This window comes from Cetorhinus maximus, chromosome 1 (assembly GCF_964194155.1).
Source record: "Cetorhinus maximus chromosome 1, sCetMax3.hap1.1, whole genome shotgun sequence".
In the NCBI taxonomy this organism is placed as follows: domain Eukaryota; kingdom Metazoa; phylum Chordata; class Chondrichthyes; order Lamniformes; family Cetorhinidae; genus Cetorhinus; species Cetorhinus maximus.
Window position 1 is genome coordinate 210,359,504 of NC_135879.1, and position 120,216 is coordinate 210,479,719.

The 120,216-nt window shown below is 42.3% G+C and overlaps 1 protein-coding gene across 7 annotated transcripts; it reads right to left on the reverse strand.

Moving 5' to 3' along the window:
* Positions 1-1,493: 1,493 nt before the first annotated feature.
* Positions 1,494-95,690, reverse strand: me2 (malic enzyme 2, NAD(+)-dependent, mitochondrial). Of its 7 annotated transcripts, none has more exons than XM_078552419.1 (17): positions 95,565-95,675; positions 87,736-87,794; positions 81,688-81,809; positions 79,704-79,837; positions 76,916-77,065; positions 58,828-58,903; positions 55,478-55,639; positions 42,675-42,778; positions 39,015-39,124; positions 36,173-36,270; positions 27,307-27,420; positions 25,869-25,983; positions 17,352-17,494; positions 12,869-12,971; positions 9,849-9,919; positions 6,568-6,666; positions 1,494-3,561 (listed from the first exon to the last, which is right to left on the reverse strand). In XM_078552419.1, the coding sequence occupies exons 3-17, from the start codon at positions 81,793-81,795 to the stop codon at positions 3,400-3,402; spliced, it is 1,749 nt and encodes a 582-aa protein (XP_078408545.1). In that variant the 5' UTR covers positions 81,796-81,809; positions 87,736-87,794; positions 95,565-95,675; the 3' UTR covers positions 1,494-3,399. The 7 variants fall into 7 exon arrangements, with proteins under 7 accessions (XP_078408545.1, XP_078408554.1, XP_078408536.1 ...); XM_078552428.1 differs by lacking the exon at positions 95,565-95,675 and adding an exon at positions 95,468-95,484; XM_078552410.1 differs by lacking the exon at positions 87,736-87,794 and having other exon boundaries at positions 95,565-95,690.
* Positions 95,691-120,216: the final 24,526 nt, after the last annotated feature.

A 120,216-nucleotide genomic window follows, 5' to 3' on the forward strand; every position in this document is an offset into this window, starting at 1 on the left:
CAATTCGCCAGGTTATTGTTCCCAGTAAAGTTCAAGTTGAAGCCCATCCCACCGGAACAGCTCTCCAGTACTGATGCCAATGCCCCATAAACATAAACCCATTCCTCCCACACCAATCTTTGAGCCACGCATTTAACTCCTTGTCTATATTTACCCTATGTCAGTTCGCCTGTGGCTCAGGTAGTGATCCTGAGATTATTACCTTGAAGGTTTTGCTTTTTAATTCAGCTCCTGTTCAAATTCTTTCAGCAGAACCTCCATTCTGGTCCTATCAACGTCGTTGGTACCAACGTGGATAACGACAACTGGATCTCTCCCCTCCCAATTCAAGTCCCTCTCCAGCCCTGAGGAGATGTCCTTCACTCTGGCACCAGGCAGGCAACACAGCCTTTGGGACTCATGCTCATGGCTGCAGGGAACAGTATCTATCTCCCTAATTATACTGTCCCCCTACCACTACTACTTTCCTATTTCCTCCCCCTACTTGAATGGCTGGCTCTCTGTACCACAGTGCCATGGTCAGTTCGTTCATCCTCCCTGCAGTCCCTGCTCTCATCCACACAGCTTGCAAGAACCTCGTAACTGTTGGACAATTTCAGGGGCTGAGGCTCCTTGAACACTACTCCCTGGGTCCCCATACCCGCCTCACCTGCAGTCACACCCTCCTGTCCCTGATCACAGACCAAATTCAAATTATCAACTTGTGGGGTGTGTCCAGAGGTGAGGTGAGAGTGACTGCCCTTGTAATCAAGGCAGCATTTGACAGTATGCCATCAAAGTGCCCTAGCAAAACTGGAGTCAATGCGAATCTGGGGGAAAACTCTCCACTGATTGGAGTCATACCTAGCACAAAGAAAGATGGTTGTGGTTGTTGGAGGTCAATCATCTCAGTTCCAGGACATCACTGCAGGAGTTCCTCAGGGTAGTGTCCTAGGCCCAACCATCTTCAGCTGCTTCATCAATGACCTTCCTTCCATCATAAAGGTCAAAAGTGGGAATGTTCGCTGATGATTGTACAATGTCCAGCACCATTTGTGGCAACTCAGATACTGAAGCAGTCCATGTCCAAATGCAGCAAGACCTGGACAATACCCTGGCTTGGGCTGGTAAGTAACAAGTAACATTCACACTACACCAAGTGCCCAACAATGACCATCTAATTTTCAGCTATTCAAAGACACTCCGTAACTGCAGTTTCTCACCAACCAATGAACTTATGGTTTTCGTGTGGTGTCTCTGTTTTTGAAGCTTAGCCAGCTTCCAAGTACGTCAGGTCGGATTCCCTCTGCTCCCCAAGCCTCTTAACCATCTAAAAATATTCTGCTTTTCTATTATGCCAAATGAAATGGATAACTTCCTGTGGAGTTTTTATTCTTCAAAAGGAATGTATACTCATTGAAAATTATGATTTTTTTTCAATGTTTGTCATTGCTAATCTACCGTGACGAAGCAATTGAGCTGAGAGAGCATGACCGATTTCAGTTCAGATGGGGAATTGTTAGAATCTTTATAGAGTATCTTATAAGCAAATATGCTCCTCTACTTAACTGAATCCATTAGCTTTGAATTTTATTGCATACCAACACAAAAATATTGAAAACTGTTTCATTAGTTCAGTAATAAACAAATACAGACAAAAACCAATTCATAATACATGGACAATCAGTAAATCTGCCAACATGGTTAATATTCAATGTAAAGGTTCCATGAAGAAAAGTTGAGAAAACACAAAAACCCTCCATCTTATACAGGGAATGAGGAATTAAAAGACATGGGGGAAAAAAAAATCAATATCGTTCCAAACAGTTAACACCGATCATCAATAAATAAACTCTTTACCACACAAGTATTTCCTTCAGTGCATTTGATTCTGATAACAGCATTTTCTTTAAATCACTGGCAAGTTTTAGATAAATAGGACTTTGTAATCATCGGAATAGATATGAAAAAAATTCTAATTCCAATCCTGCATTTGAATTGTAAGTGCTCTCGACCTTTCTGGTCTCCTTGGGGACATCTACTTCTCGTTTCATTATTTCCTGGGAGAAGAGTAACATCACTAATTCGTGTTGCTAGTCTTCAAAAGTATTACAGTATTCCACTTCAAAAGGTGCTGCTCTCAAAATTGTACATCAACACTTCATAACAGGTATAGATACATTTATCAGGTCCACTCAATTACCATCAAACATACTAAAAAGCAGAATGTTCCTACTGGAGCTAGGCAAAGTACCACTTCTCACTCAAGTGGATGTACCTCCCTACATATCAGCTCAAGCAATGGATATTATCATGTGGAAAAGCTGTGACATAGGGTCAGACAGAATATGTGCATTGAAATAGCCCAACAAAACTTGCCAACATATTGGCAGAATAATTAATATTGCATTCTTATAACCAACAGTTTAGTACTCAAAAATGACAAGCAAAGCTATCCCTTTGAATGTAACAACTGACTGATACATTATGATCGAGAACAAAATAGTGAAGACACTAGAAATCTGGAAAAGAAACAAATGCTGGAAATTCTCAGTCAAGCAGCATTGATGGAGACTGGAACAGAGAAACATTAGTTCTGTTTCTCCACAGATATTGTTTGACCTGTTGAGTATTCTTAGCATTTTGTTTTTATCTTGCATTCCTGATGTATATTGGCATTCAGGTTTGTCATGTCGAATCATATTTTGGATACTATATGTAAAAAAAACCAGAACCCCAAGCATAAGTTCCAATAATTAAGTCTGCTTTCAAAAATGTTATTTTATCATTTTCTATACACTTGCCACCCTCACACACCCAACATATAAAGTGAACAGGTTCAGAATTTAAGATAGAAGAAAATAATGATGTAGCTAATGCTTTCCTGATCCCTTAGCAGTAACAAAGTAGATAGCAGGTTTTTTTTTAAAATGCAGGCCAAGGTAATGCAGCACTGAACTTAGCCGCAGGAATCTAGATGCTGAGCCAAGTCAGAAACTTGTGAATTCAAGCCCCACTTCAGGATTTGAGCACATAATCAACAGAGAATCAGGTACTACTGCTTTGTTGGAGGAGTCAACTTTCAAATGAAAGTTGGTTTGCAAATTGGCAACTGCATTTTCCTACAGAACAGTGGCTATACTTCTGAAGGATGAATTGGCTGTAAAGAATTTTGGGACATCAGGCAGTGAAAAACACCATATACACACAAGTTCTTTCTTTCTTCGAAAGAAGTTGAATATTTCCAATGAATACTGGTTAATGGAAGTTGAAAAAGGGATTAAGTTAGCAAAACTATTTCCTATGATACAAAGAGAGAGTCTGGCAAGCTAGGAGATGATCCTCTGCCAGCTGAAAAAAAAAAATCAGATAATTAGTGGATAGACACTTTAGCAGGAATTTGTTAAACATGGCATATGATTACAAAATAGGTAGCTTTGTTGCAGACTCTGGCCAATCATAAATGTCTGGAAGGAACGACTCATAGTCCGTCTTCCACACCCTGGACAGAAAAAACCCTTCTTTGTCCTTAGGCTCTGGGAACTCGAATGCTAGGTTGTTTGCATATAAGTACTCCGTAACCTAGAACAAACATAAACAAATTAAAACTTACATGCAGCAGCAGAATATGCCAAGGGTATGATACCTGTAATTATATGGTTGCAAGATCGATTTTCTATGAAAAGTGTAAATCACTAATGGAAAGGAGAAACAAAAGAAAAATTGCAAAATATGACGGTTAGAAAAGCATCAGGAGAACAGGGAAACAATGATCTCCCCTGTGGGATAGCAGCGATGTCAAACAAGTAAAACACATACAAGAATACTCTGAGACAGCATACCAGATTATCCTTCACTTAATCATTTTACACAGAGTGAAATAAAGATTGAGATATAGACTTGGGTTTAAAAGTAGAAATTGAAATATTAAACTTGAAAAAAAGTAACCATTTAAAAAAGTTTTGGAAGACTTTATTATCATAAGGAGAAATTTGACATTCCGCAATATAAAATTCGTTTTTCAGGGACAGAGAGTTTGTTAATTATGAACTACCGTTAAAAACATCTAATTCAACAAATGTGGAAGACAAGTTTATGGAATGTATGCAAGATGGTTTTTTGATCAATATGTCAAGGAACCAAGTAGGGAACATGCTATTTTTGATATACTGTATGGGAAAGGATTAAATAACTTTGTAATAAAGGGATCTCTAGGGAAGAGTGTTCAAGAATTCTGAGGTTAAAAGTGATTTAGTTTACTCCTAATATCCACCCTTACCTGGTTTAGCCTACATGTGACTCCAGATCCACAGCAATTGTGGTTGACTCTTAATTGCCCTCTGAAGTGACCCAGCAAGCCACTCAGTTGAAGGGCAATCAGGGATGGGCAACAAAATGCTGGTCTTGCCAGCAATGCCCACATCCCATGAACGAGTAAAAAGTTCTAAACCAGGGTCTAAAATCTAAACAGAAACTACTTGGGTATGAGGGGCAAGATGGTCAATGTAGACTGGGAAACTACATGAAGAGATATGAAAGTAGGCAAGCAGTGGCTAGCATTTATGTAACAAATATACTTTCCGTAAGGCACAAAACCGCATAGCAAAAGTGCTCTAACCATAGCTAATAACAGGAGTTAAAGATAGTATTAGATCAAAGGAAAAGGCTTATACTGGTGTCAAAAAGAGTAGGTCTGAGGATTGGAAGAATTTTAGAATTCAGTAAAGAGCACCAAAACATCGACACAAAAAGAAAAAAATGAGAGAGCAGGCCAGCAATAAAAATATATTGTAGAAGTTTCCAAAGGTACATAAAGAGGAAGAGATAAATTAAAGTAAATATAGGCCCATTAGAGACAAACACAGGTGGCAAAAGTTATAATGGAGGATAAGGAAACGGCGCAGATATTAAACCAGTACTTTCTATCTGTGCTCGGTAGAAGACACAAAAGCATTCCAGAAATAATGGGAAATCAAGCATTTAGTGAGAATGAGGAACTTAAAGAAATCAGTATATGTAAAGAACTAGCACTGGAGAAATTAGTGGGACTAAGTGACAACAAATCCCCTGGACCTGACGGCTTGCATCATAGGGTTTTAAAAGATGCAGCTGCAGGGATACTGGATGCATTAGTTTTGATCTTCCAGAATTCCTTAGATTCTCAAACAGCTTCCAAGAATTGCAAAGTAGTAAACTTAACCTTGCTTTTTAAGATAGGAGAGAGAAAATGAAGAACTATAGGTTTTCCAGTATTTTCTGTTTTTGTTTCAGATTTCCAGCATCCGCAGTATTTTGCTTTTAACTATAGCTGATTAGTACATGGCAAAATGCTAGAATTTATTATTAGGGACACGGCAGCAAGGCACTTAGAATATCACAATGACAAAGCAGAGTCAATACAGACTTATGAAAGGCAAATAGTATTAAGCCCAGGGATACTATACTTTATTAACTGCTCTCTCCACCTGTCCTGCCACCTTTAATGATCTATGCAGATCCCTGTCTTCAACATTCATAGCCTCTTGAGAATGTGTGTTCTGTTTTTCCGCTACCTTTTGTGTGAAAAAGTGCTCCTTGATTTCACTCCTATTTGGCCCACCTCTAAATTTAGGTTTATGCTGCCTTGTTCTGGACTCCCCCATGAGATAATGTGATGCACAGAGAAACTATTAAATGCCATAATCATTTTAAATATCTCCACTGGAAAAGGCCTTCAGCCTTCTGGACACAGGCTAGGTTTATGCAACTGGTCCTCAATTTAGCTTTTTTTAAGCCCTGATGTCATTCTGGTCAATTTGCAATGTGGCTCTTCCAAAAACAGCACATCTTCCCTGAGCTTCAGTGCCTGTACACCAGATGGAGTATGACTAAGGCTCTGTGCAACTGAAGCACAACTTGCTCATTTTTGATTTCTTAATCCACACAAGATAAAGGCCAACATTCCATCAGTCATTTTGATTACCTTTTGTAACTGAGATGTAACTAGGTTTTTAATGGCATGCCAAGTTCATAATTAACAACCTCTCTGGCCCTGAAAAACGAATTTTATATCTGGTTAAACAGCTACTCAAATCCCTTTGCTCCTCCACAGCTCCTGGTCTTTTAACATGATGAAAATATGTGCACTCCTCTACATAGGTTTTTGAAAGAAAAAGGTAAGGAAATCACAAATTTTGTAAAAATTGAATATTTGTATTAAAAAATTGGAAGTATGAAAAAATCTGTGCCCTCATATATTCAAAACAATACATTAACCATTCTACCATAAGGTTGGCTAAATGTTGTATCTTAAAAAAAATCAAAAATACTCATTAGTGATGGATTCCCATCACTCTAATGAGAAGAGAGTCTAAGCATAGACAGAAATAATGCATCAGGAAAAACAAAACTCACCATTTTCTAACCCCAGAATTTTATTCCTCCCACACGAAAAAATACAGACATCAAAAACTGCACAACAGTGGACCTGTACAATACAGTCAATGGACGCACACTTGCCAATTTGAGGGTCCCAGTGGTTTCATCCTTGCAATCACTTTTTATATAGTAAATAAAATGTGTACACTTCCAGGTAATAAGGATACTCACCTTACTTGCAGTTTTGATGGAGACTTCACGAATCTTAGATAGGGGTGGATAAAGGCTTCCTTGGGCTAATTCATCATTGGTCACCTGCTCAGCCAGTGCCTGCAGGAAAATTAAATGAGGAATTGTAGCACAAATACAAAACACAAACTAACCATTTTACTATACTGCAGCCCTAGTGGATTTCAGGAAGGTACTGCTGACATTTTGCCATTGACTAAATGGATTCAACAATAAATCAATTACTTCTAATTACTGGAATTATAATTAATGAGTTCACTAATATTCACTTAAATTTACTTGGCCTCAGCTTTAACTTCAGGTGGGCAGTGAGTAGCAGAAAATAGCAGAATCGGCTTCCAGAGCTGCCTCTCAAGGGTTTTGCATTTGTCAAGGGCAGGGCCAATGTAACACCCTTATTCAAAAAGGGAGGGAGACAAAAAACAGGTAACTATAGGCCAGTTATCTTAGCATCTGTCATTGGGAAAATGTTGGAGTCTATTATAAAGGATGCGATAGCAGAGAATTCAGAAATACATAATCTAATCAAGCAGAGTCAGCATGGCTTCATAAAGGCGAAATCATGCCTAACAAATTTATTAGAATTCTTTGAGGAGGTAACAAGCAGGATAGATAAAGGGGAACCAGTAGATGTAATATATTTGGATTGCCAAAAGGCGTTCAATAAGGCACCACAAATAAGGCTGCTTAATAAGACAAGAGCCCACGGTGTTGGGGATAGTATATTAGCATAGATAGAGGATTGGTTAACTAATAGAAGACAGAGTTGGGATAAGAGAGGCATTTTCAGGATGGCAACCTGTAACTAGTGGAGTGCTACAGGGATCAGTGCTCGAACCACAATTATTTACAATATATATTAATGACTTGGATAAGGGAAGTGAATGTACTATTGCCAAGTTTGCGGATGACAAAAATAGGAAGGAAGGCATGTGTTGAGGCTAATACAAGGAGTCTACAGAGGGATATAGACAAGTTAAGTGAGTGGGCAAAAACTTGGCAGATGGAATATAATGTGCAAAAATGTGAGGTTATGCACTTTGGCAGGAATAGAGGAGCTGAATATTATTTAAATGGAGAAAGACTGCAGAAGACTGCAGCACAGAGGGATTTGGGAGTCCTTGTGCATGAATCCAAAAAGCTAACATACAAGTTCAACAAGTATTAGGGAAGGCAAATGGAATGTTGGCCTTTATTTCAAAGGGAATGGAGAATAAAAATAGTGAAGTCTTGCTAAAACTATACAAGGCACTAGTTAAGACACACCTAAAATAATGTGAACAGTTTTGGTCCCCTTATTTAAGGAAAGATGTACTGGCATTGGAAGCAGTCCAGAGAAGGTTCACTAGGTTGATCCTGGGGATGGAGGGATTTTCTTATGAGGAGAGGTTGAGTCTGTACTCATTGGAGTTTAGAAAAATGAGAGGCGACCTTATTGAAACATAAGATTCTTAGGGGGCATGACAGGGTAGATGCTGAGAGGTTATTTCCCCTTTGGGAGAGTCTAGGACCAGAGGGCATAATCTCAGAGTAAGGGAGCACTCATTTGAAAACTGAGATGAGGAGGAATTTCTTCTCTCAGAGGGTAGTCAATCTGTGGAATTCTTTACCGCAGAGGGCTATAGAGGCTGGGTCGTTAACTATATTCATGGCTGAGATGGTCAGATTTTTAAACAGTAAGGGAATCAAGGGTTATGGGGAAAAGGCAGGAAAATTATCAGATTAAATTATCAGCTCAGCCATGATCTCATTGAATGGCAGAGCAGACTTGATGGGCCAAACGGCCTACTTCTGCTCCTACGCCCTATGCCTTCCCCTGCCCAGACCCCAAAAATCATAGACTTAACCCTTCTTTTCCCCCCAGTAGGTACTCAATGACTTTTATCCGGTGGGAAAACCACAGCGGCTTCCCTGCTTAGGCCTATTAAAAATTAAATCTGGTCCCTATTACATCACTGCACTTGACATGTAAATGAGAAGAGGCACACAGCCAGCTTTGGGTAGTTGCACTGAGTAGTCACTCAGTACCTTTAACTACAAGGTTAAAATCTCCGTGGGATCCTAGTGTTTTTCAGTTCACGAAGTAAAATGGGTACTTTTAACTGCCCCCAGCCCATTTTATGCTTGACAGCCAAGGTTAAGAGTGGAGTGGATTTGTGGTAGATGTACCACAAGAATAGTTAGTGTAGGAAATTGATATCGGTGGCTCTCCAGAGAGAGAACTTTTTAAAAAATTATAATAAAACGATCCAACTTAAAAGGCCTTTCTGCACATTTAAACTCACCCTAGGGGCAGAATTTTTCCGTTGGTGAGTTGGGGGCAGGGCCCACTCACCGACGCGGGATGATGTCGGGGGAAACCCCTGACATCATCCTGCTTCATTTAAATATTCAGGAAGGCGGGCGGACAGCGCGATCAGCTGTCCGCCCGCCGACCTGTCAATGGCCAATTGAGGCCATTGACAGGGTAGTTAAACCGCTTAAAGGTCCTGCCCGTCCAACCTTAAGACTGGCGGGCAGGCCAGGAGCCCCAGCGGGCTTCTGAAAAAAACATGAAACCTCATCCAACGGCGGGATGAGGTTTCAAGTCTGTTTTTAAAAAGTTTAATAAAATTTTTGTGATATTTATTAACATGTCCCATCTCGCGTGACATTGTCACATGAGGTGGACATGTTAATATTTTTTTTATTTTTCATTTTTAAAGTTTCAAACACTGTCAGCGCTCTCCCTGAGGCAGCACTTAGTCTCAAGGAGTGTGCGCTCTTTCACACGCATGCGTGAAAGAGCGCACTCAGAGTTGGAGAATCCCTTCCCCCCTGCACAGGAAGTGCATAGCGCTTCCTGTCAGGCGGCCCTTAATTGGCCCGCCCACTTAAAACGGCGGCGGGGCCCATTGCCGCCCAGCCGGTGGGGCCCACCCGCTCATCAAGGGCAAAATTCTGCCCTAGGTTAGGGCTAAGATACATTGTTTGGCTAGAGTAGTGGGAGCTTAACACATATCTTTTAACCCGGGAGTGATTGTTGCTGGCACTAGATACCTGAAATTATTTTATTCCTCAACACAAAATAATCCCAGTGACAGCTGGAAACTGGCCACTGGTTGAGATTGAAGATATTTAGCCTCTGGTTAGGGTGCCTATATTAAACCTTTATCTCGACCAGGATTTCTATCAGCTAAGGTTAAATCACAGATGCCTTGCAGGAAAAAACATTGCCTCTCCAAGTCCACATATTGCAGGTTTTTTTTGTTTTCACCACAAACCTTTGCAGCTTCCAAGAAAATTTGACTGGTGATATTACGAACCCCAATAAGGATTACAGCCAGCGCCACACCTGCAACCAAGACAGATAATTTCAGTGACAGCATTCTTATTGCACCAAAGCTATATGCTAGGGGGTAGGAACCCTGCACAGCTGTTCACGTTTGGGAAAAATTTAGAATGTATTATCACACAGTGCATCTTATTTAAGCCCACTTTCTTAATCAGAGCATTGTAACCAGATACAAAAACAAAATCCTGTGGGTGCTGGAAATCTTCAGCAGGTCAGGTACATGTGTGAAATGAGAAGTAAAGTTTACGTTTCGGGTCAATGACCTTTTATCAGAACTGGAAGATGTTAGAGGGCTAACAGATTTTAAGAAAATATAGGGGGTGGAGTGAAGAACAAATGGGAAAGTCTGAGATAGGGCAGGAGGCAGAAGAGATTAAATGACAAAAGAGATAATGGTGCTATACAAAAGGAGATGGTAATAGGACAAGTTAAGAAAGAAACAATGGGCCCATAGGACGTGTAAATGGAAAGAATTCTCTCATCTTCTGCCTAATCAGACTTTTCCTCTTTTTTTCACACTCCATCATCCTTTCCTTTCCTCTGTACCTGCTTAAAACCTGTTAGATCTCTAACCTTTTCCAGTTGTTGAAACGTCACAGAACTGAAACAATAACTCTTTTCCTCTCTACACCATGCTGCCTGATTTACTATTTGTAGCATTATCCGTTTTAATTCCACGTAACTAAATGTTGTGTACGTAAAACAGTAAAAATTGAGTGACAGACTGTCAATGACAGTGCTATCAAGCGGCTCTTGCTCAGCCATAACATGTTCACTGATGTTTGGGTTCTGTCAGGGCCACTCAGCTCCTGATCTCATTACAGCCTTGGTCCAAACATGGACAACAGAGATAGAATGACTGCCCTTAACATCAAGGCAGCAATTGACCAAGTGTAGCATCAAGGAGTCCTAGCAAAATTGAAGTCAATGGGAATCTGGCGGAAAACTCTCCACTGGCTGGAGTCATACCTAGCACAAAGGAACATGGCTGTGGTCATTGGAAGTCAATCATCTCAGTCCCAGGACACCACTGCAGGAGTTCCTCAGGGTAGTGACCTAGGCCCAACCATCTTCAGCTGCTTCATCAATGACCTTCCCTCCATAAGGTCAGAATCGGGAATGTTCACGGATGATTTCACAATATTCAGCACCATTCACAACTCCTCAGATACCGAAGCAGTCTGTGTCCATATGCAGTAAGACCTGGACAATATTCATACTTGGGCTGATAAGTGGGCAAGTAACGTTCAAGCCACACAAGTGCTGGGTAATGACCATCTCCAACAAGAGGGAGATCAATCATCTCCCCATGACATTACTACTGCTGAATTTCCCCACTATCAACATCCTAGGGTTACTATTGGCCAGAAACTGAAATGAACCAGCCATTTAAATACTGTGGCAACAAGAGGTCAGAGGCTAGAAGTCCTATGGCAAATAACTCATCTGATTCCTCATAGCCTGTCCACCATCTACAAGACACAAGATAGAATACTCTCCACTTGCATGGGCGAGTGCAGCTCCAACAACACAAGCAGCTTAAAACCATCCAGGGCAAAGCAGCCTGCTTGATTGGCACCCCAACCACAACCTTCAACACTGATTCCCCCCACCACCGATGCACAGTGGCAGCAGGGTGCATCATCTACATGATGCATTGCAGAAACTCATCAAGGCTCCTTCAACAGCACTTTCCAAACCTGCAACTCTACCTCTTAGAAGGACAAGGGCAGCAGGTGCATGGGAGCACCACCACCTGCAAGTTCTCCTTCAAGCCACACACCATCCTGACTTGGAACTATATCGCTGCTCTTTCACCGTCACTGGGTCAAAATTCTGGAACTCCCTTCCAAACAGCACTATGGGTGCACCTACATCACATGGACTGCAGTGGTTCAAGGCGGCAGCTCACCACCACCTCCTCAAGGGCAATTTTAATTCAAAAAGATTTACACTGCAGACAAGAATTTCCTAAAATATTAGTAAGTTAGTGATAGCGTTAGTTTTATGTCAGTGTTGCAATTCCTAGTTTATAAACTGCAAAAATACTTTGTAAGCTAATTCTTAGTTTCCTGTTGAGATCTACTGCCCAGTGCACTTCTAAATGTCATAAACAGAACAGATCCCCATTTGAAAGAGGAGACCCAAAATGGTGATTGAAAAATAGGCTAAAAACAAGGTCAAAAAATAAATCGTGCTCAACTCTCCGCATGCAAAAATCAACACCTATAGCACTCAGCTTTTAAAAAAAAGTTACTAAAAGAGGAAAAGTTAAGTTATTTGGTGGAGGTGAAGGAAAGCTTGATGGTACAAAAAGAAAAAAAGTATATTTATATAATACATTCCACGACTACCTGATGTCTCAGTGCTTTACAGTACTTTTTCAAACAGCTTCAAAAGAGGCATTCAAGAGGGCATTAGATGATTATTTGAATAGAAACAATGCACAAGGGTAAAGGGAAAAGGCAGGAGAATGGCACTAATGCTAATACGGAAGGCCGGTGCAGACACAGCAGACAAAATGGGCTGTAATATTGTGATTGTGAATCACTGTTGTAATGTAGGAACTCAAAAGTCTACTTGCATAACAAACTCCCACAAACAGCAATGTGATAATGATCAGTTAGTCTGTTTTTGTGATTGTTGATGGAGAGAGAAACATTCACCAGGACACCAGGGATAATTCTCCTGATCTTCTTCAATATAGTGTCATGAGATCTTTTACATCCACCCAAGCAGGCAGATGGAGCCTCTGTTTAACGTCTGAAAGGCAGCACCTCCGACAGTGCAGCGCTCCCTCAGTTCTGCGTTGGAATGTCAGCCTTGATTTTTTTACTCAAGCTCAGGAGTAAAGATCAAACTAACTAAAGAATTCAGACAAGATGGTGAGATTCTAAATCCAGAACAAAGATCTTTAAGGAGGCATAGGGCCAAATATGTCTCACTAACCAGGGAAAATGTAGGCATTATTTCCCTGTCCTGGGTAAAACACACGTCCATCTGGTAGAGTCACTGGGCGAAATGGACTGCCACTGGCAAAAAGGCATCTTCCCTGTCAAACAAACAAAAGATCAGTAACAAAGTCAGACAAGTTCTGTTTTTATTTTTAAAAAAGCAACAAGACGAAAAGTGGTTAAAATACTCCCCCCAACTCATTTATAAGCAGAGGGAGAAAGAAAAGACAACAACATACACTATGTAATGTTTTTACAACAGAAAACTAAAAACAATCTTTTGTCAGGCTCAGAGATTGAACACAAAGAGACCAAGACAAAGAACTTGCAGTTAGTTTAGGACCTTTCATGCACTCAGCAGCCCAGTCTTTCCGTGAAGTACTTTTGAGTTGTAGTCAGAAAACGTAGCGGCCGATTTACCACACCATCAATCCACAAAAAATTAGATAAATGACCTAACAATTTTAACGAAGGAATGCAAGAGGCAAGTTCAGACAATGGCTTAGATTTTTCAGTCGTAATGATGCGAAGCTGTCAGCATTCACAGTTATTCCTCCTTTAAAACAGACAACTTCTGGAAAGTTTTAAAAAATTATTCATGAGACATGGGCGTCGCTGGCTAGGTCAGCCTTTTCTGCCCTACCTTAATTGTCCTCAAGAAGGGGGTGGTGAGTGCCTTCTTGAACCCTGCAATCCTTGTGGTGTAGGTACACGTACAGTGTTGTTAGGGAGGGAGTTCCAGGATTTTGACCCAGCAACAGTGAAAGACCGGCAATATAGCTCCAAGTCAGGATGGGATGTGGCTTGGAAAGGAACTGCAGGTGGTGGTGCCCCTGTGCATCTGCTGCCCTTGTCCTTCTCAGTTCTAGAGGTCACAGGTTTGGGAGGTACTGTCAAAAGGGCCTTGATGACTTGTTATAGTGCATCTTGCAGATGGTAGACATTGCTGGCACTGTGCAGGGGTGGTGGAGGGAGTGGATGTTAAAGGTGGTGGATGGGGTGTCAATCAAGTGGGCTGCTTTATCTGGGATAGTGTCAAGCTTCTAGTGTTGAAGTTGCACTCATCCAGGCATGTGAAGCATATTTCATCACACTCTTGACTTGTGCTTTGCAGATGGTGGACAGGCCTTGGGAAGTCAGGAGGTGAGTTACTTGCCACAGAATTCCCAGCATCTGACCAGCTCTTGTAGCCAGTGTTTATATGGCTGGTCCAGTTCAGTTTCTGGTCAAAGGTAGCCCCCAGTATGTTGATAGTGGGGGCTTCAGTGAATGTAATGCCATTGAACGTCATGGGGATATAGTTAGATCCTCTCTTGTTGAAGATGGTCATTGCCTGGCACTTAAGTGGCAAGTGACATTCACCCCACAAATCAGCCCAAGTCTGAATATTGTTCAGGTCTTGCTACATATGGACTGATACTGCTTCAGTATCTGAGTTGTCACGAATGGTGAACATTATGCAATCATCAGCAAACATCCCCACTTCTGATGTTATGATGGAAGGAAGGTCATTGATGAAGCAGCTGAAGATGGTTGGGCTGAGGACACTACCCTGAGGAACTCCTGTAGTGATGTCCTGAGACTGAGATGATTGACTTGCAAAAACCACAATCACCTTCCTTTGTGCTCAGTATGACCCCAACCAGTGGAGAGTTTTACCTCGATTCCTATTGACTTCAGTTTTGCTAGGGCTCTCTGATGCCACACGGTCAAATGTTGCCTTGATGTCAAGGACAGCCACTCTCTCTTTTACATGTGGTCGCAAGCTCATCTCGGGGTTAAATATGACAAGGCGAAATTGATTCAAGATGCTTAAAGTGAAATCAACAAAAGTAGCAATCACTTTGAAGCACAGAAGTTGAATATTGCTGAAAGAAATGCTGTCAACACTTTTCATCTTGCACTCATCAGGACAGGCGCAAGAATGCCAAATTTCAAAGGGAACAATTTCTATTGTATGAGTAAAGGTGTGTTGATTGGTTGGCAAGTCAGCTTTGATTGGTCCAGGTGTTGCCATGGCTAATGCACCAGGAAGCTATTGTCCCCCATGCTTTTGATAATTCAAAAAAGGTGCAACATCTGGACATATTCCTTTTTCGATAAGTAGATGCAAAGTTTGCTACATTTGAATCTGCAGCTGCAAGGATTTCCTTAGACACCCGATGTGCTCCACCCCACGTTCAAATTGAAATGAAGCAGCCTAACAATCTATCTCTTCTCAGCATGCTAGTTGAGAAATCTGTTAATGTGGTCTCTATCACTGTCTACTGCAAACCTACCTTCGGTGGTCAATATATGCCTTGAGATTCCTTCAGCTCCACGCACTACAAGCCTAATCGGCAATCTCATAAATAGGGCCAAAGCCATTTGCTCACTGTGCAAATATGACACCGAAATAGTTTGCATCAAAGCTAACATGCTGGAAAATAGCTACCTCGATCAGATCATTCCTTGCTGTGTATGGCGCACACTAACAAATGGACCTCAGGCCGCCACTTTCAAACCTGAAAAATGTCCAGTCTATCTGGAATATTTGAGCAAAAGGGGAAGCTTCTCATTTCACAATGCTACTATGCAGTGGCAACACGAGTGGTGTTTTCCACTAACAGGATGATGTCATCAAACCAAAAAGGCATCTGCCGACCACACAAATGAGTAATGTTGTACATGAATCTCAGTGCTGGTGCAATTCCAGGTACATTGGCCATTCGTCGCAACAACTGGCAGGTCATACCAAATAGCATGCCCCTTTGGCTGCTCGCAACAGGCAGAGTACGAACCGTACTCAGCCAACCCATCCTTGCAAAAGTCAGGACTTAATGGCAGGGATTTTCTAGCCTTGTCGTGGGTGGGTCCCGTCGCGGGCGAGGCAGCGCCCCAGCCAGAAGTCCACCGACTTGCAGTGGGACCGGACAATCCCAGCAGCGGGAGGGTGCGGAAAATCCCGTCCAATGTCTAACATTTGATGTGATTCCGCGATTGTACAGCATTTGTGGAGCAATCCCAAGTGTGCTAAGAATTATACTAACAACCAATTTAAGATTATCAGTCGGGTTCAGAATGTAGCTCACTTAACACTTGCCAGAAGCTACATATATTCATGTGCATGGACCTAGACTCGAACTGCAGGCAAAAGTAATATGGCCAGACATTGCACCTTTTCTTGAATAATCAAAAGCACAGGGGGCAATAGCTCCCTGATGCATTTGCCATGGCAATGTCTCGACCAATCAGAGCCAATCTGCCAACCCATCAGCAGCCCTTTTCTCATGCAGTATAAATTATTGTTCCCTTTGAAAGTTGGCATTCTTGCATCTGTCCTGATGAGTGCAAAATGAAAAGCTCCAATAGCATGTCTTTTTTCAGCAATAAAAAGCAACATCTCAAAAAAAAAGCAGCAGCAATCGACCTAACATAATCAAGGTAGAGGAAACAGTGCCAGCACAACGCTAAAATGATAAGACACGGAAGGGGTGTTCCATTTAGAAATGCTGAAATTGAAAGTTGACAATGAGATTTGGAGCTGGACGAAGTGCAACAGAATTACCAGAAGAGAGAACAATTTGAGAGCAAAAAGCAGCAGAACCAGCACAAGGCCAACAAGAAGCAGAAAAAAACATTGCTACACCCTTGAACCATGGGTTCAAATCGTGCATTTAGTCATTGGGGTCTTGGCACACAGAATGGTATATTTTAACTCAAATCTTATCAACATTTGTAAGGAAGGAGATGATACTAAATCTTTTGTCACGCCCAAGACAACAAAAATAAATCAGCCAGACAATTAAGGTAAATGCATCATGGCAAATGCATCATTAAGTGTAAAATTAGATTATATGTTCAAATCTCTGGAGTAAAGCTTGAATCCTATGTATAGATTATAGTAGGAAGGGATTAAATATTACTTGATTATAAACAACTGAAAATCACAGACGACAAATTTATGTATTCTCTTTTGTAAACCTCCACTTAAGGGCATTTTTTTGGCATATGGAGTTTGAAAATTTGCCATAGTGTCAGTCATGGCTCAGCTGGCGGCACTCGCACCAAGTCACATGGTTCTGGGTTCAAATAGGACTCCAGGTTTGAGCACAAAAGTAAAAGCTGACATTCCAATGCAGTACTGAGGGAGTGCAACAATGTCTCTCGATGTGATGATAAACTACAGTTCCAGCTATCCCCTCAAATGGATGTAAAAGATCGTGTGGCACTATTTCGCAGAAAAGCAGGGGTTATTCCCTGGTGTCCTGGCCAATATTTACCCCTCAATCAAGATCACAAAAACAGATTATCCATTCATTATCACTGTGTTTGTGGCAGCCTGCTGCATTTCCTACATTACAACAGTGACTACGCTTCAGAAGTACTTCATTGGTTGTAAAGGGCATTGAGGAATCTGGTGTCATAAAAAGCACTGTATAAATGCAAGTCTTTCTTCTTGTATTCATTAAAATGAAAGAGTAATTTAGCCATGATACCTCTGTTAAAGTATATGCTTCATCTGCAGTACATTCGGCTTTATCTGTCGGATTACTTAGTGCAAAAATTATAGGACGTTCATTGATGCTTCCCATGGCACTAATCACTTCTTTGGTGAACAGTCTGCCAGCACCTGCTACTCCTGCCAAAAATAAATTGAACAAAGTCAACCTGAAATCTTTGGTGAGAGTGGGGAAAGAAAAAAAACAGACTAAAACTTGCTACGAACTGGAATTCTTTATAAAATGCCAATTGTACTGCTGTACATTTCTGGTTACTTTACAGATTCCAAACATTTGCAGATTTATTTTTATTTGCACAGTAACCCTTGAAAACGGGTTCAATGCAAAAATTAACATTTCCTCCAATTCACACCCTTTATTAGAATGTGAAGTTATAGTAAAGTCACAGCAAAATGAATATTATTGTGGTCAGAATTCAGAGTTTGCTCGCAGAGGAAGGTTTAAAATCATCTAGAAACAAAGTACAGAATTTGTATGCAATAGGGATTTAAAACTTTACTTTCACGTTTTAACAAAAACAAACTTGCAAAAGAATTGAAGTCATATTATTCGTATTTAATTTAGTCCCTAGTTTTGTACTATGTCCACTTTCCAATAGGTATCATTGAGAAAACCTGCAATATTTAAAATTCAACTTAAATATTTATTCACAACCGGAAGAAAAGGGCGTGCGGACACCAGACTATGCCTGAGTGAGAGGTCGATTGACTGAGGAGTTCGGAATTTGGTTTAGGTGGGAATTTGGTCACAGGGAAAAGAGGTCCTCCTCTTTCTATTTTTATCAGCCTCCAGTGGTTGGTGAGTTTCTTTCCTTCTCTCCAAGCTAGGCAAGTGCAACTTTCAATTCCTTTATCTGCGTAACTTATTAACTAATTGGCTAATTAAATAACTAAGATTGGAAAGAAATGGCAGGGCTGGTAGCGGAATGCTCTGCAAACCCGGACATCCATTTCTGCAGGAAGTGTCTGCAGCTTAGGCAACTTTGGCTCCGAGTTGCTGACATTGCGGGGCATCAGGGAAGGGGAAGAGTTACCTGGACACTTTGTTCCAGGAAGCAATCACTCCCCTTAGGTTAGGCAGAACCTTAGAGTTGGTTAGTGGTCAGGGACAGGAGAATGTGATGGCAAGTCAGGCAGGTATGGGGAGCCAGCATGTAGTGATGGAGGAGCTTCAGTCCCTGACTCTGTCCAACAGGTATGAGGTGCTTGATACCTGTGTAGGTAAGGACTACAAGGTGGATGAGCGTATTGACCATGGCACTAGGGTGAAGGATGCCATTCAAGTGGGTGGAACGAAGAGGAATATGGTAGTGATAGGAGAGAGTACAGTCAGGGGATAGATACTGTTCTCTGCAGTCAAAAGCTTGAGCCCAGGCGGCTGTGCTGCCTGCCTGGTGCCAGGGCTCTGGATATCTGCTCAGGTCTGGAGAAGAACTTACAGTAGGAGGTTGAGGATCCAGTGGTCATGGTCCATGTAAGTACCAACGACATAGGTAAGACTAGGAAAGCGGTTCTGCATAGAGGGAGTATGAGGAGTTAGGCACTAAATTAAAAAAGCAGAACCTCAAAAGGTAATAATCTCTGGATTATTACCTGAGCTACTTGCAAATTGCTGTAGGGTGAATAAGATTAAAGAGATGAATGCATGGCTTAAAGGTTGGTGTGGGTGAAATGGGTTTCAATTCATGGGCCAATGGCACCAGTACTGGGGAAAGAGGGAGCTGTACCATTGGGGTGGTCTGCACTTGAACTGTGCTGGGGCCAGTGTTCTAGCAAGTCGTATAACTAGGGAAGTAGAGAGGGCTCTAAACCACTAGAGGGTGCAAGGGATCATGTAGGGGAAGATTTAGTAAATTAAAGGGACATGACAAGGCAATAGATCAAGGAAGCAATGAAAGTAATGATAATCAGTAATGATAAGCAGGAAGGAGCAGTGGCTGCAAACTTAAATGTGCCAGCAGATAGGGCCAGTGTTTATAAAAACAGAAAAAAAAAAACTGAAATAAGGGCTCTGTATCTGAGTGCCTGCAGCATTTGCAATAAAACAGATGAATTGTCAGCTCACAAAACAATTCATATGTATGACCTGATAGCCATTACAGAGACTTGACTACAAAGAAACCAAAACTGGGACCTGAACATCCAAGGGTATGTGACATTCAGGAAGGACAGAAAGCTGGGAAAAGATGGTGAGGTAGCTCTGTTAATTAAAGAATGCATTAGTACTGTAATGAGAGGATCTTAGTTCTAAAGATCAAGATGCAGAATCAGTTGGGTGGAACTAAGAAACAACAAGTGGCAGAAACATTGCTGGGAGTTGCTTATAGGTCACCAAACAGCAGTGGTAATGTAAATCACAGTATAAATCAGGAAATTAGAAGTGTGTATAACTAGGAGGTTAATAGAGTAACCATGGAGGATTTCAATCTACATATAGACTGGGTAAACCTAATTAGTACCAATGTTGTGGAAGATAGATTCTTGGAACGTATGCAAGATGGTTTACTAGAGCAGTACATTGAGGAACAAACTAGGGAACAAGCTATTTTATATCTGTATTTAGAATGGTATTGTGCAATGAAAAAAGGCTAATTAATAATCTTGTTGTAAAGGAGCCTTTAGGAAAGAATGACTATAATATGGTACAATTTTACATTAAGTTGGAAAGGGATGTAGTTCAAATCAGTGACTAGGGCCTTAAATATAAACAAAGGAAACTATGCAGGTATGAGGGGCAAATTGGCTACAGTGGTTTGGGAAGCTGCGTTAAAAGGTATGACAGTAGACAGGCAATGGCTAACATTTAAAGAACTAATACATAGTTTACAACAAAAATATATTACTTTAACGTACAAAAACCCAGCAAGCGAAGTGTTCAAACTGTGGCTAATGAAAGGAATCGAGGATTGCATTTGATCAAGGGAAGAGGCATATAAAGTTTCCAAAAAATAGGTAAGCCTGAGAATTGGGAGCATTTTAGAATTCTGCAAAGGGGGAACCAAGAAAAAGATTAAGAAATTAAAAAAAAGAATATGAGTAAACTAGCAAGAAACAAAAATGGACAGTAAAAGCTTTTATAGGTATGCAAAAAAGAAAAGATTAGCCAAAAAAAAAAAAAGTGGGTCTATTACAAGTGGAGTGAGGAGAATTTATAAATGGAGAAATAAGGAAATGGCAGAGAAACTAAACAAATACTTTGTATCTGTCTTCACGGAAGAAAATACTAAAAACCTCCCAGAAATAATGGAGAATCAAGAGACTAGTGTAAATGAGGAGCTGCAAGATATCTGAATTAGTAAAAAAACAAAGTACTAGAGAAATTAGTAGGACTTAAAGTAGATAAATCCCCTGGATCTGATGATCTACACTCCAGAGTGTCTAGCAAGGGAAATTGATGGGATTAAACTGTTTATACTTCAATGCAAGGAGTATTACAAACAAGGTGAATGAGTTACGGGCACAGGTAGACACATGCCAGCAGGATGCCATTGCTATAACGGAGACCTGGCTAAAGGAGGGACAAAACTGGCAGCTTAATATCCCTGGTTATAGTCTTCAGACACGATAGAGTAGGAGATAAAAAAGGAGGGGTGGTAGCACAAATGGTTAAAGAATCAATTCCAGTTGTGAGAAGGGATGATATACTAAATGGGTCAACAAATGAGGCTTTATGGATTGAGCTTAGAAATAAAAAAGGGGCAGTCACACTACTGGGAGTATACTACAGATCCCCAAATAGTGAAAGGGAGATAGAAGAACAAATATGTAGGCAAGTTTCTGCTTGTAAGAACAAGAGGGCAATAATAGTAGGAGACTTCAACTATCCTAATATCAACTGGGATTCAAACAATATAAGGGGCACTGAGGGAGAAAAATTCATGCAGTGTGTCCAGGAAAATTTTTTCAACTAATTAATGACAAACCCAACGAGAGGAGATGCAATTCTAGACCTAGTCTTGGGGAATGAAGAAGGGCAAGTGGGTGAAGTGACAGTTGGCGACCATATCGGGGACAGTGATCACAATTCAGTTAGATTTAGCATTACCATGGAAAAGGACAGATAAGGCAGGAGTAAAAGTCTTGAACAAGGGAAGGCAATTTTTACAGAAATAAGAAGGGACTTGGCTGAGGTGGACTGGACAGCACTGCTGGAGGATGAAACATTGGAAAACCAGTGGGAAGCACTAAAAAGCGAGATCCTAATTGTACAACGTAGACATGTCCCCTACAAAAACAAGCGTGGTACTGCCAAATCTAGACCTCCCTGGTTTTTCTAGAGGAATACAGGGGAAGATCAAATAGAAAAAGAAAGTGTACAATGGGCACAAAGAACTAAGCACAGCAGATAGCCTAGACGAATATAGGAAGTGCAGGGACGAAGTAAAAAAGGAAATCAAAGAAAGGGCATGAAAAAAGATTAGCAAGTAAAGTTAAAGCTAACCCAAAGATGTTTTACCAATACACTAATGCTAAAAGGTTAGTTAAGGAAAAATTGGGACCTATCAGAGATGACGAGGAAACTTGTGTGTAAATGTAGAAGCTGTGGGAAGGGTTTTGAATGAATATTTTGACTCCGTGTTTACAAAGGAAAGGGAGGATGTAGATATAGTAGTCCAGGAGGAACACTGCGGTATATTGGACGGGATAGTCATAAAGAGAGAGGAAGTACTCGAAGGGTTGAAATCCTTGAAAGTTGATAAGTCACCAAGGCCAGATGGATTGTTTCCAAGGCTGCTGAAGGAAGTCAGGGAGGAGATAGCAGATGCTCTGAGGATGATTTTCCAATCTTCACTAGATACAGGAGAGGTACCGGGGGACTGGAGAAATGCAAACGTAGTTCCATTGTTTAAAAAAAAGGATCAAAGGAAATGCCAAACAATTATAGGCCAGTTAGTCTTACATCGGTGGTGAGCAAATTAGTAGAATCAATCCTGAGAGATAGGGTTAACTGTCATGTGGAAAGGCATGGACTAGTCAGGGATGGTCAGCATGGATTTGTTAAAGGGAGCTCTTAACTCACAAATTTGATTGAATTCTTTGAGGAAGTGACAAGAAGGGTTGATGAAGGTAGTGCAGTGGACGTTGTGTACATGGATTTTAGCAAGGCATTTAACAAGGTCCCACTTGGCAGATTGGTCAGGAAAGTAAAAACCCATGGGATTCAGGGTAATGTGGCAAACTGGATAAAAGGTTGGCTTTGTAACAGGAAACAAAGGGTAATGGTCGATGGATGCCCTTGCGAATGGAAAGTTGTCTCAAGTGGTGTTCCACAGGGCTCAGTGTTGGGACCCTTGCTGTTTTTGTTATATATTAACGATTTGGACGTGAACGTGGGGGACACGATTGGGAAATTTACAGATGACACAAAGATTGGCCGAGTAGTGGATAGTGTAGAGGATAGCCATAATCTCCAAAACGATATAGATGGATTGGTGGAGTGGGCGGTAAAGTGGCAGATGGATTTTAGCATAGAGAAGTGTAAGGTCATACATTTAGGGAGGTCAAACAGTTACAGGGATTACACAATAAATGGGAATATACTAAGAGGGGTAGATGAAGTGTGAGATCTTGGCGTACAAGTACACTGGTCCCTGAAGGCAGCAGTTCAAGTAGATAAGGTTGTAAAGAAGGCATATGGAATGGTCTCCTTCATTGGCAGTGGTATAGAATATAAAAGTAAGGATATAATGTTGGAATTGTATAAAACACTGGTGAGGCCACAACTGGAGTATTGTGTGCAGTTCTGGTCACCACATTACAGGAAGGACGTATTAGCTCTGGAGAGAATGCAGAGGAAGTTTACAAGAATATTGCCAGGGTTAGAAAAAAGTGTAGCTACGAGGAGGGATTGGATAGGTTGAGGTTATTTTCCTTAGAACAAAGAAGGCTGAGAGGTGACTTGATTGAGGTGTACAAAATTATGAAGGGAATAGATAGAGTGGACAGGATAAAATTGTTTCCCTTGGTGGGGAATTCTAGAACCAGGGGACATAGATTCAAGGTAAGTGGCAGAAGGTGTAGGGAGGGCATGAGGAAGAACTTTTTTATGCAGAGAGTACTAGGTGCCTGGAATTCGCTGTCCAAGTTGGTGGTAGAGGCCGAAACTCTAAACTTTTAAAAAGTATCTGGATCTGCACCTTAAGTGCTATAAGCTGCAGGGCTATGGTGCAGGAAGGTGGGATTAGAAAGGGCACCTGGGTGTCCTCGGGTTGGCATGGACAAGATGGGCCAAATGGCCTCCTTCTGTTCTGTAACTTTTCTATGGTTCCATGGTTCAAGGTGGCTGCTGAGACAGTAGATGCTTTGGTGGTCATCTTTCAAAATTCTAGAGACTCTGGAATGGTTCCTGCACATTGAAAGGTGGCAAATGTAACCCCACTATTTAAGAAAAGAGGGAGAGAGAAAACAGGGAACTGAAGAGCTGTTAGCCTGACATTAGTAGGAGGGAAAATGCTAGAATCTATAATAAAGAATGTGATATCAGGACACTTAGAAAATAATGGTACGATTGGGCAGAGTCAACATGGATTTATGAAAGGGGCTGGCAGAATAACTAGCAGAATAGATAAGGGGGAACCAATGGATCTTGTATATTTAGATTTTCAGAAAGCTTTTGATAAGCTCCCCCAAAAGAAGTTAGCAAACAAAATTAGGACACAGGACTGGGGTAATATATTGGCATGGATTGAGAACTGGTTAACAGACAGAAAACAGAGTAGTCGAAATAAGTGGGTCATTTTCAGGTTGGCAGGCTGTAACTGGTTGGGTACCACAAGGATCAGTGCTTGGGTCCCAGCTATACACAATCAGTAATTTGTATGTGGGGATTAAATGTAATATTTCCAAATTTGCAGGTGACACAAAAATAGGCGGAAGTGAAAGTTGTGAAGAGGATGTAAAGATTTTTCATGGGGATTTGGAGAGGCTGAGCGAGTGGGGAAAAAATTTCGCAGATGGAATACAGCGCAGAGAAATGTGGGTGTTGAACTTCAAAAGGACTTGGGTGTCCTTGTTCATGATTCACTGAAAGCTAACGTGCAGGTATAGCAACAATTAAGGTGGCAAATGGAATGTTGGCCTTTATTACAAGAGGGTTTGAGTATAGAAGTAAAGATGTCTTATTGTAATTATATAGCACCATGGTAGGGCTGCACCTAGAGTATTGTGTACAGTTTTGGTCTCCTTTCCCAAGGAAAGATATACTTGTCTTTGGGGGAGTGCAACGAAAGTTCATTATATTAATTCCTGGGATTGAGGGATTGTCCTATGAGGAAAGAATAAATAGACTGTGCCTTTGTTCTCTGAAATTTAGAAGAATGAGAGATGATCGCATTCAAACATACAAAATTCTTACAGGGCTCGACAGGGTAGATGCAAGAAGGATGTTTCCCTTGGCTGGGGGAGGTGGGGGGGGTTCTAGAACCAATGGACACAATCTCAGAAAGGCAGGCCATTTAGGACTGAGAAGTAATTTCTTCACTCAGAGGGTGATGAATATTTGAGATTCTCTGCCCCAGAGGGCTGCGGAGGTTCAGTCGTCAAATATTTTCAAGGCTAGGATCGATTTCTACATATTAAAAACATCAGGGTTACGGGGTTGGTACAAGAAAATGGTGTTGAAGCAGATGATCAGCCACCATCTCACTGAATGGTGGGGCAGGCTCAAAGGGCTGAATGGCCTACTCCTACTCTTTTTTTTATGTTCTTAAAATAAATTACGGGTTTTCTTAGTGCACTGTTGGAAGAAGCCATTTTAAAGAATATGCCAACACCACCAACTCTGCTACTAATTGCAGTTTCAGCATTGGGAGGAAATGAATGTTCTTACTTGAGTTATTTCACAAAATAATAAGGTCCAAAAACATTATTGGCTTCCATAAGAATTGTGCACAGTGATAACTGTTAGTAATAATAATTGCACTTATATTTCAGGCATGTTTATACCATATGAGTTACTGGAGAATTCACAAAGCTGATAATGAGAGAGAAAATAATATTGAGGAATAGGATGTTCAGAAAAATGGTTTAAAAAAGTGATGTGGGCAGTGTCAGGGACAGGAGAAAAAAAATTCCAAGTTGATACCATGAAAGCGGGCAAAGCTACAAAATGAAAAGCTGACTGGAAATTCAAATGGATTTGCAGGAAATATAGGCATGCATTTGGGAGGCCACAATACTTTCAAGATCTTTGGAGAAGAGAGAGAGAAAGGGCAGATAGAGTGGCAGTTTATAACTGGATTATTTGTCCCAATTTAAAATAAATACATTTATACCTACAGTAAAAACTCGGGACTGAAGTTCACACTGTCAGAGAGCACTGTACTGCTGCTCATCATTCAAATTACACCCTCTTTGGTCAAAAAAATTCTCCAATACACATACTTCTGTACTCACCGTAGGACTCTTCCTCAAGAAGCAATCCAAATAAATCTACAAAAGTAGCAAATGAAGCTATTTCAGTCATAAACATTTTGCTGCAGTTTTTACTACTTACCAATAATGGCAGTGGGCTGTAGTATATTAACTGCATCCAGAAATGTCTTGCCTATCTGATCAGGTGCTGGGTGGGCATATGCTTCCTGATGATCCTCAATTGGCTCTGAACGACCCTATGTTCCGAAGGAGCATTGTTAGAATGTAACTCTAGCATACAGATTCAGTTCATGCTCAGTTAAGTTGGCCAACACCTGAGGTAGGGTGACATTATTTTTCAAATACAAGCTACATACTCTTCCTTCTCCACTGAATTTGCCAAAAACATACACCATCAGTAACCCAGATGATGGCAACTTAAGAAGTATTTGATACTTTGAAGTGCATTGGTTGTAATATAGGCAGTATATTTGAAGTGTTCTGAGATATTTCAGAAAAAACAGGTAAGGCATCTTTTGCTTTTTGATAATGAGCTATAGCAGTATTTCTGCACTAAACATCTAGTGTGTATTGTACTAGGAATTCAGGCAACTCACGTTCGCATTGAAATTGTAAAAGAAAGTTACTTATGCTACTTCAGAAACTATAGAAACTAAAAGCCTAAAAAGTAATCACTTAAAACAACTAAACTGCAACTATCATTGAATGTTTCACATTTGCATGGAGTCCACAAGTGTGACAGGTCAGTGACTGGTTTCATATTCCAACAGAGCTGAAGAACTTTTGAATATAACTCCCATCCTTCATTCTTAGAAATTTGTTCAAACCCAACCTAGACGTTAGGAAAGAATTTGTCTCTCAATACTTTCAACTCTTCTGTTTAACATTAACTTCCTTGACTTGAAAAAGTTAATTGTAACTCTCAAATTATATATCGCTTTGATTACTGATTTTCAGAACATTCAAACATATGGTTTTGAGACATTACACTTGTATTCGTTTTGGCTATATTTCAGAAAAATTTTGTTAAACATTTGAAGTGTCCAGAGTGACAAATGGATCACCAGTTTTGAGTTGTAAACAATTTCTAAACAAGTTACCATTGCACAAAATATCATTAATTTACTTTTGGGAAAATATGGTGGTACATATAATTGGAATGCCAATGTGCTGACTCTTGGCTTTGTGAACATATCTCAGAGTTTCCAATTCAGACTTGCCAATAGAGGAAGGCAGTTAAGTGCATTAAATGCAGTTCCAAACACGCATTCTATTCTTCGATCATCACAGCTCCAGTGATCTAGCTTCATCTTCATCACAGACCAACTAAAATTGTTGCAAGTGCATTCCATTTAGATTCTGAAATAATTGTCCGAGTGTTTGGAGTTGTTTTTCGGCTCTCAGACTCCATTTCAACTTTTTCTGCAATAAAGGGAACTGCCTCACCTGTACACACAGTAGGTCGGAAGCCATATACCTAAAGATGTAGGAAGGTAACCAACAGCATATTGATTTACATAAAAGTTATTAAAAGTAAACGTTTTAGCTCTCTTGCTCACCTGATAAAGCAAGCCATGCTTGTCAAACATCCATATCTTGTTCTGTGCTTCCTTTTCAGGCATTCCAGCTTCTTTCATGGCCAGCACCATCAGACCAGCAATGCCCAGTGCTGCCTGCACAAAGCAGCAGAAGAAATCACTGCTTGAAATTGTTAGGCAAAGCATGCACTGAAGAGAAGCTCTCGTTGATTAAAGCCCATCTTAGAATTGTTCCAATTGCAACCAAATTTTTAGCAGGCTTATCTTCTGACTGGGTCTCTATGCCTGCCCTCTATTACCTCCTCTGCAACATGTCACTTTGCATGGTGTAATTGTGCAACATACAACAGGCATTGCACAACTTTTGCTGGGTCAAAATCCTGGAACTCCCTCCCTAACAGCACGATGGGTGTACCTACACCACAAGGACTGCAGTGGTTCAAGGCGGCAGCTCACCACTGCCTTCTCAAGGGCAATTAGGGATGGGCAATAAATGGTGGCCTAGCCAGCGACGCTTGCATCCCATGAAAGAATAAAAAATGCTTTTGAAACAGTACAGTTATACTGCCACCTCAGACCTCTGATTTGTCTGAACCTTAATGAAACGTATGATCAGAATCAAAAGACCATAAGAAACTGGAGCAGGAGTAAGCCATTCAGGCCATTGAGCCCACTCTATTATTCAATAGGTTCAAGGCTGATCTGATTGTGGCCTTAACTCCACTTTCCTGCCTGTCCCCCATAACCGTTAACTCCCTTGTCGATCAAAAATCTGTCCAACTCAGCCTTGAATATATTCAATGACCCAGCTTCCACTGCTCTATGAGGAAGAGGGTTACAAATAAAAGCAGTGCTGGCAAAACTCAGCAGCTCTGGCAGCATCTGTGGCGAGAGAAACAGAATTGACGTTTGGAGTCCAATATGGCTCTTCTTCGGAACTGAAGAGAGGTAGAAATGTGATGGGCTTTATGCTGTTGTAAAAGTGGGGAGGAGCAGGTGGAGCAAAAGAGAAGGTCAGGGATAGATTAGAGAGTGGGGGAGAGAGAAATGACAAAAACATCATAGAACACCAGGCAAAAGGAGTGGTAATGATAGTATTAAAGACACAAAGTTTGTTCAGAGTAGGTGTTAATAGCAAAATAAAAGTGAGCGCTGTCTGAAAGCAGAAGCATGAGAACAAGATACACTGGCATGAGGGGGAAAAAAATTCAAACTGCAGGACAGAGTTCATGGTCTGAAACTATTGAACACAATGTTGAGTCCAGAAGGCTATGAAGTGCCTAATCAGAAGATGAAGTGCTGTTCCTCCATCTTGCGTTGGCCTCCACTGGAACACTGCAGCAGGTTAATGACAGAAATGTGAGCATAAGAGCAAGATAGTGAATTGAAATGGCAAGCTACTGGAAGGTCGGGGTCATGCTTGCCCACTAAGCAGAGTGAAGCGATCACCCAGTCTGTGTTTAGTCTCCCCAATGTAGAGATGGCCGCATTGTGAGCAGCAAATGCAGTAGATTAACTTGAAAGAAGTACAAGTAAATCATTGCTTCACCTGGAAGGAGTGTTTGGAGCCTTGAACAGCAAGGAGGGAAGAGGCAAAGGGGCAGGTGTTACCTCATGCAATCGCAGGAAGTGTGTCATCGTGGGAAGGGGCTGAGGTGTTGAGTGATTGAGGATTGGACCAGGGTGTCGTGGAGGGTATGGTCCCTTCGGAATGCTGATGGGGAGGGGAGGGGAAGATGTGTTTGGTGGTGGCATCATGCTGGAGTTGGCAGAAATGGCAAAGGATAACCCTCTGCCATTTGGGCAGGAACAGGCAGAAACAATGGGCCTACCAGGATGGTCCTGTTTGTGGATTTTTGGAAGCAAGTAAAACTGGGCTGTATGGGGTTGGGGGGAACAATGAGGTTGGAGGCTGTGGAGGAAAGATCTCCAGAGATGAGATGAGGTCAGTGACCGTCCTGAAAACAATGGCTTGATGTTCAGTGGTGGGGTCATGGTCCAGGGGAGGTAGGGAGAACTGTCTGAGATTTGGTACTTAGCCTCTGCAAGGTAGATGTTGGTACATCAGACAACAGCACCCCCCTTGTCAGCAGGATTGATAACAAAGTCAAGGTTAGACCCGAGAGAACGGAGTGCAGCAGGTTCAGAGGGAGATAGTTTAGGGTAGGTGAGGGAAGCTGAGAAATTAAGATGGCCCATGCCACACCAACAGTTCTTGAAGGAAAAAAATCAAGAGCAGGTCAGAGGCCAGAGGGAGCGGTCCAGGTGGAGGGAAAATACTGTAGGCAGGTGAATAGATCCGTTGAGTGCAGGGGGCGGGGAGGAGTTGCTCCAAATTCATTAAGATAGGGGCATAAAGGGATAAGAGTGAGCCCTTTGCTGAACACAAATCGTTCAGTGTCAGAGGGGAAGGTCAGGGGGTATTGTGAATACACGGCAAGGGGGTGATTAGATGATGATATGGGATCGAAGGGAAGGGGAGGATCCAGAGGGTTGTTGTACCTGTGGCAAGCAGGTTCGTGAGGATGAGGTCAAGTATGTTCATAAATGTTGGTGGTCAATTCAACAACTCACTGGAGGCAGAGGCTCCACAAATATTCCCACCCTCAATGATGCAGGAGCCCAACACATCAGTCCAAAAAATAAGGCTGAAACATTCACAACAATCCTCAGCCGGAAGTGCCGAGTGGATGATCCATCTCGGCCTCCTCTGGAGGTCCCCAGCATCACAGATACCAATCTTCAGCCAATTTAATTCACTCCACGTGATATCAAGACATGGCTGAAGGCACTGGATACTGCAAGGGCTACAGGCCCTGACAACATTCCGGCAATAGTACTCAAGGCTTGTTGCTTCCCTCACCTGCCATAGACCAGTCTAGCAGCTTTGTACTTTAGGACTCGGCCAGCTTCGGTCTGTACTGGTGCTACCGAGCCACTCTTGATAACGGTGATAATGGTCCCCATGGTGCTTCCTCCAAATGGTCAACGTGGAGGAGTAATGATTCCTTAACTGAGGGATGGGGATGGTGGGGGGTGTTACATGGTAATCAGCAGACTGTTTCCTTGGCCATGTTTCACCTAATGCCATGAGACTTCATGGGGTCTGGAGGCAAACCTCATGATGGTTCAATAGGCTAATATTTGGGATGAAGGGGTTAACCTTTGAGAAGAGGTTGGGCCTATACTCGTTGGAGTTTGGAAGAATGAGAAATGATTGTTTTTTTTTGTTTGTTCTTGGTATGTGAGCATCACTGGCTAGGTCAGCATTTATTACCCATTCTTAATTGCCCTCGAGAAGGTGGCGGTGAGCTGTCTTCTTGAACCGCTGCAATCTATGTGGTGTAGGTACACCCACTGTGTTATCAGGGGAAGAAACACATATGAAACACACATGATTCTGAGGGGGCTTTTCAGGGTAGATGCTGTGAGGATGTTTCCTCTCGGGGGAATTTAGAACTATGGGGCACATTTTCAAAATAAGGGGCCACCCATTTAAGAAAGAGACGAGGAGGAATTTTCTTTCTTTGAGGGGTGTTAGGCTTTGTAATTCTGCCAATGCTGAATTTACCATTGCTGAATCCCCCGCTATTAACATCCTGGTGGTTACATTGACCAGAAACTGAACTGGACTAGTCATATAAATACTGTGGCTACAAGAGCAGGCCAGACGCAAGGAACCCCGTGGTGAATAACTCGTATCTTGACTCTCCAAAGCCTGTCCACTATCCACAAGGCACAAATCAGGATTGTGATGGAATACTGTCCAATTTCCTGGATGAGTGCAGTTCCAACAAACACTCAAGAAGCTTGGCACCATCCAGGACAAAGCAGCCCACTTGATTAGCATCCCATTCACGAACATTCACTCCCTCCACCACCGACGCACAGTGGCAGCAGTGTACACCATTTACAAGATGCACTGGAGGAAGTCATCAAGCTTCCTTAGGCAGCACCTTCCAAACCCATGAACACTACCATCTAGAAGGACAAGGGCAGCAGACAGATGGGAACACTACCACCTGGAAATTCCCCTCCAAGCCACTCACCGTCCTGGCTTGGAAATATATCACTGTTCTTTCACTGCCGCTGAGTCAAAATCCTGGAACTACCTCCCTAATAGCACTGCGGATGTACCTACACCACATGGACTGCAGCGGTTCAAGAAGATAGCTCACCACCATTTTCTTGAGGGCAATTAGGTATGGGCAATAATATGATGGCTCTGTGGGCCATCAGCTGCAGCAGAATTGTGCTACAATCTATAACCTCATGGCCTGGCATATCCCCCACTCTACCATTACCACCAAGCCAGGGGATCAACCCTGGTTCAATGAAGAGTGCAGGAGGGCATGCCAGGAGCAGTACCAGGCATACCCGAAAATGAGGTGTCAACCCAGTGAAGCTACAACATAGGACTACTTGCGTGCTAAACAGCATAGGCAGCAAGTGAGACTGAGCTAAGCAATTCCACAACCAACAGATCAGATGTAAGCTCTGCAATCCTGCCATATCCAGTCATGAATGGTGGTGATCAATTCAACAACTCACTGGAGGAGGCAGCTCCACAAATATCCCCATCTTCAAATGACGGGGGAGCCCAGCAAAAGATGAAGCTGAAGGATTCTCAACAATCCTCAGCTAAAAGTGCTGAGTGGATGATCCATCTCGGCCTCCTCTGGTGGTTCCCAGCATCACAGATGCCAGTCTCCAGCCAGTTCGTTTCACTTCACGTGATATCAAGAAACGGCTGAAGGCACTGGGTACTGCAAAGGCTATGGGCCCTGACAATATTCCGGCAATAGTACTGAAGACTTGTGCTCCAGAACTTGCCATGCTCCTAGCCAAGCTGTTCCAGTACAGCTACAATACTGGCATCTCCCCGGTAAGCAGAAAATTGCCCAGGTAGGTCCTGTACACAAAAAGCAAGACAAATCCAACCTGGCAATTACCGCCTCGTCAATCCACTCTCGATCATCAATAAAGTGATGGAAGGGGTTATCAACAGTGCTATCACTTGCTTAGCAATAGTCTGCTCATTGACGCTCAGTTTTGGTTCTGCCAGGGCCACCCAGCTCCTGACCTTATTACAGCCTTGGTTCAAACATGGACAAAAGTGCTGAACTCCAGAGGCGAGGTGAGAGTGACTACCCTTGACATCAAGACAACATTTGACCAAGTGTGGCATCAAGGAGCCCTAGAAAACTGGGGTCAATGTGAGTCAGAGGTAACACTCTCCACTGGTTGGAGTCAAAACTAGCATAAAGGAAGATGGTTGTGGTTGTTGGAGGTCAGTTATCTCAGCTCCAGGACATCAGCACAGGAGTTCCTCAGGGTAATGTCCTAGGCCTAACCATCTCCAGCTGCTTCATCAATGACTATCCTTCCATCATTAGATCAGAAGTGGGGATGTTTGCTGATGATTTCACGATGTTCAGCACCATTTGGAAGTGACAAAGATGATTGACGATGGAAGGGCAGTGGATGTTATATACATGGATTTCAGTAAGGCCTTTGACAAGGTCCCTCATGGCAGACTGGTACAGAAGGTAAAGTCACATGGGATCAGAGGTGAGCTGGCAAAATGGATACAGAATTGGCTTGGTCATAGAAGACAGAGGGTAGCAGTGGAAGGGTGCTTTTCTCAATGGAGAGCTGTGACTAGTGGAGTTCCGCAGGGATCAGTGCTGGGACCTTTGCTGTTTGTAGTATACATAAATGATTTGGAGGAAAATGTAACTGGGCTAATTAGTAAGTTTGCAGACGACACTAAGGTTGGGGGAGTTGCAGATAGTGAAGAGGATTGTCAAAGGATACAACGGGATATAGATCGGTTGGAGACTTGGGCGGAGAAATGGCAGATGAAGTTTAATCCGAACAAATGCGAGGTAATGCATTTTAGAAGGTCTAATACATGCAGGAATTATACAGTAAATGGCAGAACCCTTAAGTGCATTGACGGGCAGAGGGATCTGGGTGTACAGGTCCACAGGTCACTGAAAGTGGCAACGCAGGTGGATAAGGTAGTCAGGAAGGCATATGGCATGCTTGCCTTAATTGGCAGGGGTAATGAGTATAAAAGCTGGGAAGTCATGCTGCAGCTGTATAGAACCTTGGTTAGGCCACACTTGGAATATTGCATGCAATTCTGGTCGCCACATTACCAGAAGGATATGGAGGCGTTGGAGAGGGTGCAGAGGAGGTTTACCAAGATGCTGCCTGATCTGGAGGTTATTAGCTATGAGGAGAGGTTGGAGAAACTCGGATTGTTCTCACTAGAGCGACGCAGATCGAGGGGCGACTTGATAGAAGTTTACAAAATTATGAGTGGCATGGACAGAGTAGATAGTCAGAAGCTTTTTCCCAGGGTGAAAGAGTCAATTACTAGGGGACATAGATTTAAGGTGAGAGGAGAAAACTATAGAGGAGATGTGCGGGGCAAGTTTTTTTACCAGAGGGTAGCGAGTGTCTGGAATTCGCTGCCAGAGGAGGTGGTGGAAGCAGGTACGATAGTGGTGTTTAAGAGGCAGCTTGACAAATACATGAATAGGATGGGAATAGAGGGATACGGACCCCGGAAGTGCAAAATGTTTTAGTTGACGGGCAATATGATCGGCGCAGGCTGGGAGGGCCAAAGGGCCTGTTCCTGTGCTGTACTTTTCTTTGTTCTTATTTGCGACTCCTCAGATACTGAAGCAGTCCATGTCCAAATGCAGCAAGACCTAGACAATATCCAGGCTTGGGCTGACAAGTGGCAAGTAACATTCGCACCACACAAGTGTTAGACAATGACCATCTCCAACAAGAGATAATCTAACCATGGTCCATTGATGTTCAATGGCATTAACATCACTGAGTCCCTCACTATCAACATCCTGAGGGTAATTCATTTCCTGACTCCCCAAAGCCCATCCATCAACTACAAGGCACAAGTCAGGAGTGTGATGAAATACTCTCCAATTGCCTAGATGAGTGCAGCTCCAGCAACACAAGAAGCTTGACACCATCCAGGACAAAGCAGCCCACTTGATTGGCACCACATCCACAAACATTCACTCCTAATATGAATGCACAGTGGCAGCAGTGTGTACCATCTACAAGTTGCACTGGAGGAACTCACCGAGCTTCCTTAGGTAACACCAACCAAACACACAACCACTACCACCTAGAAGAACAAGGGCAGGTGGTGGAGGCGGGTTGCCTCACATCCTTTAAAAAGTACCTGGATGAACACTTGGCACATCATAACATTCAAGGCTATGGGCCAAGTGCTGGTAAATGGGATTAGGTAGGTAGGTCAGGTGTTTCTCACATGTCGGTGCAGACTCGATGGGCCGAAGGGCCTGTTCTGCACAGAGATTCTGTGACACATGGGAACACCATCAACTGCAAGTTCCCCTCCAAGCCACTCACCACCCGGACTATATCGACATTCCTTCACGGTCGCTGGGTCAAAATGCTGGAACTGTGGGTGTACCTACACCACATGGACTGCAGCGGCTCAAGAAGGCAGCTCACTACCACCTTCACAAGTGCAATTAGAGAGAGATGGGCAATAAATGCTGGCCTAGTCAGCAATGTGCACATCCCATGACTGAATTAAAAAAGTCCTGCTACTATCTCCTTATTATTACATACTAGCATTATCCCAATGACATATGCTAGAGTAACTGGCCTATAGCTTCCTGCTTTCTGTCTCCCTCTTTCTTGTTTAAAATGTTAAAATAATAATCCTGGTATATTGCTACACCTCCTGTGGGCTGGCGGACACTGCCACGAGGATCACTGGCTACAGCAGCTTGGCAACAGATGCCAATGCCAAATACAACAACCCGTAATGATACTTGGCAGCTTCGTGTGCAGCACTTGTGGCAAAACTTGCCTCTCAAGGCTTTACCTCATCACTTATCAGCAAGAATGTGTCATATGAAGGCACCCCATCTGAAACAGATTTGTTCTCTGTGTACCCATCATTTTTCGTAGGTGGAACAATGCAGGCCAACTGGTATATTGCTATCTTGCTTCACTCAATTATCTTTAAGGGTCCCTGAGCCAGGGCTAAAGAACAGAAGCTTAGTTTATGAGGAGCCAACTCTTGGGGTTCTTCTGTTGCAGGTTGCTTTCTGGATGGAAGGGATGAAGAGATAGATGAATAGAAACAAGGCATTGGTCACCTGATTTATACCTCAGTGTACTGCACCTTACAAAATTTGACATGCATTCCTCTGTGGCTTGACAGCACTCAGTGCTTGCTTGAAGGTCTGGCTCGAAAAGATGGCATTACCCTACTTTTGTGTCTCTATTGAAATTCATGCTTAGGCAGACATAATTTCCATTGTCTAAAGACCAATGCAAGAAAAGAAGGATGCAGTCAGGGTGCCCTTATCTCTCTCATGCACCTTCAGATCCATCCCCAAACAAGCAAAATAAGGTATACCCAGAAAGTTTGAGATGACAAATGTAAAAGTTGCAACTGGCAACATGCCACAGATGAAGAGAGATGGAAAATAAATGCAAAATGAGAATTAGCTGCAAATACTACAGAAACAATACTTAAAATGGAACAAAACACTGTGGTAAGACAACATTTTGTAGTTAATGATGGCACTGCATTGCATGAATATGCCTTCAATAGCTTCTGCACAATTTGGCTGCTGAAAACAGGAATAATGCCAGATAATTAACGAGGGTATCTCAAATTCAACTTCCACCCTAAACATAATCTTGGATGCAGAAGGATGATCTTTGTGCAGGAGTGAAGAAACACACCCAAGGCTTGTTCACCAAATGCTACATCACCAGCTCAGCATCAAGTCCATCCGTATAATTAGCCCTATTGTCTCCGATCTTGTGGGGGATATCAAAGGGAAAAAAATAGTCATCTTACCTCCCCTGCACCAAGGAACAGACATTTGTGCTCTGAGATTGGTTTATTAGTCACTCTCTGGGCTGACAACAATCCTGCCAGTGCTACTGCTGCAGTGCCTGTGAAATATAAAAACAACACTAGGTGGCAAACACTGACCATATAAACCAAATCAACATAAGTTTGAAATCAGGTTAAAGAGCACTGGATCAGCTGCTTACTTTAAATTAAAAATCATAGATTTATTTTGTTTGATGGTGCTTAAATATAAATGTATATATTATATGTAATGAAAAACAAAAAATTACACAGAATTTAGATTTGATAGTTTTTTAAAAAAAGATGAATTGTCTGGCATTGGGAGACATCAATTTTATTTCATAATTTCCTTATCTGCACAAAATTTATTTTCTATTAAATACTGAAACAATTGAAGTCAAGGGTTCTATTATTTTTCTTTTGCTTTAAGTTTATTGTATGAGATCGATATTTACTTTATATTTTACTCTTCTTGTTAACTGGAAGACACAGTATTGCAGCTACAACCAAATCTTGGTTCAATAGAGTCAGAGGGGTCTACTGTACAGAAAAAGGCCCTTCGGCCTATCAAGTCTGCGCCAGTCAAACAAGCACCTAGCTATTCTAATCCCATTTTCCAGCACTAGGCCCATGGCCTTGTATGCCATGGCATCGCAAGTGCACACCCAAACTTCTTAAATGTTATGAGGGTTTCTGCCTCTACCACCCTTTCAGGCAGTGTGACCCTTTGCATCAGACCTTTTAATCCTGGCATTAATTTACTATACTAAATCCATCTCTGTTCATCACTGTCATTCTATTTTAATGTAAATCCTGTTTTTAGTGTTTGCGTAATTGATAGCCTTAGATTACAGGAGAATATAGACGGGCTGGTCAGATGGGCTGGTCAGTGGCAAATGGAATTTAATCTGGATAAGTGTGAGGTGAAATTAATGCCAGGATTAAAAGGTCTGATGCAAAGGGTTACACTTAAAACACTAATAACTAATACTAGGCCAAAACTAATACTGGCCAAGGTCAGATCAGGGTAGATTATTATCTGTGATATTATTTTCTTGGCTAATTTCACCAACATTATTTGCATCCAAGTAACTGCAATAACCTTAGGCTCTGCCAGCAGATTAACCATCACTTCTTGTCCATCTTTCCATCCAGAATTTTCTTCCTTTTCCTTAGTACACCAAGACAAACTTGGTTTGAAAGGTTCCCCTCTGCTTGAACACTGATTGCGCACCCTTCTCTAGTTTCCCTCTCCAAGCTCCTCGTCTATGAGACCCATCTCTCGTTCTCCAACTCCTGACCACCAACTTTTGTTCCTGGCTCCCATGTTAGCTAATATTAATGGTTCTCTCTCCTGGAGTACTCTGCTTCAGACAAGCCATCATCACCCCCTTCCTCTTCACCCACCTCATCCTTGCAAATGGCTGCCACAACTTTAACCTCCCTTTCCTCTCCAAAGTTGAATGTGTTGTCACTTCCAAAAACAGTGTTCATCTTTCTTGGAACTCCATTTTTGAATCTCTCCAATCCGGTTTCCCCCTCTGCCATAGTACCAAAAGAGCTTTGGCCAAAGTTACAGGTAACATCCTAGTTGATTGCAACAGTTGATGCGACTGCATCCTACTTAGGCTTTTCCCACCTGTCTGAAACCTTTGACATGGTTGATCACACAATTCTGCGCCAACGCCCCTCCATCCTGACTTTGAACTCTATCGTTGTTCCTTCACTGTTGCTGGGTCAAAATCATGGAATTCCCTTCCCAACAGCACTGTGGGTGCACCTACACCACACAGACTGTAATGGTTCAAGAAAGCAGCTCACCACCACCTTCTCAAGGGCAATTAGGGGTGGGCAATAAATGCTGGCCTAGCCAGCGATGCCCATACACTGAAAGAATAAAAAAATTCACATGAACTTACTCCTCATTGCTTTGTTCATGAACAATTTCCCAATTACTTGCTGTACCTGCAAACTAACCTTTTGCAATTTATGCATTACGACATCCAGATCCCTCTGGATCTCAGTGCTCTGTAATCTCTCTCACCATTTAGATAATATGTTTGTTAAAAAAAAAATTCCTTCTGCTAAAATGGGCAATTTCACATTTTCCCACATTATACTCCATTTTCCCATTTACTTAATTTATCTATATCCCTTTGAAGCCTCTATGTCCTCTTTACAGCTCATGAACAAAACAGTCAGTTTCTTCCTTATGTCCCTCACCACTTGCATTGTCTACCCCTCAAGCAATCCCCATTTCTTTTTGCATTCACTATTGGAAAACTCCCACTAGTCAACTGTACCCGAACTTTCAAACCCCTATAAATCTAGCCTTTGACTCTACGCCATCATGATACTTTTACAGCTCTCAATCTGTTCAAATATTTTCTCATCTCCACTTTTGATGCCATTGTCACCTATAAAATAACTACCCTTGATCATCTTGGTCATTCACCGTTAAGATCCCCATCTCACGCTCTCAATTCCAAGGACGTTAACATATCTTGGACGAGACTAGGTAACTGTTGTGCCAGTCCAAAAGCCTCGATTAGCTTGATATAAGGGGCCTCCAAGCATATAACCACTATTTTAACACATTTGATTGCACCAACTGACATTGAACTCAAAATCTATACTCCACACACCATGCAAATAAAAAGCTTCTCTTGCCATATTTTCACCTATACATTGCTGTCTAGCCTTTGTTAGTTGTGTAGCTGTCTATGGTATCATGTTCACTAGTTACTTATACCCTGCAGTTAGGGACTTCAACTATTTTAAGTAATAATTTTTTTCAACTGGCAGGATCAAGTTAGAAACTTACCTTGAATATCATCATTGAATGTACAATAAGTTTCTTGGTATTTCTTCAAAAGCCTGAAGGCATTTTTATTCCCAAAATCTTCAAACTGAATAAGGGTATTACGACCATACCTATTAAAAAATAAATTCAATAAATTTCTAGACAAGATGTAGTCTTACCAATGCCCTATATAACTGAAGCATAACCTCTCTATTTTAGTATTCAATTCCTCTTGCAATAAACAATAATATTATATTAGCTTTCCCAATTACTTGCTGTACCTGCAACCTAACCTTTTGCAATTTATGCATTACGACATCTAGATCCCTCTGCATCTCAGTGTTCTGTAATCTCTCTCACCGTTTAGATAATATGCTATTTTAAAAATTCCTTCTGCTAAAATGGACGATTTCACATTTTCCCACATTATATTCCATTTGCCCATTCACTTAATCTATCTGTATCTCTTTGTAGCCTCTACGTCCTCTTCACAGCTTAATTTTCTACCTTTGTATCATCAGCAAATTTAGCAACCATACCTTTGGTCCCTTTATCTAAGCCATTTATATAAATTGTCAAAAGTTGAGGCCCAGCACTACAGGGAGGCAGTAGCACAGTGATATTGTCACTGGACTTGTATTCCAGAGAGCCAGGGTAATGCTCTGGGGACCTGGGTTCGAAGCCCACCATGGCAGACAACAAAATTTGAATTCAATAAAAATCTGGAATTAGAAGTTCAATGATGACCATGAAACCATTGTCGATTGTCATAAAAGCCCATCTGGTTCACTAATGTCCTTTAATGTCACCCTTACCTGGTCTGGCCTACATGTGACTCACTCACTGCAATGTCGTCAACTCTTAAATGCCCCCTGAACAAGGGCAATTAGGGATGGGCAATCAATGCTGGCCTAGCCAGCGATGCCCACATCCCACGAACTAAAAAAAAACACTCGTTATATCTTGCCGACCAGAAAATGACCCACTTATGCCTAGTGCTTCCTATTAGATAGCCAATCTTCTGTGCATGCCAATGTTACCCTCTAAACCATGAGTTTTTATTTCCCACAATAACCTTTGATGTGGCACCTTAACAAATGCCTTCTTGAGATCCAAGTACAGCACATCCACCAGTTCCCCTTTATCCACAGCACATGTTACTTACTCAAAGAACTCCAATTAGTTAAACATGATTTCCCATTCGCAAAACCACACTGACTCTGTCTGATTACCTTGAATTTATCTAAGTGCCCTGCTACAACATCTTTAATAATAGCTGTCCTTCTATCTATTATCGCTCCTGACCTGAGGTTTTATACAGGGCAGGAAATTCTTCTCTAATTTAAGGCGTCTTTTCAATGTTATTTACAAACATTCAACTACTCCTCTCCCTGTGGTTCTTATAGCTATGGATGCAGAAAAGGCTTTTGATTGAGTGGAATGGGACCTTATCTTCACTTCAAAAATTTGGATTTGGACTCATTTTTATAAAATGGATAAAACTATTGTATTCTTCACTGGTTACTTCAGTACATACAAATAATATCCACTTTAAACTCCTTGACCTCTATCGAGGTACCAGACAGAGCTGTTCCCTCTCCCCCCTACTTTTCGCTATTGCTACTGAACCTCTGGCAATTTCACTGCGGACCTGTGGAGATATACGGGGTGGAGTCAAGCAGAGACTCTCCCTATATGCTGATGGCCTGTTTCTTTACATCTCTGATCTGGCCTCATCTCTCCCACATATTTTCTCTATTCTTGAGTGATTTGGTCATATTTCAGGTTTTAAAATTAATTTGCAAAAGAGTGAAATTTTTCCTATTGACTCTATTGCAAAGAGTTACCTTCTTCCCTCCCCTTCATGGTTTCAGTAAACAGTTTTAAATATTTAGGAATTTTAGTTACTCGATCCCTTGGAGATCTCTTTAAACTCAACTTTGACCCTTTGCTGGAATGTACGAAGCAGGGCTTTAGCACTTTGGTCTAGCTTACCCCTTTCTTTACTTAGTCGTATAAGTTCTGTAAAGATGAATATTTTGCCAAAATTTCTATACTTATGTCAGTGCATTCCATTGTTTATTCCCAAGCATATTTTTGTTGCAATAGACCTTCCTTCCTTTATTTGGAATAAGAAAACACCCAGAACTTGAAAAGTTTTTCTACAAAGTCCCAAGCATTCAGATGATTTGGCACTGCCAAATTTTCAGTTTTATTATTGGTCTGCTAATGTCTTTCTTTATACAGCCCTATTAATGCAAACCACTAGTTTCCACCTTCAATAGCCTTTCAAGTCTGGCACGCGAGAGGCATCGAAACTCTTGCTAACTTATACATTGATAATATTTTTACTTCTTTTGACTCTCTCTCTCTCGGAAATATGATCTGCCCCACACACACTTCTTTCGCTATTTACAAATCAGAGATTTTGCGTGCAAAAAAATAGCCCAATTTCCTTTATTGCCTCCTAAATCAGATAGATATGTTAAAGTTAAATCCTTTTGTTAGGGGGTTAATTTCCAAATTGTAATCTTTAACTTTATCGTTACTCTGCCCTTTGCTTTCTACCTTAAAAACTCTCTGGGAGCAAGATTCTGACTCAGACTTATTAGAAGATAACTGGAAGTCTATTCTCTCTTGTGTACATTTCTCATCTGTATGTGCAAGACTTGAGTTGCTACAATTTAAAATCCTATATCGTATCCATCTATCCAAGGTGAAATTATCTAAGGTTTTATATCAGGTGAAACTATTTCTGGCCTATATGACCTATGATTGTTGTTGATTTTCTTATTATTTATTTTTTTGGGGGGGGTGTGGAGAGAGAGGGTTGGGTTTTTTTTCTTCTTTCTTCTTCTCCCTCCTACTTCTCTTTTCCTTTCTTTCCCTTTTTCTTCCAAATGTAAGTGTATTGAATTATTGCTGTACTGTAAGCTTTTTTTTTGTATGGTTACTTTAAGACTGTTGTTAAACTTTTAACAGATGTTTAAAGTAACTGGCCTGTAGTTTCCTGCTTTCTGTCTCCCTCCTTTTTTGAATAAAGGAGTTACATTTGCTATTTTCCAATCTAATGGATCCTTCCCAGAATCTAGTGAGTTTTGAAAAATTAAAACCACGCAGAGAGGTGGGTACTGGTGGGGATAAAGGAGGGAAGCTCCCATATAAGGTCAGTCAATGGCTCTCACAGCAAATCTATTGGTGGGCTGAATCAGCATTGTTCATGGAATACAGCTTGGTAGCAATAAGCAGTGAATACAGAGACTATGGAAGCAAGCATGAAATTTTCAATAAACTTATAATTAGGTGTTTGGGTTTGTTTTATAATTCTAACAAAATTACAAATTCATTTTAGTAAAATTACAGTGTCAGTTTTATTTATAGCATGACATTTTCAACTTTGGGGCAATGTTGATGTCCCGTGGTCACAACTCTCACTTCTGTGCTGAATCCCCTGTGGTTTGCAGTGTTACTGCTAGCTGGACCAAAACACACTTGGCACCCCACAAATGCCATTGGCATTTATAGTGTTAAATGTAATCATTGTTACAGGGACTGCAGATAAATGCTAACAAAGGCTTTTCCCTTACTGATAAGGCTCAATGAGAGAGTGCAAGAAAAAAAATGCACTTTTATTTTTTGTGAAGCTAAGTCTCAACACAGTCAAAAAGTAAATTTACTAACTTGGTTACAACTGCTTCCATAAACTCATCAAGAAGCTCATCATAATGGTGTGAACGATCTCTCTTTTGGTAAAGACCCATGTAAAAGGGATCTTTCAATAACATCTACAAAAAAGATAAAAATACCATTTTGAAGTCAGAAGAGAGATATTCCTAAGCAAGTTTCACATACTTTATGAAACTCCCATGGAATTGCTCAGAATCAGATGAGTTTAAAAATGAAAGTTTTTAAACCCTGACAAACATTACTCCCACTCTGAGCAAACCAAGAAATACCATCCTCTGCAAACAAAATTCACTCTCCTCTTGTCTCCTACCTTTCAACAGCTTAGATTATGAGGCAGAGAGACAGTGAGACAGAGCAAGAGAGGTGCGCGCACCACCAGAAACAAAGAAAGAGAGACACACCCATAAAGAAAGAGAAGCATACTCACACACAACTTCAATATACTGTTTTCCAGGGAGGGTGTAGAGTGAATAATTGTTCGAAAGGAGTAAAACAATTGACATCAAGGTTAACAGGCTCAGTGGGCAAGAGAAGCTCAGTCATGTACAGAACCACAGCACGGATAGAGTCAAGACCTGTTACTTTGAAAAGTTTTCTTTGTTTGTGATGACCATACATTTAAATATTTGCTACTACAGTAAATAATGATGGTGTAGACTGGTAGAACTTAAATAGAACAAAATGTGCATTCTTGAGAGCAAACGAGTCAAACAGAAATAAAACACAGAACCACAAATCAACAATAAAAGCATATGCATCATAACTCACTAACAAAACTGAAAAGAAGCCGAACACTGCAGCAACATCTGGAATAAGCACCAGCTACTGCTGAATTAATCAATTCAAACCAGCAGACACCAGCAAGTTAAACTGCAAAGTGGAAAACAGTGACCTAATACAGTCACAAATAAGTGGATATCAAAATCAACAAGCTCATGCAGTAGCAAGCAGCAAATTAATACTAATTTCCTAATTTTGCCACGTCACCACTTTCTGCCCTTGTAAATGCAAATCGACTTTCAATTTACATTGGCAGTTTACTTTCAAATGAATATCGTGCACTTTCTGGCTGCAAAGGCAAATATAAGCCTCTTTCAACAATATAAGAGGCATTTAGTCTGCTAAGGCTCTTAAAAGATAATATATACAGTTTTACAATATAACAAATTTATTTGTAAAAGTTTGCCCAGATTAAAATTCTGTGGTGGGAAACGGAAGTGGATAGGGGGAGACCTCCAAAGCAGAGAAAGCAAAGATCTCTTAAATCTCTCCTAAGAATAAACATCCCTCAAATCCTGTCATGCATTGATTGCAGGCTGAGAAATTCTGCAAACAAAAAATTCTGTTGCATGCATGTGCTTCAACTCTCACTATTGTGGGCCAAAAGTATTCAACAGTGTACAGTTTTAGGGGCTATATAACCTATGACCGCTCCTATTTCTTACGTTATGAAGCCCAGGCTTTGGATTCTGCTCCGAGCCAACAAATAAAAACTTTAACGAAGGCATTGAAAGACACAAAAGATAATTAAATGGATAAATGTAATCATGAAATTATAAAATGTGCATTTTGCCACAGATATTAGAATTTCAGATGCAAGGGGAAAAAAATTGTAAAGAAATTTTTTTTTCAGAAAGCATTCAAAAGATTTATGGGGGGGTGTGCTGCGCAGAAGCGCAGCCAATCGCCACCCGCGATTGGCTGTGCGCCGCCATTTTACGCAGGCAAGTCAATTGAGGCCCACCCAGCCTGAGGCGCACCCTGAAGCACTGAGCGCTCCCTGTGCGGGCAAGGAGGAAGAGGAAGAGGGAGAGTCGGGGCCTGCGCTCTTCCGCGGATGCGCGCGAAAGAGCGCAGGAATCTCCCTGAGGCACGGAGCTGCTGTCACATGAGCTGGAACATGTCAATGAATTTTAAATTAAAAATTTCATTGGATTTATAAACACTTCATGAAACCTCACCCCGCCCGTGGATGAGGTTTCATGATAAATGCGAAGGCTGCCTGGGTTCTTCGCCTGCCTGCTAACCTTAAGGTTGGATGGGCAACCCAGACAACTTAATAGGTCTTTGACAGTTCAGTGGGCACGCAGCCAACTCTGGTGCATGCCTGCCAAACTGACGATTGGAATTTTACGCGTTGGTGAGTGGGGCCCACCCCCACATGCCAACCAGAAGATTCAGGCCTATGGAAACTTGAACCAGATCTTGCAAGTTCAATTTAATAATTTAATAAGTGGTGCATTTAACAAAGTAAGGAGTTTCAAGAATGATGTCAATAAAAAGCACCGAGGCACAAGAGGAGAAATCAGGTCAGATGACCAAAAGCTTAACTAAATAGGTTGGTTTTAAGAAAAAAGGCGGAGAGATTTAAGGAGAGAATTCCAGGACGAAAGCAGCTGAAAGCATGGCCACACCAATGGAATGATTAAAATCAGGGATGAGCAAGAGGCCAGGTTTGGAAGAGCACAGAGACCTTAAGACTTGCAAGAAGCAGAGATAGGGAAGGGCAAAGCCATCAAGGGATTTGAAAATAAGGATGGAGATTTTAAAACTGAGGCATTGTTGAACTGGGAGCAAGTGAAGATCAGCAAGCAGCAAGGTAATAGTTGGACAAAATTTGGACATAGTTAAAATACAGGCAGCAGAGTTTGGATGAGCACAAGTTTATTAGGGTGGAAGATGAAAGGCTGGCTGGGAGTGTTTTGAAATAATCAAGTCTGCAGGTAACAGTGGCATGAAAGCTTCAGCAGATGAACTGAGGCAAGGTTGAAGTCGAGCAACATTACATAGATGGAAATGAGAAGCTTTGGAGGTGATGGGGATAGCTGGTTAAAATCTCATCTCAGGGTCAAACAATACCAAGTTACAGCCTTTCTCAGCTTAAGACAGTTGCCAGGGATCAAATGGCTTCAATCTTCCTAATATTTAGCTGGGGGTAGATTTCTGATCAGCCAATAAAGGATAAACAATGTGACAAATCAGAGACAATGGGAGTCCAAAGAGGTGCTGGGGAGATGGAGCCCAGTGTCTTTGGCATATATGTGGAAACTGCTGTATTTTTGAATGATTCTGGGGGGTAGCCTGTAGATAATAAAAAGGGGGCCAAGGATAGATCCTTCAGGGCTCGAGGAAACAACATAGGAGTGCAGAGAGAAGAAGCTGCAGGTGATTCAGACTCTGTACTCTGGTTGGAGGTGGAGCTTCAAAGTCCATCACCGAGAGTGGCTTGGTAGCACCACTATTGGCTGAGTCTTGAAGGACAACGCTACCAGACTGGGCCTGCAGCAGTTGGTGAGGGAACCAACAAGGAGGGAAAAACCTACTTGACCTCACCAATTTACTTGTCGCAGATGCACCTGCCCATGACACTACTGGTAGGAGAGATCACCGCAAGTCTTTATGGAGACGAAGTCCAGTCTTCACACTGAGGAAACCGCTGTAGTGATGCGTGGCAATACCACCATGCTGAATGGGCTAGATTCAGAACATATCTAGCAGCTCAAAACTGGGCACCCATGAGGCACTGTGGGCCATCAGCAGCAACAGAATTGTTTTCAATCACAATCTGTAACCTCATGACCTGGAATATCCCTCACTCTACAATTACCTTCAAGCCAGGGGATCAACGTTGGTTCAACAAGAGGTGCAGGACAGCATGCCACGAGCAACACCAGGCACACATAAAAATGAGGTGCCAACCTGGTGAAGCTACAACACAGGACTATATGCATGTTAAACAACAGAAGCAGCATGCGATTCTACAACCAACAGATCAGATCAAAGCTCTATAGTCGTGCCACATCCAGTCACTAGTACTGGTGGATAATTAAACAACAAACAGGAGGAGGCAGCTCCACAAATATTCCCATCCTCAATGATGGGGAACCCAGCATGTCAGTGCAACCATCCTTAGCTCAAAGTGCCAAGTGAATGAGCCATCGTCTCTCCTGAGGTCACAGCATTACAGATGCCAGTATTCAGCCAATTCAATTCACTCTACGTTAATATCAATGAATGGCCGAAGACACAGGATACAGAAAGACTATGGGCCCCGATAACAGTACTGAAGACTTGTGCACCAGAACTAGCCACTCCACGAGTCAAGCTGTTCCAGGAAAGCTACAACACTGGCACCCATCTGACAATGTGAAAATTTAGTCAGGTATGTTCTGGGCACAAAACGCAGGACAAATTTAATCTGGCCAATTACCACCCCATCAGTCTACTCTTGATCATCAGCAAGTGATGGAGGGTATGAGTAAGCAGTATTTACACAGCAATAACCTGCTCACTGAGGTGCAATTTAAGTGCCACCAGGGCCACCTGGCTCCTGACATTAAACCCTTGATCCAATGGATAAAAGAGCTGAATGTAAGAGGTGAGGAGAAAGTACTTCCTTGATATCAAGGCAACATTTGACCAAGTATTCAGCTAATTCAAGGAGCCAAGCAAAATTGAAGTCAATGGGAATCGGGGGAAAACTCTACACTGGTTGGAGTCATACCTAGCATAAAAGGAAATGGTTGTGGTTGCTAGAGGCTAATCAGATCAGCCTCAGGACGTCACTGCAGGAGTTCCTCAGGGTAGTGTCCTCAGCCCAACCATCTGCAGGTACTTCATGAATGACCTTCCTTCCATCATAAGGTCAGAAGTGGGAATGTTCGTTGATGATTGCAGAGTGTTCAGTACCATTCACAACTCCTCAGAGACTGACGCAGTCTTTGTCCATATGCAACAAGACCTGGACATTCAGGCTTGGGCTGCTAAGTGGCAATTAACATTCACACCACACAAATGCCAGGCAATGGCCATCTCCAACGAGAGTGAATCGAACCATCTCCACTTGATATTCAATGACATGACCATTGCTGAATTCCAACTATCAGAATCCTGGGGGGATTACTATTGACTGGAAACTTCAATGGACCAGCCATATAAATATTGCAGCTACAAAAGCTGGCTGAGGCGTTAGAAATTATGGGGCAAGCAATTCACTTCAAGCCCGTCCACCATCTACAAGGCACAATTCAGGGGCATGATGGAATATTCTTCAACACTCTAAACATTTGCTCCCTCCACCAGTGCACAGTGGCAGCAGTTTGTACCATCTACAAGGTGCACTGCAGAAACTTGCTAAGGCTCCTTCGACAGTGTCTCCAAAACACATGACTTCTACCATCTAGATGGACAAGGGCAGCAGAAGCATCGGAACACCACCACCTGCAAGTTCCCCTCCGAGCCCCACACCATCCAGTTTGGAGCTATATCGTCATTCCTTCCCCATCAGGTGAAAACCTGGAACTCCCTTCTTAAAAGCACTGTGGGCATACCAACACTAGATGGACTGCAGTTGTTCAAGACAACCACTCAACACCACCTCCTCAAGGGCAATTAAGAATGGGCAACAAATACTGGCCTTGCCAGTGATGTACACATTCCATGAAAAAAAAAGATAAGAATGGAATCAAGCAAAGATAGTTCTGCTCAGGTGGTGTACAGAGGGGAGGCTATGGAAGAGGAGGATGCTGTGGCCCATCATGTCAAAGGCTGAAGACAGGTCCAGGACAAGGAGGAATAGCTTATCACGATCACAAAAATTGCTGTCAATGATTTTGACGAGGGCCTTTCAGTATTGTGGGCGGAAACTTGATGGAGGGATTCAAATATGGAACTGCAGGAACAATAGGCACTGATTTGGGAAGCACAATAAATTCAAGGAACGGAGGAGATGGGAGATAAGATGGTTTGTATGGACAGAGGTTAGAGATAGCTTTTTTGAGGTGAGGGGTAATGACAGTAGATACAAAGGGAAGAGAACAATATCCGAGTAGAGGCAATCATTAATGATACCAGCTAAGATGGAGCCAAGGAAGGAAAGTCGAGTGGTCAGCAATTTGGTTGGAATTGGATTGAGGGAGCAGGAAGTGAGTCAGGGGGACATGATGAGCTCCGAGTTAGCATTGCAGATGAGGTAGGATCTAGAGATAGAGGCAAGTTCAGGACCAGGACAGCCAGGGCATTTGGAGAAGTTTGTCCCAATGGGTTAGAGGGACAGAAGTGTCAGAGACAGCTGAACAGATGGTCAGGACCTTTATAACAAAAACGTCACTGAGCTCCTCGTATTTATTGTCGGAGCGGAGGGTGGAGGAAAGGAAGGCCGGTTTAAGTATACAGTTAATGCAAAGAGAAGCAGAGAATTATCTTTGCATTCCTGGATGAACTTAGAATAATGAGCAGTTTTCGCAGCCGATGGCATTAATACTTCAAATGGTCCAGCCAGATCTAACAGATGGAGGAGTAATAGTTCTTAAGGGGACAAGGGCATTATAGGTGAAGTTACAATTTAGTATATTTCTGCAAATACCAACGTAATGATAAATTGTAGTCAAAAACCAAGATAGATGGGAATTTGAAAGTAAAGAGATAAATGACTTGGGAATTTCTTTTCCAGGGGAGAAGATTAAAAGAAGTGGAGTTGGGACGGGTACTGCAGGTACTGATTAAAGTTCAATCAAACAAGCAACTCTTAGTGTAACTAACAGGCAAATAAAAGCAAACATCTTTCATCCTCTCCCTACCTTTTGTTTCTTTACCATTATTTCATTCCATTATCTTCCCTGAGGGGAAATGATTCATGCTCAAAGCACTTCAGCTAAATAAATATACCTGAACAGGAAAACGTGCATGGGAAAAGGCACAGAGTGTAGAACTAATTGGATAGCTCTTTCAAAGAGCCAACACAGGCACTTTTGAGCTGAATTACTTCCTTTTTCTTGTCTGATTCCATGGCTATTAATTTGCTTAACGGGACTTTGAAGGATCATTAAGCAAGGTAAAGAAACCCAAGATTGGTCATGATTGTACTGAATGGCGAAGCAGGCTTGATGGGCCATGTGATCTGCTCCTGCTCCTATTTCTTATGTTCTTGTAAAAAAAATCTGAACTATAAAGGTTTGAAATGAAATAGAAAACTTTAATGAACTAAACATTAGTGTAAAACAAAAATAAAAATACCTGGAAAAACTCAGCAGGTCTGGCAGCATCTGCGGAGAGGAACACAGTTAACGTTTCGAATCCATATGACTCTTCAACAGAACTAAGTAAAATTGGAAGAGAGGTGAAATATAAGCTGGTTTGGGGGGGGGGGGGGGGAGGTGGGACAAGTAGAGCTGGATAGAGGGCCAGTGATAGGTGGAGATAGCCAAAAGATGTCATAGACAAAAGGACAAAGAGGTGTTGAAGGTGGTGATATTATCTAAGGAATGTGCTAATTAAGGGTAGAAAGCAGGACAAGCAAGGTACAGATAGCCCTAGTGGGGGTGGGGGTGAAGGAATCGAAATAGGCTAAAAGGTAGAGATAAAACAATGGATGGAAATACATTTTTTTTCCAATAATTTATATAGATTTTTCTTTCCCACCTATTTCCATTATTTTAAAATGTATTTCCATCCATTGTTTTATCTCTACCTTTTAGCCTATTTCAATTCCTTCACCCCACCCCCACTAGGGCTATCTGTACCTTGCTTGTCCTGCTTTCTACCCTTAATTAGCACATTCCTTAGATAATATCACCACCTTCAACACCTCTTTGTCCTTTTGTCTATGACATCTTTTGGCTATCTCCACCTATCACTGGCCCTCTATCCAGTTCTACTTGTCCCACCCCCCCTTAAACCAGCTTATATTTCACCTCTCTTCTATTTTTACTTAGTTCTGTTGAAGAATCATACCGACTCGAAACGTTAACTGTGTTCCTCTCCGCAGATGCTGCCAGACCTGCTGATTTTTCCAGGTGTTTTTATTTTTGTTTTGGATTTCCAGCATCTGCGGTTTTTTGCTTTTGTAAACATTAGTGTATCTTTGCTCTGATACAGATCTGTACAGAAATCACACTCTGATGTCTTACAACAACAATAAGAGCTTGGAAGCTTATCACATGGTTTAAAATTACGAAAAAAATCAGAAGGGTTTCAGTAGACTATCATTTCCGTATTTCAATTGGCCTATAAAAGGTTGAATGAAAGTAAACCATTTAATCGAGGAATAAACATTTTAAGGATTACGCAGATTCCTTCATCAGTGGAACAAAAAATAGAGACATAGAAAATAGGAGTAGGCCATTCGGCCCTTTGAGCCTGCTCCACCATTCATTATGATCATGGCTGATCATCCAACTCAATAACCTACTCCCGCTTTCTCCCCATATCCTTTGATCCCATTCGCCCCAAGAGCTATATCTAACTCCTTCTTGAAAACATACAATGTTTTGGCCTCAACTACTTTCTGTGGTAGCAAATTCCATAGGCTCACCACTTTCTGGGTGAAGAAATTTCTCCTTATCTCAGTCCTAAATGGTCTACCCCGTATCCTCAGACTGTGACCACTGGTTCTGGACTCCCCAACATCGGGAACATCCTTCCTGCATCTATCCTGTCCAGTCCTGTTAGAATTTTATAGGTTTCTATGAGATCCCCCCATATTCTTCTGAACTCAAGCTAATATAATCCTAACCGACTCAATCTCTCCTCATATGTCAGTTCCACCATCCCAGGAATCAGCCTGGTAAACCTTCGCTGCACTCCATCTATAGCAAGAGCATCCTTCCTCAGATAAGGAGACCAAAACTGCACACAATATACCAAGGCCCTGTATAATTAGAGCAAGACATCCCTGCTCCTGTACTCGAATCCTCTCGCTATGAAGGCCAACATAGCATTTGCCTTCTTTACTGCCTGCTGCACCTGCATGCTTAACTTCAGCAACTGGTGTACAAGGACACCCAGGTCTCATTGCACATTTCCCCCTCTCAATTTATAGCCATTCAGATAATAATCTGCCTTCCTGTTTTTGCTACCAAAGTGGAGAACCTCAGTTATCCAAATTATACTGCATCTGCCATGCATTTGCCCTCTCACTCAGCTTGTCCAAATCACACTGAAGTATCTCTGCATCCTCCTCACAACTCACCCTCCCACCTAGCTTTGTGTCATCTGCAAATTTGGCGATATTACATTTAGTTCCCTCATCTAAATCATTAATATATATTGTGAATAGCTGGGGTCCCAGCACCGATCCCTGCAGTACTCCACTAGTCACTGCCTGCCATTCAGAAAAAGACCCGTTTATTCCTACTCTGTTTCCTGTCTGCTAACCAGTTTTCTATCCACCTAAATACACTACCCCCAATCCCATGCGCTTTAATTTTACACGCTAATCTCTTGTGGGGCTTTGTCGAAAGCCTTCTGAAAGTCCAAATAAACCACATCCACTGGCTCCCCCTCATCAACTCTACTAGTTACATCCTCAAAAAATTCCAGTAGATTTGTCAAGCATGATTTCCTTTTTGCAAATTCCTGCTGACCCTGTCTGATTCTGCCACTGTTTTCCAAGTGCTCAGCTATTAAATCTTTTATAATGGATTCTAAAATTTTCCCCACCACCGACGTCAGGCTGACTGGTCTATAATTCACTGTTTTCTCTCTACCTCCCTTTTTAAATAGCAGGGTTACATTAGCTACCCTCCAATCTGTAGGAACTGTTCCAGAGTCTGTAGGATCTCAGAAGATGACCACCAATGCATCCACTATTTCCAGGGCCACTTCTTTAAGTACTCTGGGATGTAGATTATTAGGCCCTGGGGATTTATCGGCCTTCAATCCCATCAATTTTCCCATGCCATTTCTCTACTAATACTGATTTCTTTCAGTTCCTCCCTCTGTGTTCCTCAACATTTTTGGTATGTTATTTGTGTCCTCCTTTGTGAAGGCAGAACCAAAGTATGTATTTAGTTGGTCAGCTATTTCTTTGTTCCCCATTATAAATTCCCCTGTTTCTGCCTGTAAGGGACCTATATTTGTCTTCACCAAACTTTTTCTCTTCACATACCTATAGAAATTTTTACAGTCAGTTCCAGGCAAGCTTACTCTCGTACTATATTTTCCCCTGCTTAATCAATCCCTTGGTCCTCCTTTGCTGAATTCTAAAGTGCTCCCAATCCTCAGGTCTGTTGTCTTTTCTGACCAATTTGTATGCCTCTTCCATGGATCTAATACTATCTTTAATTTCCCTTGTAAGCCATGGTTTGGCTACCTTTCCTGTTTTATTTTTGTGCCAGACAGGAATAAACAATTGTTGCAGTTCACCCATGCGCTCTTTGAATGTTTGCCATTGCCTATCCACCGTCATCCCTTTAAGTAACGTTTCCCAATCCATCATAGCCAACTCACGTCTCATACCATCGTAGTTTCCTTTATTAAGATCCTAGTCTCAGAATCAACTACGTCACTCTCCATCTTGATGAAGAATTCTATCATATTATGGTCGCTCATTCCCAAGGGGCCTCGCACAACTAGATTGCCAATTATTCCTTTCTCATTACACAATACCCAGTCTAGGATGGCCTGTTCTCTCGTTGGTTCCTCAACGTATTGGTCCAGAAAACCATCCTGTATACACTCCAGGAATTCCTCCTCTACGGTATTGTTACTAATTTGATTTGCCCAATCTATATGCAGATTAAAGTCACTCATAATTACAGATGTTCCTTTATTGCATGCGACTCTAATTTCCCATTTAATGCCATTCCCAACATCACCACTACAGTTTACGGATCTATATACAACCCCCACTAACGTTTTTTGCCCCTTAGTGTTTCTCAGCTCTACCCATACAGATACCACATCGTGATATCATTTCTCACTATTGCATTAATTTCCTCTTTAACCAGCAATGCAACTCCACCGCCTTTTCCTTTTTGTTTGTCCTTCCTAAATACTGAATACCCCTGGATGTTCAGTTCCCATCCCTGGTCACCCTGCAGCCATGTCTCCGTAATCCCGACTACATCATACCTGTTTACATCTATTTGTGCTTTATTGCGAATGCTTCTCGCGTTAAGGCACAAAGCCTCAAGGTTTGTCTTTTTAACATTACTTGTCCCATTCCCACTATTTTTCCACGGAGGCCCTGTTTGACTCTTGCCCTTGATTTCTCTATCACTTTTCTTATTCCCCTTTCTTTTCTTCTTGTCCTTGATTGCCCCTCCTCTGACTCCTTGTATAGGTTCCCATCCCCCTGCCACTTTAGTTTAAACCCCCCCCAATCACTCTAGTAAATATCCCCCCGTAGGAAATCCTTTCATGGGATTTGGGTATCGCTGGATAAGCCAGCATTTTTGGTCATCCCTAATTGCCATTGAACGGAGTGGCTTGCTCGGACACAGAGGGCAGTTAAGTACATTGTGCTGTGGATCTGGAGTCACAGGTAGTCAAAACTAGGTTTGGACAGCAGATTTCCTTCCCCAAAAGAACATTAATGAACCAGATGGGTTTTTACAACAATCGATGAAAGTTGTCATAGTCATCATTATTGAGACAAGTTTTATTAATTGAATTTAAATTCCACCAAGCTGCTGCGGTGGGATTTGAACCCATGTCAACAGAGCATTAGTCTGGGCCTCCGGATTACTAGTCCATTGACATCACCACTACATCACCATTTCTCCCATTGATTTACAAGAAAATGAAATGACAACTGCAAGACATTACACAGACTATAATTTCAACATTTAACAAGATTGTAATGGATGCTATAAACACAAAAAAATCAGTCTGATGAAGCTATCACCTATCAAATCTTAGACTGATGCCTCAAGCTAGACACTTAAAGTAAAATAAAAGCAAAATACTGTGGATGCTGGAAATCTGAAACAAAAACAGAAAATGCTGGAAAAACTCAGCAGGTCTAACAGCATCTGTGGAGAGAGAAACAGAGTTAACATTTCGTATGACCCTTCTTCAGAGCCAAAGAGAAGTGGAAATGTGATAAAATTTATACTGTTTAAGGGGAATGAGGCAGGTGAAGCTGGATAGAAGGCCAGCGCTAGGTGGGGACAAAGGAGAGATTGACAAAGATGTCATAAACTAAAGGAAAAAGGGGACGTTAATGGTAGTAAAAAGTAATGAAGGCAAATTGAATTTTGGCCTGTATTGTTAGGGGGTTGGAGTTTAAAAATAGGGAAGTCTTGTTACAAATCCTGGGTGTTGGTGAGGCCGCACCTGGAGCGCTGTGTACAGTTTTGGTCCCCGTATTTAAGAAAGCATATACTGGCATTGGAGGCAGTTCAAAAAACATTCACTCGGCTGATTCCTGGGATGAAGGGATTGACTTATCAAGAACAGCTAATCAGTTTAAGCCTTTATTCATTAGAGTTTAGAAGAATGAGGGGTGATCTTATTGAAACATACAAGATTCTGAGGGGACTTGAAAAGGGTAGATGTTGAGAAGATGTTTCCACTAGTGGAACTAGGGGGCACTCATTTAAAACTGAGATGTGAAGGAATTTCTTCTCTCAGCGGGTAGTGAATGTCTGGAATTCTCAACCTCAGAGTTGTGGAGGCTAGATCACAAAGTATTTAAAGAGGAGATAGATAGATTTTTGAAATATTGGGGAGTTGAGGGCTATAAGCAGCTGGCACAAAAGAGTTGAGGCCTGGGGCAGAACAGCCATCATCTTATTGAATGGTGGGGCAGGTTTGACGGGCTTAAATGGCCTACTCCTGCTCCTATTTCTAATGTTCTTATGTTCTCCCCAACACACATACACCCCTATATTTTGGGTTGAAAACTTGCATTTAATAAAAATTCAAAGCATTTTTAAATAGGGTGGATATGCTTAAAATTTGATCTTCTAGGGTAATATACTACCAAGCAAAAGTGATTAATTTAGTCCAGATGGAAGGTTAAGAAGGTATTATGCAACTACACAATGTACAGTTAGATTAGTTTATACAGTTACCTCATTGTCAGTACCCACATCGATACAAACAGGAAGACACGTACGGGGATCAATTCCAGCACATGTTGTATATAGGCACAACTTTCCAACTGGTATTCCCATCCCATAAGCCCCCAGATCTCCGAGTCCCAGTATCCGTTCTCCATCTGTTACAACTACAGCCTAAGATGAGAAATAAAATTAAGATGAGTTACTAATCTGTGCAACAACATGCTTTAAAATCAAACAAAAAAAAACGATATAGCATATTACTATGAGAGCTGAAGCTATTTCATCTTCCATATTTTTGTATACCTGTAATGCATTTGCTAAAACGATTCAGGTTAAACTTTCCAAATGCAACTGAGTCAAAAGTATTGAGTTATTCCTCAAGAATGTAGCAGCAAGATTAACAGTAATGCAAGGATTTAAATGTCATACAGATTAAACAATTCTCTTCCCATTGCACGGATTAGTAAACTCAAGATAAATTTAAACACTAAGCAGAGCAAAAGGACCAGAGCGACCACACAATAACAAGAATCTCAGAAACGTTCTCCCCACCCCCACCCCCGTTCAAATCTTTGGTTTTCATTGTGTGGAATTTTGTGCAGGATGCCGCTGCTGAGCAATGATTCAAACACCAACAACTCCCAGATCAAATGTATCACATAGTGGCAATCACATTCTCCAAGGAACTTGAACTGCTCCACCCCTCTTGCTTTTTAAAAAAATCCTCAGCATCTACCACCTCCAGTTTACACCCAAGATACTGTATCCTTCCCTCCTTTCTTTAATTAGTCTCCACACTGTGACTCCTCATCCTCTACATCTTCAGCTTGGCTCCCTCCCCTCCCTTTGCCAAACTCTCAACCCTCCTTTTAACCTCTTCCTGCATATAAAAACTTTTCTACACATATTTACAGCCATTGCTGGATCACGGAAGCTCCCAGGCCCTTCTGTTCCTTTGCTTTCTAAGACCGACAAAGGCATTTCTGATCACAACCTAAATTTCTTGCCACCCATATCCCCCCATGCTGCCTTTAAGTCATCTCTTTTTGCATCAGCCCTTGGGGGAAAAAACTCTCAACCTATACAAAGCAGCACCTCAAGAATCTCAGTAGTCTAGCTTTTAGCTTTCCATTCACTACTGTACTTCAACCACCAGTGCAAGGGGCCCACAGACTTATCAAGAGAGATTTTCCATTATCCTCTTGGCCACCTAACCCATAATAACACCCCCCCACCCCACCTCCAGGCTCATTGTTGCCCGAGCCATGAAACCACCTCTCTTTTTGAGTATCTCAATATCCCCTCTCCAAGCTAATCTTGTTCACAAGATCTACCTTCAACTCCCTTTCCTGATATTTAAATGGTTCCATCTTCAGGCATGCTTTCCCTCCCCTTCAAAGTCATCCCATTGCTCAAAAGACTCCACCTTTAAGCTTACCACCTGCCACCTCCCCATAGCTCAGTTACCCAAGCTTCCCATCACCACGTCTTGGAGTGCATTGTCATATTACATACCAATCTCCCCTACAACTCTTTACACCACCTTGGAAGCCACCCACCCAGCCCACTTGCATCAAGGATCCATTCTCGCCACCTCCCCACACAGCCCACCCCCTTTACCTACAGGCTGTCCCTCAGCATCATCTAGGATTAGATTCCACATATACACCATTTCTCCCCAGCCCTTCACTGGCTCTCTTCTATTGAAACCACAAGTTACTGAATTAGCTGTTAAGAAAATGCTGAAATCTATTATTTCTACTTCTTCCAAACTCACAAGCACTACCATCTAGAAGGACAAGGGCAGCAGATAGATGGGAACAACGGCACCTGGAAGTTCCCCTCCAAGTCACTCACAGTCCTAACTTGGAAATATATCTCCGTTCCTTCACTGTCACTGGGTCAAAATCATGGAACTCCCTTCCTAACAGCACTGTGGGTGTACCTACACCACATGGACTGCAGCGCTTCAAGAAGGGATGTCACCACCACCTTCCCAAGGGCAATTAGGGATGGACAATAATTGCTGGCTCAGCCAGCAAAGCCCACATCCAGTCAATGAATAAAACAAAACTTAGAAAATCACAAAATGATTAGGCAGAGTCAATATGGATTTAAGGGCAAATTTATTAGAAATTTTTGAGGATTAAACTAATAGGGCTGATGAAGAGGAACTAGTGGATAAAGTATATTTGGATTTTCAGAATACATTTGATAAGGTACCATATGACAAGTTACTGCACAAGATACAAACTTCTGGGGTTCAGGAGGAGGGTTATACATGAGCACTGATAGACGATTGGTGAAAGGACAGAAAACATAAATTAGGAATAAAGTCATTTTCAGATTGACAGGCATTGCATGGGTCAGTGCTGGGGTGTCAGCTATTTACAATCTATATTAATGACTAAGACGAGGGGACCAAGTATAATATATCCAGGTGAGAATCTGAGCTGCGAGGAGGACAAATGGCATGCAAAGAGATATAGATAGGTTAAGTGAGTGGTCAAGACAGCTAAGATGAGGAGAAACTACTTCATTCATCCACAGGGTTGTGAACTTTTGGAATTCTCTACCAAGAGGACTATGAATGCTCAGGTCGGGGAATATATTCAGGCTAAGGTTGAGAGATGTTTGGGCTCCAAGGAAACCAAGATATATGGGGATCAGGTGGAAAGTGGAGTTGAGGTCAAGGATCAATCAGAATCTTATTAAATGACGCAGCAGGCTCAATGAGCCATTTGGGAGTCTACCTCTGCTTGTTTCTTATGGTCTCATTATATTCCTCCAGATTAACATTGGGAAGAAAAAAACCATTGCCTCTGGCTCTGCCACACACTCCAGGTTCTTACCACTGACTCCATTCTCTGTCCAAATTGAAGAAACTAATCCTTTTTCTTTTTCCCCCATCATATTGTGCAGTCATGATATTTTTTATGTGTAACCCTTACAATCAGCAGAGAGAAGTTCTCACTAAAATCAGTTTGAGCAAGGCGATAAAAGTTATCCTCATTAGAACATGGACTGAGGCCAACATTTCTGGCTTTGTTGGTCCTCATTTATGTAATTGCACAACAACTTGAAGTAATCAAAAATTCCTGACTGGTTTCAGCATTTCACTATTAATGCTGCAGATTGCAGAACTGGGGAACCAGGAAGAAAAAGGGACTGGAAGGGATTTCTGAGTTTAGGTAGCACAGTCTAATATTTATGGAAACATCCAATTCTGTCAATTGAGTTACTGCCCGATAACAAACTCCAATTGGCCTCGTGCAAAAATGTTACCGCATTGCTCAAACATCAAAATGCACCAGGTTTGATACCAACTCAAAATTTTAAATGCACAATTTATTCTTTACCTTTACATTCGTATCTGGCCAGTTGTCAAGAATGGATTTAATATGACCTTTGTCCATGATGGAAAGAAACAAACCTCTGTTGCAATGTGAAAGAAAAATGAACATAGAAAAATTAATATTTAAAAGGTGGTAAAAATTTACAAATTTACTCCAAGAACTCAAAAATAATCAAGGAAAAGAAAATATTTCAGTCCGGCAAAGCTTGTTCTTCTAACATTAAAATTTCATCTTAACCTCAGACTTTTATGCGCTCCCCTAATATCTTTGTCTCTACTACTTTGCAGGGAAAGGTTTGTTCAAACACATAATTCTTACATGGAATTTACATCACAGAAACAGATCATTCATCCAATGCCAAGCATGCCTCCTCACATTCCATCTCTCACCTTCAAAGTACGCTTCTATTTCTTTCTCCCTTATGTAGCTTCCCCTTAAATGCATGTTATTCACTTCAAATACTAGTGAGATCTACATTCACTGGAGTAAAGATGTTTATCCTGAATTCTTTGTGGATTTATTAGCAGCTTGTATTTATAGCTCCTAGATTAGGGCTTCACCACAAGTGTAAGCATCTCTATACCTACCCTACCCAATTAGTTTCACTTGTCTGTTCTTTCCCCATAGTCCTGCAATTTTCTACACCCACCTCCCATGCCCGCCCCAAGTATTTATCCAATTCCTTTTTAAGACTTACCAATGAATTTGGTTTCACTACCCCTGCATTCCAGATCACAACTATCTGCACAAGAATAATTAATTTCACATCTGGCATTTTTGCCAATTACCTTCGATCTGTACACCCTGATTACTAATCTTTCTGCTGTGTCTCCTCCGAAGTCCAAAGTTAATTTTATGTAATGCTCTCAGTTGACCTCAAAAAAAAAATCACAAATTTTGACCAGTTAATATCTATAATTGTGCTAACTCCACATTACTGGAATTAAATCTAATTGGAGGTCTCCATGTTTTATTTCTGATGCTCAATGTAATTTAAACATTGGAATAGACTTAGCTTTATTAGCCACTCTAGGTGCATTCCTTTGCATCAAAAAAACCTAAAGCTCCTTATATCCATACCTTCACACTTATGTATTGGAGCTGGGGTGGTGGTGGGCTAACAGGGAACAGTTTTAGTTGCTCCTCTTGTGATGGCCTTTGACCTGGATTCGAGGAAGAATAGATGGTTATGATGGTAGATTTAGATGTGAAAAGATGGGAGCAGGCTTGAGTGGCGTGTAAACACTGACATGGGCTGGTTGGGCGAAACGGTCTATTTCTATATCTTATGTAAGGTTCATTAGGTTGATTCCTAAGATGAAGGAGCTGTCTTATGAAGGAGAGTTAAGCAGGTTGGGACTATATTCAGTTTGGAAGAATGAGAGGTGATCTTATTGAAACACAAAATTCTGAGGGAGTAGATGCTGAGAGGTTCCCCCTCATGGGCAAATCTAAAACTAGGGGATATAGTTTCAGAATAAAGGCTACCCATTTAATACAGAGATGAAGAGGAATTTCTTCTCTCATTACTCTTTGGAATCCTCTTCCACAGAAAGCAGTGGAAGCTGGATCATTGAATATATTCAAGGCTGAGTTAGACAGATTCTTGAACTATAATGATTATGGGGAACAGGTAGGAAAGTGGGGTTGAGGCAAAGATCAGTTCAGCCATGATCTTATTTAACGGTGCAGCAGACTCGAAAGCTGAATAGCTTACTGTTGTTTCTTAGATCATTATAACACATGGATTTAGGAGGAACGAAGTTCAACTTGCTTTCCAACATCAAAGTCACTCATGAATAAATCCCTCAAATGTCAACGCACTTCACTTACAACTTTTGAAGGGCAGTAACTTGTAGTGTAGACAAGGGCTACAACCATTTTGCACAAGATCAGATAAACAGCAATGAGATGAGACAAGCTTGTCTGTTTCTTATAGTAAATGTGGAGGGAGGAATAATGTCATACAACAGGAAATACTGGAAATACTCAACGGGTCTGGCAACATCTGTGGAGAAGCAGAGTTGATATTTTAGGTCTCTGACCTTTCAAAGATCACAGCAGGTGTGGCAGCATTTGCGGCGAGAAACAAGAGTTAATATCTCAGGTCTGAGTATTTCCAGCATTTTCTGTTTTCATTTCAAATTGAGCATTTTCAATACTTTGCTTTTGCTCTGTCAGAATTGTCAGCTCTTCTTTCAGCTATGCTGCAGTCTTTAATGTCCACCTGAACCACCAAAGCAAGAGTGCTCCTGACTGAGCCAATAGTGGGTAAAAGGTTGGGTGAGGTTGTAAATGCTGTCCCCACCGGTATGCTCAATTAACTTTCCAAGTTAAGACCATAAGACGTAGAAGCAAAAGTAGGCCATTCGGCCCATTGAGGCTGCTCCACCATTCAATGAGATCACGGCTGATCTGATAATCCTCAACTCCACTTTCCTGCCTTTTCCCTATAACCCTTGATTCCCTTACTGATTAAAAATCTGCCTATCTCAGCCTTGAATATATTTAATGACCCAGCCTCTACAGTAAAGAATTCCACAGATTGACTATCTCCTGAAAGAAGAAATTCCTCGTCATCTCCATTTTAAATGGGTGACCCCTTACTCTGAGGTTATGCCCTCTGGTCCTAGACTCTCCCACAAGGTGAAACAACATCTCAGCATCTACCCTGTCAAGTCCCTTAAGAATCTTATAGGTTTCAATATGGTCGCCTCTCATTTTTCTAAACTTCAATGAGTACAGGCCCAACCTCTCTTCGTAAGAAAATCCCTCCATATCCGGGATCAATCTAGTGAACCTTCTCTGGACTGCCTCCAATGCCACTATATCTTTCCTTAGATAAGGAGGCCAAAATTGGTCACAGTATTCTAGGTGTGGTCTAACTAGTGTTTTAGCAAGACTTCCCTATTTTTATACTCCATTCCCTTTGAAATAAAGGCCAACATTTTATTTGCCTTCCCTATTACCTGCTGAACTTGTATGTTAGCCTTTTGGGATTCATGCACAAGGACTCCCAAAATCCCTCTGTGCTGTAGCTTTCTGCAGTCTTTCTCCATATGAATAATATTCAGCTCCTCTATTCTTCCTGCCAAAATGCATAACCTCACATTTTCCATCATATCCCTCACGTTTTCCATCTTATTCCACCTGCCAAGTTTTTGCCCACTCACTTAACCTGTCAACGTCCCTCTGTAGACTCATTGTATCATCATCACTTGCCTTCCCACCTATTTTTGTATCCTCTGCAAACTTGGTGATTTGTACTTTCGTTTCCCTCATCTAAGTCAATTATATATATTGTAAATAATTGTGGCCCCAGCACTGATCCCTGTGGCACTATACTAGTTACAGGTTGCCATCCTGAAAATGCCCCCTGTATCCCAACCCTGTGTCTTCTATTAGTTAACCAATCCTCTATCCAAGCTAATATACCACCCCCAACACCCATGGGCTCCTACCTTATTCGTAGCTAATGTGCTGTACCTTATCAAATGCCTTTTGGAAATCCAAATATATTACATGTACTGGTTCCCCTTTATCTATCCTGCTTGTTACCTCCTCAAAGAATTCTAATAAATTTGTCAGGCATGATTTTCCCTTCATGAAACCACGCTGACTCTACTCGATTATATTATTCATTTCTAAATGCTCTGCCATTACATCCTTTATAATAGACTAACATTTTCCCAATGACAAATGTTAAGCTAACTGGCCTGTGGTTACCTGTTTTTTGTCTCCCTCCCTTTTTGAATAAGAGCGTTACATTGGCAGCTTTCCAATCCTCTGGGACTTTTCCAGAATCTAAGGATTCTTGGAAGATTACTACCAGTGCATCCACTATCTCTGTAGTTACTTCCTTTAATATCCCGGGATGCAACCCATCGGGTCCAGGGACTGATCGGCCTTTAGCCCCATTAGCTTTCCTAGTACTTTTTCTCTGGTGATAGTTATTGTATTTATTTCCTCCACCCCTTTTGCCCCTTGATTATTTTGTATTTTTGGAATGCTATTAATGTCTTCTATCGTGAAGACTCTTGCAAAGTATTTACTCAACTCCTCTGCCATTTCCTGGTTCCCCATTATTATTAGTGTACAGCATTGGTCACCTTATTTAAGGAAGGATGTAAATGCGTTGGAAGCAGTCAGAGAAGGTTTACCAGACTAATACCTGGAATGGGCAGGTTGTCTTACGAGGAAAGGTTGGACCGGCTAGGCTTTTATCCAATGGAGTTTAGAAGAGTAAGAGGCGATTTGATTGAAATGTAAGATCCTGAGGGGTCTTGACAGGGTGGATGAGGAGAGGATGTTTCCTCTTGTGGAAGAATCTAGAACTGGGGTCACTCTAAAAAATAAAGGGGGTCACCCATTTAAAACAGAGGTGAGGTGAAATTTTATCTCTGAGGGTTGAGTGTCTTTGGAACGCTCTTTCTGAAAAGGCAGTGGAAGCAGAGTTTTTGACAATTTTTAAGGCAGAGGTGCAGAAATTCTTGGTAAACAAGGGGGTGATAGCAAGCTCCATCCTATCTACCCCTGATAACCTATCAAATCAGCCATGGTCTTATTAAATGGTGGAGAAGACTCGAGTGGCCAGATGGCCTACTCCTGCTCCTTGGTCGTATGTACTAGAACAAGGAAAGGGAGATTCATCTCTCAAATCACAACGTAGCACAAGTCAGACATCTTCAAGAGCACATGAGAAGAATCGGGGAATAAAAAGGATTGCTTTACACTTGTATTGGTTCCTACTGGTCTATGCCTTCAAGCTTAAAATCACCAAAAAAGCAGATACATAAACCATACCTATAATCTGAATTATGTTTACAACTCTCCACCTCCTAATTTATTAGTAACATGAAGGTAAACACAATATATTTACACCCAAGTTTTCTGACCAATTTTAAAATACGTAATATTTTATGGGAAGTACCTCTACACTTTGATGTTTCAGTCAGACCAAAGCATTAAAAAATATTTAGTCATGTTTAAAATTGTAACAATTCAGCAGGTTGCACTTCCTTCTCATGTCAAAAGCATCAGAGAATGTTTCAATGAACTCAGTTTTCTGTACCACTTCCTTTCTCAGCAACTCAGTTTCGTTTTATAAAGTTCAACTTGGCCCCAAGTCTCTCATATTAGAGAAGTTTTACAAACATTTTCCTTGCACCCAGGAAAAAAAAGGGTCGTCGTCCGTCAATCAGGTCTGGCAACATTTGCACTATGCTATCGTCCTTCTGAAAGAAGTTTATTTATTAATTTATTCATTCACAGAATGTGGCCAGCATTTATTGCCCACCCTTAACTGCCCTTGAGAAGGTAGTGGTGAGCTCCATCTTGAACCACTGCAGTCCATGTGGTGTAGGGTACATCCAGTGTTGTTAAGGGAGTTCCAGGATTTTGACCCAGCGACAGTGAAGGAATGGCGATATATTTCCAAGTCAGGATGGTGAGTGGCTTGGAGGGGAACTTCCAGGTGGTGGTGTTCTCACCTATCTGCTACCCTTGTCCTTCTAGATAGTAACTGTCATGGTTTTGGAAGGCGCTGTCTAAGGAACCTTGATGAATGCCTAATTGCATCTTGTAGATTGTACAAACTGCTGCTACTGTGTGTTGGTGGTGGAGGGAGTGAACTTTTGTGGATGTGGTGCCAATCAAGCGGGCTGCTTTGTCCTGAATGAAGTCGAGCTTCTTGTGTTGTGGGAGCTGCACTCATCCAGACAAGTGGGGAGTATCCCATCACATTCCTGACTTGTGCCTTGTGCAGGCTTGTACATGGTGGACAGGCTTTCAGGAGTCAGGGGGCGAGTTGCTTGTCACAGGATTCCTAGCCTCTGACCTGCTCTTGTAGCCACAGTATTTTTCTGGCTAGTCCAGTTCAGTTTCTGGTCAATGGTAACCCCAGGATGTTGACGGTGGGGGGGGTTCAGTGATGGTAGCATCATTAAACGTCAAGGGGCGATGGTTAGATTCTCTCTTGCTGAAGATGATCATTGTCTAGCACTTGTGTAGCATGACTGTTACTTGCCACTTGTCAGCCCAAGCCCACATATGGTCCAGGTCTTGCTGCATTTGGACATGGACTGCTTCAGTATCTGAGAAGTCACAAATGGTGCTGAGTATTGTGCAATCATCAGCAAACATCCCCACTTATGACCTTATGATGGAAGGAAGATCATTGATGAAGCAGCTGAAGATGGTTAGGCTGAGGACAGTACCCTGAGGAACTCCTGCAGTGATGTCCTGGAACAGAGATGACTGACCTCCAACAACCACAACCATCTTTCTTTTGCTAGGTATGACTCCAACCAGTGGAGGCTTTTCCCAGTGACTCCAGTTTTGCTAGGGCTCCTTGATGCCACACTTGGTCAAATGCAGCCTTGATGTCAAGGGCAGTCACTCTCACCTCACCTCTTTTGTCCATGTTTGAACCAAGGCTGTAATGAAGTCAGGAGCTGAGTGGCCCTGGCGGAACCCAAATTGGGCGTCAGTGAGTAGGTTATTGCTAAGCAAGTGCCGCTTGATAGCATTATTGATGACCCCCTCCATTACTTTACTGATGATCAAGAGTAGACTGATGGGGTGGTAATTGGCTGGGTTGGATTTGTCCTGCTTTGTATGTACAGGACATACCTGGGCAATTTTCCACATAGCCAGGTAGATGCCAGTGTTGTATCTGTACTGGAACAGCTTGGCTTGGGGCACGGCAAGTTCGGCAGCACAAGTCTTCAGTACTATTACCGGAATATTGTCAGGACCCACAGCCTTTGCAGTATCCAGTGCCTTCAGCTGTTTCCTGATATCGCGTGGAGTGAACTGAATTGGCTGAAGACTGGCATCTGTAATGCTGGGGGCCTCCGAATGAGGCCGAGATGGGTCATCCACTCAGCACTTCTGGCTGAAGATTGTCGCAAATGCTTCAGCCTTATTTTTTGTACTGACGTGCTTGGGCTCCCCCAACATTGAGAATGGGGATATTTGTGGAGCCTCCTCCTCCAGTGAGTTTTTTAATTGTCCACCACCATTCACGACTGGAAGTGGCAGGACTGCAGAGCTTAGACTTAATCCATTGGCTGTGGGATTGCTTAGCTGTGTCTATCACTTGCTGCTTATGCTGTTTGGCACACAAGTAGTCCTATATTATCACTTCACCAGGTTGACACTTCATTTTTAGGTATGCCTGATGCTGCTCCTAGCATGCCCTTCTGCACTCTTCATTGAACCAGGATTGATCCCCTGGCTTGATGGGAATTGTAGAGTGGGGGATATGCTGGGCCATGTAGTTACAGATTGTGTTCAAGTACAATTCTGCTGCTGCTGATGGCCTACAGCGCCTCATGGCTGTCCAGTCTGGAGTTGCTGGATCTGTTTGAAATCTATCCCATTTAGCACGGTGATAGTGCCACACAACACAATGAAGGGTATCCTCAATGACTTTGTCTCCACAATGACTGTGCGGTGGTCACTTCTACCGATACTGTCATGGACAGATGCATCTGCGTCAGGCAAGGATGAGGTCAAGTATGTTTTTCCCCCTCTTGTAAATTCCCTCACCACCTGCCGCAGGCCCAGCCTACCAGCTAATTCCTTTTGAACTCGGCTAGCTCAGTCACTGGTGGTGTTACCAAGCCCCTCTTGGTTATGGACATTGAAGTCCCACACCCAGAGTGCATTCTGCACCCATGCCACCCTCAGTACTTCCTCCAAGTGGTGTTCAATATGGAGGAGCACTGATTTGTCAGTTGAGGGAAGGTGGTACGTGGTTATCAGCTGGAGGTTCCCTTGCCCATGTTTGACCTGATGCCATGAGACTTCATGGGGTCCGGAGTCGATGTTGAGGACTGCCAGGGCAAATGTACACCACTGTGCCGCCACCTCTGCTGGCTCTGTCCTGCTGGTGGAGCTGGACATACCCAGGGATGGCGATGGTGGTGTCTGGGACATTATCTGTAAACTATGATTCCGTGAGGATAACTACGTAGGCTGTAGCTTGACTAATGTGAGACAGCTCTCCCAATTTTGGCACTTGCCCTCAGCTGCTAGAAAGGAGAACTTTGCAGGATCGACAGGGCTGAGTTGGCCATTGTCGTTTCCGTGCCTAGGTCGATGCTGGGTGGTCCATCCGATCTCATTCCTTCTTTGAGGGTTTTATACAATGGAGTGGCTTGCTAGGCCCTTTCAGAGGGCATTTAAGGGTCAACACAAGTGCATGTTATACCATGGGGTATAATGCATTATTGTGCCGTGGCAAAGCTTCTGAAAATTGGCCTGTCCTTGAAGTCACAAGGTCTTTAATAAACAGGCAATTCTGTAACAATATAGGAATTAAAACATTGAAACAGGTGTTTGGCCCAAGCGGTTCACATTGGCTTTTATCCTCCACATGGGCAATACTTCTAAACCCACATGTCCACCCCATTCTTGCCTTTCATATCGGTTTATTCTATTTTCCTTCAAACACCTGAGTTATTCTTAAATGCTGACCTAGTCACTAACTCCATTAGTTTGGAGGGCAGGCAGGCAAATGGAGTTGAAGCCACAATTAGATCAGCCATAATCTTATTCAATAGCAGACCAGGTTCGAGGAGCCAAACGGGCTACTCCTGCTCCAATTTCTTATGTTCTCTTGCACAGTTCTCAATCTCTTTCATTTAAGCTTCCAGATATTTTGGCCCGTTCCATCCCTTCATAATTTTAATATAAAATTAATCTGTAATGTCTTGTCTAACAAAAATAAACTGTACATTTTCATATCTTTCTAAATATTTGTACTCCTTCATACCAGCCAGCATTTCAGGGAGGGAGAACAGGGAGGAGCGAGAGCAGAGGGGTGGCTGACCGCAATGGCGCAGCAAAGGCCATGGACCCCAGCAACACCTTGGCTGCAGTGCTGAAAACTTATGCTCCAGAACCACTCCAGTCCAGCTGTTACACTGCAGCTACAATGCTTCCCATGTATATCCTGTCCACCAAAAGCAGGATAAACCAAATCAAATTATCACCCAATAAACTGAAGCCATCATCGTTCTATCAAGCAGCACTTTCTCACCAATAAAACTCACTAATGCTCAGTTTGGCTTCCACCAGGACAACGGTGGCTCCAGGCTTCATTAGTCTATGTTTGGGCCAAGGCTATAAAGAGCTGAATTCCAAAGTTAAGGTGAGAGTGACAAGTGCCAACAAGCTAGCACTTGACCAAATGTGCCACAAGGAGCCCTCGGAAAACTGATGTCAATGAAATTGGGGGAAAACTTTACACTGGCTGCATTAATTCCTAGCACAAAGGAAGATGGCTGTGGTCATTGGAGGCCCATCATCTCAGGCTCAGGGGATCACTGCATGAGTTCCTCAGGGTAGTGTCCTAAACCCAACCGTCTTCAGCTGCTTCATCAATGACGTTCCCTTCATCATTAGGTCAGAAGTGGGGATGGTCACTGATGATTACACAATGTTCAGCACCATTCACAATTCATCAGATACTGAAGTGCTCCCTGCCCATATGCAGCAAGACCTGGAAAACATTCAGGTTTGGGCTGATAAGTGGCAAGTAACATTTGCACCAAACAAGGGCCAAGCAATGACCATCTCCAAGAGAAATCAACCATCGCCCCTTGACATTCAATGGCATTACCATCACTGAATCCTCCCACTGTCAACATCCTGGGGTTTACCATTGACTAGAAACTGAACTGGATGAGCCATATTAAATACTGTGGCTACAAGAGCAGGTCCGAGGCTGGATATTTAGTAGCAAGTAACTCACCTCCTGACTCCCCAAAGTCTGTCCACAATCTACAATGCACAAGTCAAGAGTGTGATGGAATACTCTCCACTTGCCTGGATAAGTGCAGCTCCAACAACACTAAAGAAGCTCGACTTCATTCAGGACAAAGCACCCATCTACCACCTTCAACATTCACTCCCTCCACCACCGACACACTGGCAGCAGCGTGTACAATTCATAAGATGCACTGCAGCGACTCACCAAGGCTCTGTCGACAGCACCCACCAAACCAGCAACTCTCCCACCCGGACGAATAAAGGCAGCAGATGCATGGGAACACCATCACCAGCAAGTTCCTCTCCAAGCCACTCATCATCCTGATTTGGAACTATAATAGTCATTCCTTCATTGTCACTGGGTCAAAATCCCTCCCTGTCAGCACTGTAGGTATACCTACACTGCATGGACTGCAGTTAATCAAGAAGGCAGCTCAACACCACCTTCCCAAGGGCAATTAGGAATGGGCAATAAATGCTGGCCTAACCACTGCCACCCACACCCACCCATGAAAGAATTTTAAAAAAGGTATAATTTTGATAAATTTACAATGCACTCCCTCCAAAGCCTATTCTTAAAGTTCAGTGCCCAAAACTGCTCATAGTACATGCGTGGTTCAACCAGGGCTTTGTAAAGCTGAGGCATGACATCTACTCTCTTGTATTCTAGTCCTCCAGATATAAGCATTCCATTAACCTTATTTCTAGATTTGAACAAAGTGCCTGTTCTGTCCTTTTTAGGTCCAAAGTGGATGACCACACATTTGCCTATGTCGAAATGCATTTCCCTCAATTTTGCCCACTTAATTTATTAATATCTCTCTAATTTTACAGCTCTACTTCCACAGCTTACAATGCCCCTCACCTTTTATCATCTACAAATTTGAATGTGTGGCTATCATTTAATTCATTAATTATTAGCCACTTAAATGTGGGTGTGCACTTCTGTAATGAGTAGTACAAATATTTGACAGATAAAGTATAATGTGGGGAAATGTGAGGTTAGCCACTTGGTGGAAAAAATAGAAAAGCAGAATATTATTTAAACGGAGATAGACTGCAAAATGCTGTGGTACAGAGGGATCTGCAAGTCCTCATGCATGAGTCACAAAAATAAGTTAGCATGTAGACACCCGGTACGGCAAGAAATTAGGAAGGCAAATGCAATATTGGCCTATATTGCAAGGGAGTTGGAGTATAAAAGTAGCATAGTTTTGCAACAACTGTATGGGGCATTGCTGAGACCACACCCAGAGTACTGAGTACAGTTTTTGTGTCCTCACATTGGAGGCATTTCAGAGAAGGTTAACTAGATCGATTCCTGGATGCAGGGGTTGTCTAATGAGGAATGGCTGACTAAGTTGGTTCTTTCCTCATTGGAGTTTAGAAGAATAAGGGGTGCTCTTATTAGAACATGCAAGATTCTGTGGGGGCTCAACAGGGTAGATGCTAAGAGACGGTTTCCCCTTCTGGGGAGATTGAGAACTAGCAGGCACACTTTCAGAGTAAAGGGTCTCCCATTTAGGCGAGCAAAAGGAGGAATTTCTTTTCCCAGGGGATCGTTAATCATTGGAATTCTCTACGCCAGAAACCAGTGGAGGTGGAGTCACTGAACATATTCCAGGCTGAGTTAAGACAGATTTATGATCTACAAGAGAGTCAAGGGTTATGGGGTGACAACAGAAAAGCGGTACTAAGACCGTTATTCAGTGCCAACAGAAAAGTGATACTAAGACAGTAATTCAGAGAAGCCATGATTTTATTGAATGGCATAGCAGGCTTGAGGGGCTAAATGGCCTACCCCTACTTCTATTTCTTAAGTTCTTAGGAGTGAAATCAGGAGTCAGTATTATAACATTTGCTAAGATTAAAGCAAAATACTGCAGATGCTGGAAATCTGAAACAAAAATCAAAAATTGCTGGAAAAACTCAGCAGGTCTGACAGCATCTGTGGAGAGAAAGACGAATTAATATTTCAAGTCCGTATGACTCATCTTCACAGCTAAAGAGAAGTAGAAATGTGGTGAAATATATACTGTTAAAGGGGGTGGGACAGGTGAAGCTGGATAGAAGGCCAGTGATAGGTGGAGGCAAAGGAGAGATTGCAAAAGATGTCATAAACAAAAGGTCGAAGGGGTGTTGATGGTGGTGATACTGGCTAAAGGAGGTGCTAGGAGTAGAAAGCAGGATGAGCAAGTGACAGATGGCCCTAGTGGGGGTGGGGTAGGGAGAGGGGACGGTGTGGGGGAAAAAATAGGCTAAAAGGTGGGTATAAAACAATGAATGGAAATAAATTTTAAAAATAATAGAAATAGGTGGGAAAAAATATATATATAAAAATTAATATTGAAAAAAGGGGATCAAAAAGGGGTGAGAATGGAGGAGAGAGTTCATGGTCTGAAGTTGTTGAACTCAATGTTAAGTCCGGAAGGCTGTAAAGTGCCTAATCGGAAGATGAGGTGGTTCCTCCAGTTTGGATTGAGCTTCACTGTAACATTGCAGCAGGCCAAGTACGGACATGTGGGCATGAGAGCAAGGTGGTGTGTTGAAATGGCAAGCAACAGGAAGGTCTGGGTCATGCTTGTGGACAGACCGAAGGTGTTCTGCAAAGCAGTCACCCAGTCTGCGTTTGGTCTCTCCAGTGTAGAGGAGACCACATTGGGAGCGGTGAATGCAACAGACCAAATTGAGAGAAGCGCTGCTTCACATGAAAGGAGTGTTTGGGCCCTTGGGCGGTGAGGAGTGGGGGTGGGGGTGGGGGGGTAAAGGGGCAGGTGTTGCACCTTCTGTGATTGCATGGGAAGGTGCCGTGGGAGGGTGTTGAGGTGTAGGGGGTGATGGAGGAGTGGACCAGGGTGTCCCGGAGGGAACGGTCCCTACTCAATGCCAACAGGGGGGGGGGGTGCAGGGAAGATGTGTTTGGTGGTGGCATCATGCTGGAATTGGCAGAAATGGCGGAGGATGATCCTTTGAATGCGGAGGCTGGTGAGGTGAAAAGTGAGGACAAGAGGGACCCCATCATGGTTCTGGGAGGGAGAGGAAGGTGTGAGGGCAGAGGCGCAGGAGATGGGTCGGACACGGCTGAGGGCCCTATCAACCACCGTGGGTGGGAAGCCTCCAAGTTTTCACCCCACCAGCCTCCGCATTCAAATGATCATCCTCCGCCATTTCCGCCAACTCCAGCATGATGCCACCACCAAACACATCTTCCCTTCACCGCCTCTGCATAGGAACCGTTCCCTCCAGGATACCCTGGTCCACTCCTCCATTATCCTCTACACCTCAACCCCCTCCCACGGCACCTTCCCATGCAATCGCAGAAGGTGCAACACCTGCCCCTTTACTTCCCCCCTCCTCACCGTCCAAAGGCCCAAACATTCCTTTCAAGTGAAGCAGCGCTTCACGTGCACTTCCCTCAATTTAGTCTACTGCATTTGCTGCTCCCAATGCGGTCTCCTCTACATTGGAGACACCAAACAGAGACTGGGTGGCCGCTTTGCGGAACACCTTCGGTCTGTCTGCAAGCATGACCCAGACTTTCCTGTCACTTTCCATTTCAACACACCACCTTGCTCTCATGCCCACATGTCCGTCCTTGGCCTGCTGCAATGTTCCAGTGAAGCTCAACGCAAACTGGAGGAACAGCACTTCATCTTCTGATTAGGCACTTAACAGCCTTCCGGACTTAACATTGAGTTCAACAACTTCAGACCACGAACTCGCTCCTCCATCCTCACCCCTTTTTTCAATATTTATTTTTAAATTTTTATATATCTTTTTTCCCACCTATTTCTATTATTATTTTTTAGATTTATTTCCATTCATTGTTTTATCCCCACCTTTTAGCCTATTTCGATCTTTTTTCCCCCCCCACACAGTCCCCTACCCCCACCCCACCCCCACTAGGGCCACCTGTCACTTGCTCATCCTGCTTTCCACTCTTAATATCACCATTAGCACCTTCTTTAGTCAGTATCACCACCATCAACACCCCTTTGACCTTTTGTTTATGATATCTTTTGCAATGTCTCCTTTGCCTCCACCTACCACTGGCCCTCTATCCAGCTTCACCTGTCTCACCCCCTTTAACAGTTTATATTTCACCACATTTTTACTTCTCTTTAGTTCTGATGAAAAGTCATATGGACTCAAAATGTTAACTCTCTTTCTCTCCACAGATGCTGTCAGACCTGCTGAGTTTTTCCAGCAATTTTTGTTTTTGTTATAATATTTGCTTATGTTCTTAGTTATTTTAATTTTTGATCATACCCCTGGGCCCGCTTTTTATTTTAGTTTATTCTAACCTCTTTCCTCCAAGTTTCAGAAACAATGGACAAATACTCTCTTAATGGTATGTACTTATTTTGCAACTTTACATTCTTCTTTTTAAAAATATAGCTCAGTCCTAATCTTTCTAAAAACTGTCCTATTCTAATCTGGTGCACTTATTTTTGGACTAGCATTTTGCTTTTTTTTTTAAACTGAACTTGTTTCAGGATCAGAAAATGCTGGAAAAAAACTTTTAGGTCAGGCAACATGTGTGAAGAGACAGAAGCAGAATTAACATTTCAGGTCTGTGGCCTTTCATCAGAACTGAGAAAAGTTAGAGATGTAATTAGGTTTTCAGCAAGGGGTGGGTGAGACAAGAACAAAAGGAAGGGCTGTGATAGGATGGAAGACAGGAGAGACTGAATGACAGAAAAGTTAGTTAACTGAGGATATCCCCCCATAACATGGTTTACATAGCCCTCAACCATGTGCGCCACGATGCCCACGCTTCTACTCTCACTTCTTCCCCCCCGCTCCCAGAACCAATATGGTTCCCCTTGTCCTCACCTACCATCTCTCCAACCACCGTGTTCAATGTATCATTTCCTGCCACCTTCAGCATGATGCCACCATCAAACACATCTTCCCTTCCCCTCTCCTTTCAGCATTTTGAACGCTTCCTCAGTGATACCCTGATCAACTCCTCAGTCACTCCCAATATCCTGACCTCTTCATACAGCATTTTTACATGCAACCACAAATATAACACCTAGCCTTTTACCTATTCACCGTCCAAGGCCCTTCCAGGTGAAGCAGCAATTTAAGTGTACTTGTTTCAATTTAGCATACTGTATTCGTTGTTCACAATATGGTCTCCTCTACACTGGGGAGACCAAACACAGATTGGGTGACCGCTTTGCGGAACACCTTCATTCTATCCGTAAGCATGATTCCAAGCTTCCAGGGGGGCTGACATTTTAATTCTCTGCCTTGCTCTCATGCTGACATTTCTGTCCTCTGCAGTACTCCAGTGAGGCTCAATATAAGCTTCAGGAACAGCACTTAATGCTTCAATTAGGCACTTTAAAGACTTCTGGACTCAACAGAGTTCAACAATTTCAGACTGTGAACCCTGCCCCCCATTTTGCTTCCTTTTCATTGCTTATTTCAGTTTTTTTTTTTACTTTCAGTTCACAGGACACCTTTCTTCATTTCTTTTCTTACGCCATCTCCATTCCTTTTGGCCCTCTCTTCCCAGTGTCCCAGCTGTCCCCTATTTATACTCTTGAATACTTCCTTAAAACAAAGACTAATTAGCAAATCAAATTGAAGTGATAGCCCCTTAAAGGGGGTGCCTATTTATGTGATCAAAGTATTTAATTAAACAATGCCTTTCACTTGTGTACCGTAACATTATAATTAACATACTATTAACAAGGATTAGAAACATAGAAAATAAAAGCAGGATGTGGTCATTCCGCCCTTTGAGCCTGCTCCGCCATTCAATATGATCATGGCTGACCTTTGTCTCAACGCCATACTCCTGCTCTCTTCCCATACCCTTTGGAGTCTAGAAATCTATTTTCTTCTTAAATATATTCAGTGGCTTGGCCTCTACAGCCTTCTATGGTAGAGAACTTGACAGGTTCATCACCCTCTGAGTGGAGAAATTTCTCCTCATCTCAGTCCTAAATGGCTTACCTTGTAACCTGAGATTGTGACCCCTTGTTCTAGGCCACCCCCCAGCCAGAGGAAACATCATCCCTGCATCCAGTCTGTCCAGCCCTGTCAGAATTTAATACGTTTCAATGAGATCCCCTCTCATTCTTCTAAACTCCAGTGAATACAGGCCTAGTCGGCCCAATCTCTCTTCATACGACAATCCTGCCATCCCAGGAATCAGTCTGGTGAACCTTTGCTGACCCCCTCTTCTTAGGCAAGGAGACCAAAACTGCACACAATACTCCAGCTGTGGTCTCATCAATGCCCTGTATAGCTGCAGTAAGACATCCTTACTCCTGTACTGAAGTCCTCTTGCAATGAAGACCAACATACCATTTGCCTTCTTAGCTGCTTGCTTTCAGTAATTTGTGTACAAGGACTACCAGGTCTCTTTGTACATCAACATTTCCCAATCTATCACCATTTAAAGAATACTCTGCCATTCTGTTTTTCCTACCAAAGTGGATATCTTCACACTTAACCATGTTATGCTGCATCTGCCATGTATTTGCCCACTCACTCAATTTGTCTACATCACATTGAAGCCTCTAACATCCCACACCCACACCCACACCCACACACACACACACACACACACACACACGTCATCCTGCCATTCCGAAAAAGAACCATTTATTCCTACTGTTCCCTGTCTGCTAACCAATTCTCAATCCGTGCCAAAACATTATTCCCAATCCCTTGTGCTTTAATTTTGCACACTAATCTCTTATGTGGGACTTTATCAAAAGTTTTCTGAAAATCCAAATACACCACATCCTTCCTTATATAGATAAGTTACATCAAAAAATTCTACTATGTTTATCAAACATGATTTCCCTTTCACAAATCCATGTTGACTTTGTTTAATCCCTTTGATATTATCTAAGTGTTCTGTTATCACATCCTTTATAATAGACCCCAGCATTTTCCCTACTACTGATGTTAGGCTAACTGGTCAGTAATTCCCTGTTTTTTCCCTCCCTCCTTTTTAAAAAAAAAAAATAATGGGGTTACATTTACCACCCTCCAATCTGCCATAACTGTCCCAGAATCTACAGAATTTTGGAAAATGACAACCAACGCATCCACTATTTCCATGGCCACCTCCTTAAGTAATCTAGGATGTAGGTTATCAGGCCCTGGGGGATTTATCGACTTTTCAGTCCCATTAATTTCTCCAGCACTATTTTTTTAGTGATACTAAATTTCCTACAATTCCCCCATCTCACTAGACCCTTGATTCCCTAGTATTTCTGGCAAGTTATTTATGTCTTCCTCCATGAAGACAGATCTAAAGTAGTTGTTTAATTGTTCTGCCATTTCCTTGCTCTCCATTATAAATTCTCCCATTTCGGACTGTAAGGGACCTACATTTGTCTTCACCAATCTTTTTCTTCTTACTTATAGAAGCTTTTACCGTCCTCTTTTATCTTCCTTGCAAGTTAACTGTCATGCTCTATTTTTCCTCTCTTAATCAATCTCTTGGTCCTTCTTTGCTGAATTCTCAACTGCTCCCAATCCTCAGGCTTGCCAATTTTTCTAGCAACTTTATAATGACTCCTCTTTGGATCTAATACTATGCTTAATTTCTTTTGTTAGCCATGGTTGGGCCACTTTTCCTGTTGTGTTTTCTCCTGAGGTGCACACCTACATCTAATTCACCTACTAGATCTATTCATTTATTCATTATCATTGTCCAGCAATGTGTCTCCCCTTGTAGACATAGGAACACTACTTGAGGAAGAATTCCTACACATGCTTTAGGAATTGAATTACTATTACTGTGTATGCTTTCCCTCTGCCAATAATCATTTTCTTTGTAGGTAAGAGACCTGTAAATTCCAACTACTTCCCAAGTCAGGAACATGGATTTTAAAAAGAAAATTGCGTCTTTTGTGATGCAAGATTATAGAGATACTGATCATGCTTATGACTAGAGCTGTATTCATGTTTTAATGTAAAAAAAAATACGCTAGTCCTCTCTCCTGGGAAAAGAACTCTGCAGTTTAAACAGCATCTGTGTAGAGAGAGAAACAGAGTTAATGTTTCAGGTCTGTTAACCTTTCAGAGCTGGAAAAAAAAAATCACAGAATTGTTACATAACAAAAGGAGGCCATTCGGCCCATTGTCTGTGCCAGCTCTGAGCAATTTGCCTAGTGCAATCGCTTGCCTTCTCCCTGTAACCCTGCACATTCTTCCTTATTATTTTCAGATGATAATTCAATTCTCTCTTGAACGCCTCGATCTAGAATAAATTCAGAAATCAGGATGCAATACTCTATATGATGCTGTATAAGTGGTGAAGGGTGAGTTTTTGACTTACTTTGGCCTCCTAAAGATTTGTCCATAGTGTAAGCAAGCCAAGCCTACTGTCGGGGTGTAAACAATTGGCAACAACTCTTCAATGTTGTCAAGCAGAATTCTATAAAATAGTTTCTCATTCCTTTCCTGGATTCCCATCACATAAACATATCTGTATGAGAACAAAATTAATGACAGCAAAATTCTGCAAGATCATTGACATCAACATATTTTTCTTTAGCATTTTGTAGGCCTTAGAATAATTGTGATTTTAAAAAAGTAAATAATTTCAACCTACTCCATATTGCCTCCCCATTGCCCCCAGAAAACTATTTCCAAGCTTTGAGCGTAGAATAAGGTCAAGAAATTTTTACTATCAAAGGCACTTGTGTGAAATTGAATGGCACAGTACAATGAATTACAACCATGTGATTCACTAACACCTCGAAATGAGACCACACACACAACTTACCATCAGGGTCTAAATCAAAATGTGAGTAACTATAACCCAACAAGTCTGAATAACATAAACTCCCATAAGAGTGCACTACAACTAGTTGCAGATTAAGGAATTTTGTCCTTCTATCATTTCCAATGCATCTTAGATTGCACAGCAAAGGTGACAATTATGTTTTAGGTTTTTAAGTCTAGGGCTGGAGCATAATAAATTATCAACATTTGTTTTGGATGGACTAAAATCTCAGTTTTCATTCATCACTAGGTCAAAATCCTGGAACTCCCTAACATCAATGCAGAAGTACTTTCTGCATATGGATTGCATCAGTTCAAGAAGGTTGTTTACCACAACCTTCACAAGGACAACTAGAGATTGACCAGTAGTTTGTTAATAGCAGGTTAATGTCCATTGAAAAAGTCTGCTGCACTTGTGTTGATTTAGGTGCCTCCAAAAAACCTGAGTATTCAAAATACATCAAGCAGGCTCAAAAGACATTTGAGTGGTGAAACTTGCATTTGGATATTTTTTGCACATTTCAGTTCTTACAGACTCAAGGAAAAGTAGTTTTCAAATTTTTACTAAATTGCAAAAATGACATCAGTTCATAATGGCATATTTAGATAACTGAGCTCACAAAAAAACTCCTTTCAGAAGTGTCAAACAGAAAACTGTACAACAAGCTCATTAAATCAAGAATATAGCACAAAACAGGTCATTTAGCCTAAATGCTCTATGCCGACATTTATGCAAAATGCAAGCCTCCTCCTGTCTCATCAGCATATTGTTCTATTCAATTCTCCCTCATGCCTCCAGATTTGCCCTAGAAAGTTAAGGCTAATATTTAACAACACACAAACCTTGATATTAAAAAGGTACATGTTCCTGCAATGCTAATCAACCACTCCAAACATAAAGGGAAATATTAAAATTGTGGAATCTCATTCTACAGGCAAGTGGTTGAATTTTTTTTTAATTCCTTATTTTTTCTTTGTCTTTTCTGTCTCAATCCAATCTTTCTTTCCTTCTCCATTTTTCATTCTGTACCTGATTTAAACCTAATTCACCTAATTTGTTCCTCTGACATTCCTGATCCTCAAATTTCACTGATTAAGGAGAACTATTGGTTCTGTGATTCACCAAGGTCCAAGATTCCCCATCGCCCACAGCCTGCCATTATCAGCTCACACTTCTGGCAAAGTACAGCTTAGAAATTTGAACGGAAGGCTGAGGGATAACATCTACAAAGAGACTAGGGTCAGGTCAAAAAGCTAATTATAAAAAATGCTAACTAAAAATGCAGTAGTAGGTATTTTGTAGTTGAAAAAAATTGATAAGGAGGATAACTTTTGAGAAGAAAATGAAGACAGTTTTGCAGATTGCTAGAAGTAAAATCTAAACGACAAGAAGCAGCATTTAAAGTGGCAATTAAAATAGAACTGACAGCAGTTTTTTTTGAAAGAGAAGAGAAATACCTTAAATGAAGCACTTTCTAAATATTGCTCCACATTAGCCAGGCTGAATTGAGATTAACATTAACACATTTGGGGCTTTAAGACATTGAGTAGAATCAGAGCGATAACAAGCCCATTTTGTGGCAAAGAAACAGAGCAAACATATACTACAGAACTGCATCCAGCCATATATTTTTTGGTCATTCCTACAGAAGTAACTAGTACAAAGTCACACTTCATAGCACTGGAAACATACCAATGCGTAACAAGTTTGTTTCCTGTGTTATTGATTCTCTGGTCTAAAAGTTATGATTTCAAACAAAAAGTTTAGATTCTACTTCTAGCAATCTGCACAACTGTCTTTATTTTCTTCTCAAAAGTTACCCTCCTTTTAAATTATTTTAACTACAAAATGCCTACCACTGAATTTCCCAGTTTATGTATCCAGTAGACTGTTATAGTGAATAGAAATATTTCCAACAAAGGTTACCATCTAAAAATAGCTGGTGTTTGGCCAGTACTGATATTTTTTTAATTATTTATGCCACCAGATAGATCCAGAGCAACAGCATTCCATCTGCTCACAGTTGGAGCAGCTGCTGCGATTGGTTTTCAGCTATCAAAATCAATGCACAAATCTTCAGCAATCTATCAGTTGATTTCAAGCAAATATTTCTAAACAGGCAAGGCAGGTGTATGATTTTCTATCCTAAATATAATGGCTTGACTTTCATCCAACTACGATAATAACACCATATCACAATTGTACTCAATCTGACATAACAAGTAAAGTCATTATAAGATATGCAGTTGTCCATGGCTGCTTTTGTAGCCACAGGATCTAGCCAACTACATTATTTTAGTTCTACTATACAATGCATAATAAATGAGATAGCTCTTACTTCATTAGAGGATCATGCACTTTTTCTATGTGGTTCTTAAAGCGCAAGGCTTGAATATCTTGGGTTTCTATTTTAGGAGGTAGAAGCCCATGCAGGCCAAGAATCTGTCGTTCCCGTAACGTGAATGCCATGCCCTGGAAAGATTATATTGACAAATGTCTCAACTGTGACAATTAATGTATTGTAAAGTGCATACAAGGCTTATTATATACACACTTTGACTTTAGATTCCAAGGTAGATGCAATAAACAATACCTAAATGTTTGACATGAATTTAATACAAATCGTGCTGTTTAATGAGAATTCTGATTAATCACAGTTTAATATATCAACCCACAATCATCCATCTTTTCTCTCATGAAATACATTGAGCTGCTGCTAGAACTAATTTATACTATTGCTTCAAAAACCTTTTCTACTAGTTTATCGGACAATTACCCCTTTGTTCCCAATATTCAAAACAAACTGAATATTTAATTTGCTCACGTCTTATCACATTCACCAAGTAATTCATAAAGTCTTTGAAACAATGTCCTCATCATATCTAGGTTAAAAATAGAGATTAAATACTACTTTTAATCAGGATTGTTGTTTCCCCACATTTGTCTGAAGTGGATAAGGGCAGTCTTATTTAGTTTCTTTGTGCAGTGTGGGGTGAAAAAAAGAGTGTCACATTCACTTTCCTCCTGCTAGGCTTTTAGAAAAAAATTGAATAAAATGAAATAAAAATCCACTTTGTATTGTAACATGTAACAGCTCATCACAACATTATCTCTACTTTTTACATTCGCACCACAGTATAGTACAGGCTAAGTTTATATCAGAAGGAATCTTATACATTCGGTTTCTCAATAATTTCATGGCACAAGAAACGTTGTGCCTGTGTAACATGCCTTCTTGCCCAGGAGGCAATGAAATTAAGCTGGGAGATTTCATGGAACATATTTTCTAGAAAGAGGATACAGTCCTACTTCCAATTTCTTTAAATTACATGTAAATTACTATATCTGCACACGGTCGATAACTAAAAGTTTAAATTAAACAATACCAGGAATGGAGAGATTAGGAATTTTTTTTTTAATAAAATGGAGGGTTATTAGGACATGAAATGCCTCATCAGAAACGGATAGAAGTAGAATATATGATGTCTTAAAATGAAAGGTCAATGGCAGAGGAGTGGAATTAACTCTTTCAGGAGAGTTAACATAGGCACCATGGAATACATGGCCTATTGTGTTGCAGAACTTCTGATTTTGCAGGATATGTGGGTGCCCAATCAGCAATCTCTCACATATTCTCCTTCCCACTGCCCCATCACCGAGGACCATACATGCAGGTGTCTAAGACTCGGTAACTGAAATTCCTTTCCTAAACCTCACCAACTTTTGACCTCTCTCCTCCTTTGAAGCATTCCTTAAAATCCACATCTTAGTCAAGCTTTTGGTCACTCTTCCTAATCTCTCTTCCTTTGGCATCAGTTTATTCCCCAATCTGATGGTGCATATTAGAAATTATTGGGTGCTAAATTTTTTTTGAACCTCTTAGTTGTATATGTAGTAGTACGGGCAATGGCAGAATGAGAAACTTTCTGAACTTTTAACGAGTTTTCTTAATATTAAGCAGACTTGTTCTAAAGGAGAGTCATACGGACTTGAAACGTTAACTCTGTTTTTCTCTCCACAGATGCTGCCAGACCTACTGAGTTTTTCCAGCATTTTCTGTTTTTGTTTAAGCAAACTTGTGTTGGGACCGGAGTATAAATAAGGGAAAACAAAAACAAACATTCTGATGAAAGGTCATGGGTCTGAAAACCCTCAGCTAATGCTGCCTAACATGCTGTGTGCTCGCAGCATTTTTTTTATTTCAGAATAAATGTGCAATATGAAAAAAAGTGCAAGTTCTGGTCATTAGGTACAGGAAGTTCCAGTGGTGTCCTGTAATGCAAGGAAACATTTTATGTTCATTTTTTTTATAAATTAAATACCTTGTTTGTTCTGGGACTCAACATCAGTGGTTTGCCCTTCTCCTTTGTATGGACACAACGACACATGTAGATGCATGGTCTCACAACCAAATTAAATCGTGACAACATCTTTACTATTCAGTCTGTAGGTGTTAAAGTAAACTATATCAGCAACACAAGTCAATAACATTCTAATATTATAATACAATGTATGCAGGTTCAAACCCAACTAAGAAATTAGGTTCAAAAGCAAAATGAATAAACACATGATTCCAGGTTTTCCCTTTTGGCAATGAAAGCAAAACAGGACATTTCAGCAAGCAAGAGTAAAATATTAAGGAATTGTTATATCCTTTTAAAAATCAATTCAGAAAAGAAAGCTCCTACATACAGGTCAAATGGTAAGCAGGGTTTTAAAAGTTCTGAGAAGCTCAGATACCATTTACGTCAACATTTGTATTTTCTGAAACCCACATGCCAGTATTTACCATTATTGGCAAAGCTTTTGCAGGGGTAAGAACAACTCTACTTTCCACACCCTGTAATTTCAATAAAATTGAATAATGAACAGTGAATAATTCACCTCCAGGCTTCTGCAAAGCAATGCAGAAAGTATTTAAAAGTGATAATAATGTTGGCCCTTTCTTCCTCACCAGTGCCGCTTCACAAACCATTCCCATGAAGTAGTGCTCAGTTTGGAAGCATAAGCAAACATGGAGAGGTATGCCCATTCATACTGTTCACGTGGGCTTGTAGAAATCAACTTATATTGACAGGAAGTTACAATGATTAATCTAATTACTAATCTATTTATAATCTCACATTGAAATTTCATTTGGTGTAGCAGGGTAGCAAAATTAGATAAGACCACCATGTCCACATTTCAAATGAAAATGAAAATTACAATTTGAATTATTTAATGGAGATCTAATACAACTAATGAACTCTGCTTAGCAGGAAGTAAAATTAATAACTTGTCATCCAAATTGAACCAGAGTTTAAAATGAAGGCTGCTGAATAGCTAACCATACTAATGGTAGACAATAAAAGTCAATGACCCAGATAGCTTCAACTTCCTGAATGTTTAATGTACACAAATACAATCATAGTTCAATAACCATCCATTCACTCAGAACAACCACTGCCACTCATTTTGGTATATGCTTGGTCATGGTACAACAGTAGTTAAAGCTCATTGAAGCCTGGTTACATACTTACATTCCAAATTACAATGCCACAGTGTAATATGATGCATGACCTTCTACTTTAAAGGTTAAAATCCTTCAGTACTGCAGAAAATCTAACAAAACCCAATATTTCATCGTTAGCTTTTGCCAGCAGCATAATGACAGAGTGCCAAGTTCTTTAAAGTGGTGCTGCTGCTGGCAATGTAAATTTCACTAAGGAGGGGCAGGACAAAGTACAGTGCTAATAACTTCACTACATAAGATACGCTAGCTGTATCTTCCGAGCAGTGGTAATAATCATTAGGTTGCTGCAGCACTCAGATTCCCCAGACTTGATGCCGCTCGGGGTGCAGTAGAGTCAGGGGAAGAGAGGTCACGGCCCTTTGTTTTGTCATTAGCTGGGGTGGCAAGGACAGCTGGGTGGGGTGGGGTGGAGTAGGTGGACGGTCAGGCGGCGGGGGAAAGGAGGTGGACAATCAGGAGGGGGGGACAGGAGGTGGATGGTCAGGCTGGCGGGGGGTAAGAGAGGTGGACGGTCAGGAAGGGGGTGAAGGAGGTGGACAGTCAGGAGGTGGGAGAGGAGGTGGATGGTCAGGCGGGGGGGGGGCGGGTGCAAGGAGGTGGACGGTTGTGGTGGTGGTGGTGGGGGGGGGGGGCCCTGGATGGTCAGGCAGGGGGGGAACCTCCTCGTAATCCTGCTCCTGGCCAAGTGAGCCATTAACAGGTCCAGGCAGCGGGCAATCATGAGGGTCATTTGGCTTGACTGTCTGCCCCTCTTCCGCGGCTACATTCGTGGCCGGATGTCCCTGGAGAGGCAGCACATGTTGTCTGCCAGCACCGTCAAGGTCTTCCATGCTCAGTGGGCACCACAGGGACTGGAGTGCTTTATAGACCCCTTTAATCACATTTTGATTTGATTATTGTAAGTTTCCTTTAAACTTTGTCTTTAGTTTTTCAGTCTCCCTAACTTAAGGGGCTGCATTTATTTTGTCCCTCATTTTGTTAATTTAGTTTATTTGGTTGACTCCAAAAGAGTTACAAGTTATAAGGTGCAAAAACATGCTGACAATCACATCCTTCTCAAAATGTGGAGTTTAAACTAAACACTTTGTTCACCCTCTCAAAATAAAGTTTAAATCAAATCTTTGGAAATAACTCAGTTTCTCTGAGCCACTATTATTGAATCCCAGTAGTAAAATTTATAAAAAAAACATAACCTATGTTTGGGGAGGTGATGACGTAGTGGCATTGTTGCTGGACTAGTGATCCAGAGACTCAGAGTAATGGTCTGGGCACCTGGGTATGAATCCCAGCTCAGCAGATGGTGGAATTTGAATTCAATAAAGATTTGGAATTAAAACTCTAATGATGACCATGAAACCATTGTTGAAAAAACCCATCTGATTCACTCATGTCCTTTAGGGAAGGAAATCTGCCATCCTTCCCTGGTCTGGCCTACAAGTGACTCCAGACCCAGAGCAATGTGATTGACTCTTAAATGCCCTCTGAAATGGCCCAGCAAGCCATTCAGTTGTATCAAACCGCTACAAAGTCACAAAACAAAAGAAATGAAACCAGACAGACCACCCGGCATCGACCTAGGCACCAGAAATGACAATGGCAAAATGAGCCCCATCACCCTGCAAAGTCCTCCTTGCTAACATCTGGAGACTAGTGCCAAAATTGAGAGAGAGCTGTCTCACAGATTAGTAAAGCCCTGATGTAGTCATCCTCACGGAATCATATCTGACAGATAATGTCCCAGACCCCACCATCACCATCCCTAGGAATGTCCTTTCCCACCAACAGGACAGGCCAAGCAGAGGTAGCGGCACAGAGGTATGCAGTCAGGAGGGAGTTGCCCTGGGAATCCTCAACATCAACTCCGGACCCCATTAAGTCTCATGGCAAAGGTGATAGAATGGGTCTGCAGCAGGTGGTGGGGGAGCCAACAAGAGGGAAAAACATACCTGATCTCATCCTCACCTGCCTGCCACAGATGCATCTGTCTGTGACAGTATCTGCAGGAGTGACCACCGCACAGTCATTGTGGAGATGAAGTCCCACCTTCACATTGAGGATTCCCTCTATCACGTTGTGTGGCACTAACACTGTGCTAAATGGGATAGATTTCAAACAGATCTAGCAACTCAAGACTGGGCATTCATGAGGCGCTGTGAGCCATCAGCAGCAGAATTGTGCCCGCCCCCGGCGTCACCGACGCCCGCCCCCGGCGTCACCGACGCCCGCCCCCGGCGTCACCGACGCCCGCCCCCGGCGTCACCGACGCCCGCCCCCGGCGTCACCGACGCCCGCCCCCGGCGTCACAGACGCCCGCCCCCGGCGTCACAGACGCCCGCCCCCGGCGTCACAGACGCCCGCCCCCGGCGTCACAGACGCCCGCCCCCGGCGTCACAGACGCCCGCCCCCGGCGTCACAGACGCCTGCCCCCGGCGTCACAGACGCCCGCCCCCAGCCAATTCAATTCACTTCACGTGATATCAAGAAACAGCTGAAGGCGCTGGATACTGCAAAGGCTATGCCCTGACAATATTCTGGCAACAGTGCCGAAGACTTGTGCTCCAGGACTTGCCATGCACCTAGCCAAGCCGTTCCAGTACAACTACAACACTGGCATCTACATGGCCACGTGGAAAATTGCCCAGGTATGTCCTGTACACAAAACGCAGGACAAATCCAACCCGGTAAGTTACCGCTCCATCAGTCTACTCTCCATCATCAATAGAGTAATGGAAGGGGTCATCAACAGTGCTATTAAGTGGCACTTGCTTAGAAAAAACCTGCTCACTGATGCCCAGTTTGGGTTCCGCCAGGGCCACTCAGCTCCTGACCTCAGTACAGTCTTGGCTGAAACATGGACAAAAGAGCTGAACTTCCGAGGTGAGTGACTGCCCTTGACATTAAGGCCGCATTTGACAGAGTGTGGCATCAGGGAGCCCCAGAAAAACTGGAGTCAATGGAAATCAGGGGGAAACTCTCCAATGGTTAGAGTCCCACCTAGTACAAAGTTGTGGTTATTGAAGGTCAGTCATCACTGCAGGAGTTCCTCAGGGTAGTGTCCTCGGCCCAAACGTCTTCAGCTGCTTCATCAATGACCTTTCTTTCATCATAAGATCAGCAGTGATGTCCGCTAATGATTGCACAACATTCAGCATCACTCGCGACTCGTCAGATGCTGAAGCAGTCCACGTCCAAATGCAGCAAGACCTGGACAATACCCAGGCTTGGGCTGACAAGTGACATTCGTGACACACAAGTGCCAGGCAATAACCATCTCCAACAAGAGAGAATCTAACCATCGCCCCTTGACATTCAATGACATTTCTATCACTGAATCTGCCACTATTGACATCCTGGGGGTGACCACTGACTAGAAACTGAACTGGACTAGCCATATAAATACTGTGGCTACAAGAGTAGGTCAGAGGCTAGGAGTCGTGCGACGAGTAACTCACCTCCTGACTCCCCAAAGCCTGTCCACCACCCACAAGGCACAGGTCAAGAGTGTGATGGAATACTCCCCACTTGTCTGGATAAGTGCAGCTTCAACATCGCTCAAGAAGCTTGACACCATCCAGGACAAAGCAGCCTGCTCGATTGGCACCACATCCACAAACATTCACTCCCTCCACCACCAACGCACAGTAGCAGCAGTGTGTCCCATCTACAAGATGCACTGCAGGAATTAACCAAGGCTCCTTCAACGGCACCTTCCAAACCCACGACCACTACCATCTAAGAGGACAAGGGCAGCAGATAGATGAGAACACCACCGCCTGGAAGTTCCCTTCCAAGTCACTCACCATCCTGACTTGGAAATATATCACCATTCCTTCACTGTCACTAGGTCAAAATCCTGGAACCCCCTTCCTAACAGCACTGTGGGTGTACCTACACCACGTGGATTGCAGCAGTTCAAGAAGGCAGCTCACCACCGCCTTCTCAAGGGCAATTAGGGGTGGATATTAAATGCTGGCCCAGCCAGCAAAGCCCACACCCCATGAATGAATAAACCAACTCATTTGGTCTCCCAGTACATTTAGCAACTTTCACACTAGCCATTCCTGTGATTCCAGGAAGAGACAGAAGGCCAATTTCTTATACCTTTGATCATTGAGCTGGATGTTGGGTTATAACTGATTTTCATGTCTCCATGTAGAACCCATTTGCTCAGTGCTCCTCAGTGGTTGCTTTCATCCATGATTTCTGCACATGGAATTCTATGCTTTCGCAGCTTTTATTCACATGCAGTCCAGTAAGATTAAAAATAGAGAAGGAAAAACACAGAAGGAAAGAGGGAGGAAAAGGAAAACCCAAAAAGAGGAATTCAAGCTATGAAGGAAACCATCTGTTCGAAAAAAAGCGAGAAGCAGGAGCACCTCCCCTCAACCTCATCATCCTGCAAACAGGATCCAGCCAGGCAAGAGTCATTTTTGACACAATCACTCCCACCCCAAGAGAGTCCAACCCCATCAAGCAACTCCCTTGACAGATACTGAGGGTCTGAGCATCGATCAGTTTTTGGCATGAAGGTATATTAGTTTGCGTTAAAACTGAAAATTAGGAGAACAGAATGTTAAATTTTGATTCTCTGACTCATTTCCTATATTTTGAAAATAAAAATGTTAGTCATCAACTTATCTGCAAACGTCTTTGGCAATAGTCAAAACCTACATTACATTTGTGTCACGAGCAGCAAAAGCTGGAATCAGCACAAAACAGGACAGATAGAAATGTTTGGGAAATGCTAAAAGGTCATGCTTAATTGCTTTGAGTTGCACGAACTGCAGATAAGGATAAAAGCAACAAGGCTGTAAAATGCCCTAAAATGCACATCCATTTGTTTGTATTGTTCACTTACCTTTTCCCTTTCTGTTTTGGTTAAACTTTGTGTGTGTGTCTTAGAGATCAACAATAGTACTTGTTTCAAAGAAAAAAAGATACAAATTAGTTAAGCAAGTCTTGCAAAACTCTGGACGGGGAACAAGATTCTCTTGCAACGTTTATTTAAGCTGTCACGCTGATGAAGCACTCCCCATTTAATGCTGTGTTTATGTCAGCCATGTTAGTAAGCAAACAAATGAAACAAATAAATGAGAGGATGCAATTCTTCAGGTATTTCAAGGAATTCGCCATGCCGGTTTTCAACACTGAGCATTATGCTTTACAAAATTAAAACAAATGCTCTGATAAAGCATGTTACAATGCAATACCTTTCAGGAAGCTACAATGGCATTATAAACCACACGTAAAGCTTCAAACCCCTCAACACTGCACTATAGATGACAACTTAACATTTATATTACAAACTCCATGATTCGTTATTCTTCTTACACTTCAAAAGGCACAGATAGACACATGGCAGCATGATATCATCGCTATAACGGAAACTTGATTTCAGGGGCAAAAACGGCAGCTCAACATCCCTGGATATGGAATTTTGTGGCAGGGTAGGGAGGGGGATTAAAACGGTGGTGCAGCATTATTGGTTAAAGAATCATGTACAGTGTGAGGAGGGATGATCTACTAAATGAAGCATCAAATGAGGCCATAAGGGTTGAGCTCAGAAATAAGGGGCAGCCACACTGCTAAGAGTATACTATAGACTCTCAAATAGTGGAAAGGAGTTAGAAAAGCAAATACGCAGACAAATTTCTGAGTGCAAAAACAATAGGGCAGTAATCGTTGGGAACTTCAACTACCCTGATATCATCAGTTGGGATACGAACAGTGTGAAGGGCACAAAATTCTTGAACTGCATTCAAGAGAACTTTTTTAGCGAGCACTAACAAACCCAACAAGAGGGGGCGCAATTCTAGATTTAGTCTTAGGAAACGAAGCTGGGCAAGTAGATGAAGTAACAGTGGGGGAACACTTTGGAGATAGTGACCATAATATAGTTAGATTAGCATCATTATGGAAAAGGACAAACATAGAACAGGAGTAAAAGTTCTAAATTGGGGGAAGGCAGGTTTTACAAAGCTGGGAGGTGAGCCGGCATGAGTGGACTGGATTCATCTATTAGAAGGAAAAACTGTGTCAAATCAGTGGCAGGCATTCAAAGGCGAGATTCTACAGGCATTGTGTAGGCATGTTCCTACAAAGAAAAAGGGTGATACTGCCAAATCTAGAAACCCCTGGTAATCCAGAAGCATGCAGGCCAAGATGAAGCAGAGAAAAAAAAACTTATGGCAGTCACAAAAGACTTAATACTGTAGAAAGCCTAGAGGAGTACAGAATGTTTAAGAGCAAGAGAATAGCTAAGGAAAAGGTAGGACCTATCAGAGATGTACATGGTAACACGTGGGTTGATGCAGAAAACATGGGCACGGTTCTCAATGAGTACTTTTGTCTCTTGTCTTCACTAAGGATAGGGATGATGCAGACATTCTAGTTAAAGAGGTGGAGTGTGAAATATTAAAGATACGATAAGCACAGTGAGAGGGGAAGTAATGCAGGGACTGGCATCCTTGAAGGTGGATAAATCACCAGGGCCAGATGAATTGTATCCCAAGCTGTTGAAGGAAGCCAGGAAGGAAATTGCAGATGCTCCGAGGATCATTTTCCAATCCACACTGGGTACAGGCAACTTCCCAAAGGATTGGAGGTCTGAGAAAATTGTACCATTATTTAAAAAGAGTGCGAGGGATAGGCCAAAAAATTATAGGCTGGTCAGTCTGACTTCAGTGGTGGGCAAATTATTGGAAACAATTCTGAGGCACAGGATAAACTGTCACTTAGAAAGGCACGGATTGATCAGGGATCGTCAGCATGGTTTTGTTAGGTGAAGATCATGTCTTACTAACCGAATAGAATTTTTTGAGGAAGTAACAAGGAGGATTGATGAGGGTAGCGCAGTGGATGTTGTCTACATGGATTTTAGCAAGGCATCTGACAAGGTCCCACATGGCAGACTGATCAGGAAAGTGAAATCTCATAGGATACAGGGAAAGCTGAAGAGTTGAATCCAAAATTGGCTCAGTGACAGGAAACAAAAGGGTAAAGGTCGATGGCTGCTTTCATGAATGGAAAACTGTTTCCAGTGGTGTTCTACAGGGCTCAGTGTTGGGGCCCTTGCTGTTTGTTGTGTACATTAATGATTTAGACTTAAATGTGAGAGGTCACGTCTGACCAATTTGATTGAATTTTTCGAAGGGATAACCAGGTGTGTAGATGAGGGCAATGCATTTGACATAGTCTACTTGGATTTCAGCAAGGCTTTTGATAAGGTCCCGCATGGGAGACTGATAACGAAAGTAAGAGCCCATGGGATCCAAGGCAATTTAGCAAATTGGATCCAGAATTGGCTGACTGGCAGGAAGCAGAGGGTGATGGTTCACGGGTGTTTTTGTGACTGGATGCCTGCGCCCAATGGGGTTCCACAGGGATTGGTGTTGAGTCCCTTGCTGTTTGTAGTACATATAAACAATTTAGACTTGAATGTAGGAGAGTTGATCAGTAAGTTTGCGGATTACACGAAAATTGGTGGGGTGGTAAATAGTGAGGAGGATAGCCTTAGATTACAGGAGGATATGGACTGGCTGGTCAGATGGGCTGATCAGTGGCAAATGGAATTTAATCCGGATAAGTGTGAGGTGATGCACTTGGGCAGGACAAACAAGGCACGGGAATACACGCTGAATGGTGGGGACCCTGCGAAGTACCAAGGATCAGAGGGACCTTGATGTGCATGTCCACCAGTCCCTTAAGGTAACGGGATAGGTAGATAAGGTAGTTAAGGCGGCATATGGGATACTTGCCTTTATTAGCCAAGGCATAGAATATAAGAGCAGGGAGGTTATGCTGGAACTGTATAAAATGCTGATTAAGCCACATTGCATGCAGTTTTGGAATCCGCATTATAGGAAGGATGCGGTTGCACTACAGAGAGTGCAGAGGAGATTTACCAGGATGTTGCCTGGGCTGGAGAGTTTTAGTTATGAGGAGAGATTGAATAGACTGGGGTTATTTCCCCTGGAGGAGAGTGGTGGGTCAGGTACAGCTGGGTGCCATTAACATACATGTTGAACCTGTCACGCTTTCAGGCTATGTCACCATGGCGCAGCATGCATGTGAGTAATTGGAGGGAAGGGGGCCAAGTTTGAAAGTTACTAAAGAAGGTTAAGGGGTATGCAATTAGCAGGAGGATAGCAAACTGGGTTAAAAATTGGTTAGAAGGGAGAAAACAGGAGATGGTACTGGTGTTCCAGTGTTCAGTTCTGGTATTACTACTGTTCCCTATCTAGGTCAATGATTTTAATGTAGGCCTAGAGGAAGTGCAGTTGAAATTAGCAAATGATATCAAGATAAAATGTTGTTAATTATTTAGAAGGCCAAAGGAAGTTGCAACACAATGCTGATGAGATGGGGCAAATGAGTTAAAAGTGAAAGACAGAATTTGTCAAGTAATGTGGGGTGATGGTATTGAGTCAATTTTTACAGCTATTTTATAAAAAAAATCAGAGTTGGCTAGTGATGGACTATATTGCACAGCAGGTAACCTGCCAACTTTGAGTCTGACTTCAAGATGGCAGTTCAGTGAACATTTGAGAGAGCATGCGCGCTCCAACTTAAAATGAAGTTCATCCAGAATTTGGATAACATTTTTAAATTGCAGCATAACCCCATTTAATATATGTTACAAACATTTTAAAATACTAGAAAGCTTTGCAGTAGTTATCAGAATATCTATAGAAACTTACTTAGATTTGTTTAATATAGGTGTTAGTGGACAAAGGCATGTGAACAACCAATCTCACTGCACAGGCAGCTATACAGAAGATTTGGATTGACATCAGCACAGAAAGAGCAGTGTCTCAGTGACAGAGCAAACTAAGATTACACAGAGAAAGCAATGCAGGATGTCACACACTGATCAGTTTGTATTTATAAGTTATAAAATTATCATGGGATTCAATTCATTCACAGACCCTGTCAACATCCTGCTCTCCCCCACACCCTTTATATAAATAAATTGCATGCTTTAACCAGTCTTGTACGTGTGTCTTTCTGGCTACTAGCCAATGTTAGAATTATTGCATTCATTCAATGCTTTCAGAAAAATAGTTCCACAAATCCACTTAGTGATCCATCACCAGGATGGACACTGAAAATCCTCTCCCTGCAATCAATCACTAGATCAGTTGACTTACTTCAGTTTAAGCAGATTTAAAAATGCAAAAGATAAAAACAAATGCCATGGGAATCAAGATTAGTGATTCCACATAGGGTTTCTTTTAAAACAGCATGCGGTTTGTAGCATTTAAAAGATTTTCTAGAAAGTGAACAGTCTTCCAGAAAGTTAAATTGCTCTGGAATATTATAATTAATTAAAAATAAAAATAAAAACAGAAAATGCTGGAAATACTCAGGTCAGGCAGCATTTGTCAAGTGAGAGACAGAGTTAATGCTTCAGATTAATGTCCTTTCAACAGTGCTGGATGATGTCTGATATGTAACAGGTTTTAAGTACATAGGCAGGGAGAAGAGGTTTGGATGGAGTGGGAAAAGGTTACAAAAGGGAAGGCTGAGAGAGTGGAAGGCAGGACAGGTTATATATCAAAAGGCATGATGCTAATTGGATAAGTAAAGAAATAAAAGTTGGGTCCAGAAGATTTGCAAGTGAGAATAGGAGAACACCACAGCTCTAACAAAAAAAACAGGGGCAGTAGTTATCTTCTAAAATTGCTGAGGTCGCTGTTCAGTCTGGAAAGTGTAAAGTGCCTAATTAAAAGATGAGGTACTATTCCTAAACTTACACTGAATTTCATTAGTACAGTGCACAGGGTAGAGAACGGAGAGGTCAGAGTAGGAGCGAGGTAGAGAATTAAATGACATGACCAGAAGCTCAGGGTCAAGCTCGCAGACTGAACTAGCATGTTCTGCATTGCGGTCACCCAATCTGCGCTTGGTCGCCCCAATGTAGAGGAGATAGCATCTTAAGCACGAAATATAGTACACTGAATTGAAAGAACGAGTAATCGCTGTTTCACCTGGAAGGAGTGTTGGGAGCCCTGGATGATGGAAAGACATTTCCTGCACTTCTACTCTTGCTCCAACCCCCTTCTCTACCAATACACTTGCATGGGAATGTACAGTGGGAAGTGGTTGTTGGGGTGATTAAGCACCGGGCCAGGGAAAAGTCCCTTCAGTATGCTGAAAGAGATGGAGGGCGGGGGTGTGTGTGTGTGTGTGTTGATGGTGGCATCACAATGAAAGTAATAGGAATGGCAGAGGACAATCTGTTGAATGTGAAGGCTGGTCGTGTGAGCAGCAAGGACAGGGGGAATCCCATCATGGTTAGACAGCAACTAAGATTACACAGAGGCATTGGTAGAGAGGGGGTTGGGGCAAGAGTAGAAGTGCAGGAAATGGAACAGACACCTTTGGGGGTCTTAACCACAGTGGAGGAGAAACCTCAATTGAGGTATGCAAGGTGACATCTTCAGAACTGATGTGACGGAAATGAAGAAACTAAGAGAATGGAATTACAGGAAGCAGTTTGGGAGGAAGCATTGTCAAGGTAGCTGCAGAAATCAGTGAGCTTATAATGGATATTGGTTGATTGTCTCCATTTCTGAGGATAGGCTGAGAAGTTGAGGAAGGAAAGGGAAGAGTCAAAGATGGAATATGTGAAAGAGAAGGAAGAATGGAAATTGTAGAAAAGTTGATGAAATATTCTGATTTGGGATGAGAGCAAAAAACAGCACTGAAAAAATTCATCAATGTACCAGAAAGAGAGATGAGGAAGATAACCTGCGTAGGACTGCAATAAAAAATGTTCCACATGGCCCACAAAAAAGGCAGGCACAAAGCTTCCCAAAACACCGCCTTTCATTTGGAGAGAGTGAGTGAAGTTAAAGGTGAAGTTATTCAAAGCGAGAACAAGTTCAGCCAGGCAGAGGTGATGGTGGTGAATGGGCCGTAGTTGGGCCTCTATTTGGAGGACCCTCCTGCTGGGGAAATGAAGGCGTCAAGCGATTTGACATCCATGATGAAAAGAAGAGAGTTAGGAACAGGAAGCTGGAAATTGTTGAAGTGACTGAGGGTGTCAGCTGAGTCCCAGATATAGGTGAGCCGAGACTAGACAAGGGAGGATAAAAGTAGACTTTAGATCGAAAAAAAAGCTGTGTGACAAGAACATGCTGAAACGGTGCATCTACCAAGGAAGTAAGGTGTGTGGATCTTAGGAGGAAGGTAGAGGCAGGCTATTCAGGGTTTAGGCAACTATGAGGTTGGAGGCATAGAAGGAAGATGAGGTGAGGTCAGAGACAGTCTTGGAAACAACGTCTTGATGTTCAGTGGTGGGAGAGATAGGAGATATCAGAAAATTGGCATTCAGCCTCAGAGGTAAGTTTACCTAACAACAACAACACCACCCTCGTCAGCATATTCATTTTCAATACAAAAGAAAGGTACTGCAGATGTTGGAATTCTGAAATAAAACAGAAAATACTGGAAATATCCAGCAGCTCAGGCAGATCTGTAGAGAGAAATAGAACTAACATTTCAGGTCACTGACTTTTCATCATGTTTACTGGATAATGTTAGGGTTGGACCTGAAAGAATAAAATGCTGTTAAGTTCAAAGGGACACTGGTTAGAGTGAGAGAGGAGCAGGGGATTTGAGATGGGCGTCATCATGCCAGCAATTTTCAGTGAAAAGATCAAGATAGGATAAAAGGCAAGATGGAAGAGTCCAGGTGACAAGAATTCTGAGGATGAGAGAAGGGGTTTGCTAGGTGGGGGGGGGTGGGAAGACTCCTGGAAAAAGATGTTAGCGCAAAGTTGAAAGAAACTCAAGCTCAGCATTGTGCCACGCCCAAAATTCATTGAGGTGGATGCATAAGGTAATGAAGCCAAGGCCTTAGCTAAGGACTGGTGAATTAGGGTCAAAAAGTCAATAGTGAAAACATACCAAAAGTTGAGATTCTAAAAAAGAAAGGAGTCAAAGCAAGGTAGAGTTGGATCCAGAGGGGCATTGCTATCCAACTTTTGTTGAAGCTTGTAATTCTTGATACTTGGAAAGAAAGAAATAAAGGTTTCATGTTAAAGCACCAGATGAGGCAAAGCATCAGGTGAAGCAAAGGATGAAATGCAGCTGCAGACCAGGGCAGCTTTGAAATAGAAAGTTGGCGTTGCTTATGGCATTTGGCTTGGATGCAGCAAGATCATCAAATTATCTTAGAGATATCGATAATCACTGGTGGATTTGAAACATGAAGGGTGGAATTTCAATTAAAATCTAGACGGAAAGAGTCAGAGCCTGAGACAACCAGTTTTAATCAAACTGGAGATAGGAAACAATGAGGAGAAACAAAAGGTAAGAGAGAGAGAGAGAGGCAGAAATCCAGACAGAGAGTAGAACAAAAACAACTTCGAGCTGGGCATTCCTGGAAGAAAAAAAGTGAGAGTGAATTAAAGCTAATGCTATAAATCAAAATGCTGCGACTGCTGATAGACTGAGAACAAACTGGATCGGAGCAATGTCCCACCGTGTAACGGCCCAGTCCCAACCTTCAGCAATAGAAGCCGCAGGAGAGAGGAGGTAGCACCTTCCAGCCCATACATCAGGAGAGCCTCCAACTTGCTTACCCATCCTCTGAGGATTCAGACTTCAACTAGCCGGCGCTCAGAAAATCATTCCGGGAACGCCAGCTCTTTATTTTAACATAACTCGGGGATAACTTACCGCGATACCAATACCTCAGAGCACGACTCGCAGCTCTCGGTACCCGGTCACCCACCAACCGGCAGCAGAATCAACCAACTGCCCGAGCACGACCTCAGGTCGTGCGAGCCGCTGACGCGAGCCAAACGCCGACCAATGGGGGCGCACAGCCTCTCCTGATTGACAGCCGGTCGCGTCCTATCGGAATTGGAGAAAACCAGAGCGCGCGACGGGGCCATGACAACACGGGAGGAGAGCATTCGGCCTATCGAAGCTGCTCATTGAGACTGGGAGGAAGAGGAGGGTGGCGGCTCGCAGGGCACAGTCACAGAATGGTTACAGCACAGAAGGAGGCACCTCAGCCTGTTGTGTCTGGGCCAGCTCTCTGAATGAGCAATGCAACTCGTGCCCCCTGGTCTTCTGCCCCTAACCCTGCACATTTTTCCTTTTCAGATAACAATCCAGTTCCCCCTTGAATGAAAGCAAAATACTGCCGATGCTGGATATCTGAAATATAAACAGAAAGTGCTGGAAAAACTCGGCAGGTCTGGCAACATCTGTGGAGAGAGAAACAGAGTTAACGTTTGGAGTGGAAAAATTACTCTTCTTTGGGACTGAAGAGAGGCAGAAATGTGAATGTCTCTTGAACGCCTCAATTGAACCTGGCCCCACCAGGCAGCACATTCCAGATCTTAGCCACAGACTCTGAGAAAAAGTTTCTCCTCATGTCTCCAGTGTTTATTTTGCAAATTACCTTACATCTGCACCCTCTCGTTCTCAATCCACCCCCCAGCAGGAAGTTTTTCCCTATCTATGCTGTCCTTCCCCTTATGATTTTGAACATCTCTGTCAAACCTTCCCCAAGGAAGACAGTTCCAACTTCTCAAATCTATCCACATAACTGAAGTTTCTCATCCCTGGGGTTCCTATGTTCATATGAAACCATTCTCGTGAATCTTTTCTGCACTCCCTCTAATGCCTTCACATCATTCCTAAAATGTGGCACAGAACTGGATGCAGCACTCCAGTTGAAGTCGAACTAGCGTTTGACATAACTTCCTTCTCTTGTACATTATGCCCCTATTAATAAAGCCTAGGATACTGTACGCTTCATTAACTGCTCTCTCAATCTGTCCTGCCAACTTCAATGGCTTATGCACAGGTCCCTCTGCTCCTGCACCTCCTTTAGAATTGTACCCTTTATCCTATATTGTCCCTCCATGTTCTACCTACCAACTTCTCACTTCTTTGCATTGAATTTCATCTGCAACTGAATCTTACTGACTTTGTCCTGGGCACAAAGGCGGGTCCATTTTCAAGTTGGGAACCCAATTCCTCCAACTGTTGACTTTGTGGTTGCTCTTTATGGGCTGAATTTTCCCACATACATCCATAAGTCATCCCTGGGTCTGTTTCTGGCCCTGACCCTGCACGCTTCAGTATTGTGCCTGCTGGCTTAATTTTACAGAAAATAGCCAATTAGTAGGCAGTGACACATATTTCTCCGCAATGAACTTCATCTGTCACCTGTCCACCCATTCCACCAACTGGTCGAAGTTTGTCTGAAGTTCTACACTATCCTCTTCACAGTTCACAATGCTTCCAAGTTTCCTATCATCTGCAAATTTTGAAATTGTGACCAGTACACCAACGTCTAGGTCAGTTATATATATCAGGAAAAGCAAGGGTTCCAACACTGACCCCTGGGGAACTCCACTACAAACCTTCCTCCAGCCCAAAAAATACCCATTCACCATCACTCAGTGCTTCTTGTCGCTCAGCCAATTTGGTATCCACGTTGCTCCTGTCCCGTTTATTCCATGAGCAATAACTTTGTTCACAAGGTTGTGTGTGGCACTGTATCAAATTCTTTTTGAAAGTCCATGTACACATCAACAGTTGCCTTCAACAATCCTCTCTGTTACCTCTTCAAAAAAACTCAAGCAAGTTAGTTAAACACGAATTTCCCATAATAAATCTATGCTGGATTTCCTTAATTAACTTTTAAAAAATTCATTCACAGGATGTGGGCTTCATTGGCTGGGCCAGCTTTTATTGCCCATACCTAGTTGCCCTTGAGAAGGTGGTGGTGAACTGCCGTTTTGAACTGCTTCAGTCCATGTGGTGTAGGTACACCCACAGTGCTGTTAGGGAGGGAGTTCCAGGATTTTGACCTAATGACAGTGAAGGAACGGCGATGTAGTTCCAAGTCAGAATGGTGAGACACTTCAATGGGAACTTCCAGGTGCCGGTGTTCCCATCTATCTACTGCCCTTGTCCGTCGGCATTGGAGTGGTCATTGGTTTGGAAGGTGCTCTCAAAGGAGCCTTGGTGAATTCTTGCAGTGCATCTTGTAGATGATACACTTGCTGCATTTGGACATGGACTGCTTCAGTATCTGAGGAGTCACGAATGGTGCTGAACATTGTGCAGTCATCAGCGAACATCCCCACTTCGGACCTTATTTTGGAAGGAAGGTCATTGATGAAGCAACTGAAGATGGTTGGGCCAAGGATACTACCCTGAGGAACTCCTGCAGTGATGTTCTGGAGCTGAGATGACTGCCTCCAACAACCACAACCATCTTCCTTTGTGCTAGGTATGGCTCTAAGCAGCGGAGATTTTTCCCCCTGATTCCCATTGACTCCAGTTTTGCTAGGGCTCCTCGATGCCACACTCGGTCAAATGCTGCCTTGATGTCAAAGGCAGTCACTCTCACCTCACCTCAGGAATTCAGCTCTTTTGTCCATGTTTGAACCAAGGTTGTAATGAAGTCAGGAGCTGAGTGGCCCTGGCAAAACCCAAACTGGGCATCAGTGAGCAGGTTATTACTAAGCAAGTGCCGCTTGAAAGCACTGTTGATGACCCCTTCCATTACTTTACTGATGATTGAGAGTAGACTGGTGGGGCGGCAATTAGCCCGGTTGGATTTGTCCTGCTTTTTGTGTACAGGACATACCTGGGCAATTTTTTACATAGCCAGGTAGATGCTGCGTTTGTAGCTGTACTGGAACAGCTTGGCTAGGGGCACGGCAAGTTCTGGAGCACAAGTCTTCAGTACTATTGCCGGAATATTGTCAGGGCCCATAGCCTTTGCAGTATCCAGCATCTTCAGCCATTTCTTCATAACACATGGAGTGAATCAAATTGGCTGAAGACTGGCATCTGTGATGCTGGGGACTTCCAAAGGAGGCTGGGATGGATCATCCACTCGGCACTTCTGGATGAAGATTGTAGCAAATGTTTCAGCCTTATCTTTTGCACTTATGTGCTGGGCCCCTCCATCATTGAGTATGAGGATATTTGTGGAGCCTCTTCCTCCAGTGAGTTTTTTAATTGTCCACCATCATTCACAACTGGATGTGGCAGGGCTGCAGAGCTTAAATTTGATCCGTTGGTTGTGGGATTGCTCAGCTCTGTCTATCATTTTCTGCTTATGCTGTTTGGCATGCAATTAGTCCTGTGTTGTAGCTTCACCAGGTTGACACCTCATTTTTAGGTATGCCTGGTGCTGCTCCAGGCATGCCCTCCTGCACTCTTCATTGAACCAGCGTTGATCCACTGGCTTGATGGTAATGGTAGAGTGGGGGATGTGCTGGGCCATGAGGTTACAGATTGTGTTCGAGTACAGTTCTGCTGCTGCTGATGGCCCGCAGTGCCTCATGGATGCCCTGTCTTGAATTGCTAGACCTGTTTGAAATTTATGCCATTTAGCACGGCCGCACAACACGATGGAGGGTATCCTCAATGTGAAGGCCGGACTTCATCTCCACAACGACCGTGCGGTAGTCACTCCTACTGAAACCTATATTTGTCAATGTGACTATTTTGTCCCTAATCATTGCTTCTAAAAATTTCCCCACCACTGAAATTAAACTGACTGGCCTGTAGTTGCTGGGCTTTCTTTACATCCTTTTCTTGTACAAGGGTGTAACAATTACAATTCTCCCGTCATCTGGCACCACTCCCTGAGTCTAAGGAAGACTGAAAAAGTATGGCCTCTGCAATTTTCACTCTTACTTTCCTCAGTGTCCTTGGATGCATCTCATCTGATCTTGGTGCCTTATCAATTTTAAGTAGAGACAGCCTATCCAATTCCTCCTCCTTATCAATTTTAAACCATCCTAGTGCCTGAATTACCTCATCTTTCACCAGGGCCTGAGTAGCATCTTCTTCCTTGGTAAAGTATTCATTTAATACCCCAGCTATGCCTTCAGCCTCCATGTGTAAATCCCGATCCTACTCCTCCTTTTACTATTTATATGTCTATAAAAGCCTTTGGGATTCCCTTTTATGCTGGCTGCCAATTTCTTTTCACACTTCCTCTTTTGCTTCTCCTGTTTGCTTTTTCACCTTACCTCTGAACCTTCTATGTTCAACCTGGTTCTCAGTTGTATTTTCTATTTGATATCTGTCATAAGCATACTTTTTATTCCTTATCTTAATTTCTATCTCTTTTATCATTCAGGGAGCTCTGCACTTGTTTACCCTACCTTTCCTTTTCGAGGGAATATATCTTGACTGTGCTTGAACTATCTCTTCTTTAGAAGACCACTGTTCGACTACCATTTCTCCTGCCAACTTTTCACTCATTTATTCCGCCCAGATCCGTTCTTACCCCATTGAACTTGGGTTTCCCCCAGTTAATTATTTTTACTCTAGATTGTTCTTTGTCCTTTTCCATAGCCTGCCTAAACCTAATAATACAATGATCATCGTCCCCTAAATGCTCTCCTACTGACAACTGACCCACTTGGCCAACCTCATTCCCAAGAGCCAATTCTAGCAGTGCCTCCTTTATCATTGGACTGGAAACATACTGCTGTAGCAAAATTTCCTGAACACATTCTAGGAATTCTTGCCCCTCTCTACCCTTTACACTACTACTATCCCAGTCTATATTTGGATAATTAAAGTCTTTTAAGGATTTTAACTACTCTATAATGTTTGGACCGCTCTGTAATTTGCTTGCAAAGTTGGATTTCCAAAAGGTGTTCAATAAGGTACCGCACATAAGGCTACTTAATAAGGTAAGAGCCCATGGTGTTAGGGGTAGTATATTAGCATGAATAAAGAATTGGCTAACTAATAGAAGACAGAGAGTTGGGATAAGGGGGGCATTTTCAGGATGGCAAGCTGTAATTAGTGGAGTGCTACAGGGATCAGTGCTGGGGCCACAATTATTTACAATATATATTAATGACTTAGATGAGGAAAGTGAATGTACTATCGCCAAGTTTGTGGATGACACAAAAATAGGTGAGAAAGGCAAGTGGTGAGGATGACACTAAGACTCTACAGAGGGATAGAGACAGGTAAGTGAGTGGGCAAAAATTTGGCAGGTGGAATATAATGTGGGAAAATGTGAGGTTATGCACTTTGGCAGGAAGAATAGAGGAGGTGAATATTATTTAAATGGAGAAATACTACAGAAAACTGCAGCACAGAGGGATTTGGGGGTCCTCATGCATGAATCCCAAAAGCTAGCATACAAGTTCAGCAGGTAATAGGGAAGGCAAATGGAATGTTGGCCTTTATTTCAAAGGGAATGGAGTATAAAACTATACAAGGCACTAGTGAGGCCACACCTAGAATACTGTGAACAGTTTTGGTCCCCTTATCTAAGGAAAGATATGGTGATTGGAGGCAGTCCAGAGAAGGTTCATTAAATTGATCCTGGGTATGGAGAGATTTTCTTGTGAGGAGAGATTGAGTAGGTTGAGCTTATGCTCATTGGAGTTTAGAAGAATGAGAAGCGACCTTATTGAAACATATAAGATTCTTAGGGGGCCTGACAGGGTAAATGCTGAGAGATTGTTTCCCCTTGTGGGAGAGTCTAGGACCAGAGGGCAAAATCTCAAACTAAGGGGTCGCCCATTTAAGACAGAGATGTGGAGGAATTCCATCCCTCAGAGCATAGTGAATCTGTGGAATTCTTTACTGCAGAGGGCAGTGGAAGCTGAGTCGTTAAGTATATTCAAGGCTGAGATGGACAGATTTTTAATCAGTAAGGGAATCAAGAGTCATGGGGAAAAGGCAGGAAAATGGAATTGAGGATTATCAGATCAGCACTGATCTCATTGAATGGCGGAGCAGACTCGATGGGCCAAATGGCCTACCTACGCTCCTACGTTTTATGGTCTATGGGGTTGGTAAAATTACCCCTTATCAGAGCAGGCTAATAAGTATCCTGTTTCTGGGCTGCCTGAGCAACTAGGGAGAGTGGGAAGAATGGTGCATCCATTCTGTCAATGGAAAGGTTTCTAATTAAAGGGACCACAGCATACAAAGACTGGCTAGCATTTGTATTTTTCAGGCTGCAGCACCCGCAGGAAAAGAAAGAAGACTGGGAAGGATGCTCCCTGGGTCTCCCACTCTTACCTGGAGGTCCTTCTGTGGGATCTGAAGGGCTGCAGTGAGGTAGTTTTGCCAAGGCCTGGAGGAAAGGACAACATCTCCGACCAAGCCGTCATGGATGGAAGTGGCCAAGAAAATCAACAGCAGGAGTGTGGTCCCTCCAGCCTGGTGACAGCGCATCGAGAGGATCCAGGATATCGGGAGGGCAGGAAATGTGAGAGCCATAACACGTTTGGGTGCCAAGTACTACATTCTGGCTTGACCAGCATTCTCTTGCATAAATCAATGCACCTTCAATTATTTCTCTCTCTCCAAAAACCTCACATCCTCATCCAAACAGCTAATACAGCCACCCTCAGCCCATTACCCTCTCACACCTGTCTCACAGTCACCCACAAATGATCTGCTTCTCTCCTCCACATAAGCCATTACCAGCACTCACACCTCTTTGCATTCTCTCCTTACAAGAGGAGATGGAGGAGAGCACACAAATTGGTGAGAGAGGCCTGGGGTGGGGTGGTGGCGGTGGGGGGGGTGGGGGGGGGGGGGGGGGGAGCTGTGGGAGGTGGCGTGGGTGTGCATGGTAAGCGGTGGCCCTCCAATGACAGGCACCCTGTCGGCCACTGGCAAGGCCTACTAGGAGGCTGCAGATGGTAGCAGTGACCTGCTGTGAGAGCCCGAGTCGCCTGAGGCATTAATGCTCTGAGACATGTCAAGAGATCTGATCCTCTGCCTGCAGACCATGTGTCAGGGGGGGTCTCACCAGCTTCCAGCTGTATCTTTGTGTACATCCCATTTGCCTTGTAGAGGGACATGAGGCTGAGGAGAAGGCAGCTGGTGCTGCTGGTGTTTACAATGGTGTGGCCCCAGCCTTTGACCCTCAGTAGAGGTGGAAGGTGAAGATGCCATATCATGCTGAAGGCTGGCAGCAGGGAAGTGCAGCTGAAGGTGAGTGCAGTGCTAGACAGGTGAGGTGACTTCCAAAGTTGGCAATCATCTGTCAAGCAGTGATAGTACTCACTGCAAGAAGGAGTGTTTTAATCATCAGTGTCTCAATGGCCATGGTTAGAGCTCTTAAGTGAAACCGATCAAAGCTTTCACAGTTTCACTGAAGAAACTCTTCCCATTGTGCACTTGCCTCAGTGACACTGGCGAGTTACTGAGAGATTGGGAAATAGCTTGACTGGTTGGGAAATCCAGGAATCGGTGCTAAATGACTTCTTAAGTGGCTTCTCAACAACTACTAAATAATTTACCTGCCGGACCTGGGTTTCGGGAAGAGAAGGAGTTGGGAAGACTTGACTGCAGGACATGCAAACCACCCTGGAGAAAGCTGCAAGAGGGTGGGATCATGTTGACATCCTGGTGCTCTGTCCTATTCTGTAACTTTCCCAGCTTACTCTACCCAAACCAACCTCCAACTTTCTGGAAAAATTCTACTGTAATGTCCTTCCTCTTTATACAGAGGTTATTGCCCAAGATGGGGGAAGGCGATGGCATAGTGGTATTATCGCTGGAAAAGTAACCCAGAGACCCAGTTTGAATCCCGCCACAGCAGATGGTGGAATTTGAATTCAATAAAAGTCTGAATTAAAAGTCTGATGATCACAGTGAAACCATTGTCGATTGCTGTAATGTCCTTCAGGGAAGGAAATCTGTTGTCCTTACCAGATCTGGCCTACATGTAACTCCAGACCTACAGCAAAGTGGTTGACTCTTAAAATGGCCTCTGAATTGGGCAAGCAAGCCACTCAGATGTAACAAACCGCTACAAAGTCACAAAAGAGGAATGAAACCGGATGGACCACCTGGCATCGACCTAGGCACCAGAAACGATAAGGGCAATCCCAGCCCTGTCAACCCTGGAAAGTCCTCCTTACTAACATCAATGCAAAAGATAAGGCCTTCAGCCAGAAGTGCTAAGTGGATGATCCATCTCAGCCTCCTGCGAAGGTCCCCAGCATCACAGGTGCCAGTCATCAGCCAATTCAATTCACTCCATGTGATATCAAGAAACGACTGAAGGCACTGGATACTGCAAAGGCTATGGGCCCTTACAATATTCCAGCAATAGTACTGAAGAATAGTGCTCCAGAACATGCCACACCCCTAGCCAAGATGTTCTAGCACAGCTACAACACTGGCACCTACCTGGCTATGTGGAAAATTGCCAAGGTTTGTCCTGTACAAAAAATGTAGGACAAATCCAACCTGGCCAATTACCACCCCATCAGTCTACTCTCCATCATCAGTAAAGTAATGGAAGGGGTCATCAACAGTGCTATCAAGCGGCACTTACTTAGCAATAACCTGCTCACTGATGCCCAGTTTGGGTTCCGCTAGGGCCACTCAGCTCCTGACCTCATTACAGCCTTGGTTCAAGCAAGGACAAAAGAGCTGAACTCCCAAGGTGAGGTGAGAGTGACTGCCCTTGACATCAAGGCCCCATTTAACTGAGTGTGGTATCAAGGAGCCCCAGCAAAACTAGAGTCAATGGGAATTGGGGGAAACTCTCCACTGGTTGGAGTCATACCCAGCACAAAAGAAGATGGTTGTGGTTGTTGGAGGTCAGTCATCTCAGCTCCAGGACATCACTGCAGGAGTTCCTCTGGGTAGTGTCCTCAGCCCAACCACCTTCAGTTGCTTCATCAATGACCTTGCTTCCAACATAAGGTGGGGATATTCACTGATGATTGCACGATGTTCAACACCATTCGCGACTCTTCAGACACTGAAGCAGTCCATGTCCAAATGCAGCAAGACCTGGACAATATCCAGGCTTGGGCTGACAAGTGGCAAGTAACATTTGCGCCACACCAGTGTCAGGCAATGACCATCTCCAACAAGAGAGAACCCAACCATTGCCCCTTGATGTTCAATGGCATTACCATCACTGAATCCCCCACTATCAACATCCTGGGGGTTACCATTGACCAGAAACTGAACTGGCTAGCCATATAAATACTGTGGCTACAAGAACAGGTCAGAGGCTAGGAATCATGCGATGAGTAACCCACCTCCTGCCTCCCCAAAGCCTGTCCACCATCTACAAGGCACAAGTCAGGAGTATGATGGAATACTCTCCACTTTCCTGGATGAGTGCAGGTCTCAAAACACTCAAGAAGCTTGACACCGTCCAGGACAAAGCAGCCCACTTGATTGGCATCGCATCTACAAACATTCACTCCCTCTACCACCGACGCACAGTAGCAGCAGAATGCACCATCTACAAGATGCACTGCAGGAATTCATCAAGGCTCCTTCGACAGTTTCTAAACGCATAACCACTACCATATAATGACAAGGGCAGCAGATAGATGGGAACACCACCACCTGGAAGTTCCCCTCCCAGTCATTCACCATACTGACTTGGAAATATATTGCCGTTCCTTCACTGTTGCTGGGTCAAAATCCTGGAATTCCCTTCCTAACAGCACTTTGGTTGTACCTACACCACATGGACTGCAACGGTTCAAGAAGGCAGCTCACCACCACCTTCTCAAGGGCAAATAGGGATGGGCAATAAATGCTGGACCAGCCAGTGAAACCTATGTACCATGAATGAATAAAAAAAAGGTTTTAACAAGGTGAATTAAGGTGCTAAAATGCAGTTTCCTTTCTTAAAACAACAAAGTCAGACAGTTTACATGGAATGTTTATTTGCACTTGTGAAAACAGCTTACGCTATTAACTCCAACATAAAGTCTTCAACTTTAAATTGCTGTCCTTTCTGTTTCATTTTTGCTGTTATTGAGAAAACAACAATGATAAAGACCTGCAGAGCTTTATGGTGGATCTCCTTCCTTGACAGGCCATTCTATTGATGGGTGTTAGGAACTAGAGATAGTTTTATGTAAGTTATATTTGTATTTGTGAGTTTTAGGAACAAGATATAGCTTTAAGTTTAATTCATATTCTTTTTTATTTGTATGTTAAGAAATGTGAAACCTGGGTTTGGTTTCAGTTTAGAGTTTTTCGTGAGATGGAGCCGGCAAGTCTGGGGGTCTGTTTGTTTCATTAATTTTTAATGATGTTTTATGACTCAAAGTGAAGAGATGGGCTACCAAGGGATTAGTAATTTACAGAGGTTAAAACAAAAATAAACAAAGTAGAAAAACTGTGTTGTTGCCTAGCAACAGGGGATCAGAGAGAGACCCACAGAGATACAGGGAGAGACAAGAAAAGCAGTTTTTAGTTTCAGCTGGTATGTTTATATCATAGTGTGAAGACAGGAAAAGTCTGAGACTCTCTTTAGCTGAAAATGATGCTAGACTGCTGAGGAAATGAGTTTAAGGAATCACATGTATTGCTCTAACATTAAAGTAATAGTGAATTTAGAGTGAGTTTTCTGGATACCTTAGGGGGGATACCAATTGTGGAAGGACTTCTAGTGAATGTTCAGAAATCGACTGGGAAAGAAATCTCTTTGGAACTGAACCAGCTCTCACCTTGGTGTGGAAATAGTCGTTCCTCTTCACTGGAGTGTTGGGTCTGTAAGGGTATTACTGGGATAAAAGGGATAGCGTGAGTTTGAATCAGTTTTTCCCTTTGTGTCTGTGTTGAAATGTTTCCAACCTTTTTGTTGTCTAGTGTAATATAGTTGATGTTTCTCGGCGAATAAATGTTTTATCTTTTTGTTAAAAAAAATCAACAGCAGACTCATGTAAATCTGTTTCAGTAAGTACCCACCACGGGTTTAAAAAAAAAGGTCTATCAAACCACGTTTCATTTTGGGATCTGACTTGTCCAGTAATAACACCAGCTGGGATCATAACATGGGAAATGACCCATTGCAAATCCAGGTGTAATTTCAAATCAGCCTGATGTTGAGCAATTATGCCACAAACTTAAAAATATTTGGGTATTTTGATGTATTTTGTTTTTTTTCATTTACTGTTTTTGTTATGGCTGTTTCATAATCTCATAATTTGGGAAAATGTGAAATATAATCTAATGAATAAGGAACAGTTACTATTTAGCAAGACGTGGACAACATTCAGGTTTGGACTGATAAGTGACAAGTAACAATTGTGCCGAATAATTGCCAGGCAATAACGATCTCCAATAAAAGAGAATGCAACCATCTTCCGTTGACATTCAATTATATTACCATCACTGAATCCCTCGCGATCAACATCCTGGGGGTTACCATTGACCAGAAACTGAACTGGGCCTGCCATATAAATACTTTGGCTTCAAGTGTAGGCCAGAAGCTGGGAATTCTGGGGTGAATAACTGTCAAGACAAAGCAGCTTGATTGATCAGCACCCCATCCACTTCCTTAAAAATACACTCCCTCCATCACCGGCTTCAAACGCATGCCAGGGCTGCCGCCTCCATCCCGGATGTCTGAAAGAACCCTTTCATTCGAACTCAAAGAACACTCAGTGCCTGTGCAATAAAGTTCAGAGCCACCTACATCCAGCGTTACATACTGGCGTTCCCCGCACCAATGAAATAAAAAGGTGAAGCATACTCAGGCCACGATGACAAAACACAATGTATGTCATTCTGACAGCTCAGTAATCTTAACAGGAACGTTCCTGGTATTCAGCATCAGACTAGTATACATAAAGTAAACAAAAATGAACAGAAAATCACCCGTGATCCGTCCCCCTTGTGCTCATGGTGCCTTTAACTTATGTTTGCGAGTGCTATGTCTAGGTGTTCCCCCCTCACTGGCAATGGCATTGGAGACAGCCTGCTGACTCTGCTGTCTTGTTGACTTTGATGACCCTGGTGGTCGTCCTCTGGCCAATGGAGCCTGTGCTGGCCCCGCCTGGGAGGGAGCGGCCAGTGCCATGGCTGGCATCTCCCCAGTTGTCACAGCCTCATTAGATGCCACAGTCACTGGCGGAGGGGCGGAGGAGCTGCTGCCATCACCCAGAGCACACTGAGAAGATCCCGCAGGCAAGACAGGCAGATTGTGTGCCAAGGTGAGGTCGCTCTGGACCTCCCTGTATCCCATTGATAGACGGGCACCAAGCTGGGATACTGGATGCCTCATCCGTCTCCCACACTGACACTGACCACTTTAGGTCAGTGTCTGTTTGAGGGCTTGCAGGTCCGAGCGCAGCCCCAGGAACCCCTCATTCTGTCCCTGGAGCTGCCGCTCCATGAGAGTCCCAATCTCTTGATGGGGGAGGCAGTACACTCGGTCATGACGGTCAACGCAGTGCTCACGCTCCGCAGGGACTCCTCCATCATGGAGACCACGGCACGCAGACCCTCATGGATCTCCGCCAGATCCTCCCGCACATCTCGCTGGACATCCAGCATCTGCCGCCTAATGGACTACTCCAGAGGCTCATCATCAGCCTTTGACTGAGCATCGTCCTGGTGCCCAGCAGTCCTCCAAATGCTGGCGCCCTGGGCACTCTCTGCTTTCATCTGTACCTCAAGCAATTGTGAACTGCCCACAGCAATGTGCACCGAGATATTAACCGCTGCTGTAATGCCCACCGAGGTGCTGGTATCTGCGCTGGTGCCTGCTTCAGAGAGCAGGTGTAACGCAGGTGCAAATGATGCCCGCTGGTCCTCCGGTGTCAGGGGTGCCCCTTCAGTGTCCAAAGATTAAACGCCTGCTGGCGAACATAAAAGGGAGAAGAAGGACATGTCAAAGCCATCACACTGTCACTGTGCGTTCCAGGCACCCTGGTGAGACAATGGAGATCTGCATCATGGTGCCTCATCTTCCATAGAACCATAGAAAAGTTACAGCACAGACGGAGGCCATTCAGCCCATCTTGTCCATGCCAGCCCGGGGACACCCAGTGCCCTTTCTAATCCCACCTTTCTGCACCCGGCCCATAGCCCTGCAGCTTACAGCACTTAAGGTGCAGATCCAAGTACTTTTTAAAAGAGTTTAGAGTTTCTGCCTCTACCACCAACTTGGGCAGCGAACTCCAGACACCCACTACCCTCTGCGTAAAAAAGTTCTTCCTCATGTACCCCCCTACACCTTCTGCCACTTATCTTGAATCTATGTCCCCTGGTTCTAGAATTCTCCATCAAGGGAAACAATTTTATCCTCTCCACTCTATCTATTCCCCTCATAATTTTGTACACCTGGATCAAGTCACCTCTCAGCCTTCTTTGTTCTAAGGAAAATAACTCCAACCTATCCAATCTCTCCTCGTAGCTACACTTTTCTAACCCTGGCAACATTCTTGTAAACCTCCTCTGCATTCTCTCCAGAGCTTTTACATCCTTCCTGTAATGTGGTGACCAGAACTGCACACAATACTCCAGTTGTGGCCTCATCAGTGTGTTATACAATTCCAACATTATATCCTTACTTTTATATTCTATACCTCTGCCAATGAAGGAGACCATTCCATATGCCTTCTTTACAACCTTGTCTACTTGAACTGCTGCCTTCAGGGATCTGTGTACTTGTACGCCAAGATCTCTCACTTCATCTATCCCTCTTAGTATATTCCCGTTTATTGTGTAATCCCTGTAACTGTTTGACCTCCCTAAATGTATGACTTCACACTTCTCTATGTTAAAATCCATCTGCCACTTTACCGCCCACTCCACCAACCCATCTATATCGTTTTGGAGATTATGGCTATCCTCTACACTATCCACTACTCGGCCAATCTTTGTGTCATCTGCAAATTTCCCAATCGTGCCCCCCACGTTCACGTCCAAATCGTTAATTTATAACACAAACAGCAAGGGTCCCAACACCGAGCCCTGTGGAACACCACTTGAGACAACTTTCCATTCGCAAGGGCATCCATCGACCATTACCCTTTGTTTCCTGTTACAAAGCCAACCTTTTATTCAGTTTGCCACATTACCCTGAATTCCATGGGCTTTTACTTTCCTGACCAATCTGCCATGTGGGACCTTGTCAAATGCCTTGCTAAAATCCATGTACACAACATCCACTGCATTGCCTTCATCAACCCTTCTTGTCACTTCCTCAAAGAATCCAATCAAATTTGTGAGGCAAGGCCTTCCTTTAGCAAATCGATGCTGACCATCCCTGACTAGTCCATACCTTTCCACATGACAGTTAATCCTATCTCTCAGGATTGATTCTACTAATTTGCTCACCACCGATGTAAGACTAACTGGCCTATAATTGTTTGGCATTTCCTTTGATCCCTTTTTAAACAATGGAACTACGTTTGCATTTCTCCAGTCCTCCAGTACCTCCCCTGTATCTAGTGAAGATTGGAAAATCATCCTCAGAGCATCTGCTATCTCCTCCCTGACTTCCTTCAGCAGCCTCGGAAACAATCCATCTGGCCCTGGTGACTTATCAACTTTCAAGGATTTCAACCCTTCGAGTACTTCCTCTCTCTTTATGACTATCCCATCCAATATCTCACAGTGTTCCTCCTGGACTACTATATCTACATCCTCCCTTTCCTTTGTAAACACGAAGACAAAATATTCATTCAAAACCCTTCCCACAGCCTCTGCAACCACACACAAGTTTCCATCTTCATCTCTGATAGGTCCCACTTTTTCCTTAACTAACCTTTTAGCATTAATGTATTGGTAAAACATCTTTGGGTTATCTTTAACTTTACTTGCTAATCTTTTTTCATGCCCTGTCTTTGATTTCCTTATTTCCTTTTTCACTTCGTCCCTGCACTCATCTAGGCTATCTGCAGTGTTTAGTTCTTTGTGCCTATCGTACGCTTTCTTTTTCTGTTTGATCTTCCCCTGCATTCCTCTAGACAGCCAGGGGGGTCTAGATTTGGCAGTACCACTCTTATTTTTGTAAGGGACATGTCAACTTTGTAAAATTAGGATCTCACTTTTTAGTGCTTCCCACTGGTTTTCCACTGTTTTATCCTCCAGCAGTGATGTCTAGTCCACCTCAGCCAAGTCCCTTCTCATTTCTGCAAAATTTGCCTTCCCCCAGTTCAAGACATTTACTCCTGCCTTATCTCTGTCCTTTTCCATGGTAATGCTAAATCTAACTGAATTGTGATCACTGTCCCCGATATGGTCGCCAACTGTCATTTCACCCACTTGCCCTTCTTCCTTCCCCAAGACTAGGTCTAGAATTGCATCCCTTTTTGCTGGGTTTGTCACTAATTGGTTGAAAAAATTTTCCTGGACACACTGCATGAATTTTTCTCCCTCAGTGCCCCTTATATTGTTTGAATCCCAGTTGATATTAGGATAGTTGAAGTCTCCTACAATTATTGCCCTCTTGTTCTTATAAGCAGAAACTTGCCTACATATTTGTTCTTCTATCTCCCTTTCACTATTTGGGGGCTCCAATGATCAATGGGGACTCCAGGTTCGAGGCTCAATGAAATCAATGAAGAGACTACACTAGAATGGTTGCTCAAGTCAAAATTCTCATCTCTGTGTACTGCACTCTTACATTCGTCTGGCACCCCCACCTCTCCAAGCCCGGTTGCACGTGGGGTATGCCAGCTCTTGAGATCTAGGGCTTCTTGCTCATACCTCGAGAGGATTAGGAGGCTAGCGGGGCCTCCGCCTGTCAGCAATCATTCTATATCGTTTTGGGTGGTCTTCTCCTGGAACAACAGAGGAACATTGATTAGTCCACTCTGTACATGCAGCGCCATTGCAGCCTGGCCAACCCCAGCTGAGGATAATCTGGCAGGGCACATCTGAGTCGTGGCCTTTGAGCCACAAGGCACTCAGTCCAAGCAGCCAGGGCTCACCCCCTTGGCCAGCTCCGGTGTGATTGACAGAGCGCACTCAGATTCTAGCACACCTGAGGTCCATGGGGGGACGGCCAGATCTTAACACATCTGCACACTGCCAACATGGTACCACCCTTCCTGAGCACAGCAGGTCATTGAAGCACTTGTGGCACTGCACCCAGGTGCGCCACACCACGTCACGATTGCTGACTGGTGCTGCCACCTCCTCCCATGCCCTCTTGGTGAAGTGCAGTGGCCTCCTACTCCCATCCCTGAGGACAAGGATGTCCCACCTGGCAACCACCTCCTCCTGGAGGATGGCGAGGCACTCATCAGAGAAGCAGGGGGCAGAGTGCCCACCTGACCTGCCCTCCCGTCTGCCGTGTCCAGCTGCACTTGGATCCATAGTCTTGCCGGCTCAGGGAACGTCCTCCATGGCAGCCTTCCAGGGGCTGCCTGGGCCGCTTTTAAACTGGCTGCCGGGTCGTCTCTGAAGGTGTCTCTGAAAGGCAGTTTGAATTTTCTGCTATATCTTTAGCAGGCAGCCAAGCTGACCACTGTATCATGTGACCTTACATCAGTGTTGAATCATGGTCCCAAATAAAAGACTGTGGTACTTTAATTGACAGTCAGAAGTCTTCTCCTACTTGTGGTTTTAGGTGGCCGAAATCTTTAGTTTTTGACAAGGCAAACTTGTATTTTTACAATGAATATGGTAATGGAGCTCTGTTTATCTCCAGTCCAAAACCATGGTGAGTCAATATCAGAAAAAGTATCTTTGTCTTCTTTGTTCCCCTGAGAGATAAGATATTTAACCCACAAAACCTGTCTGTTAGCTCTGAGGAGCCATCTTGAGTTCCACTTCTATTCATTTTAATATGTAGTCTTTAAAAATACGTCTTTAGAATGCTGTCATGTAGGTACTCTGTTATGACATTAGGCACAGATAGAGATAGTACACCTTCACAGATTACAGTTAATCCAGTCTCTGATTTACGATTTCCAGTCTCCCATGTGGAGGCTTATGGTTTCTTGAATTGAGTTGCTAATTTATAGTTGAAGTGAGGGTCTGCTAAGCGAAGGGCTCACAGTGAGATTTCTTGTAGCTGAATATCTAGGAGGTTGTTTCTCAGGTGAACTTTGAAACTAGAACAGGTTAAGCACTTTGACTGCTGGATGGCTTGCACCTAGCGTCAGAGTCCGGTTCTCAGACCATCTAATGACTGATGGTTCTTAAAAGGAAAAGGTGGCACAGCCTTTGTCTGCAGCTGTTGTCTTGGTGTTCTTCTGCAGTCTGCCCTGGTTTCTCTGAGTCTTTAGATAATCAGTATCAGAAGCCATTTTTGGTCACATGATCAATGTTGTTGTCCACCAGAATGGCTTAAAACTAAAGGCCATTTATATACAATAGGACAGAGAGATGGTGGTCTTTCACACTTAACCAGTGGATAACTGGTCTTGTCAGCTTTTCTTTGTTGAACTGCAAATTTGGAGGCCCTAAAGCCTAGGATTCCATTGAATCTGAGTTGTGAGCAAGCTTCAAACAATGGATGGTATGAGTTCCACAGAAGGATACTTTCTGGATATGTCCCTTTCAGGGAGAGCTCCCCATCTATGGTTATGCAATTCAGAACTTTCCATAGCTTGATAGTCTATGTTGAATAAGCAAAGGTCACCTGGCTCCTTGGCAGCCATCTTAGTTCATCAGTGTCTATTTTAAACCAATAAAAGGCAGTTCCACGAGCTCAGATGTTTTAAGTTATGAATATGACATGACTTTGCTGGGCATGACACCTGACTGACACTTGGTAGATTAACACTCTATTGAATTCATATACCCCCAAGGAACCTCTTTGAGAAGGATTTACAGTGCTCTTTTAAATAACTTGTCCAGTTTATTTTGGAGGAAGTTGGTACTTTCAGTTCATTACTTCTGGAGGTTATAGTCTGCAAATGAATGCAACCATACTGTTTGCAGCAGGAAAAAAGCTCTAACACAAACATTTAACTTTTGGGAGATATATAACTATTTTATAGTACTAAATATTTACTCTAATCATTATCTAAAAGTTAAGCATGAGACAGTGGACTCGAGATTAATCATGGTTCTTTTGTTAGAATTGCATTTTGTACTAATTAAAATCCTCAGTTTCACTTCTAAAAACGGGTTTCATGTTGCATGGAAAATTCTATTATTATTTATGATTATTTATTCTACCATTTATGAAGAGTATTTCTTGTACAATTGGAAATCACTATTAGACTTGAAGGTGTAAGAAATGGCGGAAGAAACCCATGGGAACAGCTGCAAGGGGGGATGTTAGATTTGGGAAGAGACTCCAAAAGAAGAATTGACCCTTCAAGTTACAGACCCTTTCCTAAAACATACCCAAGCCAAAAGGACACCCACAAGAGTCCTGGACATCAAGTAGTGTGCCCCTCGCCTTTGTTGTATTGCATTTCTTAATGGAATGCAGATTAATCACATCTGTTCTTGTCAATGGTCACAAATGTGCAAACTGTGAACAACGTATGATGCAATTCACCTTTGCTGCGAGATTTTTTTGCCTTTGGATCTAAATGTGTCACGTAAATGTACTGCATAAATTAGCTGACTGAAAAGAACACTGTTCCAGTAAATATGCAATTGTTTTCCCCTAAAATTAATACAGTGCAGAAGAATGCAATAATACTGAAAAAATGATCTTTATTCATTTTTAGAGATATTTACACCTATAGTCCTTAATATCCCAATAAATCTGGAATAATCTAGGAATATGTATACTTTTAAAAAATAAACACCAAAGTTTTACTTCCATTTCACATATTTTGAATCACATTGATGTCTTCTATTTATAAAAATGTACATTGAAATTCTGTATTATGCATGAGTTACAGTACTGTGCAAGACATTCGTTTCTGTCACTATTTTCAAATATAAGTTTTGTTAATACAGTTCATTATCAAGATTTTTTTAAATTCCAAAGCAATTGTACCCCTTTTGCAGCCCTACATTCGTAATAAAATATAGCTAAAACTTGAGGCCACTTTTAGGTAGATCTCCTGAGCTGGCAACCACTTTCTTACATAGGTCAAATTTATTTTTAAAAGGCCACCATCTTCATGAAAAGAGACAAACTTCTTTTTCATTTGCTTGCAAAACAAAATTATGACAAGGTGATACCAACAGCACTGAGAATTATTGTGTCATTTTCTTGCCACAAAAAAAATGCTGCAAAACCTTTCGGGCTCTTCTGCCCATAATAGCAATGCCCCTTTAAAACCATAGAGGAGAAAAATATACTTATCAAGAGGCCTAACACTATGACAGTAAGGCACAACTATGGTCAGAAATTCCTACTTTCCAAATATGATTATGAATCCATCAGGTATGCAATATACCTTACAAGGTTGCAGGAGATCTCAGAAGTTCCTGTATCACCTGCCCTGGCTCCTGATGTTGCAGCCAAACTTGTCACATCACAGTTAGAGACTTGACTGCAAGGTCTGCAGCTAGCAAAGGTGATCTAGAATCCTCATGGACAAAGAAGAAACTTGTAAAGTAAGTTGATTTAAATTGTCAAAAACAGCTATTAGGGCTATTAACATGTCAACTGATTCAAGCGTACAGGAGGTCTGCATTGGAGCCAAAAAATGCACAATGGCTTTAGATATGCCAAGACACCAACAATGCAAGCTTATATTCAGTAAATCATCAGTTCCATGACTTATATTCACTATATAGCTGCATGACATTAATATCGTATTAATAGAATAATGTTTTTTATCTCTTGAGGAGCGATTTGAGCTTTCCATTTATTGCTCACTCATTTCCTTTGAGTTCATATATTAAATTGAATTGTGCCACCAATGATGGTGACAGCTCGAAATATTCCTTAAGTTTCCTAAAAATGATTTCACAGAAAAGATAATATAATGATGAAATTCACCCTGACACACCAAAGCCTGTCTAGAATCCATACAACAAAGAAGAATTTTAATCCCATAAATATATCCTAATCTGTTTTCTTTCTTTTTTTATGATGTCGCAAGTGATTCAGGATACAAATCCAAAGACGGTCTCATCTGTCTGGCACCTTGTTCCTCATATGAAACTAGACAGTGACATCAGCAAGCTATTAGACCAGGGGGTCTATTACTGCTGTTTTCTGTTTTCTTCTGACAACTACACACATGCTTCAGCTGGTGTTGAGATAAGGTCGCTGAGGGGAGGTGTCTATACCAGTTAATTTCACCCTCTCCCTAATCTGGAGACACTGATGTCAATTATGTGGACCTACAGATGCATGTTTGAGATTGGCTAACTCAGCACATATCAGAGCATGGGACTTTCCTGGTCTTCATGCGTTGTACCATGCGATTTACCCATAGAATTATCTATTTAGAATTTTAACTAGTTACAGAATATAGCATGCTCATTGATTGTAACTCACTAACGACTTAATTACCCACAGATAACCAAATTGATTCATCCTTTTAATTGTATCCTACAGATCTGTGTTCTCAATACATTACAAATAGAATAATGGATATTTAATTCGTAGACACAGAAATTTTGGTACAAGAGATGGCCATTCAGCTCTCTGAACCTGTGCAGGTAGTATTTATAAAAACTATCTATTTTAGTTCCCTTTCCCTGCCCTTCTCTCGCACTGTATAGAAAATTCAAGTATTTTTTCTAACTTCCTTTCAAAAATAAGGACATGAGTTCAGAGATCACACATCGTATTGGGTACATCTGCTAGACAGTTAACAGTGTTATTGGTATGCAAATTGGTTGTTTACCTGATTAAAAAGGTAAGGGATTAGTATTTACTCGAGTATTTAGATGAAGGCAAAAATAAGCCATGTATTTGTGGCAAAGTTAAAGCAATACTTTATGGCCAGGATTTCCTGGTTGGCGAGCGGGGGGCGGGGCCCGCTCACCGATGCGTAAAATGACGCGGGATGATGTCGGGCGGAACGTCCAACGTCATCGCGCCCCATTTCAATTTTCAGGTTGGCGGGGGCTCAGCCGAATCAGCTGTGCGCCCGCCCACCTGTCAATGACCAATTGAGGCCATTGACAAAGTACTTAACCTAAATAATGGAACTGCCCGTCCAACCTTAAGGTTGGCAGGCAATCCAGGAGCCCTGGCGGGCTTCAGGGAAAGCATGAAACCTCATCCATGGGCGGGATGAGGTCTCATATAAGTTTTTAAAAATTTAATAAAAGTGTAACTAGAAGTGATGGAGTTGTCCCAACTCATGTGACAGTGCATAGCACTTTTTTTTTCGGAGGCATAGCGCTTCCTGACGGACGTCATGCTGGGCAGGCCTTAATTGGCCCGCTCACATAAAATGGCGGCGTTCCCCCGATTAGGGGTGCCGATCGGAGGCACGCCTCCACGCGCCCTCTCCCAAACTTCCCCCTCAACGGGGGATTATTTTAGGAGAACTTTTTCTTTTAAAACTTTCTATGACGTTGCTCACAGTAAGTCTGATGTTAATACTGCTTTATAAGGAGAACTGCTATAGCATGCACAGTGTTATTGTACTGCTGAAGCAAAGCTGTGCCCCTTTAAGGTCACAAAGTCTATGACTCACATTGAATGTATGCAGTGAAAACTATGTGTCACAATTGTATTGAAGCACCTCAGAGTGCAACATAATCTATGTAGGTAACTTGAATATCATTGCACTGTCTGACTGTCTGTTATGACCATGTTGAAATGTCTGTAATGTTCATTGATTGTATTGAAGCGCCTCATGACCTATGTGGAAAACTTGAATATGATTGCACTTTTTGTGATGACCATTTTGAAATGTTTTGTAATGTTCTTTCAGATATTTTATGAATAAAGTATATTTTTCCAAAAAAAAGTCTAATTGTTAAGAAAACAGCATATAATCAATTAGAGATTATTTGTCATGTGGTGAGGGAACCGTATAGATTTGAAAAGCTTTTCGGTTTCAGGCCATGTGTCAGAAGCATTCAATATTTAGTGGCGGTTTGCTTGATTTTTTTTAAGGTTCTTTTGCATCTGAAGGGTGACAGGGGTAATGTATAATAGACAAAACGTGGACTAGATGGTTGCATTGGTCATTATTAGTCAAATAACATGATTTTTTAAAATAAGGGCAAGAGTGTTACACCATATATTACTCTGATTTTATGATGGAATTTAATCCAATTAATGCCAGAAAATGTAATTGTTATTATGTAATCAATGTCTCATGTCAATCAGATTTTAATTGCATAGTAAGGGAACTTTTGGAGTGAGGCCAGTCAGAATTGTCCATCAGACTATAAGTCGAGAATGTATGGCTTTCTTTCCCTATTTTAATTATTAAGTTTTTTAATGGGTCATATACATTCTTAATCTTCAATTAGGAATGTATTTTCTGTTCATGGCTTTTTGGTACAATCAAAAGGAATTTGCCTAGCATGAATATAATGTAATGGAGTGTGACAGAGAGATATGACATGATAGAGATATGCCATCTCAATCATATTTTAAAAAATATTGTTACATTAGAATACCATTGGGTACATAATATATACTATGTATTAGAGTACTTTTAGGTATATAAAAAGCTATGTGTTGCCATTGATGAAAGATTAATTATTCTGGCACTAACTATTTTTCTCTTGCCTCTTTGACATCTTCATGCGCCATTCCCAACCAAGGGCAAAGCAGGTGAACTATTGACTAATTTGCATCTACTAACTGACTTAGAATTATGTCAAAACAAGTAGTTGTTTGGTAGTACAGAACTTGAGTATTGCTGAAAAAAGAGACATGCTATCAAAGCTTTTCGTCTTGCACTCATCAGGATAGCTCGCAAAAATTTTCCAACTGTAATGGGGGAACAACTATTTATTTTGCATGAGAAGACAGTGCTGATTGGTTGGCAAACAGTTATCCTCCACCAATCAGAGTCCACTTGCCAACCAATCAGCACTCTCTTCTCATGCAGTATAAATTGTTGTTCCGTCATTATGGTTGGAAAATTTTTGCAAGCTGTCCTGATGAGTGCAAGACAAAAACCTTTGATAGCATGTCTCTTTTTTCAGCAATATATCAGAACACTTCAATTTGACATGCTTTCAGAGCCACACAATTTCTTCCCCAGCTTTTGGAAACACATAGCAACAAAATAATGTTTTAATTTACAAAAGAAAATTGTTTTAAATCAGAAACTGAAATGGATCTACTGTTATATAACCTGACAAAAAGTGTACACTTACTTTTATCCAAAATAATCATTTAATTTTGTTCCAGGAACAATCATCAAATATATTTCAATTTTATTTTTTCAGTGTAGCTAGGAGGAAGAGTAATAAAATAATTCAGACCAATTATCAAAATTAAGCAAACAAATGCCAAGGCAAATCTCCTGGACCTATGCCACCGCAGCACATCCATAGCAATCCAGCAGCTCAAACAGAGATTATGCGGAGTTCCATATTGGCGGAATGAATTTATGAACTGCCACCCCCTCAACAAAAATAATTTTACAAATCCAGCCATGCATATTTACAATGCCTAGTATTTACACAACACTAAATTTTACTGTTTAAAATTCAATGAAAGTAGACTGGCAAGACGGGATACGGTTAGTAAAAATGTAAATTTGAGGCAGTCATGGACATGAAGCAGCAATGCATTGTGCCGTAGAATGATGGGATAGTTTGTACACCCACTACGTTAGCTATCTTTCTCTAGGGAGGTACTGAGTGGACACCAAACACCCAATCTCTCCTTGAGGAAAGAAGGAAGGGAAAAGCAAAGAGACTGATTCCATGCCACTCACAGTGGCCAACTTAAAGTAGTCTCTGAAAGCAATTCACCTATTCTCTTATCTTTTTATGATAGATGGTGAGAAGGAAAAGGAGAAAAATATTAAAATACCTTAAAGAGGAACCATAACCCTCAAAGTAAACCTGAGGCATCACAAGCCAGGCTTTGTCAAATTTTAATGTTGTGACTTGAACTACATGGAGAAATACAGAACTATAAGAGTGACTCAGCTTGGTCTTGTGAGAAATTATGACTGGTAAATGTCGTGGAGCTCTTTCAGGAGATAACAATCCTTGATCTCAGTGGTTGTTGCTTATTTACATTTCAGGAACGTTCTAGATAAAACACCGCAAGAGATTTATCCACATGGTTGCAAAGTAGGTCCAAAATGAAGTGCTTTGGTTGCAAATTAACTGAAACAGCGGCAAACATAAGGCACATAGACCTGGTTAATCATGGAAGAGGTGTGATGCCTCTGGATTAATGGTGAGATTGTTGCTGTTTACAATACACATAGATGATTTGCATGTTGGAACACAAACCAAGCTTTTCAAATTTGCAGGCGATGTCAAACTAGGAGAGGTTGCAAAAAACAGGGAACATTGATCAAATGCAGAAGGACTAGATAGATTAGGAATCTGGGCCACTCATTTAACACGGGCAAATAAAAAGTCATGAAATTGGAAAGGATATTAAACAGTGGCAACATGGTACAATATTCTACAAGGTACAGCATAGAAAAATATTGGTGGATAGGTATCTGAAGCTTTGTGCATAATCTGTGGAACAGTAACAAAAGCAATTAGGACACTGAGTTGTATAGCCAGGGGAATGGAGCAAAAACCTTATGGGAAAAATTTTCCC

Bases quoted from the DNA above. Each gene is read 5' to 3' on its own strand.
- me2 (XM_078552410.1), bottom strand. From the start codon at position 81,795: ATGTTGTCACGATTTAATTTGGTTGTGAGACCATGCATCTACATGTGT. The intron at 77,066-79,703 runs GTAAGAGCTATC...GTTCTCATACAG, and splicing joins GTGCATGATCCTCTAATGAA to ATATGTTTATGTGATGGGAA. The intron at 12,972-17,351 runs GTATCATGGCTA...TTTGTTTGACAG, and splicing joins AAGCATATACTTTAACAGAG to GGAAGATGCCTTTTTGCCAG.